This window comes from Podarcis melisellensis (assembly GCF_964234715.1).
Source record: "Podarcis melisellensis genome assembly, chromosome: 8".
Lineage (NCBI taxonomy): Eukaryota > Metazoa > Chordata > Lepidosauria > Squamata > Lacertidae > Podarcis > Podarcis melisellensis.
In genome coordinates, this window is record NC_138540.1 from 42,875,678 (window position 1) to 43,012,672 (window position 136,995).

A 136,995-nucleotide genomic window follows, 5' to 3' on the forward strand; every position below is an offset into this window, starting at 1 on the left:
GGACTTAACTGTCAGGGGTCCTTTACCTTTTTACCACCCATACAACATCCTGTGGACAGCACAAAAGTTGTTTTATCCATCACAAACAATCTTTCCCAGGGAAGAATATATTTTGTATTTTTCTCCAAGGAGCTCAAGGTGGTGGTACATGGTCGCGCCCCCCCCCCGCCCCCAGCGCCTCCTTTAATCCCCACAACAACCTTATGAGGTAGGTTACTGGCCGGAGGAAGTGCCCAGTGTGCAACATGTTTGAATGGGAATTTGAACCGTGCTTTCTCCCAGGGTCCCAGTCCGACACTATAACCACCATGACACCACTCTCGTTTCAAGCTGTATTGTCGAGGATAACCGTTCTGCTGCCAAAACGCTTTGCACAGTTTCATTTGCAAATGGAATAAGCGCATAGCTGTCAACCTTCCCTTTTTTTGCGGGAAATTCCCTTATTTCAGCGCCGTTTCCAGCTGCGTCCCGCTGCTATCCCGGATTGTTAGATATCCCGTAGACTGTCCCCGGGACACGTGAGGCTGCTGATCCCTTATTTTCAAATCTGAAAGTTGACAGCTATGAATAAGCGGCCACCGACTTGCATCAAATCAGCTCGCTTCGTCCGTTCTCCAGATCCGAAGGCCTGGCAGGGAGCCTTCCCTTCCAGCAGATGGCAATAGTCTCGTTTTTGCGGCGGATGAGAAGGATCCCGCTTGCCGCCTTTGCTCCTTCCCTCGGCAGGAAATGACCTTTGTTTGGGGTCTTGGGAAAAGGCCAGGCTGGGTCGGGGCACGTGTGTTTTGCGTGCAGAGGGAAGAGGCTGGCCAGGCGGCCTCTCCTGCTGCAAAGATGGGCAAGAAGAGCAAGAAGGAGAAGAAGGTGAAGGGGGCTGAGAAAACAGCCGCCAAGATGGAAAAGAAAGTCTCCAAGAGGGCCAAGAAGGAGCAGGTGAGCCCAAAGGGCTGCGAGGAAGCTGAGCTGCCCCTCTCCCGCCAGGGCTCCTGTGCCTTTAAGAGCTTCGCTGCAGGCAGAAGCTCAACAGGTCTGCACTTCCTGGATAAAGAAAAAAAGCCCCCTTGGCTGAATTTCTGTGCAACCTTCAGCCCCCACCCCGCTAAAAAAAAAAGGCGCATCAGCTATAGGGCGGGGTGGGGGGAAGGAATGCAATTCATACGAACGTAGGTAGCTGCTTCATACTGAGTTAGACTATTGGTCCATTGAGCACAGGGCTGGCTGGCAGCAGCTTTCCAGAGGTTTCGTTTCATTCCTTTTATTTGTGTGCCTCTTTCCCACAAAATAAAATCACGCTCAAAAAAGCGGCTTACAACCAAAAAGCAGGGATGCATTTCAAACAATTTCATAGTAACATAGCAGAACGTGGCAACAGTTTCATAACATAGCAGAACAATAACGAATATAATAACAAAACCCCGCATTCGGATACTATAAATAGAACATGGTTATTTAAATAACGTGCAGCGTCCAGTAATGGAAATAATAAAGGAGCTTCGCATTTCGTCTTAGTCCTAGAAGCACTCCTCCCAAGGTGTTGCTCAGTGTCCTTCTCTTGCAGCAGCTTAGGAGGCTTCCAAGGGCGAGGGTGGGGGGAGTAACAGGAAACACCCCTGCCGTGATGTTGGTGTTTCAGGCAGGGGTGTCTCTAGCCCTACTTGGCGGTGCTGCTGGTGATTGAACCTGGGACCTTATGCATGCAAAGCAGATGCTCTGCCACTAAGCTATAGCTCTTTTAAAAATAAAGGTTTGGGGGGCGGGCTGTGGCAATACTAGGTGAGAGAGAACAAGAAGAGAGAGAACAGTGTAATAGAATAAGCCCCCATATCATCTGAGGATGGGAAATTCCTTCTAGATCTTGTGGTTCACTCTGTGCTGGCCGATGGTTCAGTCTGTCCAACAACATATCTTGTGGTTCAGTCTGTCCAACAACATATGGAGGGCACCTGGTTGTGAAATGCTCTTGATCAGATTGTCTCTTTGTTTAAAGGAGGAACTTGAAGCTCTGATAGCGGAATTCCAGACACTGGATGCTAAGAAGACTCAAGTGGTTGAGACAAGCTGCCCCCCTCCCTCCCCAAGGTAAGAATGTGCACAGGGGTCATATTTTCCTGGAAGTGTGGGCTACAAACAACCCCTAGTAATTTTACCAGCCTTGCTGGGACCAGCATTGATTGTGCAGCATTCAGAATGACTAAATGATCCGAGGGGTTTCATCGTTTGGCTTTATTCTCTGGTATTTTTTCTAATAACTTTTTTTAAAAAAATATATGCTTGTTTTTACCTAATAGTCTTAATCTTTTGAGACTTGCTTGCAACCTTTAGATGTTGTTGAACTACAACTCCCATTACCCCTAGGCAGCAAGGTCAGAGCTCAGGGATGATGGGAGTTGTAGTCCAACAACTTCTGGGGACCCACAGGTTGAGAACCACTATGTGTTTGCTCTTGTATTTCTATCGGTTTGGTGTTTTTGCAAACTGCCTCTCAGCCTCACAAGGTTGTTGTGTGGAATAAATGAGGATGGGAAGAGCCCCTTCAGCTTCTTTGGTGGGGAAAGGTGGGATATAAATGAAATAAATGATACTCTGATTTTGAAACTAAATGTGTTGATATTTCCCCTCTTTTTATGTTAGTATGGACAACAGTAATGAACCTAAGCTGTCGTCAATATAGTGACCACTTTCATACGTCTCAGAAAGTGGCTGCTTTTGCACGTCACCATAAGTTTTTCAGGATGGAGTTATATAAAGTTCTAAAGTACTTTTGCACGGTACGCATGGAACAGCTCCCCAGTCTGTTCCCATTCTTATATCTGCCCCATTTTTCCATCTCCAGGCTCAACGCATCTCTGTCGCCACATCCTGAGAAAGATGAGCTAATCCTCTTTGGAGGTGAATATTTCAATGGCAAAAAAGTAAAGTATATCCTTTTGTCTATCCTCCTGCCCCCTTCCCTGACCCAGGGTACCTGTGGTTGCCCTCCAGGTGGTGCCAGGCTCCCAACTCCCATCAGCCCCAGGCAGCGTGGCCTAATGGGCAGGGGTGATGGGCTTTGTACTCCAGCAACATCTGGAGGGCCATGGGCTCCCCAGCCCTGCCCTAACCCCAGTTCACCCTGCTTATAAACTCTGCCTTGACTTTTTGCTTCCAGTGATTTTGCACAAAATTATTTTATTGGAATGAGGAGCTATTCAGGGTCCCAGAATAAATGGGACTGCTTGTCCATGCTGCCTGCTGTAATGACGTTCCAGCTGCCACAGGCATGGCAGGTTCCATTTAAAGGGCCAAGAGTGATTGCCTGGCCATCATCAATGTTTTAGGAGTTCATAACTCCTGGAGACAGATTTGGAGCATCTCCTTCAGCTCCTCGGCCTCTCTGCACATGAATAGCCCTCCTGCTGCTGTCCAAAAGGAGCTGGTCTCCTTTCTGTCCAAATTGAGTACATCCAGACTATGAATTTTGCAGAGACGGAGTCAGACATTTGGGTCACAGACTGATTGTGGTCTCAAATTAGCAGTATAGGAATTGAGTCATTTCCCCCAACCGCTCCCTCTTTCTGCACAAAGCATTCTTTGGGCTGGTGCAGTGGGGGAAGCAGACAGTTCCTCTGCTACTTCATCCTTCAGCCCATAATTTCTCAACATGGGGCAACAGGTTTCTTGGAGGTCCGCTCATTGTGGAGGAGCCTGCTTGGCTTTTCCACCATGTCTTCCCAAGCAACTATCCCCTTAACGCCAGGATTCCCTTCTGAGACAGGTATAAAGTTGCTAGGAGTTGCACCTTCACCCATCAGTACCTAAAAAAGGTCATGCTTTGGTAACTAGAAGTCTTTTATGAATGTAATAGATTACTGTTTAGCTCTGGGCACTGGCTAGGGTGCAGACATGTCCTTGTCCCTCTTCAAAGAGCTTGGAAAATGAAAATCCTGGTGGGAGATTTTAAAATAATGCTTTGGCATCAGTACCTCTCCCAAGACTTAAGGGATTGGGTAGGCTCTAAACCAGGCATCCCCAACCTTTGGCCCTCCAGATGCTTTGGACTACAATTCCCACCATCCCTGACCACTGCTCCTGTTAGCTAGGGATCATGGGAGTTGTAGGCCAAAACATCTGGAGGGCTGCAGGTTGGGGATGCCTGCTCTAAACTAAGAGAAGAAGCAGAGTGCACCTCTATTACTAAGTCAGGTTAAAGGTCCTTGCATTAATTTGCAAAGGCCTGAGCAACTTAGGTCCAAGGTAGCTTAGGGATCACCGGAACCCTTATCATTGAACGCTTGATCATTGAGATCATCTGCAAGGGTGGTGTTGACCATTCTATGAGTTGCCAAAACTCATTTGGCATCAATGTGAAATTGAGTCTTCAGCATCACTGGCCTGATCCTGTGGCATGCTGTTAACTGGTGAAGATTCATCGGGCCCCTTCTAGATTAAATTCACCTTTAAAGGTTTGCTGGAAAAATTTCTGTGCTAGGTTATGTGTACACATAAGAGCCTTGATTTTAAATCTTAATGTGGTTACAGTTTAAAATCATTAGCAGGATTGGAATAGCACTTGCAGCTTAATGGTGCATTTTGGATATGATGGAGATATAAAAGACTTGGATTATTATAAAACATGCAGGAGGAAATGATTAACGATAGGACCCACAAAAGTGGGGAGGCAAGTCCAGGAGATTCTTTGTAATCTTGTTTTTATGATGTATGTTGGATATTTGATTGTAAAACTTTAATTCGAAAAACCAAATAAATAAATTTATAAAAATAAATAAATGCTGATGTGTTTTTTTTAATTGTATAAATATAATTGTGGCAAATCACTTTGGGGTTTTTTATTATTAAATTGCCATATACAAGTATTTTAATAAATAAAAGGAACGTGTGTGTGTGTGTGGAGTACGCTACATATTCTAGCAAGCTTCTGCCTCCTCTTCCTCTTCCTCTAGACGTTCCTGTACAACGAGTTGTTTGTTTACAACATTCGGAAGAACAGCTGGGCTAAACTTGACATCCCCAACCCCCCTCCACGCCGCTGTGCCCATCAGGTAATAATACGCTGTGCCCCAGGAAGCAGTTCTAGGAGGTGAGGGTTCACAGTAGCAGGAGGGGTTACACAGCTGGTGCAGAGGCCTTCCTGACATCCCCCTTCACCAGCATCATACCATGTGTTGCCTCAGAGTAGCAGTATATTATTTGTTGTTTGCTTTAAGGTTTCAGGGCAGGTAATAACAATTTAAAATACAACATATGTTTAACTTTAAAATCATATAAATATATAGGCACAGAGACACAAATGCACACTAGGGGCTGCTGCGCCACACCAGGGATCCCCCTTCCCAACTCATACAACTATTATGCACAATCCCAACTCTATTTCTGAAGCCACCTCTGTCTTTGGTTCTGCAGTCCTGTTTTTATCTTCACCCCTCCGCTTCCTCCGCTTTGTCATTTTCCTCTCAGTTCCTTCTGATTCTGCTTTACTCAAACTTCTGCTGTTGTTTAAAACCACTTTCCCCATCCGTGTCTCTCCCTTCTGACTCCCGTGCCACTGCCCCTTGTGTCGGGCAACCTGTCTTCTTTTTCCCCTCCCCTATCCCATCTTGACTTCATGCAAATCCAAGATTGGGATGTGGCACTGCAGATCGTCCAATAGGGGACAGCAATGACAGCCTTATATTTTTATGTAGAGAGAGAAAGTTGCATGGTTATTTTTGCATCAGATGTGGAAATAAGCATATATGCAAGAACGGTGCTAGAGAAACCCACTGAGTTTGGTGCTGGTGCTTGAAAAAGGATGGGCTCTCTCTGTGTATGTTTGTGTGTGTGCTCTCTCTGTAAAATTCTACCTGTCATAACGACAGTGTCCAGCAGGTGGTGCTTTAACAAGCTGTAAATTTCCACAACAAGCCGTTCTCTGGAGCAGGACTCTCCAACCCGTACAGATCAACTCCTGGGATCCCACTCTTAACCTCATCCTGCAACCTGGACCTGTTTTTAAATTTGTTTTACTGGATATGCCTTTCTCCCTACCAAGCAGCAGCAGCAGCAGCAGCAGAAAATCCTTCTAGACTTCTTTGCGTGACCTACCTTTGGGTTACACGTGATCTGTTTTTAGGCCACCACTGGCCTGGAGTTGCAGTACACTTTTGCATACATACATTGCACTGTTTGGCCCAGATCAAAGCATAAAAATACTGTTTCATTCAACCCAGCAAGCCCAGCACAAGGCAACTGCAGCAGTACTAACGCCCTCCTCCCACCAACTTTTCTACCCAAAAGCTCATAGAAAAAGAAATATTCACAAGGTCTGGTGAAAGGATGACAAGGAGAGAGCCAGATGTATCTCTTGGGACAGGGAATTCCTTGGACTTCCTCTTGAGGGGCCACTCTTGGAAAAAAGTCCTGTCTGCGAAATTACTTTTGTCTTCTGCAGAGAAAGAACATCTAGATTCCTCTCCTTGTGACACTGTTATCCTTTGGTGTCCATTCTGAATTACGAAGGGATTCTGAAGGCTTTAGCCCAAATGCACTCCAGGAGTTGAGGCAATAAGACCCATCGGCCACCACTGAACTGTGAAACCTCCACAATCAGGCCATCTCTCCCCCACCCCCTTTCAGCTATTAAAGTCACAGGCTTGGCTTTGTCAGGGAAGGAATTGCTCTACCCGTTGCTAGGATTACCATTTCTGCTTGGAGCGGGTTCAGATCTGCAAACTCTGGACGACCTGTACACATAGAGCCCTGGGTTGTCCCAGCAGTAAAATGGGGGTAAGCACGACCCAGCTCGCAGTGTTGTTGGTAAGGTTTAATGAGAGAGGCTGTTCATGTGTTGCACATGTTGAAAATTACTCAAAAGTTGCCCTAACTTTTTCTATCTCTCTCTCTTCCTTTGGCAGGCTGTGGTGGTAGCTCAGGGTGGCGGACAGCTTTGGGTGTTTGGCGGGGAGTTTGCTTCACCAGACGGGGAGCAGTTTTACCACTACAAAGATCTCTGGGTCTTGCATTTGGCCAGCAAGACCTGGGAGCAAATAAAGTAAGTGAGGTGTGGCATAATGCATAAGCTGCTTGTCTCCTTGAGCAGCAGCATTGCCAGAGTCCAGTCCTGGGAAACGTCTCTTTTTTCCTTTCCCAGATGTTGCCGGACTCCCAACTCCTATCAGCTGGTTGAGGCAGATCAGAGTTGGAGTCCGACAGTGTCGGGGGGGGGGGCACAGATGTTTCCCAACCTTAGTAGAGGGGTGTGATAAGTGAGTAGGCAAAGTGAGTCTTTGCTTTCTGATCCCAACTGATTGGAAAGGTAGAGCATCTTCAAATATTGAAGAGCGTTTAGGAAATTGTGACAACATAAAGCGTGCATTTACCTGGTTAGCAAATTAGGCAATGCTGTCTTCCATATGTGATCACCTTTTCCTACCTGGAGGAAATATTTAAAACATGAAACTGCAGATTGGTGTTTATATGAGCATGCAGGAACATGGGAGGCTGCCTTGCACCAATTCAGACTGTTGGTCCCTCTAGTTCAGGGGTCGGCAACCCGCGGCTCCAGAGCCGCATGCGGCTCTTTTACACCTTTGCCGCGGCTCCGCAGATCCTCAGGGACCCTGAGCAGAAAAGCAGAAGCACCAGAAAGAGGAGGGGGATGGAGCTGGGCAGCCGAGCCGGGCAAAGCAAGGCGGCGGCGGCAGCGGAGCTCGAGAGGTGGCGGCTGCTGGGATGGAGGAGGAGCATAGGCACCGACTCCATGGGGCCTGAGGGGGCCCGAGCCCCCTCAAAAAATTTATTGGGGGGGCTCTGCCCCCCAATAATTTAAGAACATTTTTAGTTATATTCAGCGGCACCTGGCAGAGCAGCCCTCTCGGCCACGGCAGCCCGGCTCTCCCAGCTCCCGGGGGCCGCCCTCCTCCCTCGCGCACCCGCAGCGTTCCCGCTGCGGGCGGTGTACGTGCTCAACAACGGCCCCAAGGGCGGCTCGGGGGCGCGGAGCCCCGAGGCCGGCGCGCTGCAGTGCCTGGCGCGGGCTTGCGAGGCCGAGGGAGCCCAGCTCAGCACCGTCAACTTTGGCGAGCTGGACTTCGGCGAGACGGCCGTGCTGGACGCCTTCTACGACGCGGGTGAGTGAGGGCAGCTGGCGGAGAGAAAGGAGGCTGGAGGGGCAGCCCCTCCGCGCAGGGGAGGGGGCGAAAGCGAGGCGTCGGCTCCCTCAGCAACAGGCGCCCCCCAAGGCGCCACTAGTGCTTCCAGCCTGCCTGCCTGGCGGCGTGTTTTCGCTCAGCAGCTGAGGAGAAGCTGTTTCCTTGGCCGGGCGAGGGCCGCCCAAGCCAAACGCCTGCCCTGCTGCCCCGAGGGCACGCGAGGCAGCGGGGACGCTCGGCAGATCTTTGAAGACTGGAATCGCTGGTTAAAAACAAAACAAAAGCCCTTCCCCCCGAGGTGCGCCCTCTGATCTGGTTGCGCCCTTTGGCCCTTTATCCCAGGAAGGTTGTCTCGGCGCCAAGAGATCACAGCTTTCCCCCTCCTCCCGCAATACGTGTGGATTTCTAAGCAACTCTGTTCAATGCATGAGGAGAGGGCTCTCGTGCTTTTAGAAGTTGTGCCGAAAGGCGGGAGGGGTTGATTTCTGCAGGCGCCGCTTTTCTCAACTTTGCAAGAGGACTGATGCTGCACGGCTAGCGTCAGAAGCGCAGGAGCCCGGCCTTTCTCTGCGTGCTGCCACAGGCAGGGGTGCCAACTTGAAAAAAATATTGGGCGTGGGGTGGGGGGCAGGCGAGCCCTGCTCTGCATAATCAATCACGTGACACGGTGCGCGCACACTTTTTGAATGGCAATGCTCATCAATTTTTTCAGGGGGGGGGCAGCCCTTTCAAATATTTTATTGGAGGAAGGGGCGAAGTGAATTCGGCCCCTAGGAGTCGCACTGACGATCCCATGTTCCTGTATTAGGTTGTGTGTGCATGCAAATGTTTTAAAAGCTTCTATTTAAATATATTTCCAGCTGTGAAGCCTCTTGCTGTCAAAAAGGCTGTTTGCAATGAAGAGGAGGTTGGCATTCATGCTTAACGCGCTGCTTTTTCCTCGTAAACCGTTTAGGTGCAAGATAAAGTGCATCGTTGCGGTAAACGGGTAGGGAGGGAATCTAAGTATCTCCTTTCCTCACTGTTCCAAATACCGTAACACCCCCCCCTGCAGTTTAGCAGCAGTGAAGAAGGTCGGGATTTACTTTCACGTGTAACCTCATGTTGTGGGGGAAATGCATTATGTACATGCATGGAGGCAATATGTATTAATTTGTATAATGCCCTCTATGCACATGGTGCTTTGCGAAAAAAGGAATATGAGAGGTACAATACCCCTCTTTGTGATCTGAAATAGACTCAGGGAAAAGAGAGAGAATGGGGGAAGGGGGAGAATGTGTGGTTATTTACATTTGGCTTGTTTTGGGGCTCCCAGTTTTTTGTTTTTTTTGGGAAACGGGTCCAAGTGGCTCTTTTTGTCTTAAAGGTTGCAGACCCCTGCTCTAGTTCAATATTGTCCACACTGACAAGCAGTATGGCTCTCCAGGGTTTCAGGCAGGGAATCTCTCTCAGCACTACCGGGAGATGCTGCTGGGAATTGAACCTGCGTACATCAGCCTGCAAAGCAGATGCTCTACCCCTGGGCTACAGTAGAAATACCCTTCTGTACGCAGCTTCTCTATTCTGTACCACCTAGCTCAGTATCAACCACTTGGACAAACAAAGGCTTTCCAAGGTTTTGGGCAAAGTTCTTTCCCAGGTCCTCCTGCCTGAGAACTGATCAGCTGAAGATGGCAGTCTGGTGTAGTGGTTAGAGTGCCAAATTAGGACCTGGGAGACCAAGGTTCAAATCCCTAACTCTCACCAGGCATGACCTTTGGCCAGTCACTGCCTCTCAGCCTAACCTACCTTTCAGGGTTGTTGTGGGAATTAAACGAGAAGGGGGAGGACCCTGCACAGCACTGTGAGTCCCTTGGAGAGAAAAGGCAGGATATAAATAATAACCTGGGACCTTCTGCCCGTGATGCACTGGCTCTGCCACTCCTCTGCCGAAGCCCCATCTGACCCTGTGTTGTCAGTAAGACCTTCTAGGCCCCTGTTTAGCCCACCCTCTCTTTTTTGTTTCCTGCAAACTGCAGTCGAAATGCCAGAAGGAGGGAGTAGCAGAAAGTTGATTCACACACAGACACGCTGTCAGGAGAGCAGTGAAACACAGGCGGGCTGCCTCCCCCGCAGACTTTCTCATCAGCACAGATGTTGGAGCTCTTCCCGAGGAGGAGGCGGCAGAGATGGAGCTTTTGTTTCTAATAAATAAAAAAGGGCAGGGGTGGGGGTGGGAGAGAAGTAGTTTGTCAGCCAAGAGGGCAAGTGTGTTGCCTACAGAAAAACAGGCAGCTGGTGCTTGAGCCAAATAGACGTTCTTGTTCCCCCCATTGGGGTTGGGCAACTTCTGGCCCTTCTAGTGTAGTTGGGAGTCCTAACTCCCACCATCCCTGCGGCCATTGGTCCTGCTGGCTACAGGAGTTGCCGGGAGTAGGAGTCCAACAACATGTGGAGGAAGCAGAGGTATCTCAGTGCCCCCCCCAAACGGTATGAAGCAGGAACTGGCGAGGTGCAAACAGGGGGGCCTTCTCCAGTCACTGCTCAGTCTGTTCACTTGTGTTTCAGGGCTTCTGGAGGCCCTTCGGGTCGGAGCGGACACCGCATGGTGGTGTGCAAGAGGCAGCTGATCCTCTTTGGAGGGTTCCACGAAAGTGCAAGGTCGGTTGGCGCTGTGCTTTTTGTTCGCTTGCAAAGGGTTGGCTCAGGCCAAGAAGACCTTAGGCGAGGGGCTGCTCACCTGTGGCCTTCCAGATGTTGCTAGAGCTCCGTACGCATCATCCTTGAGCAATGGCTGTGCAGATGGAGTCTGACAATATATGGAGGGCTACAGCAGCTACCCCATTCCTGCCTCAGATCCATCTTGTTTATTGCGCCCTATTCTGAATGCTGCCAGTCAGTGGAGTTCCATTGATCAATGGAGTTCCATTTGTCAGCTGATCTCCAGTCATTGACTTCATTTCTTCCACTGTGTGCCATGTGTTAAACCAAGGGCTCGTGGAGAGATGGGTCTGCTCAGAACTCCCTTTCATTGGAGGTGGGGAGGAAGGTCAATTAAGGGACTAGGGACATTGTGGAGGTTTGTCATGTGATGGAATGGGTTGGAGAACGTGGCCCCCAAAAAGTGTCATCTCTTTTTCCCATAACATTAGAAAGAACTCCAACGAAACTGACTAGCTGTAAATTCAGGATGAACCAAGGGAAGTTCACCTTCATGCAATAAACTTGTGGGATTCTCTGTGTCAGCTTGCTTACACAGATGCTGAAGTGGATTGTGCTGATTGCTGGAAGACAGATTTATCAATAGCTCTTAGCCGTGGTCTTACAAGTTGCATCTAAAGCCAAGCTTGGAGTGTCTTCTGGAAGCTAGACTGGAGCATCATTTAAAAAAGAAAGAAAGAAACAGTGGAATTCAGACAGGCTCCTTTCAGGAATCTGCTTCCAGAAATGACTCCTTTTTTCTTGTCACCTACATGTCAGAGAGTGAGGATTTTGGGACATTCAGCACCAGGGACAGCAACTTTAGGAAGCAAGAGACTTCCTGACAAGTTTCGTGTTCTTATACATTTTTGTTCTACCTTCCAAAGGATAAGGTGTACATTGCAATCTCTGGGAGTGCCAGTGATGTGGGCACATGCCCCAGCTTAGTGCCCCAGCTTAGTGCTCCAAGCGACAGGGTGTCCGATAATCAATAGACACAGCCCTGCTTAGCTTCAGCAAGGTTCATGTGTCTTCAGACCATGCGCCTTATCAGTACCTCTGCCTGCTGCTTTTGTTCCAATCAGAGATTACATCTACTACAACGATGTTTATGCCTTTAACCTGGACACATTTGCCTGGACCAAGCTGACTCCCTCCGGGATTGCCCCTGCTCCAAGGTCTGGTTGCCATCTAGCTACCACTCCTGAAGGCAACATCCTTGTCTATGGAGGCTACTCCAAGCAGGTGAGTGGTGCCTTTTACACTGACTTGCTTAGTTCCTTGTTCCAGATTCTTTAGAGCGACTAAGAGTGAGTTTGCAAGGAATAGGCTAGCTTCTCTTATCTGTGTTTCGTTGGGGCTCTGGATCATTTGTAGCAATGTCCACATAACTGAAGACACACACTCTGGACTGGTTGTTTTCCAGGACAGCTCTCCCTTCATGTGGCTCAGATTTCCCACATGGCGGGGTGGGGTGGGGGGCATCACTCTGTGCCCCAGGTCATTCAGCAAACTTGTTGATCTGCCAGAGGTTTGGCCACTGAGCCTCAGTCTGGTTAATCAGACTGAACATTTGGATGGTCAAGGCTTCTTAAAGTGAAAATGTTCCCGTTCAGCTTCACATCCCCTAAGTTGGGCTCTGTTGCAGTTTGTACAGAAAATGTACGAGTTCCCTCCTCATTAGCAGCTATTGCATCTGAACAGCCAAAGGGACACCACCTTTTGAGCCTCTCCAGTCCCATCTCTTTTGCCTTCCTTTTTGCTTCATCATTCAAGGGTATGGAATGGAGGCCTTGGTATTGCCTTTCCTAGTGGATAACTAGACTGTGGCTATAGTGCTAACTCCACAATGCCTCTTCCTTTCCTGCCCAATCCCTGGGAGCTCTAGGCAGGATGTTGTTTAAGCCTCAAAAGAACCCCAGGAGGTAGGTTGGGTTGAGGGCAAGCCTTAAGGAAGTCACTGTAGCTAAACGCAGATCGGAGTGTGGCTGCTCAGCTCAGCTCTGCTGGCTTGTCGACTACATGTTAGAAATTAAGGGGAGACATAATGAAGATGTCTAATAGCATGAGCAGAAAGCTAGACTGTTGCAATCGCCCTCCCCCTTCTTTTGATCCCATTTGTCTGGAAGGAAATGGGGGCTGCTCTCCTGTGTTCATTCTTCTTTTCACTTTTATTTTCTGACTTTCTCATTAGTGTGTTCTGCCATATTAGGTTGGAACTGCTTGGATTTCCAATTGTGCAGATGCTCACCTGCTTCAGGGGTTGCCTACATGTACCTACAGAGGGCAGAGAGGGGCAAAAAGCTTGTCCGGGTGAGCAAGCACAGCAGCGGCTGACATATGTAGGTGCCTGCCCCATGTTGTGATCCTTTCTCTTTTTTCCCGCTCTTTTAGATGTGGCAGCCATTTTGTGACCTGCCACACCCCCGCAGCAGCCATTTTGTTATATGCCAGCCCTCCTCCCTGGCAGCCATTTTGTGCCTGGCACCCACAGCACTTTCTCAAAAATCCAGATTTGTCCCCTGGCTCAAAAAGGTTGGAGCTCCTGCTTGAATGCAGAAAATAGGAACTCCTTTCTTGCAAGGCACCAGTGATTTGCCCCTTTCCTGCTTTCTCCTGTTCCCACCATCTGCACCAACCTACAAACCACAAAGCATGCAAGGTGTCTTTAAATAAATACTTGGTGGTTTGTGACAAGGGTGATGTGGTTCCAAGTGGGGTAACAGTATTGTTACCTGTCTGACTTTGCTCTTCCGAGCATGGAGCTGGAAAGGCCTTGTAGTGCCTAGCTTCAAGCTGCTTGCTGGTTTTGGCCTGCCTTATATGGGCTTACGGAGCTCCCCACTTCCTCTTTGGGGGATTTGACACCTGGAGACACCCAGGTATGTTGGCAGCCTATATAGCCTTAGCAAGATCTTACAGTCTTAATGAATTTATTGCATTTACCGTATATCCCACATCTTTCAAAGAGCTCAGGTAGACGTATATGGTTCTCCCCCTCCTCATTTAATCCCCACAACAACCCTGTGAGGTAGGTTAGGCGGAGAGGGAGAGTGACTGGCTCAAGGTCACCCAGTGGGGGTTTGAACCCTGGTCTCCCAGGTCCTAGTCCAGCACTCTAACCACTGCCCCACACTGGCTCCCTTTGCAAGATGCTATGTGCAGTGGGATTGTCCTAACCAGGTCTGAGATCTCGCTGGGTGTTTTTTGCACGGGACATGGTGCAATTTGAAACATGTCTAAGAGCGCCACCCTTTGAAAATGCCAAAAGCCTTGATTCTAGTCCTTATCATTAAAAGTCATTTGTGAAGTCCATCTTTGTTTCCATGCATCCTTTTAATTCCTGCTCATTCTAGAGAGAACAACCACATTTGGGTGTGACCACGTGAGGGATACTGTGTTCAGTTCTGGTCACCTTGCCTCGAAAGGGATATTGCAGAGTTGGAAAAGGTTCAGAAAAGGGCAACCAAAATGTTCAAGGGGGTGGAGCAACTCCCCTATGCTGGAAAGGTTGCAGTGTTTGAGATTTTTCTTTTTTTAAAGATGATCTTTATTGGGGGGGTTATAGTTAAATACTATACATACACATATCATATTGCATTTTACATTTATTCTTGCTCTCAAGAGCTGACTTCCCTCCTTCCTTCTTCCGGCTTTTTTGTGTTTGAGATTTTTCAGTTTAGAGAAAAGGTGTATAAGAGATGAGATGATCATGGCATGGAGAAGGTGGATAGAGAACAGTTTCCCTCCCTCTCTCATAACACTAGAATTCATGGGCATTCACTGCGTGTTGGAAGATTTAGCGTAGATAAAAGAAAGTGCTTCTTCATGCAGCATAAACTATGGAACTCCCTCCCACAGGAGGCAGGGATGGCCATCAAATTGGAAGAGGATTAGACAAATCCATGGAGGAGAGGGCTATTGATGGCTGCTAGCCATGGTGGCTCTGCTCTGCTTCCAGAGGCAGGAATGCTGAATACCAGTTGCTGGAAAGTACAGGAGGAGAGAGAGCTTTTGTGCTCAGGGCCTTCTGAGGGTTTCTGACAGGCTGGTCGCTGTGAGAATAGGATGCTGAACTAGATGGACCTGACCAAGCAGGTGGCTCTTACGTTTCTCAGCAAGCCTGTTCCACCTTCTGCGTGATGGCAGATCAGATATTGGAAAGCCACCAGCCTGCCTTATCTTCTCTTTCTAAAGGGCTATTGTAAGCAGTGGTTCTCAACCTGTGGGTCCCCAGATGTTGTTGGACTACAACTCCCATCATCCCTGAGCTCTGGCCTTGCTAGCTGGGGTGATGGGAGTTGTAGTCCGACAACATCTGGGGACCCACAGGTTGAGAAAGACTGGATTAGAGGACAATGCACGTGAAGCACTTTCTGAACTCCTTAAAAGTCATAGAAGACGCTGTGGTTACTCTTTAGCCTGTAGCCTTGTTTGCTTTTCAGTCTTTCTGCGCCTCAGTAAACTCTGTTCCAGGCTTGCAGAGGAAAGCCTTTTGTAAAAACTTGTATATTTAGGCAAGCCCATTCAGACATATTAAGATGTATTATGTACACTTTGTATTAAAAATCTGTTGTTGTTTTTTATTTTTTTATTATATTCAGTTTTAAAATCTGTTTTAGCTATTAATTTTTAATGGAAATTTTGTAGCATTTTTATATCAACCACTTTGATTTTCCTTTATTTAATCAGTGGATAGATAGCTAGATTAAAAAAAAAACCAAACATGTCTCTTTTTTTCTACAGCGAATTAAAAAAGACGTTGACAAGGGCACTCTTCATACAGATTTGTTCCTGTTGAAGGCTGAAAGCTCAGGTAAGCAGGAGGGTTCAGGGCTGCCTGGACTCCATACATAGAAAGCTGGGCCTGGCCTGGGTTCGATTTTCAGTGTAGTGGCTTAGCTTACTTACATGAGATTTTTGGAGCCATTTGCTCTTCAGGTGGCCTTCCACAGGTGGGATGGTGGGAGAAGCAGGTGGATGGGTGACAGAGCTGCCATTTCAGAGGTATGGGGTGGACAGAGGAGTAGAGGCAGGATTTAAAGTCTTGCTTTTCATTCCAAGGTGGCACTCTGCTCACATTCTGCTGACCTTAGATTTCATGATGTTTCGCTTTGCCTGTGACTTGCAAGTGCTGTCCACCTTATAAAAAAGAAGCACTCCTTTTCTCTTTCATGTTTCCTAGACAAGTGGACCTGGGCTCGGATTAGTTCTTCAGGGGTGAAGCCGACCCCCAGGTCTGGCTTCTCGGTGGCTGTGGGTCCCAGCAACCGGTCCCTTCTCTTTGGTGGGGTCCACGATGAGGAAGAGGAGGAGGACCTTGAAGGAGACTTCTTTAACGATATTTATTTCTACGACTTGGTGAAGAACCGGTGGTTTCCTGGACAGCTAAAGGTCTGGAAAGATTCTTATTCTTAGCCATGGGGTTACTTTTGCCCAGCAGTCTTTAGCCACCAGCTCTGCCTTCATCTGCAACGTGGAGATAACCATGCTGCCCTGCCTTGCTGGGTTGTTGTTAAGAAATGCAGCAAGTGCAAAATGTCGGCAAAAGAGTGCTCTGAGCACTTCAGAGCCCTGTGCAAGTTCTGAGGGTTTCACATTTTGGTTTACAAGCCCCCTGGCATTGCAGAGGAGACAGGGATGTGTGCACAAACACCACAAAGTTGCCAAATAAAAAAAGGAAAACCGAAAAGAAAGAAAAGAACCTACATATTTTCACCTGCAGTACAATTCAATCCATGCAGACCTCTTGTAAAATAGAGAATTGAGCCTGAGTGGTGCAGGGGTTAGAATGCTGGACTAGGACCTGGGTTCAAATCCCCACTCAGCCATGAAGCTTGGGCCAATCTCTCCCTCTCAGCCTAACCTACCTCACAGGGTTGTTGTCATGATAAAAGAGAGGAAGAGAGTCATGCACGTCATCGCAAGCTTGGAGGAAACGTGGGATAAAAATGCAATTGATGAATAAAACAAAATAGATAATGATTACTTGCGGCCATCACAGTGGACTAATCTGCCCATTCAGCAAAATGCAAGTGATGCCATCCCACCTGGATTGTACCACTTCAGAAAGCAGGTTGGGAGTTGTGTGTTTGAATGTTCCCTGTGTATCATCACAAAGTCCTTAAAAAGGAAAGCTAGCATGCCAGGGGAAAGCCTCCAGCCAAGCCTACACTCCAGTGCGACCATCTTCTATCTTGTTGTTGTTGTTAAAAAATTCAATCATGCAATTCCCACCTGCATTTTAAAGTGGTAAGTGCCAGAAGGACTGTACCATTTCTGAATGGTAAAGTCCTGGCACTGTGGTGGTACAGGTCAGCTCCCTGTCAACAGAAGTGGAGAGGTGGAGGGAGAGCACACTGGATAACGAACCAATTCCTGTCAAATTTCATCAGTTTGTCAGGAAGGTGGCAGCTGTCTGTTCTGCTTTGCCTTTCAAAAGTTGTGCAGGCTTTTGCTTTTGGGCTCCAGCCTGCTTAAAGGTAAAGGTAAAGGGACCCCTGACCATTAGGTCCAGTCGTGACCAACTCTGGGGTTGCGGCGCTCATCTCGCTTTATTGGCTGAGGGAGCCGGCGTTCAGCTTCTGGGTCATGTGGCCAGCATGACTAAGCCGCTTCTGGCGAACAAGAGTAGCGCACGGAAATGCCATTTACCTTCCCGCCAGAGCGGTACCTATTTATCTACTTGCACTTTGATGTGCTTTCGAACTGCTAGGTTGGCAGGAGCAGGGACCAAGCAACGGGAACTCACCCCGTCGTGGGGATTTGAACTGCTGACCTTCTGATTGGCAAGTCCTAGGCTCTGTGGTTTAACCCACAGTGCCACCCGCGTCCCCTACCCGGCCTGCTTACATTAAAGTATTTCTCTTTCTCCCCTCCAACCACAACAGGGCCCAAAGACTGAGAAGAAGAAGCGACGTCGAGGGCCTGCGGCAAAGACTGGCTGTGAAGGTGGTGAGAGTGAGGAGCAGCTCCCTCCGGGCCCAGTGGAGATCGTCAAGGAGGTGGTGGCAGAGGATGGGACCATCATGACTATCAAGCAGGTGATTTCGGCCCCCGAGCTGGAGCTGCAGGATCCTGAGTCGGAGGATGAAGAGGATGGCACGGGTGATGAGGCCTCCGGTCAGCAGGTGGAGCCATGCCCACGCTCAAACGCCATGCTGGCAGTCAAGCACGGGGTGCTCTATGTTTACGGAGGGATGTTTGAGGTGGGCGACCGCCAGTTCACTCTGAACGACCTTTATGCTATTGACCTCCACAAGATGGAAGAATGGAAGGTCCTCGTGGAGATGGACCCAAGTAAGTTGAAGCCATTTACCATATTTTGTTTCAAGCTCTTGCAGCCAGCTTTCTGTTCTGTACTTCTGCCATTACGCTGGGCAGTTGCAACGTTTGTTGATGCTAAGAATTCAAATTCTCTTGCATTTATTCTTTAAAACGACAACAGCAACAAGTTGCTAGTCATTATGGCTGAAGCTTTCTGAAAGCCTATCGGTGCTGCCTGATGAAATCCCAAAAGCTGTTGGAGCCAGGGATCAGACACTGATGTTCTGACTCCTTGCCCTTCCGAAGTTGGCAGCAGAAGCAAAATCTACAACACTGACCAGAAGGATAAAATAACACAGTAATTGCCACCCTCTTCACAACTCTACCAATAGATGACAGTCTTTCCATCTGATCAGGTCCTCAATTGTGTTAGGACTTCGACTTAGCAATTGGAGTTAGCGGGGTCCTGCCTGCAGGTTTCCCTGGTCAGCCAGGGTGAGAACAGGATGCTGGACTACATGGAGCACAGGCCTGATCCTGCAGGCTCTTATTTACCTGTATTGCACAGAAAATATGCACGCTTTGCTCATTTGTCTGATTTAAATAGAACAGCTACCAAGGAGGCACAAACACAAACGTGCTCCGTTGCTAGGGCTTTGATTCTGTAGTATTTGTCAACTCCTTTCCACGAGAAATTCCAGTGAGCTGCAAGCTTTGCTGCTGCTGCTGCCCATCCAACATGACTTCTGAAATTTCACTAGGCACTACCCACATTGTATTTTTTTTTAACCAGCCTGTCTCTGCAAACATAAGGACTAGAAACTTAAGAGAAAGCCCTTATTCTTAAAATACTTGATTCTGTGCCAGACACTGAGCATTGACACAAAACCAGTGGGAGCATGTGGAGCATCCACAGGCGTCAGCAGACAGTCAGAACTTCAGGAAAGCCTTTTGTATAACAATCTCATCAAGTTCCTGGGCATTGGAAACTATTCCTAGAAATCTGAGGGCTGCCGTGTTTAATTTTACTACACGACTGCAGCTGACTGGGGACAAAAGCCTATTTAGGCTGGCAAATTAGACAGGTGATGGGGATGCAGCCTGCAGCAGAGGCTGTTTTTAATTCTTGGGGCTGTGAACAGCGTTGGATTTCATCAAGTGCGCGCACACAAAGTCTAATTTTGGCCTGGCTTAATCCCCGGGAAAACCTTTTTTTCCGTGCCCTTTGGCTCTAAGTTGTCTGGCCTCATTTGTGTCTGGACCTTGAAACCTTTGTCTTAATCCCACCAAAGTCGTCATGTCTGTGTGTTGACTCCTTTTTAGGCTGAGTGCCTTTGGCAACCCCCAGTTGCCCAGAGCTCCAGGCACCAGCCACAAACTCCTCTTAGTTATCCCACGGGTCTTTCCACTTCCTTTTTCCACTTACCATTGTCATAGAACCATGGAACTGTAGAGCTGGAAGGGATCCCCAAGGGTCATCTAGCCCAGCCCCCTGCAATGCAGGAATCACAGCTAATCATAGTCATTTAAATAAGGCTGCTACCTGCCTTCAGTGCCGTCTCCTAGTGGGAAGGCAGGATATGACTCCTTTATATAAAGTAAAACAAATCTCAGCCTCTGCTGCTCACAAGTCTTCCATGATACCTGGACACAGGCAGCTGTGTTGACTGATGATTATTATTTGTACCATTAATTTAATGCATTGCCTATCCTTCACCAGCAGTTCTCAGGGTGGGCAGCAACAATTAAAAATTCAGAATTAAAAACAGATTACACACAGGTTGGGCCCTGAAAGCGCACACATCCCAGCTGTCAAAAGGCTGGAATAAAGTTGTGCATCTTCAGCATTCGCTAAAAGCTGTACAGTTGCCTAGCTGATCTTTTCCCTGGATTCTAGGAGGCTTTTCAGGGGTTCAAATGGGGGTTCTCTTCCAGCCCAACATAGAGGTCCCAGGAGTGGAACCTGGGGCCTTCTCCATACAAAGCAGATGCTCTCCCCCCTCTGCTGTGGACTTGGTGCACCTGGCTGTGCTGCTTTTCAAGTGAGGTTAGGATGTTGATCCCATTTCCCTCCTGCTTGGTGGTTAATCAGCTCCCCACTCACTCTAAGCTTTGAGGAGGTGCTTCTCCCTCTCTGGGTACCTGAGCCCCTATCTGGGTTCAGTATTTTTAATGTTGAAAGTTAGAGACAATGAGTCTCAAGCTTGCCTTGGCAACTTCCTGTTTGCCCTAGACAGCCACCACTGTAAACCCAGGTATATAAAGAGTTGCTGCTGGTCACCTGATGGTGATGAAATTCTAGATAAAGTGGCCGGAGGGGAAGCTGCCGTTCCTGCTGCTAACTTTGTATTCCCTTTTATACCTGCGAATTTTAATGGCTGCGGCAGAAACCCAGGAATGGCTTGAAGATTCGGAGTCTGATGACGAGGGAGATGTGGAAGGTGCGGAGGGAGGAGACGAGGAGGACGAGGAGGAAGATGAAGAAGAGGACTCTGACGATGCTGAGGGCGAGGATGAAGGTAGTTGCGCAGAAAAGAGCTGGGGAAAAGCACCCGTGTTCTCAGATGTGCTGGAAAGGAGACAATTGAGTTTCCTGTCTCCGCTTGACTTTGCATGCCAAATGTTAGCTTTAATGTAATCTGCTTGACTTTTTGTTAAGTAGATTTGGCAACGAATTGTGCAGTTCAAGCTTCATCTGTAAGGAAGTGGAGATTCGTTGGGGATTTTAGTAGAGTTGCTATAGGGTATTACACATTCTTTGTGCAGCATCTTTTTTGTCTATGGAGTGCTACACCTGGAAGAGAGCAGGTGGTCCTCTCTGCTCTGCTCCTCATTGCACTTTCTCTCTCTCCCTCTCCCTTCCTGCCTTCTGCAGCAGAGGAAGATCACCCCGCTGTGCAGCCTGATGAAAAGTACACAGATTACCTCTCCAGGACAGAGCAATACTGGGTGAAACTGGCCCGCCAGAAGATGGGCCCTGATGCCAAAGAGAAGAAGATGGTGAAAGTGGGGCATGCAATGGCAAAGGCCTTCCATGAAGGGTCTGCCTAGCGAGGTCTTGCCTGCCCCTCAATGAACGTTGGGACAGCTGTTGTGTAAACATGCAATTCTCCATCTTCAGGGGAAACTACCACTTGGCTTTCTGCATGTTAATGAATTGGCTGTATGGGAGCAGTTTGCAGCTACAAGGATTAGAAGGCCACCTCTGGCCCTGCAAGCACTTCTCTCCCTCTCCCTCATCCGCTCCTGCTGATTTTGTGAAAGGTTGCTGCAGCTTCGGGACTGGAGGATGTTCCCTTGTGATATTGTGAACGTAACCCTGGTTGGCACAGGGGTGCCTTCCAAAGAGGGGAGGCAGGAAGAGGAGAGGAAATGGGAGAGGCTTGGGTGGGCCACTCGGAGGGAGTTTGGTGGATTAGAGGGATCAGGTGCTTAAAAGCTTGGCTATTCTTGTTGGAAGCTTTGAGTTTGATACTTCAATGTTTGAGAGTTTCAGGAGGCTCCTGTTTTCCGCTCCCATCATCAGACCAGGAACTGGGACTTAACCATTTCAGCAGGTTTTATAAATAAAGGTTCTTTTGTCTGTTAGGATGCTTTCTCCTTTTTAATGGGCAGTATTGAAGATGGGAAACTTTTTGAGCCGGGATCTACCAAGCTCCCATCTTGTTCTGCTTCTGACAGGTGTGCCAACATCAAGCCAGACATTCTTCATGCTTAGAAAGCTATATCATACTGGCTTTAGTGCGCCGTTACGTCACCATACCAAATGCAGGACTGAATTTCCTCCCAGATCGTTGCCTAAGTTCTTTCCTTGTAGAGTGCGGAAATAAAGCTTAGTAACCCTGGTTTCAAATTCATAGGAGGAATTCATAGGGTGGGGTGGGGGCTGGAGAAGCATTGAATCTGCCCCACACTGGAAAGTTCACCATCTGGTTCATAAGACATTAACTTTTTACTTTTTCTCTCAGACTGACTGTGCTGTCAGAACCATATTTTATAAACATTCACAATGTCTTAAGAATTCCTCATTTCTTAAAAAGAACTTTTCTCATTGGAATTAGAAAAACAGCCCCTATCAAAGGTATTTAACCCTTAAACAAGTTTATTTTTCAGCAACTGGATCTGAGTATAGTGGTACCCCGGGTTAAGAACTTAATTTGTTCTGGAGGTCTGTTCTTAACCTGAAACTGTTCTTAACCTGAAGCACCACTTTAACTAATGGGGCCTGCTGCCGCGCCGCCAGAGCACGATTTTGGTTCACATCCTGAAGCAAAGTTCTTAACCCAAAGTACTATTTCTGGGTTAGCAGGGTCTGTAACCTGAAGCGTATGTAACCCGGGGTACCACTGTATTAGCTTAGAGCCCTAATCTGGGACTGGCTAGAGGCTTTGCATGCCCGCTAAGCTGATTTTTGTCCTGTTAACTTCAGGTGGGGCTGAGTCTACTTCAATCCTAGTATAGCAGCTGCAGATGTTTTATTGCTCGCATGATAAATGGATCTCAGCCCACAACCACATCTGCAAGGAAAGCACCATAGCTGTACATGCTGGCACTTGCTTTGCCTACAGAAAGGTCCAGGTTCTGGCCCCAGTTACCTGGCCCCTGTTAAAAGTACCTCAGGCACCTGAGATCTTGGATAGTCAATGTAGCAGGCCCATCCCTCAGTGGCAGGCCACGTGTGTGTTTAGCAGACAGGTAATGGCAGGTACAATCCTTGGTGTCTCCAGTTAAACATCTTGGAATAGACTTGGGAAAGTCCCTCTGCTGTAAGTCAGAGATGGACTTAAGTCTGGGTGTTATCTAGCTCAGGACTAAGGTAGCTTCATGTGTTCATATAGCTGCTTCAAAATAGATTCCCTGGAAATAGTAGTTTTTGCTTCCAAGGGTCAAATGTGCCTCTAAGGACTAACTCCTCTGAACACTTCCAACAAAATTGGACTCATTTGCTCAGTTTTGGAATTGATATATAAACCTAGAGAAGGAGCATCAGTGGGTGTTTTCACTATTTAATCGCAGGAATTCACTTGGCATTGAATTGTAGATTCAATTCGCGTTCTTTTTTAGTGGCCTGATTTTTATTGTCTTTCAGTATTATTGTTGTTATTCTCAATAAACACCATTTGAAACTAGAACTGGGGCACAGATCAGCACCTTCCTGCTTAAATAGCCCCCCCCCCTTGTCTCCACCTAGCAATATCCTTGGCTTTCTTTACAACCAAGTGTTGCTTTTGTTCCCCGCAGTGCCATATGGCAGAGCAGGATCCCTGATCACGGGAAGAGCGACTGAGAGCAAGTGAGGAAGCGAAGGACAAGCCCCCCTGGGCCTGGCGCCAACAGCAGCCGGCGCCTGTTGACGGGCAGGATATCCATCAGCCGTGGAGATGGTTATTGTCGCAAGGGACCTGCCCTGCAGGAGGGGAACATTATCTCCAGCGGCTAATGGTTTAATGCTCTGCACAATGCTGCTTTTCTGCAGTCCCTTAAAAGAAGTTCAAAAAAAGTGCTCTGTGCTCAAAAAAGACTGAGGAAGGATTTCATTGCTTTTTGTGGGGGGGGGGGGGCGCGACACGGAGGGGCATTGATGGGGCCCTGACCCCCTCAGGGTTTCAGGCAGGGAGCCCAACCTGGAGATGCCATTGGGGTGGGTCCTGGGACCACCTGCATGCAAAGCAGATGCTCTGCCACTGAGCTACACCTTTTCCCCTGAAGTCCACCTCGCATAGCCTTGGGCCAGGAGCTGCAGGTGGCCCTGCTGGGGTCCCTATCTGGCCTTTCAGTCTTCCTCTAGGCCCTACCTCCTTTCTGTTGCTCTGCCCTCTTTGTCACCTCTGGCCGTTCACAACACTGGCCTGTACCCTTCAGACATGGCTCATGGTATGTTATAAAGACAGGGATTGAAGCTGGGGTCCTGTTTGCAGGGTTGGTGTTGCACCCTCGTAGGTCACATCCAAACAACAGTTCCCAGGATTCTTTTGGGGGAAGCCATGTGCTTTAACTGTATGGTGACATTAGCCTCATAGGTGTGTGTATGTTTTTAGGTACAATCCATTATGTACACCACAATTTAAGAAGGATGTTGACAAGCTGGAATGTGTGCAGAGGAGGGCAACCAAAATGATCAAGGTCTGTAGCATACATTAAAAAAGTTCTATCCTTCTTTGACACCGATTGGCCGACCATGCCCAGGAGAAAGGCCTCTGGTTTCTTCAGGAAGGTATATTTAAATACCTTTTTCATTTCATTATAGATCATCTCCCAGAAAGCCTTAATCCTTGGGCATGTCCACCATTTCCAGCATTTATTATCAGGCAAGTGATATATTTTTGCGATCTTGACTGGGGTCATGTACCACCTGTAAATCATTTTCATTATATTCTCTCTTAGGGCATTACATGCCATGAACTTTGTACCTGTGGTCCATACCGTTCCCAGTCAGCCATCATAATATTATGTCCAACATCTTGTGCTCATTTAATCATAGCTGATTTCACCGTTTCACCCTGAGTATTCCATTTCAACAGCAAGTTATACATTCTTGACAAATTCTTAGTTTTGGGATCTAACAGTCACATGGGAGATGAGATGGAGCAAGCTTGTTTTCTCCTGCCACGGAGTGCAGAACCCAAACCAATGGATTCAAATAACAAGAAAGGAGATTCTGTCTAAACATCAGGGAGAGCTTTCTGATGGCAAGAGCTGCCTGACAGTGGAATGGACCCAGGAGGTATGAACTCTCCTTGGAAGTTTATAAGCAGAGGTTGATCATCTTTCCTGGATGTTTTAGTTGAGATTCCTGCATTGCAGGGGGTTGGACTAGATGTCCCCTTGGGTCCCTTCCAACTCGACAGTTCTATGATTCTATATGAAATGCTAGTAGAAAAAGGTGTTTCATTGGGGTTAGCTCTCAAAAGCTGCAGGATTGGCCTTTTGTAAACCAACTGGATTACTGTGCACACTACAGCTGTACCCCACATACGTCTACGTGTGAATCTGAAACGGAAAACGGGAAGGAATTGTGCAGATTCAGGGCATCTATGGTGGTGGTGGTGGTGGGGATTGTGTTATTCAAGATGGGAGAACAAAGAATGCACAGTTTGGGCATGAGAAGCCAATTACGTGCTTGCATCTCTGGATGAATGTTGTAGGACTATTTTTGGCTGCCTGAGACAGAGCAGGGCAGAGGCGATGATAAATGGCTCAACCCACTGTGAAGAATCAAACACTTGTTATTTTTGATCATGTTGCTCAGGAACCACCTTCGAAGGAGTCTTTTGAAATCTTCCAGCCCCTCTGCCTCTTAAGCTGTATTAGTCCCCCGTTGACATGCAAAGGGAAATATCTGGATAATCGCACCCCTGTCATCTCCTCTTGAAGACATTTTGGGTGGTCCCCCCTCCTTGTGGAATAACGGCAGTTTGAACAGCTGCTCCATCCTTCCACAAACCTTGCTTGATGGTCAGAAAGTGCATGTGTGAACAGGCGCTCTTGGAAAGCAGAGGTGACTGCAGAGGTGACTCCTGTCACCAGGAGTTAACACCGCATGTGTGAAACAGTTCAGGAGTTTAAAGACATGGTGTGTGGCTTCCTAGGTGTAATTAACCACTAGATACAATGTCCTATTTTGTTTCCGCAAGCTAGAACTGGGCCAACTCACATATTCCTCAGGTTGGAAGAATAATGAGGCACCAATGAGGCATTGACCCAAACCCTAGAACAGCCTTCAACAACCCGATGCTGTTGGACTACAATGCCCATCATCCCTCTCCATTGGCCATTCTGGCTGTGGCTGATGGGAGTTGCTGCCCAACAACATCTGAAGGGCACCAGTTTGCCAAGGGCTGCCCTGGAACACCAAACAGTCCTGTGGCACCTTAAAGCAACCATTTCATGGTAGCATGAGAATTTGAATCTCCTTTATCCGCTCTATGAAGTGTTGGCTTATCAAAGGGGGGTGGGAGTGTGGTCCATATGTTTGCCAGTATATATACACGTGTGTGTTTGTGACTTTCTATGCACCTGCCAACTTCATGCTTGTGACAAAGTGGGCTTTAGTCTGCAAAACTGCCTGACATTAATAACTTCACTTTTAATGCTAAGCCAAAGCATGTCCGGGTGCAAACATGTCGGCTCCTGAAAAGGAGAGGGCCATAATTTTGCTGCCCAGCATCAAGCCATGGTGTGGCTTAGGGCTCGTCCACACTTCCACTTGTCCTGCGTCTAGAAAGTTCTGGTCCAAGTGGTTTTAAACACACTCCTTAGTGCTAAATTGGAGCAAACGTCAATCTGGAGAAAACTTGAATTACCGTGTGCTCTGACTGAGTGCTAAAGAGCGGTTTTCCCTGGGAGAAAGCAGTGGGACAATAGGAAGTTTGGATAAGCCTTTGCGGAACCTGGGCTTGTGCTTTAGCTCTCCTGGAGAAAGGGAGCCAAAAGGGCCAGCCTGGGCCTCTTAAAACACAGAAAAAGTTCCCTAGAGCTTAGTTCCTTTTCTTTGTTGAATGCCAAAGCACAAATGGCTTTCAACCCTTATGTGGTTCAAATTAAAAGGGTGGGAGTGAAACCATAGGCACATAAACTTTTATTTTTTATTTTTGTGGAGCAGAGTAAGTGAAACCGTCTGAAGAAGCAACAGAGGAGCTGCTGTCCCCTCCACTTGTATCACCCAACTTCAAAAGTTGGCCAGTAATGGCTGTTGGATATGGAGGAGGTGAATTGTGTTGGGAGGGTGGGGGAAGCTCTAATCTTTCAGCTTTGTTTCCAGTTAAAAATGTAGCAATCCAACGCCGTGTAGGAAAGAGGCCTGCTCAAAAGGTTGCAGAGGGACTGCTAAAATGGAAGAAATGGGAAGCTCAGGGATCCAGATGACTGGAGCACTGTCCCCAGCCAAATGTGTCCCTCAATCACCTGCCCCTTCACCCCCTAAGTTGCCAACCCTGCCCTTTGAGCCACAGTGGGGCCCAAGGAGTGGTCCTAGGTTGTCTTCTGCCCTGCAGCTGGAAGCAGAAGGTGGAACCCCAGAGAAAAGGTGCCCCACTGGCATGTGGGGCATTGTCATGTCCACTCTACCCTCTCCCAGGTAGGCAGGCTTCTGTGCAGGTACTTATAGTTTCCGTACATCTCCTCACGTGGAAGGGAAATGGGGCCATGTAGCTTGCAGGTTTTGCACCAGGTACAGAAATAAGCAGGATGACCTTAAATCTGCATTCAAGCTAAAGGACACCAAGTGTAGAAATGGGTCCCAATCACTACAAAGTGGACGAGAGGCGCAGTCAAGTCATCACGTGTGAAACGTGGTCAAACAGATCAGCGGGTCCAGGTTGATTGGCAGGAAGAAAGGGATGTTTTCCAGGTTGCCTTCCCTCCCCCACCAGCCAGTGGCTGTTTTCTTCCATATGAGGCAGGGCTGAGCTAACACCAGGCTCTCTTTGGGGTGATGGTGGCCTGATCAGGGGTACTGCATCTTTAATGAACAATGCATATTTTCAGTGAGTTACCAGGGGGAAGTAAAATGAAAAAAGAAACCAAACCAAACAAGGAAGTGAAGAAAGAAGAACAAGGCAGGCATCTTACAAAGATGTTTTGAACCATACCAAAATTAAGTGATACATAGAGGAGGAAAAAACAAACAAACAAAATATAAAAAGAGCATTTACGTACTCGGAGGCTGCTGTTGTCAATGATGTTTTTTTTTGTTTTTGTTTTTTTGTACAGGGATATGTCGGAAGCCGGAATATACATCCTGCGGACAAAGTGCAAAAATATTACATGCTCAGAGGCCAAGCATGACATCTGGAAATGGCCCATGGCAAGATGGAACAGGAACCCCCCAGCACACCCCATTCCTCGCCAGCAGCAGGGAGGAGCTGCTCTCCCCCCTCGGCCACATCTGCACACCTGCCAGGGAAGGGTCCTCAAGCAAACCTCCTGACAAGCGCACCTTGTGGGAACAGTTGAGGCCAACAGCCAGGTGCGGCTGTGATTCATGATGGAAGACGGAAAGCAAGAGAATTTCTCCTTTAACACCACTGCATTCCAGCACAGCAGGAGAGTGGTCTCTAGCAGGCTGGACCCAATGAAGACTGGGGTTCCAGCGGATAGCTGGACAAAAAAACAAACAAACCCTAGGAGAACTTTGGTCATCTTAAAAATCTTTCTGGGTCAAGTTTTAACACATGCCAGAAACAACGTTGGTGACTGAGAAGTTTCTGAAGCACTGAGTGAGACTGGTAATTTCCTTAAATTATAGGTACAGGATTTTACCAGAGCCAAGACATCTTTTCAGTTCCACGTGTCTATGTGCAACTTTTATAAATTTGGTATTGTGACTTCTTAAGTTCTTAATAATGATTTTGGGTGGGATCCTCAGAGGAGCGTTTTGGAATTTAGGGGCCTCTAGAGCTTAAGACCTATTGCCTTTTTAACATATTAAATACTTTTATTAGGATGGAATTTGTTCCTGTCTTAAGCAGGCATCATTCAGTTCAGATTTCCCTTTTCTGAACAGAGTGGGAAAAATATTGGTTAATAACTTTTTGCTAAGTGGCAAAAACTACTTAGGTGTTTCCTCTCAACTTCCCAATACATGCAGATCCCGGAGTTTAGACTTTTATTGAGTGACGAGCACATAATTTGATAACCATGCTGACCTGGGCCAGCCATTTCACACAACGCGGCTATCCCAGGACACAGCTCTGGATTTCCCCTATGATCCAGCAGCGAGAGGACCCTCCCTCCCAGAGTCATGCAGCTGACATGAACGCCTTTCCCACCATCCATGAAGATTTGCTGAGTAATTACACTGAGGAGCCCCCATCCTGCCTAGCGCTGGGGAGGAGTGGAGTGCTGGTACCATTCTGCCATGCCACACAGCATACGTGTTATACAAGCAAAGAATTTTGGCTAAAATCCAAAAAACATTACCCAGGAAAAAAAGGCAAACTGTGAGTGATACTCAATCTTGTTGTTCATCTGTGAAAAGACTTGGAAGTTGTCGCAGGACAGTTCAAAAAGATGCCATCTTTCCCATGGTTTTTTGTTTTTGTCATTCGCTTCATCATCCCCCATTCGTACACCTTTTTATTATTATTAATCTGTTAATTTTTGCAAACAAGACAGTCTCGAGTTAGATGAAAAAGTTAATAAACAAAATGGCGACTCCAATGTTTAACAAGATCACCATGACTACCAGGATTGGAGCTGAGCCCTGTGGGAAAAGAAAAAGAAGAAAGGAATTATTTAATGGCATCGAAAAGCAACACTTGCATGATCAGTTTGGGGACAGGGGCAAGGGAAGCCGACTGGTCTGATGTGCAGGAACTGGCAACGCAAACTTTGCTTCGCGACAGTGGGTGACTACAAAGGTTAACCTGTCCACACACTGTGGCAGCCTTTCCTTTTCACCTGCTCCTCCTGACCTTCAGCTGGGCTGCCAGAAGCTGAACCCGTCACATGGCTGTCAACAACACAGACTGAACTTGGCACGATCTTAATATTCCATCAAACCCTTGGATTTCAGACTGTTGTGAGACTGGAGCCAGTCTGTGCAGAGTTCAGCCTGTACTGCCGCCTTCTCATAAACCTCTCAGACTGTCGCCTACCAGAGTTCCCCCTCTTGCTTCCAGGGGAGGAGGAGACACACATTTTCCAGATGGAGGTTTTCTTCCTCCTCATTCTCAAAAGTAGCATTTTTGCCCCACACCAACCCTGTGGTGTAGTATAGGCTAAAATGCAGGTTTCATTGTCTTCCAATTCCCGTCCTTGGTACCCCTCCATGTGGAGGGAGCCATTTGTAAATGCTCATTAGCCCATGTGCCACAAAGCGCTGCATAGGTAGGGACCTTGTGTGTGTGACATCCGGGGCACTTAAATGTCACCATTTCCCTGTGGAACATCCTCATGAGCAAGGGTCTTTGGGGCCTCTGGAGTAATGGAAAACCTGAGGCCTTCCACAAGGAGTTGGACTCCACTCTCAGCAGCCAACATGGCTAATGGCCAGGAATGATGGGAGATGGAGTCCAGCAATACCTGGAGGCCACATGTGCCCTATCCCAAGCCTAGAAATGGACTCACCAAGCCAAACTTTAATTGCTGGGTTTAATTGGCTTCAATTGTGGACCAGATGGAAGCAGTCCATGGACCAAGATCTGACAACTTCTAAAATTGCAGGATTATTTATAATGTCTCGTTTGTTTTCAATAGCAAACACAAAGGACACCTATTCTGGGTGCAGTTGGGTGCTTGTGCATCTAAGGATACATAAGACATTAAAAAGTCTTTGCCTTGATATGGAAAGGTATTTTAAAAACTCTTTGGTGACAGAGCGGGGAGATAATCTGATCCTCCTGCACCAAGAGGAGGATTCATTGCATTTCTTGGCAAGGACGAGAAAGACAACCAGTCCTGTCACAGGCAAAGGAAAGGGCTCTCTCTTCAATGGATAGAAAAGGCCTTTGCTGTTGCATAGCAACAGGGTGAAAGAAAGCTAGCCAATCAAAGGGAGAGGTTCCACATGGCCCACCTCTTCCTCTTCACACCCCTCCCACCTGCCTCCAATATACCTAGCAGACAGGTACTTGCTCTTGGAAGGTTTATAAACAAATCCCTTTCAAGGCCACTCTAGTGCAAGCCAGTAAATCAGAAGCACTTGAATTTAATCTAATCCTAGTGTCTTGAAATCCAGGACAGTTACCAAAAGTGAGGGAATTCTAAAAGGGGGAGCCTTGAATGAGATGTGGATCAAACCATCACAGCTTCGCAGCAAACAAATCATGCACTCCAACTCTCTCTATTTAGCTGGGACAGACCTTATTTCCTGGTCTCTCTCCATGGTGCTGATTTTTGCCTTTGGGCAATGACTTGTTAAAATGCTGCCTATGAAATTTTGCTAGGGCCAGTCATGCTTCATGGTTGAACTTCCTCTCCAGGATTTCTAGAAGTTAAAATCTCCACCTGAGGGTGGGAACGGAAGGTTGGAGGTGTCTTGTCTCTATAATCTGCATTGTATGTAAAAGCACTTGCATCCACACACTTCTGCTTCAGGGAAGCTTATTTTGAATGGCTGCCATCAGATTATGAGGCAAACACTGTCTTGCTTTCTGAAACAGGGCAGGGTAGGAAGGCTATTACCAAAGGAAGGCTTGTAGGGAAAGATTGGAGCCTTCAGCAATATGACTGGGTTGTTAGAAGAGGGTGTGATGGGTGGGGAGTTTCAAGCCTAGTGGTCAAATGCTGGCCCTCAGGACTCTCTATCTGGCCCTCAGGACTCTTCCCAGGTGACACCCTTCTCCCATCACACCTCTCTCCAGTGCTGTTCTGCACCCTCCTTCAGTGCTTTTACCAGGCTGGAATATAGCCTTGAATGGGGATAATGCCTCTTGCTTGCCTGCATGCATGTTTGGAAACCTCTAATGTGTTTATTTGTTTGTTTGCTTGTTTGTTTGTTTGTTTTGCATGCCTGGAATGCAGCTTGCTTTACAGGTTGTAAGTTCATTTGGGTTGCCTTTGACAAGACAAAGCAATCAACAAATTTAATAAATGAATAAAAATATAAAGTAGGAGTTGTACAAGTTGCTCCACTTTCTCGCCCCTCTGGCCCTGGTCCTCAAAAGCGGATGTGGCCCTCTGTATATGAAATAAAGATTTACACAGCAAACCCTAGCACCAACACAGTGGTGTTACTCTGAATAGGCAGTAGTGCCTAGTGAGGAGGCACAAGCGGATGAGCCCCTTGTTTCAGCCGATGGCAGCCTGTCGTTCTCTTTCCCGCTAGCTGCTCCTCTGCCTCTCCTAGCTCCCCCAGGAGAAATGCAGCCACTGCTCCAAAAGGAAATGGCTCAGCCCTTGGAAAGGCACCAGGCGGCGGCTTTGGCCGGGGTCTGGAAGGCTGCCTAATATTCATAACTAATCTGATAAAAAGCTTTGCGATTGCCTCCGCCTTCGCTCCCTCCGCCCCTGAGGCTTTTTTCTTGAGCTCTGCCAGTAAGCCCAGCAGTTGAACTTTTATGTCTGGGTTTCTCATTGGGCGGCTCTTGGCACCGCAGCCCCAACCCCTGCGCCTGCCCTCCCTGTGCTGCAGGGGGAGGGAAGTGCCCCGTCCCAGGGAAAGCCCCCTCCTGCCCCCAGGCTGGCAAGAGGCCCCTTCCACCCACAATAACTCAAGTGACATTTCGTACAGCTCACCTGAATGGCAGCAAAAACACGTTCAGAACCCAGAGTTGACTTGTTTGGCTTTTGAGCATTTTCAAATGCCATTTTTGATATTTCACTCTGCGGACAACTTTTTAAAACTCACAACTTGTCAGCAGAATGGAAAGGCAATAATGTCAAAGGTCAAGTTGTCATATTTGATATTTTGGGTACCTTCCCCTTTCTAAAACACCCCACCTCCCAACAACAGTGTCCATACTTAAGAATAATGGGGGGAGGGCTGAGAAAGTCAAACCAGGACAAAATAAACTGAAAGCTGTGCAGGGGGAAAAAATCCCATCGGGAGATGCTGTGTTGACACTTCCCCTCCCTCCCTCCCTCCCTCCCTCCCTCCCTCCTCTTCCTTTCAAACATATCTAGCTTATGTTTTGAAAAGGCAATCATACAGAGCTGATGTTCCTTGGTGTAAGCCTGACACATTTCTCAAAACAGCACCATGCTATAGAACATAGCATAATTCTTATTACTAAAAATTATAGATTTACACAGCCAGTACTAGCACCAAAGGTGAGTTATCCCAGAAAAGGAGCCTCATGACAAGGCCCACCACTTGTTTTTAGTGAATCTGCACTACAGACTAAGCCAGTTTAACATTCTTTCAACCCAGAGGATCCTGGGAACTAAAGTTCAATGAACCTACAGTACTCTGGCTTCTATGAGGGAAGGCATTCATGGTGTAAAACTGGTATTTTTGTAGTGCAGATAGGTTAGGCCCTCTGTCTGGTATGGTATGCAGTGGTCAACCAATGTGCTTAACAGGACTATCAATGTTCTTGAGTTTGCAACTGGGCTTTTAGTGTTTTTATTCGTAGTGAATTTTTGAAGCAGTATTGTACTTAGAAGGCCAATCTGTGAACGGCCTCAGCAAGATACAGATTTATAGTATCTAAATGTAAAAGCAAGCAAAAACAAAACCCTAGAAACTGGGAGGGAATGGAAACTGCTTCCCACTCCTTGAGTGAGCCAAATTATCTCCCGCTCAGACTTGGGATCGGAGGAAAGGAATGTTCATATTATTCCCAGAATTTCCAAGGCCAGCTTCATTTGCACGGAATAACCCTGTTCAGTTGCCTTCAGAAATGCTCAAGAGTTTTGAGTTTATTAAAAATTTACTTAGGGAAATGTAAAGCTAATTGTTGGTGGTGACAGGCACAAGGTAAATGAGGGCAAACACTTCAACTATATCAAAAGCCTTCTCAGATCAAAAGAGTTTTGACAAGGACACTGCTAAGGAGTAACATTATTCCAGCTACTGCAGGCAGTTTTATATATGTAGTTTTATAAAAGAGGAGGCTGCCTGGCAATGATTAGATGGAAATCAGTGTTGTGTCTGGTCTTCAGTTTGTTCACTGACAAGAGTCTGGGAGCATCAATTTATCTTCCCCCTCCCCACTCCTTATTCCAGAAGCAGACTGTCATCCCTCACCTGTTATAAGTGATAGGAAGAACTTTGGACCGAAAAGGAAGAAGAGCTCAGGTCCCATCATGGTCCTGAACAAGGTCATTCCCTGAGTAGCAAAACCCTTGCCTCCCTCTGGCTGCTTTCCAAGCTATTCTAGAAACATATAAAATACAGACATTACACGGCTCAGGTGGCTCTCTGTGCCAGCATCTGCCTCTCAAGCCACAATCACTGGCCACACACAAAGTTTCTTCACTTCATACACCGCTGCCTCACAGCACATAAACTACAGAACTCACTCCCAGAGGCATATTTAGGCTCACTTGCACTCCTGGCAAGGAGATGTATTGCCACCCTCACATCCCTTGCACCCTTGGCAATCGCCAGCTCTCCCTGTCTTTCTCTGAGAGGTTTTGCACCCCCGGGGCTCTTGTAGGAGGCAGCAGTAGCCACCAACTGAGATGGATTTAAAAGAGGATTGGACAAATTCATGGAGGAGAAGGGTAGCAGCGGCTGCTAGTCATGGTGATTATGCTCTGCCTCCACAGCTGGAGGCAGCAATGGTTCTAAACACCAGTTGCTGGAAACCACGGGAGGGAGCAGTGGCCAACCAAACGCCAGTGGAAAACCCATTGTGAAAACAAGACGCTGGACAGAAAAACAGGATGCCTTGGCCTGATCCAGCAGGCTCTCCTGATGTCCTTATGAAGTAGCTACAAGAAGCACCATCCATTCTTAAGGACGCTGGCTGACCATTCCATTGTTAGGCAAAGTGCTTTTTAATAGGCCAGAAGGCTCAGTTAAGGCCACATCCATGGGAGCTAAAGGTTAGGAGATTGTCTCCTGAACATTGAGGGGAACCTCTATGTATTTCTGAATGGTAAACAGGCAACAACCAATTTACGTGCATCCAACTGATGCGAGACCACAACCGCAACCACGTTCATTGCAGTGACCCAGAAGTGGCAGGATAAGGAGGCAGAATGGGGCGTAACATGGGTGGGGCACGTAATGGGGGATAATGGGGTAGGGTGGGCTTAAGCATGTTCCGCCATCATGCGCGATGACCCGGAAATAACACAAGCCCCGTTGCCTGCACCCCACCCAAGATGTGGGGAAGGTGCTATTCCTCCAGCTAACAGACAAAGGGGTGGGTGGGTGTGATGGGGGAATTTGGCCAGTTTTGGATGCAAAAGAGAGCTGAGTTTTTCCAGCTGGAGTTAGATGAAACTGGGATTTCAGCTGGAGGGCTGCCCAAATTGTGCTTAGTAGAACCGGCCTTTTCAACTGCATTTAGGATTTGCTTGTACACACATATTTGCAAATACAGCAAACATTGTGAGTATGCCTGAAGTCACCAGTGTTCTCTCATTCCAAGGAAACTCAACCCTGCCATGCCACTCCTAGAACTTCTTGCACCACTTGCAGAATTGAAGTGCAAATGAGACTACAGATCAGGCCTATTTGCCACTCCAGGATGTATGTCAGGGAGGGGTAACCCAGTACACAAAGGAAACTGGTGACGAGACAGAATTCAGCTTATGATGGGGCTGTCTGGCAGTGGGTTATTTTTAGAACACACTGCCCCACATACCTGACCTCAGATCTGCTTGGAGTTATTCTGGATGGGTCAAAAATAGACCTGTGTTCCTTTGTGGTAACAGCACCCTCCTTTTTAAAACACATGCACACACAGAAAGAGATTACAGTGGTACCTCGGGTTAAGAACTTAATTCATTCTGGAGGTCAATTCTTAACCTGAAACTGTTCTTAACCTGAAGCACCACTTTAGCTAATGGGGTCTGCCACTGCCACCGGAGCACGATTTCTGTTCTCATCCTGAAGCAAAGTTCTTAACCCGAGGTACTATTTCTGGGTTAGCGGAGTCTGTAACCTGAAGAATATGTAACCTGAAGCGTATGTAACCTGAGGTACCACTGTAATCTAATCAAGAGTTCTGTTTGTTTTGAAAGACAGCCTACTTTAGAGTAGTGTTGGATACTGCAGAACAACAGCACATCTATGCTGTAAGCTGCCTGCGGCGTCTTCCACACCAGATATTCAGTGTGGGGTTGCTGAGCTTCGTTGACAAGCTTCGTTTTACAAAGCAATCCACATAACACCATCGTCCAATAATTGACATTCTGTATTTTTGCTGGCATCCCACCATAGTTTCTCAGACTGCACACACATCATGCATTAAAAACACATTCCCCACTGCTCCCCTGGATACTGTAGTTGACTCTTCATAGAACTATCACTCCCAGCAGCCATAGCAAACCACAGCACCAAGGATTTTGGGGGGTGTTTTAAATGTGCTTTAAATGTGGCTGTAGACTGCAGAAAGTTTGATTTCTTTTCAGAAAAAAATGAAAGACTATTGTAAGCCTCCATAGGTGCAGATACCCTTAGGGCTACTGTCCCCCTTTTTTTGGTGGGGTTCTGACATAGGCAGTGGTGTGTAAGCAAAGTGACTGCATCAGCCCAGTACACATTTGTTATAATATTTGTGGTGATGGCCTATTTTTGGTTTTACTTATCTTTTAATTACTGCTAAAACTTATTTATCACTTTAGCAACTTTAGAGGGTGTGTGTGTGTGTGTGTGTGTGTGTGTGTGTGTGTGTGTATGTATTGCACCATAATGCTACAGCTTCGTAGCATTGCGGTACTATAGTGCTAGACCTCTCTATCCTTTTTTCCCTTAAAGGCAGAGCAGTGTTTTTACCTTTCAAAAGATTGATTAAACTAAAAGCAGGATAATAAAGCAGCACCCACCCCAAAGGATAGAGGGAGTGTGTGCTGAGCTGCAACCAGCACCACCCATATCAGCCGTATCACACCTCACTACAGCGGACAGAACGCAACAAGATGTTCACACAGAGGAAGTGCAATACTCCCCATAGTGTGGGAAGTCAGCTGCAATTTGCTCGTAGCTTATTAACAGAATAAGTAGCCCTAAGAGCCACCCATCTGGAAGCAGCCTCAGTGGGTGGAAGGTTGAGTGGGAAATTTTGATTCAGCATGTCACAATTATCCTGGCACAAGACAGAAGCATCCATTTGTTGTACTAGCCTCAAAAATGCAGTCCTGGTCTCCAGTTTAAAATATATATATTTTTAAGTGCAGAGCATATGTGTGTGTGTGTGTGTGCGCGCCTACACACACACTCTGGGTGCATAAATGGCTGAGTACTCTGCACACGTGTGAGAGACAAATCTCAACATTTTGTGAGTCTCTGCTTGTTACACTAAACAACTAGAGACATCACCCACCATGTTGTTCCCTTGTAATATGCATAATCTATCGCTTTACCCCCTGTTATAACAACTTCACTGGCTACAGTTCGTTTCCAGGCACTATTCAAAGTGCTGGTTAGGACCAATTAAGCCCTATATCGCATGGGACGAAGCTACCTGAAAGACTGTATCTCCCTTTCAGAACCTGCCCAGGTGCTGAGATCACAGAACCATAGAAGTGTAGAGCTGAAAGGGACCCTGAGGATCAGCTAGTCCAACCCCCTGCAACAAAGGAATATGCAATTTTCCCATATGGGAATCGAACCTGCAACTTTGGTGTTATCAGGGATTAAGAAGCTTGAGCCAGACGCCTGAAGTTGAAAAGGCAAGGGGAGTTGAAAGCAGGTTCTGCAGATATGAGCACCTTCTCTCAGTCTCATCCACATCAGAGACATGGTTGGTGGTGACATGAGAGAGAGCCTTTCTGTGGCTGCTTCCGTATTGTGGAATCCCTTCTCAAGAGCGGTTAGATTGGCTCCCTCCTTGCTATCTTTCCACAAGGAAAGACCTTCCTATTTAGACAGGCCTTTGGGAACTAGCTGTGGACTAGATGTTGACTTCTGGGCTGTTTTCAGGACATCTGGTATTTTAATGCTAGTTCTAAATGTGTTCCATTCCGTTTTCAACTAAAAGTAAAGGTAAAGGACCCCTGACAGTTAAGTCCAGTCACAAATGACTCTGGGGTTGCGGCGCTCATCTCGCTTTACTGGCCGAGGAAGCCGGCATTTGTCCGCAGACAGTTTTTCTGGGTCATGTGGCCAGCATAACTAAACCACTTCTGGCGAAAACAGAGCAGCACACAGAAACGCCGTTTACCTTCCTGCCGGAGCAATACCTGTTTATCTACTTGCACTTTGATGTGCTTTCGAACTGCTAGGTTGGCAGGAGCTGGGACTGAGCAACAGTAGCTCACCCCGTCGTGGGGATTCAAACTGCCGACCTTCTGATTGGCAAGCCCAAGAGGCTCAGTGGTTTAGACCACAGCGCCACCTGTGTCCCTATTTTTTTCAACTAGTTTGTTTTTATTACTTTGCATTCTGCAATAATGTTGTTAAAATGTGAGCTACCTTGAATCCCAGTTTGGGGGGAAAGCGGGGTGTACCGGTAAATACACTCAACCACCACCATGTTGCCCATTTCCCCCACTGAAGAGATCACACTTACATTATATACATATCTATTTAAACATTCCACTTACCGCACCGGATTTGAGCTCATCCCCATTCTCCTCCTCCGATTCTAGTGCAACAGGTAAGGATTTCTGTGGCGGGGAGCAGGTTAAGTCCCACCTCAATAGCCGGGGTTCCCCTTTGTCCCCAAACCTCAGACTTTCTAGTTTCTGCACTGTTGGCTCGGCAGAAGACCCTGGCCTGAAGTTCTCCTTGTTTTGGGACTTAGACCTCAGTCTTTGGACTCCAAAGCCCCGGTCTTCCCCGTGGTGGTCCTCCGCGAGGCTCCTGCTGGGGCCCATTTTGCTATAATGTCTTTTTTGGGAGTGTATTTCTTGCATATAAGAATCCATCCTCATGAGAGGCTTCATCTCCATCTCGTAGTTGCTCAGCTTCTCCTCGTCCAGCTCCAGGAGCTTGTTGCTCCCTGAGACGTGGTGGTGGGGTCGGTGGTGAGTCCATGAAACCGTGGCCGGGGGGTCTGTCCACCTCTCCCGCTGTTTGTGGTTGGAGGCCGCGTGCTTGTGCCCGCCGCTTCGGCCCCGGTAGTCTTCGGAGGAGCCTGGCTGGCCACTGCGCAAGGCCCCGCCCCTCACACCATGTGCCCTGCCCTCCTTGTCTTCGCCCCAGCTGTTGGGCCTCATATAGTCCCTGCCACGTCCCTCCAGCAACATTTGGATCTCCCCGCCCCTCTCTTCGTCCATGCACACCTGCCTGGAGAAGTGGGTGCTCTTGTTTCTACAGGAGGGACCCAGAGGTGGGGTGGAGGAGGGGCTGGCGGGAAAGCTCTGCAGGGGGCTGTCGTCGGGGGTGAGGTCCGAAGGCGTCGTTCCTTTCCTGTAGAGCTCTGGGCTTTCTTGCTGGAGTGGTGTCCCCGTCGAAAGGACCTCGATGTCGTCGCTTGAATTCTGCCTCTTTGGCCTCTGACACTCAAGTCCTGGAAGGAGACGGAGGAAAGGTGCACACAAGAGTCAGCCATTGCTTATTTGTTTTGTTATTACATTTATATCCCACGTTTCCTCCAAGGAGCTCAAGGGGACATACATAGCCCTCCCTCTCCCCATTTTATCCTCACAACAACCCTACAAAGTAAGTTACACTAAGAGACAGGAACTGGCCCAGATCACCCAGTGAGCTTCATGGTGAAGTAGGGATTTGAACTCGGGTCTCCGAGGCATTTGTCTGTCACTCTAACCGCTACGCCACTCTGGCTCTCTCAGCTCTCTAAGGGCCTTAGGCACACTCTCTGGTATTTAAGGGAGAAACATATGGCCCCCAAAATTGGAAAATACCTCACACTGCACAAGAGTTCATACTTTGCCTTTCACACCGACTTTGCCACAGCTCTTGAGTCTTGCTCAGACCCATCCAGTCCAACTGCATGGCCACACTAATTGCACACTGCTAGTGCAACTAATGCTACTGACACTGAATTGCTTTTGGCCACCCATATGACCGCTCGCACATTATATTTATTTAATTTGTGTATTAAATTTATATGCTGCCCTTCATTCGAGAATTGCAGGGAGACTTACACATGAATCAAGCCTCAACAACACCAAACAAGACCTGAATTCTGTGCAAGTGCTACCATGGTGGTTATTATCCTTTACTGCAGGTTCTGCAGGCAAGCAGTAACTGTAGTCAACAATATTAGCACCCTGTTGCCAAAGAGCTGGCTTGTTAGCGCAGATCCACATGGAAAATTCAACCCACTTCTTCAGCTTTTCCGTCTGTCAGCAAACATTCTAACAGCTTCGCTCCCTGACCATATGGAATGTTTGTGGACATTCTGCGAGATCACCTCAGTGCAGCATCACTCCCAGGTGAGAATCCAAGGCTTCACTGACACAAAGTTCCTCATATTTTGAAACACCAACACCGGCATTTCCAGTTAAGTCCTCATTTCCCTCTCTCTCCCTCTAATCTTGTGTTCAGATAAGCCCCACTAATATCAATTGGATATGTGCAGGTATAACCGTACGTAGCTCCTTTCCATTTTGTTATTGATTTGCTGAAGTTTGCAGCCTAAGGGCTTGGGGCAGATAATGCAAGAAGGGCTCCAGTTTTTATCTACTCAATTTCTTCCTGAGCAAGATCCTCTCCGCTTGGTGTGTTTGCATTTTTTGTAAATGCATGCAGTAGTGGGATGTGTATTAAAATCCCTCCTAAGTGCATCAGAAACAAACTCCATTGCAAACAGAATTCTGCAGCCTAGTCTGGAAGCTGATAAAAAATGTATTAGATAAAAAGTCTTTTTGAGAGATTATGTTTAAAGAGAAGAAGTCCCCTGGCAACTGGAGAGGTAGATAGCAAACAGCTCGGGGTTGCAGGAGCCCTCTGGGGCTCAGAGAGGCCTGCTAAAGCGCTCAGATCTCTGATACCCAGATTGTAGTTCTGTGTGGAAGTGATAACCCCGGGGAATGTTGATGTCAGAACGGCCTATCCTCCAAAGACAGGCTTGTTCCCCTTGCCGGATTTGCTAGCTGACTTGTGGAATAAATGGAGGAAGATGACATAAACATCTTCTCAGGGCCATGGGTGAAAAAGCTAGGGCTCAGTGTCAGCCATTATCACATCTTGTGGAATTGAATTCCATAAGTATTCAGACCATATTTGCAGTGTGCATTTGTGGTACTGAGACTTCTTTTAAAAACCGACAAACGCGGTGTCCTTTGAGGCGCTGGTGGACAGGAGCAGCCATGGAAACACCCACCACAGCCCCTCATCATTGCAAGTGTGCCTGTACAGAGCGCAAGGAAGTACTTTGAACAGACACGTGCTCAAGCGGGAAATGGATAAACTATAGAACAGTTATCACCCGGGTCTAAGCCCTCTGGCTCAGAACAGGCCAGCCATCAGATTTTGATTATTTTTCTTAATGAGATGATTAAATGCTGGAACCTCCACAAACTCACTTTTGGGAGGGGGGGAGACTGCAGACCATTTTTGCAAAGGGAGTGAGGGGAACCCTGATTTTCTGTCCACCGGAGGAACCTATAAACATGAATCAGATCACTGGTCTATCTAGCTCTGTATTGTCAACACAGACTGGCAGTAGCTCTCCAGGGTTTCAGGCAGTATTTTCTGCCTGGAGATGTCTGGAGATTGAACCGGGGATCTTTTGAATGCAAAGCATATGCTCTACTATACTGAGTTATGGCCATTCCCTAAGCAGAAGCAGGAGAAACAGAAGCCGTCAGCTGAGATTTCCCCATGGGTCAGATAATTTACGGGACTGGCAGGGTAGCCTTCCTAAGTCACTGCTGCTGAGAGGGGGTGGGGAAGTGGGAATGAGCTCTGAAAAAGGACAAGAAGCTAGCAAAGTGAATCATCACTTGTCAAATTCTCAATACCCTAATATAAGGGCGATGAGTAACCTCCAATTTAAATCTCTCTTTTTTAAAAAAAAAATGTTAGCAAAAGACTTCTAATGAGGGTGCAGAGCACTGGAACTGGGTGCCTTGACATGAACACACATTAATTAATGTGCTGTTTAATGACTGCATCTTAGACTTATAGCTCTTCTCCCATCCCTCCTGTCCTTTGCCCTACACAGAAAGACACACGCAGCCAAGCCAAACCCTTGTGCATTAAAATCTGGAGTGGCTCCTCCACATCCAGTTGCTCGGTCCCTGCTCCTGCCAACCTAGCAGTTTGAACGCATGCTGTGCAAGTAGATAAATAGGTACCACTCCGGCGGAAGGTAAACACCATTTCTGTGTGCTGCTCTGGTTTTGCCAGAAGCGGCTTAGTCATGCTGGCCACATGACCCAGAAAAACTGTCTGCAGAAGCAGACAAACGCTGGCTCCCTCAGCCTGTAAAGCATGATGAGGGCTGCAACCCCAGAGTTGTTCGCGACTGGACTTAACTGTCAGGGTTCCCAATTAACCTCCATTACCAGGGCTCAGTAGTGGTAGGGAGCACAGAGGAATAATTTCCAGGGTGCCCATGTGACGGTCTCATTCCAGTATACCTGAAGGAGCATCTCCATCCCCATTGTTCAGCCTGGATACTGAGGTCCAGCTCCAAGGGCCTTCTGGCGGTTCCCTCGCTGAGAGAAGTGAGGTTACAGGGAACCAGGCAGAGGGCCTTCTCGGTAGTGGCGCCTGCCCTGTGGAATGCCCTCCCATCAGATGTCGAGGAGATAAACAACTATCTGACTTTTAGAAGACATATGAAGGCAGCCATGTTTAGGGAAGTTTTTAATGTTTGATGTTTTATAGTGTTTTTAATATTCTGTTGGGAGCCGCCCAGAGTGGCTGGGGAAACCCAGCCAGATGGGAGGGGTAAAAATAATATATTATTGTTATCATCATCATCATCATCATCATCATCATCATCATCATCATCATCACCAAAGGGCTACCCCTAAAATATCATGGTCACAAGGCAACCTCCAATTTAATTTTTATAACCCTGACAAATTCCTTACCCCAGCAGGCAAAATTTTGCACAGAACATCACACAGCGCTACAGGCCCTGAAGGGCACTGGGATGCTTTCAACTCTGCTTGTAAATGGAGCCAGCACTCCTCCTAAAGTGTTGCTGGCTGAGCAGGAAGGTACTGTTTTTCTGCTTCTGGCACTGCACAGCGTTACACAGAGCAAAAGCACAGGCCTGCTCTCCCATGTAATGTAATGAAAAAGATGTGGGGAGCGGTGTCTGTCTGTGTCTCTTTGCGTCATCTTCATCGGTGGTGCCTTTTCTTGTGTGATGGTTTGGTTATGAATGAGGAGAGAGTGGAGAGAGGTGGGGAAGCACCATATTGGTAGATAGGAACATAGGAAGCAGCTGTCATAGCATGAGACGAACCTTTAGGCCACCTAACTCAGTATTGTGTGCGCTGACTGACAGCAGCAGTTCTGCAAGGGTTTTCTCCCAGCCCTGCCTGAAGTTGCCGGGGGTTGGACAGGGACCTTCTACATGCAAAGCAGGTGCTCTTCCGCAGATCCACAGCCCTTCCCGTGGGAGAGAACCAGCAGCAACACCAAATTCAAGGTTCTCTATTTGCTTCTATTTTGTCCCATCGCCACATTTGCTGTCTGAATTGTTTTTGAGAATGCATGGAGTGTAGGGATGGGGGTGTTTGGGTTAAGGCGTAAGAAAAGCAATGACAAACCTAGACGGCATCTTAAAAAGAAGAGACATCACCTTGCCAACAAAGGTATGTATAGTTAAAGCTATGGTTTTCCCAGTAGTGATGTATGGAAGTGAGAGCTGGACCATAAAGAAAGCTGATCGCTGAAGAATTGATGCTTTTGAATTATGGTGCTGGAGGAGACTCTTGAGAGTCCCATGGACTGCAAGAAGATCAAACCTCTTCATTCTGAAGGAAATCAGCCCAGAGTGCTCACTGGAAGGACAGATCGTGAAGCTGAGACTCCCATACTTTGGCCACCTCATGAGAAGAGAAGACTCCCTGGAAAAGACCCTGATGCTGGGAAAGATGGAGGGCACAAGGAGAAGGGGACGACAGAGGACGAGATGGTTGGATAATGTCTTCGAAGCTACCAGCATGAGTTTGACCAAACTGCGGGAGGCAGTGGAAGACAGGAGTGCCTGGTGTGCTCTGGTCCATGGGGTCACGAAGAGTCGTACACGACTAAACAACAACAACAACACAAGCGACAAGGCCACTTCAGTGGTGGTCCCAAAGTTACAGTCCCCTGGCTTCCTTCTTTGCTGGTTTTTAGGCTTCTTTTAAAGACCTTACTATTTTCAACAGGCTTTTAGGGTGCGTTTTTAAGTGTGTGCCACTTTGAAATATTAGATTCTTAGGCTGCCTTTTCGTTTGTGATTTCATTGATTGCTTTTTATGCTTTTAATTTTATCCAGCCCTTTCATCGAATTATAGGGTAGGAAAGGACCACAAGGGTCATCTGGCCCAACGCCCTGCTACTGGATTGTTTTGTGTGATTTGTCTTCAGAAAATGTGTATATGCGGTAGTGGCAGCAGCAGCAATAATACCAAAAACAACAGCTTGGTCCCAAGTTGAGCTATTTGTGAAAGCAAGCACACCTTTCTACAGGGATATGGCTATGTTTTGTACTGAAACAAGGGTGGGCATCCAGACCTGGCTGGCAGTTCAGAGCCTTACTTTTCCCACCTCCCACAGGCAAACTTTGACACAGCCACCCACCTGTCAATCACCCGAGAGCACAAAGAGATCAGGTGATTCATTTTCCTTTACCTGCACGATTTGAAATAAAACCACTTGGGCAAAAGGTAGAAGGTTTCATGAGCTGCCCACAAGCCCCACTTTCAACAGGGAGCTGCAACTTCCTCTGTCCACATCTGATGTTAGAATTTTTATTTATTTATTAAATTTATATCCTTCTTTCCCTTCCAAAGGAGCCTAGAGCAGCAAACATCAAAGTGCTAAAACAGGACAATTTAAAATAAAATAAAAAGAGATTCAGATCTATCTAAAAGCATTTAGAACACAGAAAAAACATTTAAAAGCAGTGACGTATCCTCACAGATACACATTTCATGGTTGTTATGGCCAGTATCTATTGGCCATCAAATGCTGGGGAAATGTTTTTGGATTTCTCCTGGAAGTCAGGAATGGGGGAGATAGATGCACCTCACCAGGAAGGGCATTCCACAAACGGGGAACCACCACCAAGAAGGCCCTGCCATGAGTAAACTCCAGCTGGGCAGCAGCCAGAGGCAGCACTAGGATCCCCAGGATGTTGGAGGATATGGGCTCATCCACACTTACCTTTTCCCCGGTGCCTTCCAGGCACAAGTCTGCACTTTAAAACTCCATGTCTACACTCTATTTTTTCACCTCAGAGCTTTCGCAGCAAAAGCCCGCTCTTTAAAGCTGAAGTGCAACAAAGAACAATTCAAGATTCCCATGGATTGCTGTTTGCTCTGATTCAGAGGTAAAAAGAGCTCAGACATGGAGCTTTAAAGTGCGGAGGAAAGATAAGTGCATACCCCCCAACATTTCTCCAATGAAAATAGGGACATCCTAAGGAAAAGTGAGTCTTTCCTGGATCAAATCAGAAACCAGGACGGCTTCTCTAAATCAGGGACATCCCTGGAAAACAGGGGCACTTGGAGGGTCTGTAAGTGTGGGCTTATGCACTAAGTGTTGCATCCAACAAAGTCCTACTCAAGCAGACCCCCTGAAAGGAATGGGCCTAAATCCGTCGTTCCCATTAATTTCAATGGGTCTACTCCGAGTAGGTCGGGCACTGGATGCAACCCTTCACCAGGATCTTGATTGTGTAAGACCAAGGTGGTTGTGAATCGTGGCCCAGAGGAAAGAAATGGCGGCTCAGGGACTCCGAAGGAGATGGAGCAGAAGCCCTGGCTCAGCAGGCGAGCGAGCCAGACTGCCAAAGAGAGGCCTGCTCTCTGACACTGACTCAGGAGAATTCCTGCAAGGGATGGCTTGCTCCCTTCCCAGGCACACAGCTGCGCTTGCAGCGCTCAGGGATGAGAGGATGAAGTCACTGACCGTTCTCCCTGTGCTGGAAGGAAGGCGAAAACTCTTTGGCAGTGATCCTGGCAATCCGAGCCTCCTCCTGCGCCTTCTGCGCCGCCGTCACAGCTGCGTCTGCCTTTGCCCTGGAGTGGGATGTCCTGTGAGAGATCAAGGGGGACAGAAAAGGCAACACCGGGGGTCAGAGGGTTTTCTCCAGCTCGTTCCATGATCCACACACCACCAGCACCAGCACCACCCATCGGGCTTGTCTGGATCCTTTAGCTCTGCAGCACCAGTGCCTGGGAACTGGAACTCTTGGGAACCAGTCCAGGCCATCGCATCAGTTATTTCACTCGAATGAATCAATGCTCAAACGCCAGAGTGATGGTGCGATTCTGCCAGAATGTGCCAGCTGCAATGCCAAAACATGAAGGCAGGATGAGCAGTCATTTCCCCACTCCACCCAAGTATAGACACCATTCCCTTAGCACATGTTGCCATAATGTGTTCCTCTGTAGCGGCTGATTTCGCTGCTGTGACTTAAAGAACTGCTTCTCAAAGAACTCAGGGGAATTGTAGTTCTGTGAGGAGCAAGGAGGGTGTAACTAAAGTGGCACCTTACAGGTGCTTTGAACTGCAACTCCCATCATACCTAACTGTAGGGTTGCCATACTTTGAAGAGCAAAAAAGGGGGTGTTGTGACTGCCATTCAAAGCAAACAAATGCAATTTGTCTCAAATTTTACCCCTGAAAAAGAGGACATGTCCTGGAAAAAGAGGACACATGGCAACGCTACCTAACTGTTGGCCATGCTGGCTGGGACTGATGGGAGTTGGAGTCCAGAACATGGTACCATATTGGCTACCCTTGTAGCAAAGGATTCTTAGCACTTTCGCTGAAATCCCCAAGGTTCTTCAGAGAAAGATAAGTGGTGTAAAATCAAGGTTTATTTACAGTGCAGCTCTACCTGTGGGGTTGTATCTTGATTTTTAAGAATTAAAAAATAGGTTGTGGCCCCTTAACATTTAACACATTTATTGTAGCATAACCACCTGTAGACAAGGGTCTACTTGATCAGGTGCAGGAAATGTCCAGCTGAATATTTATGAACACACACACACAGCCACACAATCATAGTTAAATAAAGAAAAGCGCATATGCACACAATATGTGTGCTTGGGCCATGCATCAAGGCAGCTAACAATATATCACAATAAAAAAGAATACGAGCATTTATTCCTAGGTTACAACAATTGAGATATAGCTAGCTGGAGGGATGTGTATGTGCAAACTGGAGGTGAGAGGATCCTTTGCAAGCCCTTCTGGGTGAAAGAGCAGTGAGTAGCAAGCAAATCCAGTCCCTCTTTGGCTCCTTGCCGTGTCCACGTCAAAGGAATAAGCAGAGAGAGCATTGTTGAAACTGTCAGCCTGAGTGACGGTTTCAAACCCCCCTCCCCTCTCCTGGGACACAAATCGGCTTTCACAAGGTGGTTCTTCTGCACTTCTCCCAGAGTGGCAGAAAAAAGCTGCTGTTTTAAGCTTAATAATTGATTGGGTCCGCATGTTATTTCCTCCTCCCCCCCCCATCTCCTTTCTTTAGTGACTTCACTTTCATTCTGTATAATTACACTATAGTGCATTATCAGATAAGCTAAAAGAAAATCCCAGATTGAAACACATGCCAACATTCTACAGGTCTGGATAGGCTTCCCTAAACAAAACAGCAGTTTAGAATATGTGTCAAAAAGCGGACTGTGAATGTCAATCGGCAGGGAGTTCCAAAGTGTGGACAGTGCTGCACTAAAAGATGAATTTCTTACAAAGGCACAGTGAGCATTTTGTGGGCCCCGTAACAGTCCCAGTTTGGCCGGTCAGAGCTGCCAAGTGGGCATATATATCCTTCTGTTCTTAGTCCTGGAACTGTGAGTGAAGGCCAGCAAGTCCTTACAATGGCCTGGCGCTGGGAGGGGCTGGGTTCAGGGGTCGCAAGAAGGTGTCCTCATAGGGGCACTGCATGGTTGCTCACAGGTGTCTCATGTAACAAAGGACAAACCGGAGAGCAGAAGCCCTTCATGTTAGTTCCAGGAGGAGCCGTGGGTCATGCTTACTTGGGAATGACGACTTGGAGTGGGCAGTGATTACGGACTGCCAGTTCCCACATTCTTCCAGGCAGTCCTGCTATCAAGCAGTAATAAAAATAATTTGGGGGTGGAGCTGAGGGGGAGCAGATTTAAAATATTTTGGCCATTTTCCATACAGTTAGGCAGACTGTAGTTAAGCTGCTATTTTCTCCACTTTAGCTCCTTTGCAGAAGGGGATGTAGAACAGTTGCTGGAAGTTGCATGAGGGCAGAGTGCTGTTGTGCTCAGATTCCGCAGGCATCTGGTTGGCCACTGTGAGAGCAGGATGCTGGACTTTTAGGCTGCTGGTCTACTTTACAATGGCGGCATAAGCATTACCATGATAATATACTCCTAATGTTTCACCTTGATCACTGAGGTCTTCTGAGGGCAACCTTTGGTCTCCTCCATATCCCTGACATTTGGCTAACCTTTCTCGGGGTCTGAGTCTTTGGTGTGGTAGGCCCTGTCCTGTGGAACTCCTTGCCAATAGAGGTTGGGCAGCAGCAGGAGTCATCCCTACTCATTTCCAGACATCTTCTGAAAGCTTAATGATTCAGACAGGCCTTTCAAGCCTGAGATTCTTTGCCAACTAGCTCTTGCTGATGTGTTTGGCAGTGTTCTTGACTGCGATGCTGTGTTTTTATTCCGTATACCGCCTTGTGATGTTACTTATGAAAGTGCAGTTAATAAATCTATCTCTCTCTGTCTATATCAATCTATATAGGATGGTGAGATGCTTTGAAAACTTGAAATGCACTGCATAAATGATAAGGGTGATGGCGATGGAGGAAAAGGAAGGGGGGGAGAGGGAACTCAGTTGTTTGCCAGCACATGAAAGGGGACATTGAATCCTGTTGTGGATCTCTGGGAAGATGAATGTGGAAACAATGGACCATGCTGAGCGGAAGAAACACCAACTGATGCTAGAGAAAAGGTGGAGGAAGATGCCTCTGACAGTCCAGATATGTGAAATGCCACCAGAAGAGAAGAAGGAAGAGAGCCCACAAGACCCTGGATGCCACTCTCCTCCAAGCTGAGCGATGGAACTGTTTGCATTTGCAATATAATAGTCTAATTAGCATCCTTTTTACAATTCCAGCTGTTCACCACTGGTTGCCTTGGCTTCACACAGAGACCCTGCTGTCAGTCCTTGTCTCTGGGGAAAAGCCACCTTGAACCTCTCCCAGTTTGAGGAAAAGTTCCTTGCTCAGCGCCCACAGACAAACTAATGTCAAGCCTATGAGGGGAAGGGTGTTAATTTGGAACCTCTCCTTTTAAGACAGGCCCAGTGTATAAAACCTACACTTTTCATCTGCCTTATGGGAATTTTCTGGTGTGACTGTAATGCGCAGCAAGGCACTTGGAAGCAGAAGGAGTGAAATGCAGAATTAAGATAGCAATCTGTATATATTGCAGCTTCATTATAATAAGCATAAGCACCCTAAATAAATGCAAGTAATCCGTTTAGCACTTGCAAAGCGTGTTTGCTGCACAAAGCACTTATCGGCTGCCTGCGTTCATATAGGCCCTCCGTACAGAATGTGCGTTAGCTCATCTTCCTAATTCCCCTGTTAATTGCTTGCTTTTATTGTCCTTGTAAAGCAGGCTCTCTGACGTGACATGTACATGGTGTCTAATCACTTTTCACCCGCTTCACGCACCCGCCACACTGAGTAGCAGAAGACAACTTTAAATAAAGCAGGTGTCCACAAAGCATCAAAGAACAGACACCATCCTTGCTGTGGTCTCCAGTGGCAGGACAAAAATGTTGCTGAATAACTCCTTCCAGATCTTACATGGTGTCCCATAAACAGGAAGAAGGTGCACCACAGAAAGGTCCCTTGCTCAACTGAGAATCCCGGGGAAGCTGTGGAACAGGCATCTGGAGGTGGTTGTGGAATAGAGGAGAGCAAACAAACTGAAACTCAATCCAGCCAAGATGGAGGCGCTGTGGGTGGGGGAACCAGCTGATCTGGATAGTGGGGTGCAACTGGTCTTAGAGGGGTTGCACTTCCCCTGCAGGACCAGTTTTATCAGCCTGGATCCAGTGCTGTCTGTGAAAGAGACGTCTGTACCTAGGGCTGCCTTTTGCTAGCAGAGGCTGATACCCAGCTGCCTATCTAGAAAGAGTGGACCTTACCTCAATAATCCATAAACTAATCATATCTAGGATATATTACTGTAATGTGCTCTGTGTAGGGCTGCCTTTGGAGATGGTCCAGACCTTCAGCTGGTGCAGAGTGTCCCTTGGTGGGAGCAAAGTGATCGGAGCAAGTGACACAAGTTCTGTATTAGTCACACCGGCTCTCGGTGCATTTCCGGGCCCAGTTGAAAGCGCTGGTCTTGCGCAAGATTTATTGAAGGGAGAGGGGAACGGTTAATCATTAATATTATCTACACATAGTAAATTCCTGCACTCTGCTAGGATGGTCAAAACAGCCCAAAATTGCAGTTGCTTGCAAAAGTCTAAATCAGACAGGTCAGGAGGTCGTTTTCTGCCTAACCAGCTACTTGAAACTGCTGATGCTAGCTACAGGTCAGAAGGTCGCTTCCTGCCTAGCCAGAAAACTGCTGTTAACCGAGAAAACCACTAGCAAGATGTTTCCTACTTTACTTCTGCTTAGTAATGCAAGAATAAGAAGAGATACGAAGGGAATGCTTAGCTAGCAAAAGAAGACACGTGTACAAGGAGGTGGGAGGGAGTGCTTGGCTTAGCAGAAAGACAGGAATGTTTAGCAAGCAATAAAATGTGTTAAGCAAGCAATATTTGCTAGCCGATTGGGGAAGTCTGGGGGTATAAGAAAGTCTGCTGAAGTGTCTTGCTTTACAGCCAGTATTTCTAGGAACTAACTAGCAGGCTGTCTCTGAGTACAGACCTTGACTCTGTGCTCAGATCTCAATAAACTCTTTTTCTCCAAAGAAGATTTTGCTTTCCTGGTACTTTTGTTCCCTCCGAGGTCCAGGGGATGGCGTGGCTAATGGATCCCTAGGTAAAAAAGGCTTCATTTCTTTGGGGGCTCGTCCGGGATCAGCCCCCTCCCCAAATACGGACCGGAGGGCCAGGCTCAACCAAGGTGAACAGCTCCAATCGGCGTTCGCATTTCCGGTGCACACCCTGCCAGTTTGTAGGGGGAGATTGCCACACCGTCCTGGAGCGGAGACATCTAGTTGAGGGAGAACAAGAGGACAGAACGGCGCCGAGGGGACAGGTCCGCAGCGGAGAAAGGTAAGCCCGAAGGAAAGGGCTAGGGGCCCGAGGGAAAGGGCTAGGGGCCCGAGGGAAAGGGCCAGAGGCCTGATCAGCCTCACCTGGTAGTTGGCAGTAGAGTGCCCGGCAGTAAGAATGCCACCAGGAAAGGAATTGGTAAAGGTTTGGGAAAGGGAATGGGGCAGAGGGAATTGAGTGTTTTGTTGACATGTTGTGTGTCAGATACTCCAGTGGATGAATTGTTGAATGAGGGCCAAGGCTTAGTGTCCCCTTGGCCGAGCGATTGTAGGGTTGTGCATTTTCTGACAAACTGTAGCATGTGACATGTTGAAATTAAGTTATTTTGGTGTGTTTTGTGTATTGCATGCTGAAGTTATTTTGGTGTGTTTAGTGTGTTACATGTTGAAATTATATTGGTGTGTTTTGTATGTTGTATGTTGCATGTCAAGATACTCCAGTGACTGAATTGTCAAGTGTGGGCCAGGGCTTAGTGTCCCCTTGGCCGAGCAATTGTAGGTCTGTTGTGTGTGAAGTGTGAGAGAATTTTTACTGTGAATAGTAGCGAAGGATCTGGAAGAAATGGGTTCTGGCCAAAGTAAAAGTACCCCTTTGAAATGCTTTTGGGGATTCAAGCTAATGAGAGGGGAGGACGAGGACATTGTGTAAATTAGATTGGCCCACCCCAAAATAACAAATTGGCCGTCCACTGGGACCCTTGATTTGCAACTCATTAATCCATTATATCAGAACATTTTGAATGTCCACCCTGATCAAATCCCCTACATTTCCACATGGAAGACCAATATGGAAAAGAACCCCCCCCTCCTGGCTGAAGTCATGCTGCCAAAAGGTCTCAGGCAGCAGTATCTGCTCAGTCAGGAAAACAGGAGGACAACCCCCCAGTCCTCCAGGATTCAGAGAAGGAAGAAGATAAAGTTTTAATGCCCCCACCGCCTTATGCCCCGGCAACAGCCCTGGCACCACCCCCGCCACAGGGAACAGATGGCCCAGCCCCAATCCCGTGGACAAAAGAGTGGGGAAAGCAGTGAAAAGAGTGACCCTCCATAGGGCACATAAAGCACAGGAGAAGGGCGCGGCCAGAGTGATGCCTCTCCATAGAGTGTATGACCCTCTGGCCCCCGCGGGACCTGATGGGGTGGTGCCCAATAGAACTCATACAGTTCAACATGTCCCTTCTCTAGTGCAGATGTTTGTAATTGGAGGAACCAAAAACCCTTCATTTGAGGAAAACCCTGCCAAAATCATTAAGCTGTTTGAGGGAATTTTTTTTAAAACATACAACCCCACTTTTTATGATGTGTAATATTTGATGGATGCCCTGCTAACTACAGAAGAGGCTAGGCAAATTCATGCTGAAGTCCGAGCACACATGAGAGCGCAGGGGGCAGGAGATCAAGCTGTTGCAGCAGGATATCCTGAAAATACACTGAATTGGGATTATCAGATCACTGAAGGGCAAAATACTCTCACCATTTATTGCCAGAATGTCTTAAATGGCATGAGGAGGGCAGCCAGAAAACTCACCAACTTCGTGGAGGCCAGAGAAATAGTACAAGGAACAGAGGAGGCCCCTGGAGCCTACTTAAAGAGGCTGAAGGAAGCCTACCGCCAGTATACTCCTGTGGACCCAGATGAGGCTGCCAATGCCCCTATCATAAAAACTGCTTTTGTAGCCCAGGCAGCGCCCGATATTTGCCGAAAAATCCAGATGGGCCACACCCTGAAATGGATGTTAGAAAATAGCCCAAACCACTTATAATCAGAGAGGAAAAGAGACCCAGAAGAAAAAGAAGTACCAGGCAAAGAAGTTGATGGCCCTGAAGACGGGAGGTCCACCGTTAGAAGAAGAGGAGGGCGAGGCCGCTTAGGAAAGAATCAGCGTGCCATCTGCCGAAAGGCACCTATTTCCTCTCCCAGGCTAAAATGAGGAAATGTCAGATGCTACTACTACATCCGCGTTAAAAATTCCAAGTCACCAGAGCCCTGAGCCTGGCAAAGGGACAGAAGATAAACATTTATACAGATTCTAAGTATGCATTCCTGACTTTACATGCCCATGGAGCCTTATGGAAAGAAAGAGGTTTGCTTACCTCCAGAGGAAGCCAGGTGGCCCACCCACAAGCTTTATTGAACCTTCTGGATGCTGTATGGGAGCCCGATGCAGTGGCAGTTATCCATTGTTATGGACACAAGACTGGACCAGGAGAAGTGGCCAGAGGAAACCGATTGGCAGACAGAGTGGCCAAGGAAGCAGCCCAAGAACTGGCCCCCGCCTCGGTTATTGGAGCACTGGTCCCAGAAGAAATTTTAAGCACCACTGACATGCCAGCTTACACGAAGCAGGAAAGGGACACTGCAGATGCTCAGGAGCTGACATTGTCCAAAGAAGGATGGTACCTTACCCCTGATGACAGGATATGGATTCCAGAGTCCCTTTCTCGGCAGATTACTCAGAGATACCATGATTCAACCCACATAGGACCAGATGCTACAACCAAGCAGCTGGAGAAATGCTTCTATACAGCCCACCTCTACCAACTGGCAGCCCAGATCTCCAGGAAATGCCTGCTGTGTCAAAAGAATAATCCCAGAGCCGGACCACTGGCTCCCCCAGGGATTCAGCACAGTAGAACGGCACCTATGGAAGATCTTGTCGTGGACTTTACTGAATTACCCCGTTGTGGACTACACCGCTACCTGCTGGTGGCAGTGTGCACCTACACCGGAGGGCCGAAGCATGGCCAACAAAGACTGAAAAGGCATTTGAAGTAACCAGGTGCCTGCTTAGGGAAATCATCCCTCGCTATGGATTGCCAAGGTCCATAGGATCTGACAATGGACCAGCATTTGTTCATGCAGTCCTACAGGGACTGGCAAAAGCGCTCCAGATCAACTGGAAGCTGCATACTGCTTATAGACCCCAGAGTTCTGGAAAGGTAGAGAGAATGAACAGGACTTTAAAGAATCAGCTATCCAAGCTGACGCAAGAAACAGGGTCTAATTGGGTGTCCATGTTGCCCTTGCCTTTGCTTAGAGTCTGTAGCCTCCCATTGAAACGTATTCACTTGTCACCCTTTTGAAGTGATGTTTGGGAGACCGGTTCCTTATGTGTGCATGCTTTCACCTATCCCTGCTCAAGATGTGGAATTGAACAATTATGTACAGTCTCTCTCTCGAGATTTTCTCTCTCAACCCAGGCCCGAACTTCTTGCATGACCAGTTTGAGCCAGGTGACGTGGTGTGGATGAGACCGGTCCCAGGCACCACTGCCGCCGTGCTGGAAGGGCCCATCTGCTCTCCACACCCACAGCTGTGAAGGTCGCTGGCACCACCCCTTGGGTCCACCACATAAGAAAGCTGCTTCAGATTGGACTGTGTCTCAGCATCCTGAAGATCCCCTCCAGTGACGACCGCCTTGCTGATATCTCTATGCACGGTGAAGAATTGGATGGGAGGGGCGCCCGCAGGCAGCGCCCCCAACGTAGACATTTGTTCTCCAGCCAATTTAGAGGCACCACCAGGACTTTTGATATTGGTACCAGAACTCACTCCAGACGATGTGGAACCACGTTACACCCTTGATGAACAGCAGTGGACCAGCCAAGAAGGAGCAACGCTCCAGGAAGGACCGGACAGCCGTGTTTTTGTGCCCCAACATCTGGCCAGCACAATTGTAAAGAATTACCACGAGCCCACCCATTTGGGAGGCCCAGCTGCTAAGGCGCACCTTGGGAGAATATTCTATATCCCAAAATGTGCCCTGTGCGCCAACCAAGAGACTGAGAACTATCGCCCTTTGAACTTCTATATGGCAGGCCAACCCCTTTCGTCCGAGGCATCCCCGCCGGTTTGGGCAGATGGGAGATCACATCACCCAAGAACAAGTGCAATCCCTGTGTTTGTTGTGTGTGTTTGCTCTCTTTCCAGGTATTCCCTCAAGCGTACACCTGCAGTCCCGTGGCAGTCTCGCTGAGCCGGTTCACCAGTCCCTCTGAGTGACAGCGTCTGGCGACCCCCTCATCCCCAACTGCAGTGAAAGTAGTCGAGGTGATCCCCTGGGTACATCACACGCATCTGAAGAAGGGTGTCTGGACTTGCAAAAGAAATCCCGCTGACCCTCTGAAGTTGATCATCACCTTGTGTCTGACGCTACCAGGAAAAAGCGTTAGGCCACGGGCGACGAGATCCTGCGACTAATCATCACAAGGACAGTTACAAAGACTTTCTCTTTTCTCTCTTATTTTCTTTATTGACTTGCTCTATGTCTTATTGCCCTGACCCTACCGAACCATACCAACCCTATTGGCCTGCTGGCCTCTGCTACGACTGGTTCGTCTTGCCGGTGGTAAGAGATGGCGTGCTCCTTGGCTATTGGCAACTGGGGTTTGATGAGGTTACCATATTAAGACATCCCACTACCCCGTTGTGGCTCCTCTTCCACACCACTGTCCAGCACATGTGGATAGTGCTCATACGGGAAGTTGCAGAGACGTTCGAAATCTATCGAGTTCTGGACTGCTCTTGCTGCTGTGGGAGGGTAGTCAACTGTTATCCGGGGGGTAGAGCACTGTACCAACCTGATCTAGCGGACCAGGTTCTAATCTTAATGCAGGCGATTGATGAGACGGAACCTATCTTAATGCAAGTACCGCAGGGGTGGGAGCCTTAGCCAGGTGTGCATTGAAATTACTAAACAAGTGCCAGTAAGAATTGCCACCCCAGGATTTCAGCTTCCATATGCTCTGGTCACTAGGGAGGCAGCACGAGAGTTCAATCCACCCAACAGGGCTAATAGAAAAATTGACCCACATAGTGGGAGCATCAGCTCACCGGTGGGCTCTCATCCTTGAGGCTCAACAGGTAGTCGGGCACAAATATCAGTGGGCTCTTCAACAATGAGCACACCCCCTGAATATTGGTGGGAGGAACCATGGAGATATTGGGTTTGGTGGGTAGGAGTGATATGTACCGCCCTTGTCGTATGGATGCTCTCGTATTTCTGTTGGCATGAACGGTATCGTATTTGTGGGGAGAATAGGCCCAATAATGCTTCTATTGCTTTTCTGCTTCTGTATACCCTGCTTATTGCAATGCTTGCAGCAAATGATGCAAAGACTCCTGTCACGGAAGCTAGGACCCACAGTCATCGCTGTGATGAGGGAGTATAGGCCCATACCCCAGAACGAACCTAAGTATTAGGTTGTTCAGAAGAAGAGGAGGGAGTGAAGGGAGAGGGGAACGGTTAATCATTAATATTATCTACACATAGTAAATTCCTGCACTCTGCTAGGATGGTCAAAACAGCCCAAAATTGCAGTTGCTTGCAAAAGTCTAAATCAGACAGGTCAGGAGGTCGTTTTCTGCCTAACCAGCTACTTGAAACTGCTGATGCTAGCTACAGGTCAGAAGGTCGCTTCCTGCCTAGCCAGAAAACTGCTGTTAACCGAGAAAACCACTAGCAAGATGTTTCCTACTTTACTTCTGCTTAGTAATGCAAGAATAAGAAGAGATACGAAGGGAATGCTTAGCTAGCAAAAGAAGACACGTGTACAAGGAGGTGGGAGGGAGTGCTTGGCTTAGCAGAAAGACAGGAATGTTTAGCAAGCAATAAAATGTGTTAAGCAAGCAATATTTGCTAGCCGATTGGGGAAGTCTGGGGGTATAAGAAAGTCTGCTGAAGTGTCTTGCTTTACAGCCAGTATTTCTAGGAACTAACTAGCAGGCTGTCTCTGAGTACAGACCTTGACTCTGTGCTCAGATCTCAATAAACTCTTTTTCTCCAAAGAAGATTTTGCTTTCCTGGTACTTTTGTTCCCTCCGAGGTCCAGGGGATGGCGTGGCTAATGGATCCCTAGGTAAAAAAGGCTTCATTATATTGTTTGGGGCCCATTATTTGAAGGGCTGCCTATACTCATATGAGCCAGCCTAGGCATTAAGACCTGTCTCAGAGGTCTGCATACCCACTGCTGGCTTGGTCAGTTCAATGGGCAAGGAGGGCCAATTCTTTTTTGCAGTAGTCCCAGAGAGCAGAACTCCCTCCCCACAAAAGTGTGCATGAACTCGCTGGTGCAGGTCTTTCCCAGACCACTTTCTCTCAAAGAAGAGCATTCTCTGACTGAGGTGATTTCAAAGGGATAGTCCTGTCCTTTGTATTGTAATTCAGGGTGCTCCCAGACTGCCAGTATTTTGCAGGACAAGTTCAGGCACGTACTGGAAACTTAACCGTGCACAATTAAAGTGGTCTCTCGCCTAAGGGCAACAAATCCACTTTTTAAAAAAGGACTTTTGTGGTAGGAAAGTGTCAAGGAAAAGCAGTGAAAAGTTTGAGAAGGATGAATGATTAATGGGACACCATATACTGTAAATACCCCACAAACAAATTAGAATGAATGCTGAATAAAGGCTGGACAACAAAAACAGGAAAGGAAGTGGAAACTGATGCAGTTTGTGTGTTCATCTACTGTTAGGAATGGAAATATGATCAAGCAAATTACAATCAGTATTCATTCACATGATTGTTCTTCTTCTTCTTACGTCCACAAATGCTATGTAATTAATGACATCTTTTTCTTTTCTTTTCCATAACTTAGATTAAAAAGGGGATAGCAAGATGAATAACATAGCAGTTGGCAGAAACCAAACTGCAGCAGAATGGAAGCAGAGTTGATTGTGAAGGATACAGGTCGGAATGAAATTTCTGCCTTTTTACATCCCTACCTAGATCCCTCCTCTCTGACACACCAGTGTCTACATGCAGAGAGCTTTTATAAGTGAGAATATTCAAAGAAATGATCTTACTCCAACACCATAATATTTCTATGCATGTGTAGAAAGGCCCTGTGTTTGGAATCACAGAACTGTCGAGTTGGAAGGGTCCCTGAGGATCATCTAGTCCCACCCCTGCAATGCAGGAATATGCAGCTGTACCATACAGGGATCAAACCTGCAACCTTGGCATTATCAGCACCATGCTCTAACCAACTGAGCTATCCAGGAACCCTTTGTACCTGTACAGTGGTACCTATGTTTATGAACGTTTCTGGTTACGCACACTTCGAGTTACGAGCTCCACTAACCCAGAAGTAGCTGCTCCTGGTTGCGAACTTTGCCCCGGGATGTGAGCGGAAATCGCACGCTGGATGTGCGAGTGCAGTGGGAAGCCCCATTAGCGAAAGCGCACCTCAGGATAAGAACGGTTTCAGCTTAAGAATGGACCTCCGGAACGAATTAAGTTCGTAACCAGCGGTACCACTCTATCCCTTACAGAGGAACAGCATATGATGGGTTAAGGTAGAATATTCTTATATGTTTTTAATTGTTCAATTACTACAGGTGATGATCCTTTGTGATGAGAATGAACTAATATAATATACATGATGGGGGTAGTATTAATGAATTGTTATGAACTTGTAACCATGGGGTATCCTCTCTTTACTATAAGCAAGTAGCTAAAGGTAACCTATTTTATTAGCTGAGTTTCATTACTAAGCGAACAAGAGACTCTAATTTGAAGTCGCCGTAACCAGGGCTTAAGCCAGCCTCCTGGGGCTCAGGCTACGGAGCAGCTATGGTTAACCAGGCAACGAGCTTTTCGTGAGGGCTGATGTACGTCTCCCTGCCAAAATAAGCATCCTCCAGTCTTCCAGGAAAAACTATCAGAATAAGATGTTAATCTCTTCCTTTGATATAAACATCACACTAATAGCAAAAGCTGCCTTAGGCAGACGATTATTTCTGAGGAGCAACGGAAGAGACTTTCTCCTTACATCCGTGGAGGCACAAGCACTGACCTGGCACCAGGAGATGGAGAACTCTGCAAATGCACAAGATCATTGCAAGGAGGAGAGCAGGCACTGAGAAGAGCAGGAATGAGGGAGGGGAGGGGGGGTTCTGGTGCACGACAGCTGTGAAAAAGGCAAATTCCATGCTTGGGATCATTAAGAAAGGAACTGAAAATGAAACTGCCAGTATCATAATGCCACTATACAAATCTTTGGTGCAACCACATTTGGAATGCTTTGTCTGGTTCTGGGTAAAAAGGCAAAGGGACCCCTGACCATTAGGTCCAGTCGTGACCGACTCTGTGGTTGCAGCGCTCATCTTGCTTTGTTGGCCGAGGGAGCCGGCGTACAGCTTCCGGGTCATGTGGCCAGCGTGACTAAGCCGCTTCTGGCGAACCAGAGCAGCGCACGGAAACACCATTTACCTTCCCACCAGAGTGGTACCTATTTATCTACTTGCACTTTGACATGCTTTTGAACTGCTAGGTTGGCAGGAGCAGGGACCAAGCAACGGGAGCTCACCCCGTCGCAGGGATTTGAACCACCGACCTTCTGATCGGCAAGTCCTAGGCTCTGTAGTTTAACCCACAGTGCCACCCACATCCCCTGGTTCTGGGTACCTCATCTAAAAATGAATATTGTAGAGTTGGAAAAGGTTCAGTAAAGGGCAACTGAAGTGACTGAGCACCCAATGGAGATGAATCCTGGAAGTCTCAGGACAACTCTGGAACTTGCTCCTACCCACAGGAGGCAGTCATGGCCATCAATTTTGAGGACTTTAAAAGAGGATTGGACAAAATAATGGGGGATAAGGCTATCAACGGTTGCGAGCCATGATGGCTGTGCTCTGCCTCCACAGCAGGAGAACAAGTAATGCTTCTGAATACCAGTTTCTGGAAACCACAGGAGGACAGAGTGCTCTGGTGCTCAAATCTTGCTTGCGAGTTTCCCACAGGCCACTGTGAGAACAGAATGCTGGACTAGATGGGCCATTGGCCTGATTCTGCTGGCTCTTCTTATGTTCTGGTCAGTGATGTAGCAGAGGCAAGGAGTCAGGCCCTTCTCTGTACTATGGTCCCAATCCACCTCACACACACACACCCCACTGCCTGTAAGTTAAAGAAAAATCTTATACGTAGCTTCAGACTATGATTCCCATCAGCCCCATAGGATGCCATGCAGATGTGAACGTGGCCGTGGAATGGAGAAGGAGATGCAGCTGTTTGCCTTGCCCTCTCCCTCTGTCAGGTATGTGTGCTGGAGCCAGGCCCTGTGACCAATAGGACTTTGCAGGACATGGGCCTTCCTAAGTTTGTTCTGAAGAGGCAAAGCGCGGCCGCACAGGTGAGGCCGATTGGTAACTCACAGCACCTGGTGGCAAGAGCTGGGAAGAGATATAAGATCAGCATTTCCTTTTGGCTCTTTGCCACAGCAATACACTTCCTGCCTTGCTGTGTTTGGTTTCTGCTTCCTGATCCTTGAACCTCAGCTTCTTGACTCCCAGCTCTCTGACTCTTGGACTCTTGGCTTCCTGATTCCTGGCTTCTGGACCCCCGTTCCTGCTCCCACACCACCATCTTGCCCCTGGTCCTGACATCCGCTGCCGGGACTTCGATCCCCCGTGAACCGGACCGTGACACCCTCAGGGTGAGTGCACAACAGAGGTCCTTCCTAGCCCTGCCCTCCTTTAACCTGGGACCTGCATGCAAAAGAGGTGCTCAGCCCCTGAGCCACGCTTCCTCCCAGCCCCCACAAAGCTGAAGTGCCAGCTTCCGGCACCCCACCACAAATGCTTGAAAAGCAACCTTTGTGGAGCATGCCAGAACCACATCCTGCACATAGCAGTAAATGTGCACAGACTGATCACAGTTGGCTGTGCACCAACAAAACTTGGGGGTCACACTTATGCCAAGAGACCCCCTCCGTCTTGCTGGTTCATATCTTCAAAGTGCATAGGCTGTGAAGGAGTTAAAGCACAAGTGACTCCATCCCATAGAAGGCCAGTGTTTCCCTCTGAGGTTTGGGCTGGTTCCATCGAAACCACGCTATGTTTCAGGTATATATGCAGTCAGGTATAATTTGAGGAATGCTTCTCAATCTTCCTACAGCAAGGGAATATTCCCTTCCACTGCAGAGTAATTGGTGGTGCAATTTCCAGGTCTAGTGCTCACAGCGTGTCTCCAATGTACACATCACTTGGGAGCTCATGGGCTGGAAATGCTTCTCACTGGGAGGGGAGGGGAGGGGAAGAGATTGTGTCCTACAAGTAGAAAGCTAGCTTGTAAGTGGAAGTGTTCTCTCTGACATTTAGTTTTCTGCAGGAGTGTGTGTGTGTGTGTAAAAGCATTTAGTTCCTGTTTTAAGAGACTCAAATTTACCGCTTCACCCTGTAGCTCAGTGGATGTTCACGTATATAATACAGTGGTACCTCAGGTTACGTACTTAATTAGTTCCAGAGGTCCGTTCTTAACCCGAAACCATTCTTAACCTGAGGCGCGCTTTCGCTAATGGGGCCTCCTGCTGCCGCGTGATTTCCATTCTCATCCTGGGGCAAACTTTGCAACCCGAGGTACTACTTCCGGGTTAGCGGAGTTTGTAACCTGAAGTGTTTGTAACCCAAAGCGTTTGTAACCTGAGGTACCTCTGTATAACTCTGTTCTTGGGATCTTGATAGGGCAACATTTCAACCTATTTTATCCGTATCCCTTTGCACAATTTCTCTATCCTTGCAATGGGGAATAAAGAAATAAAGAAAAAGGTTTCGCCTGCACCAGTTACCTTTTTCAGTGCACAATGCGACTCCAAAATGGTTCAGGGTGATCCTATTGGAAAATTACACTGAAGATCAGAGGAGCTTGCTGGATCATGCCAAAGGCCCATCTATTCCAGCATCCTGTTTTCACAGACGCCTGTGGGAAACCTGCAAGCAGGGCCTGAACCCATGAGCACTCTCTTTTCCTGTGGTTTCCAGAAACTAGTATTCAGAAGCATTACTGCCTCCAACAGTTGAGGCAAAACAATGCCTTCAGGGCTTGTAGCTGCCGATAGCCTTCTTCTCCCTGAATTTGTGCAATTCTCTCTTAAAGCCATCCAAGCAGGTGGAATGGTGCTGAGTGTTGCTGAAGGAGGGGGAAAGCATAAAACCAGTGAGGAGGAAGAATGAAATGGGATGTTCTGAACAATTGCATGGCTGGTAGGCTGGAATTCTGAGCAGGAGTGCTTCAAGCTGCAACATTTTGCTGCAGCCTTCACTTGTCATGCCTAAATAATAATTTTGTGCGACTGAAAAGCTTGCTACCTTGGCAACACACAGTTCGTCCATAAAAAGACAAATCACCATTAGAGGCATTCAGATCATATTTGTTTTTCTTTGAGATGAGCAAGATAATTATTGTTGTGTGACCAATAACGAGGAATAGGTTGTCAGGGGATGTTGGAAGGAAGCACATACACTGGCTGTGTTAAAAATGATGCTGAAAGCATTCACATCTTAATTGGTTCAGTTAATTCCTTTGCAAAAAAAATTAAACGTGGGCTTCTAATAAAAGTGTATAACTTCTACAATGCATTTTGCTCTGGTGGGATGACTGTGTAAACAATCCATATGGACATTTCTTGATATAAGCAATGCATTGAAGTTGCACTTTATTGCAAGATAATATCTAGCATGGGGGGGTGTCTGTCTGTCTGTCTGTCTGTGTCTGTGTACATGCAGACAACAGAAAACCCAGATTCCTCAGAGACATCTTCCCTAGCTTTCTGTCTTAATGAAGGCTTGGAGATCATCATGGCTAGAGGAAGCATCAGTTCACTGGCCCTTCTAATCCTCTGGGAAATGGGATGCTCAAACAACTGCTTTCAGTTTCAGTTCCCAGATAATAGAGAGGAGGTGTGCAAAGTATGCTTTTCAAAGGCTTTGGGAGAGAGGCAGTAGGAATGCTATTCCACAGAACAGGGGCAGTCACACTGAAAGCCCTGCTCTGAGTCACTGCAGAGAGGACTTCTGAGGTCCTTGGAACACGCAGAAGTTCTTGTGCAGACTACAGCAACCTTAAGAGGGTTCTCAAGTAACTTTGTCTTGAGCTGTATAGGATCTTATATGTTACTACCAACGCTTTGAACTCGTGCCAAGAGCAGATTGGCAGCCAGCATATGTAAAGCAGGGCATCACATGGTGGCAGCATTTTGACCCCGGAAACAACCTAGCCACCACATTCTGCACCAGCTGCAGCCTCTGGACCAGTCTCAAGGGTAGAATCATAGAATCATAGAGTTGGAAGAGACCACAAGGGCCATCGCGTCCAACCCCCTGCCAAGCAGGAAACACCATCAGAGCACTCCTGACATATGGTTGTCAAGCCTCTGCTTAAAGACCTCCAAAGAAGGAGACTCCACCACACTCCTTGGCAGCAAATTCCACTGTCGAACAGCTCTTACTGTCAGGAAGTTCTTCCTAATGTTTAGGTGGAATCTTCTTTCTTGTAGTTTGGATCCATTGCTCTGTGTCCGCTTCTCTGGAGCAGCAGAAAACAATCTTTCTCCCTCCTCTATGTGACATCCTTTTATATATTTGAACATGGCTATCATATCACCCCTTAACCTCCTCTTCTCCAGGCTAAACATGCCCAGCTCCCTTAGCCGTTCCTCATAAGGCATCGTTTCCAGGCCTTTGACCATTTTGGTTGCCCTCCTCTGGACACGTTCCAGTTTGTCAGTGTCCTTCTTGAACTGTGGTGCCCAGAACTGGGCACAGTACTCCAGGTGAGGTCTGACCAGAGCAGAATACAGTGGCACTATTACTTCCCTTGATCTAGATGCTATACTCCTATTGATGCAGCCCAGAATTGCATAGTTCCACCTGCAGTGCACTGCAGTAGGTTACCACTGTTGTTGGACTTCATCTCCCATCAGACTCAGTCAGCATGGCCAACGGTGGGGGGTGAGAGAAGTTGTAGTCCAGCAAATCTGGAGAGCACCATGTTTGCTACCCCTGGTTTAGCACACCATGAATGAGCAGAAGCAAGCTATAGGCTTGCACTCATCCCTCTGCCTCTGCCACTGTCAAGTGAAGTTTATTGTCTTATCTGAACCTGGGGGACACAGTTAGCTTCAACTACGATTTGGTGCAACAAGCCGGAATCAAGAAATGTTTTATGCTCCTGGCCTGTTAACAAACCCGAGTTTAAACTAACAAGGAGTTCTCACAGGGTTAGGCATGGTGATAACCCTTGCTACTTTAAGGCAGGAAGAGTCATAGCTACAGTGGAGACAGAGCGGGAAAAGAGAGCACACAAGCCTCAGGCACACGTATGATCATGCATGGCATAAAAAATAGAGGAGAGGAACACCCCCTCCCCAATCCAAACTACATAAGACTCAACTGAGACATCCCAGTATCTTGGCACTATCACCAGGCGAAGCCGAGAGGCCTCGGTGGACCACCTTTGCCAGACTTTCCCTGTTGAAGCATCTATTTGTGGTGTCAGGCAGTTGCCATGGAGACAGGTCCCCTTGCCTCCAGGAGGCAACAGGTGCAGGGGAGCTTACTAGAGCCAAATCAACAAAGTCATCTGCTTTTCCTGGAGAGCTCGCTTGGAAACGATGCAGCGAAAGGCGAAAAGGAGGGTGTGGGGGAGAAGAGAAACCCACAATCAGCGAGACGTTTCAGCAACAAGGAACCCTTCCAAATTCACCCCTACTTGTGCACTTCAGATGGCAAGTTGTGCAAGAACTGGCTACGCCAAACGAGGGAGAAAGCACAGCCAGCCCCCTGATCGATCAGGCAGATGAAATGAATCCCTTCCCCACACAGGGGAAGGGGAGGGAAATACAACCTCTGCGATGAAGTCAGCCTCCCCAAAGGGTATCAGATGGCCTCCACAAGCTAAAGTGCTAATGGAGGAAAGGCAATGGGTTCTCAGCACAGACACCACCCAGCTTGGGATCAATATCTCTGGGAGAGCACTGGGAAGGCCTTTCCTTGCCTCTGGCCTCGCTCTGTGGCAAGCAACCCCCTTCTGCTCTCAGGTTCTGTCTGGAAACAATTGATTGGGAAAGTAGATTCTCTCTTCTCCAGGCTGTCTCTGGAGGACGCAGGCAGCGACTGAATTATTCATTGCCACTGCAGACTTCTTGGCTTCTCTCTGCGGCTTTAAGCATCAGGAGGAGGAACCCATTCAGCAAGTGGGAGAAGAAGGAGAGTCTCTTGGTTCCTTTCCCTGCTGCCTGCAAAGCAGGGTACTGGCCATTCGGCAGGATCCGAAGGGTGGATGCAAGCCTACCACTAATTTCGGCAGGCAAAGCTTCTGGCAAGCAGCACCTGCCAAAACTCCCTCTTCTGACACAACTATTATGGGTTGTTTTGACCCCAGGGCCAGAAGTAGGGTGGGGCAAGCAGGGGCCTGGTTCAAGGGAGCACCAAAATCACAATTTCTGTTCTACACACTATTTACGGAAATAAAATTTAATTATTTTAGTAATGTGTTAGGCGATTGAAAATGGCAATAAAATATGGGGGTGAGTTAAATCCTGCAGAAATTTTATCGGAATTTGAAAGCTGCAAGCACCAGCTAGCATCAGTTCTCCCAGTTCCAGAGTCAGCAGCTCATTTAGACCTCCTGAAAACAACCCATGAATATTCACTAACAGAGTCTTACTCAACCCTAGAATTGCACTTGTTTATCACTGCATTACAACTGCTGTTAATTTTTTAAGTCATAAAATACAGGGTTGGCTTAGGGTCACGTTTCACATTGTCTGTCCCGGGCACCAGGCCTGGTTGACCCTTACCTGACACCAGGGATGCTGAACAGGATCTGGGGAAAGGGCTAGAGATCATGATATGGCTAAGCTTCCACAGGGCACTGTGACAGGTGGGCAAGGTCACCTACCAGTCCAGCACCAGCCTGGCTTCATATGAATATGATTTAGACTTCAAAATGTAGCCGCAAAGGAAGACCCAGGAGGTTGTTCAAAGTGTGCTCTCCAATCACCCTTTGCATCCACAGCAAGATCCCATTGTAGTCAGGGCCTGTACACTACTTGGATAACACAATTCTGTTCTTTAGAGTAGACTTGGGGGAAATGGAGGGGATGTGAAAGGCTTCCATTATCCCAGTGGCATCAATGCAAATCAACCTAATTCAACAGGCCGCTTCTGTACATGCCTCTGATATTCCCAGTGGAGGCACACGTAAATCATTAATAAATATCTTAACAGGCCATTTCAAAAACTTTCACTTCATTATTTATTGTAAAATGATTAGTTACAGGTGTAGCTAGAAGACAGATCAGCAGGAAAGACTCTTCTTTAAAGAAAAGGGTGTGTGCGCGCGCAGGGCTCTTTCTGAACTGTTCTGTGTTCTGAACATTCTGTGAACATTACCAGAGATGTTCAGGTTCTGCAGAGAAAGCAAGAAGTTCTATTCTGAAGTTCATTTAAACTTGCAACTCATCAAGCCCAGCCACTGCTGCTTTATCAGCTCTCCATTGCCTCGTCCTGATCTCATTTCTCCTGGGCTGGGGAGACAGCTCCATCAACTCCCAGAGGCAAACTCTCTTTTTCACTCCACCCCCTGACCTGCTTTTCTTCCCAAGGCCTGGCAACCTTGCAGGGAAGTCAAATTATGAGAGAGGAGGCCGTGATAACAGTTTAATGCATCACCGTGGCAGGTTTCATTTCAGGGAGATTTGCTGCCAGTTACATGATCTGGAGCCTCATAGTTTTATCTGGGTTGCCTGTTATCCTGTCTCGGTTCATCCTCCACTTCTGTGGAATGCACAGAAGACCTACCCACTTCTGCACATACACATCCCATAATCCCCAGTGTTCTGCAGATGAATGTAGTTCTGTATTATGTCAGAGACCAGTGGTCTTGTAATAGATGAAGAAGCAAAGGAGAAGGAAAGACCATTGATGGGACTTTGACACCATTAAGTGCATGCAGGAAAAGAAAGGAAAGGGGACAGAACAACTATCAAAATATTTTATGGTGGTAGTTGGTAGTGTGAATTGTTCCTGACTGGAGACAGGTGAATATGTCAGTTTTGGTTTCCTCTCCATTTCTCTATGCTCTGCCTCCAGTTGGAGACAGCAATGCTTCTGTGTAACAGTTGTTGAAAATCACAAGAGGCAGAGGGCTCTTATGTTCAGGTCCTGCTTGAGGGTTTACTACAGGCATGAACAGGATTCTTGACTAAATGGGGCGCTGGCCTGATCCAGAAGGCTTTTCTGATGTTCTTGTGTTCATTAAAAAGAGATACTTGTCCATCAGGTGCCTGCAGCCCCAATAAGACGATTCTTATCTACCTTAATGTGCTTTGTCCCCTTCTCCTCCCCAAGTTGCTATCTGCACAGAAGACCTGCAATCAGTGATTTATGAAAGCAGTAATAGAATGTCAGAAGCAGGGAATGAACTGTTAGCCACCACAATTAGCTCTCTAAGGAGGGTTTTCAAATTACCTGCTTGTCACAGATAAGCCCAACTCCTCTGTTAAACCTGTGCCCACCCCCTGGAGCAGGCCCTTTAGCTAGATCCCTAATTAAGAAAGGCAAAACAGCTATTGCAACCTCTGGCATGATGCAATTTGAGAGGAAAACGCACCTGCCCCGGTCCTTTGCAACCACCAGACAGAAGGCAAGTGCTATGAATAGCAAACAGCAGGGACTTGCTACTCAGGTGTCAATTGACTTGCAGGTCCTGGCTTAATTGATGCTTGTTGCAAGAGACAGTTGCAGGGCTGCATGCAAAACAGTCCTGCTTCCTGGTACCTCTTAGTTTACAACAGGGATGAGGAACCTGAATTCCCATGCTGGCTTGAGCTGACGGGAGTTGAAGCTCCACAGCATCTGGAGGGTCCCCACAGGTTCTTCCCCAGACCTGTTTTAAAGGACGATTCTTTATTCCAGACCATTGCATCCTCATAGCATCCTTTTATGTAAGTATGGCAGGTACCTATTGGGCAGTGCCTGTGACATTATGGATGACAATCAACTTGCAGAATTTCCTATTTAAGGGCAAGAAGATGGCTACCGGCTTAGGGGGGTTACACAAAAACATGGAATATAAAGCTCTTTGTGATGGTTCTGTAGTACCTGCATCTTCAGAGGCATCATGTCTGTGTATATACCAAATGAAAACTATTGCACTCATGTTCCTTGGGCTTCAGAAAGAAACAGAAAGCTTGGCTAGATGGGCCTTTTGGTCTGGTCCAGCAGGGCTCTTATGTTCTTAACGTACCCACCCCTCCCCATATTTGGAACCCCCACGCAAAACCTGCAGACTAAGCTCAAGCTGAATTGTAGAGAAGCAAAGGCAAGTTGGGATTTCAACCTTTGGGCAGCAGGGTCTTCAGGCTCTGCTTTGAGAATGCAGCTTGTCTGGTTGCCAAGACAAAACTGGTGTGCTGCCTTTTCACCATCTGCATTTACACTAGTCAGTTTCAATTGCCAGTAGGAGCTCTGACTTTACCCGAGAGCTCTTTACCCGTCACATCTGGACTCTATGAATGGGTGGACAGCAGAGTCTTCCCCTCTTCCCCACTTCCCTTTAGCGCAGAATGGATTTCACTCTGTTAGTGAGGGATATAGCCTGGGGAGAGTCTCAAGGGCTAGACAGAGAGGCCAGGGGGACCACATGTGCTGCCCAAGGCTGAGATTTCTCATCCCTGTTGTAATACAAAACATCTGGAAGGCATGAAGCTGAGGAAGGCTGTTCTGTTATTCACTAAAGGAGGCTGTGCCAAAGATTTGGAAATCCATTCCTGGGGGGCTCCCTTTCTGGGGCGGGGGCCTCCCTGGCCCCTTCTCTGTTGCCCTTCCACTGCAATTATACAGTGCGGAGCTGCTCCTTCTGAAATTTGTGATTTTCTTTGTTGTTGGTATTGTAATTATTCATTGTTTTAAATGTAAGAACGTAACGTAAGAGCATAAGAGCCTTCTGGATCAGGTCAGTAACTCATCTAGCCCAGCTTCCTGTTTTCACAGTGGCTAACCAGCTGCCAGAAGGAAACATTCAAGCAGGATACAAGCACTCTCCCTTCCTGTGGTTTCCAGCATCTATTGCTGCCTCCAACTGTGGAGGCAAAGCAAAGCCATCACAGCTAGTAGCCATCAGGAGTCCTCTATGAATTTGTCTAATCCTCTTTTGAAGCCATCCAAGTTGGTGGTCATCTCTGCCTCATGTGTGAGTGAGTTCCATAGTTTAACTGTGCACTGCATGAAGAAGTACCTTCTTATAAGAAGTACCTTCTTATATTTGTCCTCAAACTTTCGTAAACAGCCTTGAACACCCCATGTGAAACAAAGGGATAAATGCCTTAAACACATGAATGAAACAGATATCCTGCAAAGCTTTCACTGCTTAAGAAATAGCCTCATGATCTCACTGGAAGTGAGTATGTGCAGTTGTGGCTGAAATTGTGGAAAGGTCATTCACTGAGTGAGTTTTCAGAGACACTTTGCTGCTCTTCCTCCCTGGTCCTGGAAGGAACATTTGTGCAATTACAGAATAATTTAAATTCGGATGTAGACAACTTCATATCCCAATCCTCCTCCTCCTCATGTCAGCTCTTCTTTTCTCTATAGCCTATTTTCTCCCTCTTCTCATTCACAAAATGAGATTGGGCCAGATAAATATTTAATCTTCAATTTTTAACTTTAAAATATCTGAGCTACTTTTTTTAAACTCCCTTTGGGGGTAAGAGGGGAGTAGAGCCACTGAAAAGAACAGAATAAAGTTTAAGTCGAATCCATTGACTGCAGTGGGTCTACTCTGAGTATGGTTTAAACAGTTCACTTGGCTCTAAGATTTCAGAGAAAATAAATATGAACATGATATGACTAGCCCTATACTAGAGGATTCAAATTGTGATCAAATTCTTGGGGCAGGTGGGATGGTGAGCTCAAAAATCCCTGCCTAATTTCAGTTTCCAGGGGAGCCAGGTGCACAAATCCAGAACAACGTGCAACTTTCAGTTTTCAACGTTCCTGCCACTTGCAACTCCTTTGATAGTAGATACACCATCCAACATCCTCCCAGAAGTAGACACTTACTGTATACAACACACACAAACATTCCTGATTGCTTTTCTGTCTGAAAAATGTGAATTCTCTGTAGAGGTTCTTGTTTTAAGTCCAATGTGTGTGTCTTAAGAGAAGCATCATGGCCGTGTGCCTGGCTGAATTGCCAAAGTGAATATTTGATAGAATCCATTTCCCATAAATCAAGGATAGTGAAAGAAGTAAGAAACCAACCATTTCTTACATTGGAACATATCTTCAGCACATATCTACAATGAGATTCAAACAGGCTTTCGGATATTAGGGGCCAGAGTCAACTGTTTTTGATTAGTCAGTGATGACAATTCTACCATGTGATGCCTGCACACTGACTATGTCTGTGTCTATGTATGATGTTTACAGATTGCAACTTAATTAACATCTGGAGAGGGAGCTGCATCTCCAGCCATCTGTCACCTCTAATGGAACACTGTCAAGGGCATCAGGCAAGTGACTGATTAAGACAAGGCAGGCAGGAAAATAATAGGCAGGAAATGTCTTGGGTGCAGGAAAACAAGACACTGAGATTTCATCTTCAGTCCAAGATCCTTCTTCCTCATCCAGAATCTCATTTTACAAAACATCAGATGCTAACAGGGGGAAGAAGGGAAGGAAGAATTAACTATAGCTGTATCTGCAGGAGGTTCGAGACGGTCACTATTTTCAGCTTGGATTCAATCACATATCAACAATTTCAGGTTGCACAATTAAAGTTGTTTTGGTGCTCTTCACCAACAAACTACTTTCCTCCCTACAAAATAAGATTTTTTTGTGATAAGAAAAAGGATGGAAAGTGTGGGATAACATTTGCATGATGCAATGTTGTCTAACCTAGCCACAAACAAATCAGGCTAATTGCTCAGTAAATAGCCAACCAGAGCTGGCCTGCCCATCGGAGGTGCAAGAGGTGGTGGTCCGTCCACCCTACTGCTTGTGGTGGCAGCGGTGAGAGGGAGGCATTCTGGTGTGCAGCGTTTTGCTCCTCTTCCCCGCCCCCAGGCAGAGAAGCTGAGTGGCAGCGCTTTATGGGACACACCCACTGAGTTCAGCAGGAGGCGGGACATTCTTGCATGCCATGTTGCTCCTTGGCTTCCCACCCATCCCCTTGGGTGGAGGAGGAACACTTTGAGCAGCGCCTCAGCTCCCACATAGCTCGGTAAGAGCCGAGGCATGGTGGAGATGGGGAGGCACAGGGGTGCACAGAAGGCAGCCATTCCCATTTCTCCTCGTGTGGTGAAATGGGACGGGCCACTCCAGTAGTCAAAGTTGTCGATAAGCTTCCTGCAAACCTTGTGTAAACAAATCAACATTAATGCTCAATAAGCAGGTTATCTAGAAGCAATCTACAAGTCAGTGAATTTAATGCCTGGGGTTTTTTTATTGGACATTTCACTGTTTGGCGTTGGGCCACTGGATTCTGCACCACCCTAAGCTCCTGAAGCAATAGTCGAGGGCGGCAGCTATTGCATCGATCTTCCTCTATACATAAAAATGTAAGGCTGTCGTCATGCAGCCTCCATTGGGGGATTTGTAGTGCCGCATCACAATTTTTTTGAATTGCATGAAGTTGGGATGGGACAGGTTGCAGAGCACCAGTGGCCAGACATAGAAATGGGTTAATATGGAGCAAGCAGGGGCACAGTCCCAAGTGTGTGTGTGTGTGTGTGTGTGTGTGTGTGTGTGTGTGTGTATGCATGCCTAAACAACTGGGGAGCTTTCAGGAGGTTCAAGGTCCAGTGCAAGCTTACGGTAAGGGGGAGTCTTTGTAGAATTCAGGAGCTATGTACACCTGTCTCAAGCAGTGCCAGTTGCATGAGAATCCCAGCAACTGCAGAGATCCAAGTTCAAATGGGGCTAGGTAGGATTGCTGACAGAATTATACTCAAATCCATTAGCTTTTGAGGGGTATTCTTTGAAAGCATCTCTGCCAATGAGCTGGGGGGAGGGGGGAGGAAACTGGCATCTCACTTCCAGAGGTTGCCCTTCTGATGAGCCTTTCGTTTGGCCGGTCTTTGCCCAGACTTTTGCCCTCCATTTGGGCTACAAGTCCTATACTGGCTGGGGGCTGATGGGAGCTGTAGTCCAAAATGTGCCGTAGTATGGCTGTGACAGCTGCTCCTCCCAGCCTTAGACTAGGCAGAAAACTACAGATGTTACCTGTTGGCTTTCTCACTCATAATATGTCCCAGAACCAAGCTTTCCCCGGCAACAACAACACCCGCGCCACCCCCGCGTACGCCCTTCTCGGTTTCTGTGCCGGTCCAGCACCAAGATCATTGCTGTTGCCATGACAACCAGCAGGCTCTTTCCTGATTAGAACTTCAGGCCCCGTCGCCAAAAGAGTCAATTTTCTAATCTCACTCCAGATTTGTTTTCCTTTGGGCACAGTTCCCCCACCGCCATCATCACATTGTCTTTTGTGTTGAAAAACCTCTCCTGCCTCTCTCATGACAGCAACAAAAAAGAAAAGGGAAAGGGAACCTTGAGAGATTGCCAACCTCCCCACTGTGTACGCCACGCTGGTAGTAGGTATTTCTAAGGCTTCTCTTTCCCCCCAGGAGATCATTATGATAAAGGGTTTCTATAGCACTGCTCAGTGCAGAAGGCGCAAGATTCTTCTCTTAATTTTTAAACCAGTTCTCCGTGGGGCTGACGGGAGTTAGGGGCAGAGGGAGCCACCTTAGGCCGAGTCAGACAATTGGGCCATCCAGCTCAGCACTGTCTACACTGACTGGCAGCAGCTCTTTGGGGGTTTCAGGCAGTGGACTCCATTAGCCCTATTTAGAGCTGCAGGGGGTTGAGACCAGGACTTTTCAGCACACAGAACAGATGCACCACCACTGAGTTGTGGCCCTTCAAATTTAGGCTGCGTTCACATTGCTGGTTTAAGACGCAGCTAGGTGGTTTGTTTTCACAGTTCAGACAGGAGCTAATTTATGAAAAACACAGTATTTCATAAATGCAGAATAATTCAGAAATGGAATGGGGCAGGTTTGCTGGTGAGCACACATGCAAGTGAAATAGACCAGAAAGACTGATTTGCCCATCCTTATGTGAATGGCAAATCTTTTGATTTCAGTTTTTCTACATTTCTCAGGGTTTTTTTTCAGTCTTCAGTTCTCCACATTTCCACATCAGTTTGTGGGTTGTTGTGGCTCTTTTTTTTTTAAGTTCTCATGAAAATTCATCAGCGTTTTAGTGTAAATTTCTTCTAAAACACACGTTTGTGCATGCAATTTTGCCCAATATATACATTTTTACAATGCAATTCTGCACAATATAATGCATTTTTACTAATCTGCATTTTCATGCAGGCTTTGCTCTAGTATATGTGGTTTATTTTACACACTAGTTGGCTGGAGAATTGCATTGCAAATTTCAGAAAAATGAATTTCGAAAGATGCCTGTGTTTTGCTTCACATACTGTTTTGGAAAGGGCAACTTCTGTTACATCAGCAAGGTTGTCACATGTGCAGAAAGATACTTTGCCATTGTGGTGATGAGGCTGTGGTCATAGAGGCATCTTGCTTCACATGTGGTGGGGCTGTAACACATTGGCAACTTATTGAAAATCTGTGTTTGCTGAAATTTCTGAGATAGCAAATCAAACTCCCATTCTGGACCATGCTTTAGTGTTTTTGGACCTTGGAAAACAATTTAAATCCCACATTTACACATAAAGAATTGGTAGCATTATTTTGAGCTGTGGCTAGAATAGAAATTACCCAGTGTTAGAAAGCGCCTACTGACCCCACTCAAGAGGGTTGCTTTGAGAAAATTCGGGATATAGCTCTGTTTGAGCATTTTACTCAAAACAGGAGGATAATGAAGGAAGTAAAGGAACAAGACCATTTTGATGTTATGTGGTTTCCCTTCATAAGCTTTATTAATGGAAATAGTTCCCCTGTGATGTATTCCTCACTGGTTATTGGGTCAATAAGCAATACTTCTTCAACCCCAAGACCTCTTCAGAATATTCTCTTCCTTTAAATGTGTAAGAATAAGTATATGCATACTTTGTGTCCTCTGTATTGCAGTAAGTGCTCCACACAGTTGAGTTGTTGTTTTTTAAGTGTTTATTCTCTCTGCTTTGGACTTTTTTAAAAAAAAAATGTGAATTTGGCAGGTTCACTTTTAACTGCAATCTGAAACAAATGTCTCCCTCGTGCCAACCTGTGGCCAAGAAAAATACACTTGACTAGGTGTGCGGACTGGCAGAGGCAGAACATGTATTGGGCCCTCTGTGCATCAGGAGTGCAAGAACTGGGGGCGCTGACATGGTGCAGCCCCCAGCTCAGCTCAGCTGCAGCAGTAGGGTGTGTTGAATTTTTCAACTTTCAAAACTGAGGGGTGCTAAAAAGCTGCAACATGACTTGAGAATTCAAAATATATTTTGGTTAAATTAATATAATTCAGCTTTGTTTGGTAAGTAACATGTGTGTAAAATTTCGTAGAAATAATTAAAAATGATTGCCAAGTACTTGCAGTTATAATCTATATTAATATTACTTTTCTGACACTACCTGGCATTTTCATTTGGCTTTCCAAAATTAGTTCATGTGCTTCTTCATTAAACATAGACTTCCCACACTAAATGTTGTCCAGTTATAAAAATAATAGCAGGTTTGAATTCTTCACACCCAAAAACATATTTTTAAGACATTTCACTGAAGAAATTTGCACATTTTACTTTTCACCCCCTAAAATGACATGCCCTACTGGCTGCAGAAGTCTAGGTGTCCCCTTGTTGACCCAGGGGTCAGTAAGTACAGCAACACACCATCTTGATGAGCTGTTCCTTTGTTTAGTCATGATATTAGAAGGATAATCTCTGGGATCCTTGTGCATTAAATCTACTTGAAGCCGGCTGAGCTGCGGTCTGAAGCCAAAGCCTTTAATTTCCTGGATTACAAAGGATCCTGAGCTAGGGTTGTGGGCCCCCCCTGCATAATGAATGTAGCTGGAACTGTTGAAAGTACAACTGTGCAAAGCCTCTTTCGGGTGGCAGCATACAGGGATGCTTCCATTCTTTTATGTTTGTGGGGAGGAGACTCTATAGCAGAGCCCCTGTTTTGCATGCAGGAGGTCCCATGCACTAGTCCCCCTAGTTAAAGGGGTCAGATAAGTAGGTGATGGAAATGAAGCACCACCACACTGACCCGAGGCCTTGGAGAGCTGCTAGACAGTACTGGACTACATGGACAAGAAATCTGACCTGGGAGAAGGCAGTTTCTGGGGAAGGGCTGTAGCTCAGAGGGAGAGCATCTGCTTTGCATGCAGAAGTTCACAGGTTCAATCCTCAGCATCACCAGATAGGGATGGGAAAGACACACCCCCTCTCACCTGGAACCTTGGAACGCTGTTACCAGTACACAGTTCTGAACTAGATGGACCATTGGTCTGACTTAGTCTAAGACGGCTTCCACTCTACTATATATTTTGGAGAATAGGTTTGGCTGCCTCTTGAGAGATCGCCACCAGACTTGGCCCAAGGGCTCCTAGTCTGTACGGACACCTAGCACCTTTTTAAATCAAGATGGCGGGTCAAAACGTGACTTTGGCCTGACTGCAGGTGCGGAAGAAGGGGTGTGTGGTGGGAGCGAGCTGCCCCAGGTGTCACCACTGAGGGGGTGACAAAATGCTGGGTGGCACGCACCGCGGGGGCCTGCAGCACGCCCAAGCCATGCGTCTCTCCTGGGAGTGACGCTGTGGCTTGGGTGCCCAAATGGTCCGCCTGCTGCCTCCCCCTGAGCTGTAGGGTGGCTGAGTGGGAGGAGGCAGGCAGACTCCTCAGAGACCCCACAGAGCTCCCTGCCCCACCTCACCCCACCTCGCAGGTGGCTGGCCCCGTCCCTGGATGCAGGGCACACACGCTGCCCCAGGTGCCCGATCGGCTTGCTCCGCCACTGCCTGACTGCACTCAATTTGGCATGATGGTTACAAATGAGGTTTTGCAGCATGGAGGAGACAGGCTTTGCCAATGTTTGGATTCCATCGGATGCAATGAGCCATGTTTGTGTGTGTGCCTGAAACTCACAAATAACACTATCCATTTCAAAACCACAGTTGCTTTTATTGTTTCTTTGCATTCCCATACACAATTCGCCAGCCTCCCTACCTTCCGTAGTTAAACCTTAGTATAAAGTGTGGCGCCTTATTTTCCGCCCTCAAATGTCAGAGGGCAGAGGTTAGAAACTGGTGTCGGGAATGGTGAGCTTCCTTCCAACCACTGCCCATTGGGAAACAGGCCTGGCTACTGAAGGCAGGCACCTGCCCTCATTTGGCTATGCAGTTGTGTAAGAGCAAGAAGGGACATTTTAAGCTCTACCTCTTTCAAAGCACAGCCCTCCTGTTCCACCTACTCCTATTTAACTTGTCACAGAGCCACCCCCAGCCCCCATAGGGAAGGAAGGAAGGAAGGAAAGAAAGAAAGAAAGAAAGAGAGAGAGAGGAGAGAAACCCAGAAATACATGCACGGTTGCCAAGAGGCCTGAAAAGAAGCAGCTCTGGGAGTAGGAGGTGAGCTCCTCTTTCTTCACGAAATTGCAGAGAAGGCAGCTTTGCTGTCTCTGCTCTTTGTACAGTAAAATCAGCTCTGTGTGTGTGTGTGTGTGTGTGTGTGTGTGTGTGTGTAGAGGGATGTGATTCCATGCAAAGGGCCCTCTGCTAAAAGGCAGCAGCATTGGAACCGAAACCTGGGTCTCATTCTGTGGTGCATCATATGTCCACATCAGCCAGTATTAACCTGATTTTGCTTATGCTGCCCATAACAAATGCTATCTTCAGACCTGATTTTCTCTTTGTCATGAGACTTTTCCAGAGCTAAAATGAGCTCCACATTTTAAATGAGCTCCCCCTAAGAACTCATCTTATCCCAGCCATCACTGATAATAATAATAATACACATCCTCCTAGTCACCAGTCTTAGGGATTAGAGAGTTTTGCGTGTGTGTTTTTTTAAAACAAATATTTTGCACATGCCCACCTGTTTACAGCTGCTTAGGTTGCCTGCACACTTAGAATGATAGAATTATAGAGTTGAAGCTCTTACTGTCAGAAAGTTCTTCCTGATGTTTATCCGGAATCTCCTTTCTTGTAACTTGCAGCCATTGGTTGGGGTCCTCCCCTCCAGAGCGACAGTGGGGGGGGGGGAGCTTTCTCATGACAGCCCTTCATAAATCTGGCTATCATATCTCCTCTCAGTCTTCTCTTCTCTAGGCTAAACATGCCCAGTTCCTTCAACCATTCCTCATATGGCTTGGTTTCCAGACCCTTTATCATGTTGGCAGATACACCATATTACCCCCAAGACTGAAGGGGTCCAGCACACAACACACACATGTGACGTCACACACACACACACACACACACACACATCACGTTGTTGGGAGGAATCTGAGCGCACTGGAGGAGCCGGCCACTGAAGCTGCGCCATGCTTGGCTCTGTGCTCAACCTCTTCCACCCCCTCAATGTTGAGAGGGCCTGGCCCTCTTCCAACAAATATTGAGGGAGCCAAAGGCCCTAGAGTTGGCATGCCTGCATCTTGGTCACCCTCCTCTGCACACTTATTTGGGAGTAGGTGCCACTGAATTCAATGGGACTTACTTCTGAGTAAATATCAGTGTTTGACAAGTGTGATTTCAGATCCTCCTCCATTATTTCCCATCAAAAGGCTCTAGCGAGATCTTACAGGAACTCAGGTGGCCCCATGAGATTTTGTGAGAGCCTCCCAGAGCCTCTTAAGCAAGACAGAGAGATTAAAAGCTACGTCCCTGTGCAGGAAAGCTCTCTGGTCACCTTATTCCTCTTCCAGAGGCACTATGTAAGGAGGAAGGATGGAGACGGCAGCTACCCCTTCTATGTACGGTGGGTCTTCATTTGTTCATCATAATAAGTGACAAATATCAACCAATAAATGGGTATATATTGCTATATGGCTGGGGCTTTTATTGCAGTAAAGCTGAGAGTCATAGTCCAAAATATCTGGACAGCACTAGGTTGGTAAAAGCAGGCCTACAAGGACCTGTCTATAAGAAACACAACAAAAAAAACACCCTCCCTTGACCTTCCAGCAAGGAAACAAAATCTGGGTCAGCTGTGCACCCTTGGATGTTCTTTCCAGCCAGCAGCACATAACAATATGCTGAACAAAGGCACAAGTCCCTTCCATTCAGCCCAAAAAGAGGTGACTCTCCTACACTGATGACAACATGGTAGTTACTGCGAATTTAACAATAGCAACCACTATTCCAGAAATAATTGCAGCAAATGTTGTACAAGAACACCTGCTCTCTGGCAAATTTTGTCTCAAATGTGGCTGATCCTCATCTTCCAAACTAGCAGGATCTCTTACCTCCTTCCCTGCCAAAAAAACCCCACAACCCCTTTCCTTCCTTGCCCTAAAATGCCAGCCCGTCTCCATCCCACTATAACCAGAATGACAGAATTATTAGCTAAGTGCATGTGTGCCATCCATCTGAACTGCATTGTCTTTGCCAGGGAGGGGAGCTGAGAGATGGGGTGGGGGTGGGGGAGGAGCGGCGTCGGCAAGCAAGTGGCAGTGATGAAGAGGTGGAGAGGAGGAGGAAGGCACAGCCGGATCTAGTGGCTTAGCCTGGATCCAAGGAGGAGGGATTAAAGGCCTCTCTTGCTCCCTGCCCATCCCTTTCTCTCTCTCTCACGCTGCTGCCTTCCTTCTTTGGAAAGTGGTTCAGTGCCAAGTGTGAATCACTGTCAGCTTCTTCTCCTTCTTCTCCTTCCTGTCTCGCTACCCTGCCGCGCCGCTGCTGCCTGCTTCCATCTGGCCCTGTTGTTTAAAAACACCCAAAGACTCGCAGAGACAGAACGTTCCGCTCCAAACTGTTCCCTTTTCAGCCACACCCTCCCCAGGAAGATTTCCCCAGCTCTGTGAGACCCTCGCCGTGTGGGCCTGGGGAAGGGGCCTGTGGTGCCTGCTTCCTTCCTTCCCCTGATCATTCTTATTGGGGAGGCTCATAACAGCAAAGGCTTGAAACTGCTGGCCTGCCTCATTAGGAACAGAGAAAGCTGCCTTGCCCTAGTCCACCTAGCTCAGTTTTTTGCCTATGCTAACTGGCAGCAATGGCTCTTCAGGGTTTGGGACATCTGGAAATGCCAGGGTTGAACCTGGTTCCATCTGCACAATCTACTGCTGAGCTATGGAGCTCCCTTATGTGGGGTTGCATAAAAACACAAGACTTGCCATGCACTGCTGGGTCAGAACCGTGCTCTGCTTAGCTCAACATCCTTTCTCCTGAGGCCCCAAAGACACAACACATTGACATGGATGGGAAGGAAGTGGCACCGGTTGGTTATCACCATATGCAAAGGTTTTCTTTTGTTTTTGGTAGCTGCCTTGGGCAAGCTGACCTGAAGGGACCTACCTTATCTTCAACATTTAACTCCAAAAAGAGTGAAAACAGTATTTATTCACAGAAAATGATACCCAGAACAACTAAGGCTTATCCATACTTACCTTTCCTCTGCTCTTTCCAGGCATGGCTAGCAATATAAAAGTCTGTCTCTGAGCACCCTCCAGAGCTTTCCGCGCAAAAATCTGCTCTTTAAAGCTCAATTGGAGCAAACGTCAATCCACGGAAAATTGGACTGATGTTTGCTCTGATTCTGCTTTAAAAAGCGGGTTTTCCAGGGGGGAGGGGGGGAGGGAAGAACATTTGGACATGGAGCTATAAAACTCAAGAGCTGTGCCTGGAAATAGCAGGGCAAAATGTAAGTGTAGAGAAGCCCTCACTCCTTGCATGCACATAGAGGACAGATGAATTGGCAGTGAGAACGAGAGGAGCACCCTGATGTTAGCCCCCAGCAACTGCTCAGAGGGCTGTGCCAAAGCCCAGGATTTAAACAAGGAGGATCCTTTTCTTCTACTGCTTTGCTGCCTCGCAGTACATGTATCTTGCTCCTTATTGAAAAGGAATAATATCTCCAAGCCCAGCCTCCCACTGTGTAACGAGTGAGTCCCCATCTCAGTCTTTCTCCTTGACATGGAAGAGTCTTTGAGCCATGGGTTCTCCAGGACGGTTGTAAAATGGCAGCTGAAGATGCCTTCTGCTCTTGAAAACATTTGCTTTGAGGGGACCTGCAACTCTCCCCTTCCCAGTTCCTTTCTGGTAGAAACAATCCTATCTTGTGTTGTTCATCCCCAGGTGACAGAACAGCAAATCAACAGACAGTCCAGCCTTTGGTGTGCTGCTGACAGGCAAACTCTGCAGCACTGATTTTGTATTCTGTGTCCATGGCTTGTTAACACAGGAGTTTAGGGTGAGGAAAGAGGAGGAGGAGGAGGAAGGTGGCTTTCTGCATGGCAACAGCACAGTTGTGCTCCTTGTGCTACCCTGCTGAAGCCAGACCCTCTGCAGCCACTACTCTAGCTGCCTTTGCCCCCTTCAGCGAGAGACCCCACGTAGGGCAAGAGAGTCCTTGATGTCACACTGCAGGAGGAGGCAACTAAAAGCCTCCTAACAATTTCTCACATGATCCCAGATCAGCTTGTAGACACCGATGCAATAACAACTTGCTGGGGGTGTCAGCAGGTCGTTGTGCCCCCTGCAGGACAAGGAACAAGAGGCTTTAGCAGGTAATGAAGACATCTCCAGAGCAACTTGTTGCACACTGAAGATGAACATTTTATCGTGAGCTCTTGCTCACAAAAGCTGATTCACTCATCTCCTGGGGAGAGAACAGCCTTTTACCTCCATTCCTCTTTGTAAGCCATTCAAATTGGTGCCATCACTGGCTCATGTGGGAGTGAGTTCCATAGTCTAACTATGCTCTGTGTGAAAAAAGTACTTCCTTTTATCTGTCCTGAATTTTCCAACATTCAGCTTCCTTGGACGTCCACAAGTTCCAGTGTTATTTGAGAGAGAGAGAAATTACTTTCTTTCTACTTTTTCCATGCCATGAATAACTTCATAAACTTCTGCCATGCCACTTCTTCCTAGCCTTTCCTCTCAGCTAAAAAAGGCGTTCATAAGCTGCCGCTGTTATTATTTATGTGTCCATTTTCACTTACTGCCAGCTGCCCTGGGAGCCTACTCTCAAGCATAAAGGCAGAACAGCAACACTGAAAGTAAGCAAATACCACTAGTAGCAGATAGGCGCAGTTGGAGACGTTCCCATCACCACTGGGCCTTCCTAGCACTGACGGAGTCCAGCTAGAGACGTCAGTTTTGCTCTGTGCCATTCACAGAAGCCTCGATGGCCCCAAGGTGGAAGCAGGGCCCACACTGTGAATGAGTCAGAGTGGAGAAGCCCATGTTCCCCAGCCTGCCAACGAAACGGAAGGATGCAGCAGCTGATCCTAATCGCATCCGAAGGTGGTTATCATCTGACCCTCTTTTGTCAGGGACGAAGAGGAAGAAGGAGGAGGCATTCAAGGAAAGGGGAGATGGTGCTGTAAAGCCACAAACCCTCCTGTGCTTAGCTCCCGCCCCCACTTACAGGCACACAATTGCTTCGTTCCTAACAAAAAGAACAGGAATGCCACCCCCCCCCCTTGACACGCTCTCTCCCCCTCTTATTTTCCTTAAGCCATGACAACTGATTCTCACTCCCGAGACTCTCTCCCCCCAAAATTTGGAAGGACCTGGGAGCACGGCTTGACACTTACAATATCACCTGAGCAGATAAAAGCTTGTTTTGACTCCCTCTACTCAAACTCTAAGTGTCCCCCCCCCCCATGCTGAAGATAAAGTCACTGGAAGCTGATAATGGAATGCTGATCGGCACTCATTCAGAATACAGTCCTATATGAAAGTGGTGTCCTTGTGGCTGTAGTAATGGTATGGGAACAGGAAATCTTTGCATTCCCTTTGCGTTGAGGAAAGTGGACTTTTGCATCTTTTACAGTGGCACTGAGCACTAGATCTCTGCAATCTATGGCCAAGTTTAGTGATTACTGCTTGGAACATCTGGAGGCTGCCTCATACTAATAATGGACAACACTTTCCGTTTCAGATTTTCTGTTTCTCTTTTTCCTGGTTCCCCATATTTTCACATGAGAGACTTGGCTTCCTGTTATGTCTAAGCCTGGAGTTGTGGGTTGTTACTACCAAAAGGGTGCACACTCTAAGCCAACCATTTCCCTAGTGATTATGGCTTTCAAGGAGCAATAAACAACGAACCCTGCGGGAATGAACTGGAAGGAATAAGGTAGTCCACACCAGCACAATGCTCATGCATGGTGAACCATGATAGGCCAGAAGCCCGAGGCCTTGATCAGAATTATTATTATTATTATTATTATTATTATTATTATTATTATTATTATTATTATTATCTTACATTTGTAAATCATCCTTCCACCCAAAGGAGCTCAAGACGGCAAACAGCAAATTGTGAAAGCAATACAATTCAAAGTAAACTAAACGTATATTTAAAACAATCTTAAACAATCTAAAAGCATTTAAAAACCAACCAGATACTCTCACAGTTATTAATTCCAGGGTTGCCATAGCTAATATCTCCCAGCCATAAAATGCCTGAGTAAACAGGATTGTTTTTAACTTTCCATAATGAAGATCAGTGCACCTCACCCAGGAGAACATTCCACAGACAGGGAATCACCACTGCAAAGGCCTTGTTTTTGGTCAATGCCAATCACACAGTCCCATTGGGCTCCCTGCCCCACTTATCAAGATGGCAGCTGCATTCAGCACTAGTTTCCGCCTCTGGACCGCAGCCATGTAACTAGAATTTGTCTGACTGGGGAGCTACGAGGAGCAGGTAATTTTTTGGAGAGCCCTTCCTAAGAAGCTGTGCCAGGCCCTGACACTCTTCCTTTTGAGGCTGTGGCTAAGACACGCTGCTTCAGAAAGCTCTCAGCTGAGAAACAATAGTTTTTATATCTTGCTTATTGAGTGCTGCTGCTCTCTGTGATATTATTGACATTTGTTTTGTTTTTTTAAAAAAACAAATGTTTGCATTTGTTTTGCTTTTTAAAACTGTGGTTTTTATTCCTTCATGGTGTAAGCAGCTTTGAGTTTTTAAAGAAAAGCAGGGTATATATTGCCAAAAGAAATAAAGCAGAAATGCCTAGTCCAGCCGCACAGCACCAGAGCTCAACAGTATCCTGGGAACCACACCTTTAAACTTGGAAACCTGGGTTACTCCATGCTGATGGAAGCTGCTCTGCACATGCTCAGCAGCACTCTTGCCACTGTTTTGCCTAAGAACATTGGAAGAGTTCTGATGGTTCAGACCAAAGGCACATCTAGTCCAGCATTCTGTGATAACAGGGATCAACTAGATGCTTGTGGGAAGCCTACTAGCAGGACCTGAGTGCAACAGGGGTCTCTGCAATTGTGATTCCCAGCAACGGACATTCAATGCCTCTGGAAAGAATAAGTGTTGGAAGGATCCTGCAACTCGATCAGGCCAAATGCCTATCATAGTCCAGCATCCTAGTTTTAAGCAGATCCCCCAATGGGAAGTTCAGAAGCAAGACATGAGGGCGGCTGCAGTGCTCTCCCTAAGCTGTGGCTCAAAAGAACCCATGGAGCCCATAGCTCTTGATGTAGGTCATATCCCCGAGCGGCGGCAGCGCCAATCCCATGGCATTGCCCCCTCCCACTTCTCATTCACAAACCAGGGAGGCCCATGAATTATGAATGGGCTCCCTTTCTGCTCACAGCCACCAGCTGCGTCCATCCCATTTAGCTGCCTGCGCTAATAGGCACTCTCGCTCTGCTGTTTTAAATAGGTCAGGGCGGGACATGGCTCACTGCCGCTTTTTCTTAAAGATGAACTTTCATGCTTGGGTGGCCTCTCTGGAATCCAGTTTATCCCTGACCTGGTTCACCTTAACGTTGTCTGGTGCTCCTTCCTGATCCATGACCTCAAATGGATGGATCCAGGCCAAAGAGGGGAATGGAAACCAAGCATTTTCACTGTCCAGCACTGCAGGCTGAGAACTGGCCTTCCTCTCCTTCTGTCTCTCCCCATCAGCACCGCACCTCTAAAGTTAGAAAGGCTGGGCCTCAGATTGACCTGGGACTCAGTCAGTCCCTCCTGACAATACCAGCTGTGAGGTAGCTGGCTGTGATTATGCACTAGGGAGAGGAATGCACTCTGCACATCATCATCATCATCTTATTTGTATGCCACCTTTCCATAGTTAAAACAATGCTCAAGGCAGCTTACAACATGACAAGATTTACATAATTACCAACATAACAAAAGTCATAAACAATAAATAAAACACATCAAAAAGTACACAGCCAAATGGAAAACAATTTCAGCATACATCATAAAATCTAAAACTAAGAATACAGCGTTAATATAAATCACAGTTTAAAATGACATAGATAAAAAATAGAAAACAATTTAAAAACAAAACAAAAACGGAGCCCTCTCTGTCCAGCAGTAGCAGTGGCAGCAGTCCTTTATGGAGCCTGTCAGGCCCTGCCACAAGCCAGGTGGAGAGAAGCAGGGTAGGGCCCTTAAGGCTCCCAGCAGGTCAGTCCTGGGCTCAGTTATTACCCCTCCACCATTTTTACATCTGCTCCTATCCAAAGGCTTTGCCCTGCCAATGAAAACTGACTCAAATTAATTATGCCATTGCATCTTCTCAGTGTTAAAACAAATGCTTCTGAGTCTTCTAGGCAGTCAACATACTGGTTTATTTAGACTTTGAAGGGAAGGGCCATAGACCAGTGGTAAAACAGCTGCCTTGCACACGGAAAGTCTCTGAATTTAATCACGGCACCTGCTGGCAGGGTTGTCAAAGATGCAACTGAAGAGTTTTTGCCACTCAGTATGGATCAAGGGGAGGCAATGTGGTGGTGCTGTGGACTACAACTCCCATCAGCCTCGGCCAGCATGGTGAATAGTCAGGGATGGCAGGAGTTGTAGTCCAACAACATCTAGAGGACACTGTGGTGGCTACTACTGGAGAAGACAATACAGTGGATGCTCGGGCTGCGAACGTGATCCGTGCGGGAGGCATGTTCGCAACCCACAGCATTTGCAACCCATAGTGCTGCATCTGTGCATGTATGGGTTGTGATTCGGCACTTCTGTGCATGCGCAAAGCGTGATTTTAGTGCTTCTGCGCATGCGCAAGCAACGAAACCCGGAAGTAACCCGTTCCGGTACTTCCGGGTTTCAGCACATCTGTAACCCGAAAATGCGCAACCTGAAGCGTCTGTAACCCGAGGTTTGACTGTACTGAACTAGAGAGACTAATGGTCAGATTCAGTATAAGGCAGGTTCTGGTGCCCTTATAAAAATGCAAGCCTCCCACCAGCAAACAGATCCTTTGCCACTGTAACTGCATATGAAACAACTGCATGTGCACACATCTCTAAAACGTTTACTTCCTGCTCAGCAGAATTCAATTAGCTGCACATTTTTTATAAAATAAAAAACCCTCCACCCCTCCCCACTTTTAGTTTGGTTGTCAGAGAATACATCAAGCATGATTTTTCAAAAGCAGCCTCAAAACAGTTAGCAAAGCATTAAAAACAGATCCTGTTGAATGGACTCTCGGTGCTAAACTGAGTTCTTTTTGCGAGCCACTGAAGACCAGTTCACAAGGCCAGAGCCACGACTGCCTCATCCTCCTGCTCCTCCCGCTCCATTCTCCATCTGCAAAAGGGGACAACATAGCCACTGGGCAAACACCCATTATAGGGGGATGCTGAAAGCTCTGTGGCAGGCTAAAAAGCGGCTGGGCCATGCTCTGAGCAATCGGGCGGAAAACCCCTAGGAAAACATGTTATTTACATGGCCACTGCTCATGCGCAACAGCAGCGCACGTCCCTGAAGCATCTCTCCACTCTTCCCTCCCCCACCCCACTCTCGTCTTCATCAACGCGAAAGGCATAAAGGACTAGCAAGGAGCTTTTAAGATAGTGAAGGAGCCTGGCCACACCATGGCAGTCCCCCCGCCCCCAGGAAAAGGGAACACAAGCTTCCATTCTCAGTAGAGCTGCTTTCTTTATTTCTCTCCTTCTCTTTCTGTTTTTTTCCTTCCTTTCCTCTCCCCCTCCTCCTTCACTACATCTATTCAGGAGCAGTGGCAAAAAGTCCTGGGCGAAAATGTCGGCCAGCACCTTTGTTGGACAGCATGATAGGAAACTCCCTCCCCCCCCCCCATTTTTAAAATATTACTTTTAAAATTATACAGAAAAGAAAAAAATAACTTACAAAGAGGAGAAAAATAAATAATACACAGCATCACCACAAGCAGGAAGAGAACATTATTGCAAAATATTCTTGTACAAACAATTAATCTGTCAAACTGAAATATACATCTGTGCACGAAGGCTTGCAAGATACACAAAAAAGAAAGGTAACACTTCTGCTTCCTGTGCTCTTTCCTCAGTTTTATCCGAACAAGAATTTTTAATTATCAGACACCTGGGAGTAAAGATCTCTGTACAACAAAACAGAGTGTTACCCCTTCTCCGTATTTAGCTTATACAGAGAAAATAAAGAGCTCATTTTGCACTTGTTAGCAGCGGCAAGTGTGACTGTGGGAATATTTGGGAAGACCGTCAGTTTGGTTCTCTTTGAATACTGGTACTCAGCCCTCCCTTCTTGAACATGACAGATTCATAGAACTGTAAAGTTGGAAGGGTCACAAGGGTCACCTAGTCCAACCCCCTACAATGCAGGAAACCTTTTGCTCAACATGTGGCCTCAACCCACAACCCTGAAATTAAGAGTACTATGCTCCAGCAGCTGCCACCAATCCTGGCTACTGTATTTATGCTTAGGCCCTGTTTATTGTTCATGGCCTCTTCTGACAAGAAGTGGGTCAACCCTGTCCAATGCCCACTGCTCCTCCCCAACCATCCTCCATGTTTCCATGCAGCTCTCTCTGGGCTCCCACAGACTAAAAAGTGGCTCTCCAGCTCCCGCTCTCTCCCACCACGCCTTCCAAGGAATCTCTGGCCTCAGACCCTGCTTGCCCATGATCTGCCTACTGGCCTCAGCAGCAGAACTGGCCCCTTCCACTACTTCCTGCTGCCTGCGCAAATGACCCAGTCCACACACAGCACATTAATGACTCGCTCTGCCATAGGAAGGAATCTCAAGTGACCTGGTCTTTCTTTTAGCTGTTTAATTTGCCTCTTGGGAAGGTCAATGTTGGTGTTTCCAAGACCAGAGCACATCCAGGAAGCTGGTGGTGCCTGGACGGCTAACCCATTTTCAAAGGGCTAAGGGTTCTTCTGGGCAGAGGAGTGGGGAATGCTACTAACAGAGGCACTGACAGCGTGGGGCTCAGGGCTGTGTCAGCTGCCCTCTGAGCTGAAGGGAAAGGTTCATATTATGGGATGTGACATGCAGGAATGGCCCACAGTGATGAACAAAGAGATCACAGGAGCTCAGAGGGTCTTAGGGGTTTTGTTTTGAGTGGGGGTGGCTTTTAGCCATTGGGTCTGGGGAAAGCCTTCCCCATGTCACCTTTACTCTAAGCTCCTGCTTCTGGAAGGATCAAGGTTGGCACATTTTATCTCAGGCCTCATCAGGCAAATGGCCCATCCTCTGTGCTACACCTCCAGGGACACAAGGGTACATGGAAACTGAAAAGTGTGCCTCACCACAACTCCTGCCAAGGGGGGGGGGGAGCAGGAGACATTAAGTATACAGTGGTACCTCAGGTTACATACGCTTCAGGTTACATACACTTCAGGTTACATACTCCGCTAACCAAGAAATAGTGCTTCAGGTTGAGAACAGAAATCGTGTTCCAGTGGCGCAGCAGCATCAGGAGGCCCCATTAGCTAAAGTGGTGCTTCAGGTTAAGAACAGTTTCAGGTTAAGTACAGACCTCCGGAACAAATTAAGTACTTAACCCGAGGTACCACTGTATATTCCTGCATACCTGGAAGAAATTATCTCCCCCACAGGTTAAAACTTTGTTTGTCAATCCTTAAATCAACCACATTATCTGCTCTGTATTCACCTATCTGGCTGTTTTGCAGCCCCATGATGCAAACACCAAGACAGCATCTGTGTTAATAAAGTCTATGGAAATTGTGTCATCTTCTTGGTGGAAGATGGGTTTCTTCTTCTTCTCCCAACTGGACCCACCCACAATCCCATCACTATGGAAAATCTGCAACCAAAGCCACAAGGAGAGAGATCTAGCCTCAGCCATGTTCAACAATCTGTTTTATCTCCAGTTCTGACAACAATTTTTGCAAATATACTTAATCCATTGAACACAAAAGCTAGCATAACCCACAGGGTTCATTCACGTCTGCAGATAAGGGAGCCAGCAGCTTGCTGATAAAGGGCTTTAAGCATCCATCTTCTACATGATTGAAACATGCAATTAATCTAATCCAGTAAAGCTGGAATGCTCACCCAGCCCCTCCTCCTTTCCTATCCTCATTCATTCCAGTCTCATTCAGAAAAAAAATCCAGAGAAGAATGTGTTGCAAGCAGAAGCCAGCTTCCCTGCAAGGCACCACATGATGCAGGAGGGCACTTCCGAGGATTCAAGGAGTTGTTTCCCTCTCCTCAATCTGAGTGACAGTTTTGTGAGATTTATGAGGCTTGCTAGGATAGCCACATTCACCTGCCAGGAACTTTTGCATAAATCCAACAAGTTGTCTGTGGAAAGAATTGCTCAATTTCTTTTTGGGGTTACAGTGTCCTGAAAATATCATTAGCTTGCTCTCCCCTGCACACCGACTGTTGACATTCCTCGCACATGTTCAAGTGTTTCTCTTAAGAATGGAAGGAAAGGAGAGGAACCAGTGGCGTAGCGTGGGGGGTGCATGGGGGTCCGGCCGCACCGGGCGCAACATCTGGGGGTTAGGGTTAGGGGGCGCAAATCCACGGGTTAGGGGGCGCAAATTACTTGCCTTGCCCCGGGTGCTGACAACCCATGCTACGCCACCGAGAGGAACATTTTTCACGTGGAGAAAAACGGGTTTTAGGCTGCATTGGAAGAAGCAGAAGGATAGCTAATTCAGGAGCACCTTTGACCAGTTTGCACTGGTAAACCAGCAACGGCAATTCCAGGATGCACTCACTACAGTCATACCTCGGGTTGAAGTAGCTTCAAGTTAAATGTTTTGGGGTTGCGCTCCGCGGCGACCCGGAAGTAACGGAGCGTGTTACTTACGGGTTTCGCCGCTCGCGCATGCACAGTTGCTCAAAATGACATCATGCTCATGCGCGGAAACAGCAAAACGTGACCCGCACACACACAGATGCGCAGTTGCGGGTTACGTTTACTTCAGGGTGAGAACGGGGCTCTGGAATGGATCCCATACGTATTGAGAGGTACCACTGTACTTTGATTCATGCATTGGTAATCTCAAGGCTGGACTACTGCAATGCACCTGGAGAGCTGCTGGTGGTCAGTGTAGCCAATACAGAGCTAGATGAATCAATGGGATAAGGCAGCTTCCTGCATTCCTATGATCTAGTTGCAAGGGAGTGAAAATGCAGGAACAAAAATGGTTCCTGTTACTTCAAAAGTAGCCTGCATTTCCTCTTTTACTGTGCCACTGGGGATTCATAGAATCATCAAACTGCAGAGTTGGAAAGGACCTAAAGGGTCATCAAGTCCAACCCCCTGCAATGCAGGAATCTCAAGTAAAGCATCCATGACAGATGGCCATCCAATATCTGTTCAATATTAGTCGACATTAGTTACCCCTTCCAGTTTGGCGTCAACTGCAAATTTGATGAGCATCCCCTCAATTCCTTTGTCCAGGATGTTTATAACAACGTTGAACAACAATGTGCCCAGGACAGAACCCTGCGACACCCCACTTGTCACTTTTTTGCAGGATGCTGAGGAACCAATAACAAGCACTCTTTCGCATTGCTACAAATCCACCTAACCGCTACCTCATCCAGCCCACATTTTACCAGCTTCTCCACAGGAATATTATGGGGAATTTTGTCAAAAGCCTTACTAAAATCAAGATATACTACATCCACAGCATTCTCCTGATCCACCAAACTTATAACTCTATCAAAAAAAAGGCATGGCTTGTTTTTGAGATACTCATGTTCAGTCTTAATAATCACAGCATCCTTTTCTAAGTGCTCACAAATGTACTGTTGAATCATCTGTTCTAGGACATTTCCTGGTATCAATGTGAAGCTGACTGGTCAGTAGTTTCCTGGGTCTCCTCCCACCCCACTTTGAAAATAGGGACAGACAATATTTGCCCACATCCATTTTGCAGGGACCTCACCTCTTCTCCAAGAATTCTCAACGATTATAGACAGTGGCTCTGAGAATACACCTGCAAGCTCCTTTGGTACCCTTGGTTAGCACTGCAGTTTATAAGGAGGATGTAAGGCTATATTATAGGTCATGTGGAGCCACACTGATTCTAGCTGCCCATGGAGGAGCAGGGCCTCAGCCCTGCTAAAAGGGCTATATTTTATGCTTACCAGGTGTCCCTGTTTCCCGGGGACAGTCCCCAGATTTACAAATCTGTCCCCTGACAAATCCATCCCCGGAATGTCCCCAGAATCCATTTAATGTCCCCGGATTTATATTTTAAGTGTTGTAGATTTCTTAGTAGGGAATGACTGTTGCGTGATTGGTTCAACGGCACAAGACACATCATATGGGGGCTTCCGGTGAGGCAACATGACGGGCGCCACAGCAGCAAGCAACTCCTGAAGCTACCAGGCTGGCTCTGGGCTGCTGAGACTTCCGCTGCCGCCGCCACTACCGAAGGGGAACCGGGGACGCCCGGTGCATCAACTGGGGGAGCCACTGACACACACCCGCAACCCAAATTGAGCTGGGAGCGAGAGCGCTGGCCACCTAGCTGACTGCCCAGCGGCGTTCCGGAGCCAGGAAAAACCTGGAGCCAATGCAAAAGGAAAGGGGAGAGGAGACGGAGAAGGAGGAGAGAGAAAGAAAGAAAGAAGAAGGAGAAAAAAGAAAGAAGCCCCGACTTCTTTCTGTTGTGCTGCTGCTGCCACCGCTGAGAAGGAGAGGTAGGAGAGCACCGGGAGGGCAAGGACACATGGCCGGGGCCCAGAGGAAGGCCATGCGACAGAGGAGACCACAGAAGAGAAGATATTACTTCTTCTTTTTTAATAACTTTTTTTCTCTCTTTTTTTTAAAAAAGTGTCCCCGGATTCATTGAAAAACATCTGGTAACCTTACTCTAGCTAGCCTCAAAGCAACCTGTGACCCAGCAAAAGGAACTACAGTCAAAAGAGGATATTGTAGGAGCCTTGGACCCCAGCCAGCCAGAGGTTGTTCTCAGAATGACAGCCCCAGTATAACAACACCGAGACAGAGGACGGATGACACAACTGCTTTGCTGGAGTTTAAACCATGAGATTATCACCCCTGAATCTCAATCATACAAAGAGGCATTGAGGCAGCCAGATGAGTCACACACTCACACATGAAGAAACAAGATGAGAAAGATTACGGAAAGTGGGTCATGCTGAGGACTCTCCTCCACTCACCCACCATCATCCGAAACCCAATCTGAGTGGATGGAAATATTCCTGTCGTTAAAATGCATTGAGAAGAGAGCACATTGGAAAACTTGTTCCAGCTGTTACAGCATGCTGGTCTTCAAGTAGTGAGTTATGGCCACAAGTGGGCCACAGACTCCTCGAAGGTGGGCCATACCAAGACACCACAACAACTGATATTTTTAAGGAGATGTGGAAAGGCTGGGAGAAAAACAAGGTAAGCCTACTTGTCATATTTATACCAGCTGTATACAGACTCAACAGCCTTGGTTTCCTCAAAAGACATTGGGAAAGTACTTTGGTGTGGTTGCAATGAGTTTGCTGTTAGAAATCTCTACCCCTCTTTCCCCACCACACATAAACCAACCACCATGGTTCTGTCTGGAGAAGGAACAGCTGTTAAAGTGCCTGGCTGCGGTGTAGATAATATGGGCTGAAAAGGTAATAGGGAGAAGGATGGCCAAACTTGTCCCTCCAGCTGTTTTGGGACTACAATTCCCATCATCCTTGACCACTGGTCCTGTTAGCTAGGGATGATGGGAGTTGTAGTCCCAAAGAAGCTGGAGGGCCAAGTTTGGCCATCACTGGATTAAGAACATAAGGAGAGCCTGCTGGATCAAGCCATGGCCTTCTAAACTGTGTGTGCAGAAAGGGCTATCGTTTTGTTTGTTATCAGGTCATCATGTCCTTTTGTGTTTTTATATGATAAACCACCCTGTGATTCTCGGATGAAGGGCAGTATATAAATTTAGTAAATAAAAGAACTAAGCCAATGGCCCATCTAGTCTGGCATCCTGTTCTCACAGTTGCCAACCAGATGCCTGTGGGAAACCTGTGGGCAGGATTCCGGCACAAGAGCACCCTCCCCTCCTGTCGTTTCCAGCAACTGGTATTCAGGAGCATTATTGCCTGCAACTGCAGAGGGACAGCATTGCTATCACAGCAAGCAGCCATTGATTAATGTGAAAAGAGGGACATGCATGTTTTTAAAAAAGCTAAACTGGGTTCCACATTATATGATAGCGTTAAAGGTGGACCTCATGTCTGAAAAAGACAGAGACTTATGGCCCCAGCATATGATGATGGGCAGCAAGGTGTGAAATCCTTGAAAGAAAGAAAGAAAGAAAGAAAGAAAGAAAGAAAGAAAGAAAGAAAGAAAGAAAGAAAGAAAGAAAGAAAGAATTATCATAGTGTTCCACAGCACAGACTTTTGTGTGCGTGTGCGTGTTGAAAATGTAATTAAAACTGGAAGATCTGTGTAATTAAACAATAGGGGTAAAACTGGGTCTGTCCCGCAGGTGCTAAGCATTGCTCAGCAATTATTCTTTTTTCTCAGAAAGCCTCCTTCATCTGGGCAGAAACTGTCTGTGCTGTCCCTGGGTGCGCTGGCTTGATTTAACTTTCTTTTTTCTGGGTACGCACAGTCCCCTGCTCTCTGGCAGAGAGAAGCTGTGGGCTGAAGAGAGGCCAAAAACTGGGGCCATTCTCAAGGGCCTGTCTGAGAAAGAAATGGAGAGGGTTGGCTATGATTCTCCCCCCCCCCAAAAAAGAGAGAGACATTCTCAGCCTTCTTCTAAGATACGTGATGCTGCTCTCCATTCTAGGCAAGCACTAGTCTGCTCCTTGAGATGGAAAAACATGTTAGATCCCAGATTCCAAGATCACATTGGCAGGGGCAGGAAGCAAAAATGGCAAATTGCTTAGGCACAGGTGTCTCATTTTAGGCACCTGGGCAAAAGGGCACCTGGGATTTTTCCAGCTTTGGACATTCTGCCTTCTCTCAAATCTCTGACACAAGGAAATTTGAATTCCAGGCATCCTGAAACACATTGTTCTAGGAAGGAAGCCCCATACCTGTGCAAATATACTAGCCATGACTTTTTTTTAAGAGGGGAAGGTGATGACTGGTATTTGCTCTGGATTGTACTTACTTCAATTAGTATGTATCATGAGAACCTTGCACAGCACAGGAAATGTAACACCAACTTCGGTAGGTTCTTTATAATGAACCTACTGAAGGAAGCCATGCTGTGAGATGGGGACCTATCCAAAGCCTCCCCCTGAACCTTATGGCCAAGTTAGGATTTGAACCAACACACAGTACACTAAAAGAACACAAGAAGAGCCCTGCAGCTGGATCAGGCCAAAGGAGGTCCATCTAGGCCAGCATCCTGTTCTCACAGTGACCAACCAGATGCCCCAATAGGAAGCCCCCAAGTAGGACCTGTGTGAAACAGCAGCACTCTCCCCACTTGGGATTCCCAGAAACTGGTATTATTCTGAGGCACAGTACCCCCAGCAGTGGTGGTGGAACACAGACATTGTGGCCAAGTGCCATAGTTAGGCTTACCTTCATTACTTGTACCTACTGTTATTGATGCTTTCTTCTGTACTTTACAGTAAACAGAGAACATTGTGTGGGACAAAAGAATGTATTGTGTCGCATGGACTGTTGTGGTATGAACAGGGAAACTGGAAACGACCCTGGTGTCTTTAACACAGCAGGCCTAAAATGCTGGCCTATAGCATAGAGTCCTACAACATCTGGAGGGTCAGCTTCTTCCCCCTCCTGTCTTAAGGACAGATGAAAGTGCATGGGAACTATACACATTCTGGACCCCACATGTCTCTCTTAAACATCTTGCCTTGGATTTCAGGCAGACAGAGGCAGATCCACAAGTTGAGGTTCTACTCCCCTCTTCCTCCCCAGCCCCATTTTCCTTGCTCCCATCAACCTCATCTTGATCTGTTGAGAAAGACACTTCCGACCTCGGGAGGAGGTGGTGTTGCGGGCTTCACGCCCCCAACAAGCGCGCAGAGGCTGGCTTCCAGCCCCAGTGCGATCTGGGGAATCCTCGGGCCGCGTCATCCCCTGGCCAGCCAATCAGCTGGCTCAGGGGGTGTGGCTTGCCTCATTTAAGGAAAGCGCAGCCCGGGATCTCCCTCTTTGGTCCGCTCAGCTGCTGCGGTTCCTTGCTCCCATCAACCTCATCTTGATCTGTGGAGAACATTTATCAGATTCACACACTGCCCGTTTCCTGTTTTGTTCTCCCTCCAGTTGAAATCTTTGCTTCCCTTCTCCTGACTCACGGCTAAAAAACAACCCTTGTGTGTTCTGAGCATCAAACAGACAGACCAACCAAGCCCTCGACATGTCATTCAGATTACAGTGCGGAAGCAGCATCAAAATAGCAATATAAGTTTTGATTAGGAAGAATGAGCCAGGCCTTCACCCAGGACTGCTCCGTTCAGGGCCCAAGTTCACAGCAGTTCTGCCCTCTATCTTACAGACCAAACTTGTTGTTCTGGCCTTGTTATTCCACCTCGTGGTACCATCCATAACAAAGAGATGCCAATGTCCCACCACAGCCCAGTGGTGGAAGTCCCCCACACAATCATCCCACCTTCCCTTTAGAAAGTGGAACCACAGATATACGCAGGACACCCTCCTGCCGCTCCTCTGACAAGCCTGCAGCAGCCTTACCTGGAAGCCGCAATCTCCGCTTTTTGTTTGGCGATGGTGGCTGCCCGTTCGGCTGCCTCGACGGCTCGGTCCACCTTCTCGCGGATCTTGCTGGCCCTCAGCGGGATGAGGTTCTTCCGCTTGCCGCTCACCAGGATGTTCTGCTTGTACTTCCCCTCCTCCTTGGTGCCGTCCGGGAAGGTCATGCAGCCGTAGCCGTGGCGCTTGTTGTTGGCCCACTCGCCTTCGTACTTGAGCCCGTCGGAGCGCTGGCTGACCCCGAAGCCCGACCGCTTGTCGTTCTTCCACTCGCCCACATAGATCTCGGTGGTGGTGGCGTCGATGTCGTCTTCGATGACGGAGAGCTCGGCCTCCCCTTCACCCAGGCTGATGGTGGAGTTGATGTCGCTGGCCGTGGAGCTGACCGTGCTCATGCCCGCCTCGCTGCGGAAAGAGCTCTGCTTGCTCCTCTGGCTGGCCAAGGAACTCTTGGATTCGGACTTGCGCAGCTTGAGCCCGCTCAGGAGGGAGCGTCGGAAGATGCCCTTTTTCTTGCTCTTGAGGATCTCGGCGTCGCTGTGAGCCATCAGGACGAAGCCGCCCCGGGAGACGGCAGGGCTTCCGGCCAGGGCAGGCGAAGAATCTGGGTGCAGCGCTGTGCCATTGGTGTGTTCGCTGCGCAGAGAATTGATGGAGGTCCTTAGTGGGGATCGGATAACCGCAGCCATGCCGTACGGTACGCTCTGCCGGACGCCGTATCCCTGGCGCATCCCTCCAAGCCACTGGCCTTGGTATGTCCCTGTGAGTAAAGAGGCGGGAAAGGGAAAGGGGGTGGGTTAGCAGGCTGGTGGTAGCAGCACCCTCTGAGCAACACAGTCCCTTCCAAGTGGAAGCTCCTTGCACTCACAGGACTGCAAGTCATAGAATCACAGCATTGTAGAGTTGGAAGGGACCCTGAGGATCATCTAGTCCAGTGGTTCCCAACCTTCTTTTGGCCATGCCGCACCTAAGCATCTCTAAAAGCCTGATGCCCCCTCCCCCATGACATATAATTCTTATTACAGTGGTACCTCGGGATGCGAAAGGAATCCATTCCGGAGCCCCGTTCGCATCCTGAACAGAACGTAAGATGCGACAGCACATCTGTGCGTGCGCAGGTCACGTTTTGGCGCTTCAGCGCATGTGCGTGACGTCATTTTTACCATCTGCACATGCACAAGCGGCGAAACCCGGAGATAACACGCTCCATTACTTCCGGGTCATCGCAGAGCGCAACCCGAAAATACTTATCCTGAAGCGTATTTATCTCAAGGTATGACTGTATTCAAAAAGTGAACTCCTGTTTAGGAAGCCTAAAAGGCCATTCACTGTTAATAACTCATTCTTGAATTGCCCTCCTTAAAAAGGAGGCTTGTGCCTTATGTTGGGAACCACAGATCTAGTCCCATTCTCCACAATGCAGGAATATGCAGTTGTCCCAAACGGGGATTGAACCTGCAACTTTGGTATTATCAGCACCACACTCTAACCAACTGAGCTATCCAGGCCCTGTGAAAACTTTGGGAAATTCTACAAACATCTGAACTTGTCACATTTTGAAAAGTGACAGGATGGAATTGCAATTGCAATGAAGCATTTCCCACTGGCAAAAAGAAACTTAGATTTCTTTCTTTTTGGGGGGGGGGGAGGTGTTATTTCCAACAGGCAAAGGCCAAATTATTTGTCAGCACAATGCTGCATGAAGGCCTTTGCAGGAGCAGAGGGTGGGGAGACTGTCCTGCACAATCTCTCTGGCTGAAAGGCAGAAGCACTGCAGAGCAGTTCTGCATCAGTCCAGAAGAGGTCAGTGGAATGTATTACATAGCATCTGCTAACATTAAAGGGAACCTTTTTTAAAAAAAAGTTATTTATTACATTGTTCTTCAATCTTGGCTCCCCAGACGTTATTGGACTACAACTCCCATCATCCCTGACCATTAGGAAGGCTGGCTGGGGTTGATGGGAGTTGTAATCCAACAACGTCTGGGGACCCAAGACTGAAGAACACTGATTTAATACATTTATACACCACCCTCCCTACAGCGACCTCAGAGTGGTTTTCATAGGTTTCTTGGGTGGTCTTTCATCCAATATAAGAAGAGCCTGTTGGATGAAGCCCATCTAATCCAGCATCATAGTGGCCAAGCAGATGCCTGTGGGAAGCCTGCAAGATGGACACGAACACAGCAGAACTCTGTCTACTTGCAATTCCCAGCAACTGGTATTAAGAGGCATAATCAGGGTCAGACCCCTTCAAGTTACATATGTTCAACCTGCTCTAGTGATGGAATAAGAGGTTCCTAATACTATGTCCAGCCAATAATTAGTTCCCTTTCTGTTCCGGCTGTTGAAAAAGCATGCGGAAGCTGACAGACTCCTGCCGTAGGAAAACCATTACTCCAAAGCATGCCCAGAAGGACTGGGGCAAATGAGTTTGCTATGGACCTACTATGATCCCTTGTCTTAAATGACTCTGCCCTTTCTCCCATTCTTTTTTATTTATTTTGCATTTCTGATACATTTCAACACAAGAAAAATACTAAACAACTACCCCCAAAAGTAATAGGAAACAGGCAAAAGAAAATTGCATATTACATATTCTAGTACATTTAAAAACAAAACAAAACAGGCATTGACTGACTTCCCTTCCTCTCCTTCCATGGTTCCTTTTATCTTCCACTTCCTCTCATGTTTTATTCGTTTCCCCAATCTTTCTCTGCTCCTCCCGTCAATTCTAGTTCTAACTTATGTTGTTGAAAATATTACTATCCTGCTAGGCTAATTGTCTGCTTATAATAATTTTTCATATAATCAATAAATAATACCCAGTCCTCCTTATATCCTTTTTCATTTTGGTTTCTTATTCTAGTGATCATGCCAGCTAACATATTCTAACAATTTGAGATGCCACTCTTCTTTCATTGGTACCTTATCTATTTTCCATTTTTGTGCTAATAACACACATGCAGCAGTTGCCACATACAGGAACAAATTTCTCTGGTTGTTGGGGTTTTTTGGGAACTTCCGTTATGATTATCCTTGACAAAAAAGATTCTGCGGTTGTGGGAAATGTTCTTTTGAACATTTTTCTAAAGTTTGCCCTTTCTCCCATTCTGTCCCTTGTGCCTGGACACTCTTCTCTTTCTCTAAAATGGCCTATCTAGTCCAGCATCCTAATCTCACAGTGGCCAACCAGATGCATGTGGGAAACCCACAAGCAGGATTTGAGCACAGGAGCCCTCTTGGTTTCTAGCAACTGGTTTTCACAAGTGTTACTGCCTCCATCCCTGAAGGCAGAGCATAGCCATCATAGCTATCAACCATCAATAGCCCCAGTGGTGTAGCTAGCCGCTCGGGTGCCTGATGAAGGGGCGTGTCCAGCAGCCAGGGCGGGGCAATCCACCCATGGGGCGGGGCAAGCTGCCTATGAGGGCGAGGTACACCTCTCCAATGCTTGGGGCCTCTCCGCCACCTCCCCCTCAGCTGTAGGCAGTAGGCAGAGGCAAGTCCCACACTGCTGTTTCAGGCAGCGTGGAACCTGCAGGCACCACATCACTCCTAATAAGTTTGGTGAGCCCATTTTTATTTTATTTTTAACTCATTTTGTCACACACACACACACACACACACACACACACACACACACACACACCATGATGACACCAGGGGCAAACCACATCCCCCACACCTGCTTCCTCCGTCACTGAATAGCCCTCCCCTCTATGAATTTGTCTAATCCTATTTCAAAGCCGTGAGACGTGGGTGGCACTGTGGGTTAAACCACAGAGCCTAGGGCTTGCCAATCAGAAGGTTGGCGGTTCGAATCCCCACAACGGGGTGAGCTCCCGTTGCTCGGTCCCTGCTCCTGCCAACCTAGCAAACCTAGCAGTTCGAAAGCACAAAGTACAAGGAGATAAATAGGTGCCGCTCTAGCGGGAAGGTAGACAGCATTTCCATGCACTTCTCTGGTTCGCCAGAAGCAGCTTAGTCATGCTGGCCACGTGATCCAGAAGCTGTACGCCTGCTCCCTCCGCCAATAAAGCGAGATGAGCACCGCAATCCCAGAGTTGCTCACAACTGGACCTAATGGTCAGGGGTCCCTTTACCTTTACTATTTCAAAGTCATTTAAGTTGGTGACCATCACTGCCTCCTGTGGGCAAATATTCAATGGAGTAACTATGTGCTGCATGAAGCACATCACTACCCTTCCTACAAGGACCTCAGAGCGGCTTGTATAGGTTTCTTTCACCTGTCCTGAATCTTCCAACATTCAGCTTCCTTGGATGTCCTCTAGGATTAGGAGAGAGGGAGAAACACCTTTCTCTATCCACTTTTTCCATGCATTGTATATTAACTTCGCTCTTGCCTTAAAGCCCAGAAATCTTAGTACACACAAACCTACACCAGTGGTTCTCATCAGGCTGCAGGAGAGGGAGAGAAATTGGACCATTCCCATCGGATCTGCTGGAAGACCGGCAACATTTGTAACAAAGAAATACTGCCTGGCTTTTCTTTTCCCTTCCTCCCTCCCAATCCCTTTTCCTTTTGTATCGTGTATTTTAGACATGTAAGCCTGAAGGCAGGGACTGTCATATTGCTGACATCTGTAAGCTTCTCCGGGAGCCTCTTTTGGCCAAAGGGCAGGATAAGAATACTTTAAATCCCCAACCTGGTGTATTCCAGGCATTTGGAGCTGCAACACCCATTAGTCCTAAGGGTAGATGTTACAAATCTGCTATGCAGTTAACAATGGTTTTCAGGACAATCCCAACCCTGTATAATCAGAAGAAAGTCACATTGAATTCAATGGGGCTTATTCACAGTGGAGTTAGGATTGCAGCATTGGACAACTTTAAAAGGAGATCAGGCAACTACATGGAGAACATTAGTAGGCCTGTCAATGACTATGAGTTCTGAGGCTGAAATGGAAACTCCATGCCCAGGAGTAAGTGTATCAAAATGCCAACACTGGGTGAAAACAAGGGAGGGCTGTTGCTGTCATTGCCTTCTTGTGAGCTTCCTGAAAATATCAAGCTTCCATTGTGGTGTAATGGTTGAGAGTGTTGAACTAGGACCTGGGAGACCACAGCTCAAGCTCCTACTTAGCCATGAAACTCTCTGGGTGACCTTAGGGCAGTCACTGGGTCTCTCAGCCTCACCTACCTCACAGGGTTGCTGAGAGGAACGGATGAGGAGGTGGAGAATCATGTCTGCCACCTTGAACTCCTTGGAGGAAAGTCTAGACCAGATGAACCTTTAATCTGATCCATAGGAGCTCTTCTTAAATTCCCTGCACACCAGAAAAAGTTGTCAGGTCTTTTTCCCAAGCAAGGCAGTTTGAATGGATGGGTAGCGGAAGCAAGTGAGCTCCAGGATCAGGTATAAATTCTCTGTGTGTATGTGGGAGGGAGGTAGATATGGCTCCAGGGCCTATTAAATATTACTGTGGGAGAATATGAAAATGCAGCCTCCATAGGTTCGTCACTGTCTCCCCCACCCGCCCCCAGCACACACATAAAGACAGAGAAGGGTGATGGAGAGAGAACGAGACAGATAGGATTAATGGAGGATTTATAGGATTAGCGCTGGGAAGTAGGGAAAGATTAGGGATTAGGATAAGGACCAAAAGGAGGAGGGTGAGGACTCAGAGATGTGGCTCATGAGCGAGTTGGTTGTATCGCTGGGCCTTCGGAAAATATATTCCCACGGACCCACGGCGATGAGCCTGGGGAGTGACAGTTCAGAAGGGAGCCTCATCGCTTGGAAAAAGCAGAAGGAGTTCACACTGATGTGTCTTTCAGTAGGCAACCAATGAGGGGGAGCTTTACAAGGCATGTAGAAATTCAATAGGTGCAGCATGACAGGGAAAATGTGCACCTGTTGAATCTCCATCAAGCAGCAGTTAAAAGCACACAGGAAAGAGAGAGAGAGATGTTTGGTGAGGGGTTTTTTTTATAATGCCAACTGCACTGCAGACACGGAGAAAGCAACCCATATGGCTTTCGAAAACAGTGGGACATTTTGCTGAACTGGGAAGAGATTGAGTGAGTGCAGCCACATAACTTGGGCACTTTAGTATTGAACACCTTTGTGACAGAGGCTACACAGCTGATATTGCCACCATTATTCATGCTCTAGTGACCTCCAGTTTAGACTCCCGTGTATGGGGATGCTTTTGGGGAAAATGTAGAAAATTGGATTACTACAACAATGACAACACCAGAATGCTGATGGGAGATGGGTGTTGTTGTTGTTGTTTAAAAAACCATGCTGAGTTCTTCTTATGAATAACTATTTCTGTTCTATTGCCACTGAAATAATGATGGGGGAGAGACCACTTTCAAAGACTGCATCCGTTGTTCTGGGGCGGTCAGTTTAGTTGCTGTCCAGGGTTGCATTCCTTCGATGGTTATCTGTGGGGTGGGGGGCAGATGCCAGTGGTGAAAGGAGCCAGATAAAAGAGTGTTTGGGACTGACTAACCTGGAATAAAGATCACCTTGCATCACTTCTCATCCTGGCGACCTCACATTAAAATTCCCAAACCTATGCAGGCTTGATAAGAAGTGAGCCCCACTGCTTTTTTAAAGAAGTTGTTCTCAAAAGAAGTATATGGAAGATTGATTTATTTAGTACAACAGAGCTACTGTTCTAGAAAGCAAGTGAAAGTAATTCCTTTCTGACTTTAGTGTGCTATACATGGCAGAAACCTATCAGTTTCTTCTCAGACAGCTTTTGTCCAAGACAACTAGCAAAAGGTTTTTTTAAAAAAGTTTACTTTCTTTAAATAAAATACTGCCCCTTCTAATTGTTCTTAAAAACACAGAAGGAGGTGGAGAGGATTACACGTTAAAAATCCATGGTAAATAAAGGGGAAATGAGGAGGAGGCTAGGAACTCTGTTGGGATGGAAGAATAGAGCAGAGAACAGGAGGTGTTGGGGGAGGCTGAATAACATGAGGCTGGTGTGTTGCTCACTTGCGCTCTATCCTATACCCAAATACAAATAATCATAGGAGGCGGGCTGCATGTTCTCTGTTCTCTGGCTCTGGAATAGGGCAGTGCAGGGGGAATAGCTCTGCTTCAGTCCACACTCATATGGCAGTGCAGAAATGGAAGGAAGAAAATATGAAGGAAGCTTCTGGTGCTGGAAAACAAAGGAGCCTTGAAAACACTCGTTGCTTCACAGAGGTGAGGGTGCCTAGACAGCATACAAACCCTCCAAGTGTCCCTATTTTCCAGGGAAAGCCCCAGATATACAGAAGCCATCCCAGTTCCTTATTTGATCCCGGAATGTCCCACTTTTCCTTAGGATGTCCCTATTTTCATCGGAGAAATGTTGGAGGGTGGGGTGTCATCAGTGGCGTAGCGTGGGTTGTCAGCACCCGGGGCAAGGCAAGTAATTTGCACCCCCTAACCCATGGATTTGCGCCCCCTAACCCTAATCCCCAGATGTTGCGCCTGGTGCGACCGGCCCCCCCTGCACCCCCCACGCTACGCCACTGGGTGTCATTTGACTCCATACCCATCCCAGAGCCAAGGAGATAAGTAACTATACAATGTTTAGAAGACATCTGAAAGCAGCTTTTTTATTGTGTTTTTATATATGCTGGAAGCTGCCCCGAGTGGGTGGGGCAACCCAGTCAGATAGGAGGGGTATAATTAAATCGGATGTGCCTATTTTCATCAGAGAAATGTTGGAGGGTATGTGCATATAATGCCACAGGAGTATATATAGCTCCCAACTCCACCTGCTTCTCCCAGAGTAGCATCTTATCAAAACCTTACCAAAAATCTTATTAAGGTATGTGTTTTGAGGAGCATGTTGAGGGTGTATAAAATGTGGAGTGGGAAAGGGAAATGTGGGGGGAAAGGAAGCTATTTGTTTCTTTCCTCGGGGTTGTTATCCAATGTTAGTCCTGCTCAGAACAGACCTCTAGAAATTCATGTCCATGGCAAACATAGATCCATTACTTTCAGTGGGTCTACTCTGAGTAAGACTTAGTTGGTTACAGCCCCCAGGCACTGGAAATAACTCACAGGAGGATTTAAACTTGCCTGCGCACTGCCTTAATTAAAGCAACACATCACCCTGATTTTGAGTTAATAAAATTAATTAATGCATGCCAAACATGGACTTGGGTTAGGAATCCAGTTAACTGGATCTAATGAAGTTGAAATGTACAAGATAAATGCATAAACAAATTTTCCAGTTTGATTTAAACAAGTTGGCATGAATTGGAACTTAAGCTTCTTCGCTTGTATCCTTACACAGTGTTAATCTGACATTCAGATTTCATTTGATAGCCAGTATCTTGAACTAAGAGGATCATACAGGAAGGCAATAGGAAAGGTGTCTCTGTCGGAGACATTGGAGAATGGCTGCCAGTCAGAGTAGACAGTACTGAACTAGATGGACAAATAAGTTTGACCTGGAATGGCAGTGTCCTTTTTTTATTTCCTATGAATTTGGATAAAATATATTTGAATAGATACAAGCACATTGGGGAGAGCGAATTTGCCTCTGCTTCAGCTTAGCTCCTCAGCTTCTGTGCCAAGTGACTATCACTTTGGCTGCTTATTTGGGTGGCTTATTTGGTTGGTAGGTTTTTCTTTTTAAAGAAGCCCATTGTTCTGGACTCTTTCCCTCCAGAGACTGAATAATATTTCCTTCTTCCAGCCTGTGTGATTAAGCAACAGGCTTCTTTGGAAAATACCAATGATCAAGCAGAAGGCAGTAGAGCTGCAAAGGCCACCTCTGCCTGAAATGAGCAGGGGGAGAGGTAACAAGGCTATTAGAGGAGGAAGAAAGTGCTGTAAAGAAAGGCAGGCTGGCCGAGGGGAAATGCTTCTGCCGGAGACAAGTAACAAAAAAAATATCGGGATGCATTTGCCAAAGATGGAGTGGAAGAGAAGGAACTGACTCACTCAGAACATGAAAATGCAAGGATGCTGGGGCTTGGCTGGGGGGCGGGAAGGGGGGTGCCTGAGGCAGACAAGGCTACGAAGAAAATGGGAGGTGCTTTGGCTTGAATCTTTACTGAGCAGGAAAGGAAAGCGCGCACTGCACCACAGCTTCGACCTGGATTTCGATTTTTGAGTCTGGAAATATGCTGCATTGGCCTCCAACGGTGGATTTGGAATGCAGGATTCATTTCCATGCAAAGTGGCAGCGTTGGAGAGTCTCAGGCATGTAATGCATTAAAACAGTAACAACACGGCATATTGCAGTGAGCTACCTGGCTGTTTCAAAGCAGAGGTGCTTAAAGATGGAAACAGCAGAAGCTCTTAAAGGTGCAGCAGGGCATCGTTCGGTTCCAAAAGAGTCTTTGGTGTGCAGCTTTAACAGGCACAGCTATTCTTTCCCATTCCCCTTCATTCCCCCCCTTCCCTGCCCCCCCCCCAAAGAATGTGCAGAAACAGGTGCATATTTCAATAGCTCTGATGGTTAAGTAAGGGAGTGTGTTGCCTCTAAAAACGTTAAAAGGTGCATCTTTAAAAGCAGCCACAAAAAACAGCACAGGCACAGGGTTATGTGAGTCACTTGGCCACATTCAGTAGCATTTCCTGACAATCAGAGAACTATATTCCATCATCGCCATTACAATGGAGGTAAGCAGGGCCTGCAACATATTGGTGCAACATGGAATGCTCCTGTTCAAGGTTCTTGCCAGTCAGACCCTTCCCTGGGATACTCCATTCCACTCCCTCCCCCAGTTTTCAGCTTTTTCCCTTCAGCAGCCAGCCAGCATCCTGTGTCTACTGAGTATGTCCAGGCCTCGGTGAGTTGTTTTGGGGGTTGTCTGTTTGCTTCCTTACATTTTTGTTTCTATTTTTCCTTCTTCTTTTTGGTAGCTCTATAATGCTTGCTCCCTTGAGCTGAAACCTCTCCTGTGTGTGTATGGTGCAGTTTTGGCTAAATAAGGATTGGCACTCACTCTGCAAAACATTGCTAATAGAGGGGATGGTGCTAGCAGAGGAGATGGAGGAGAAAAAAAACATTTTGCCCAACAAAAATTCTGCTGCTTGAATTTTGGGAAAATATAATATCCCCGCCTCCAGTTGCAATATTTAATCTGTGATTAGAGAAAAGCCTAGTGAGAACCAAAGTTTAAAGGCAATGTTTGGCAGATCTCCTGTGTGATACACTCCCAAGTAATTTCCTTCTTTCATTTTGTTTGTTTGTTGAACTCTTGGGCCCTCCGCCCGGTATTCTCCTGAGAGAAAAGGCTTGTTTTCACCAGTTTCCCAAAGGACAACTTCCTGTGATTTCAAGCCAACACAAAGCAAAAACAATCATCCTTGCTTTTGATGTTACTCTATCCTTACACACATTTCATAAATGAAGAAGAAAGGCTTTAAGACTTACTAGAGGTCCTTGTGAAGTTAATCATCGCATCACAAGTTTTTACAACCTCTTGCCATATATTGTATATTTGTGTATTTCATTTTCTGTACTTAACGCTTTCTTGAAACAGCACTGTGGGCTATGTCATTATTACACTAATTTTCTAGATAAGAAGCTGAGGCTGAGAAATTAGTAAATTGCCCTATGGCTAGCTGGTGAGCTTCTGGCCCTTCTAGGATATGAACCAACATTCAGACTGGACAATGCAGGCAATCTTGTTCACAAAACAAAATTTAAATTGGACTTTCAGTTTGGAGTGAGAGTTTTTCCTCTGCCTGCCTCAGTATGCATTACCTTTCCAGATGCAAAACCCTCTCTTGTTCATATAGTTTTCTTGGGCATATTGGGAACAGTATTGCCTTCTCCCATTGGAGGGGCCTTCTCTGCATTCCAAATTACTTTCAGAAATTCCTAAGGCAGCTGGCAAAAGGCCTTAGTGGAATGGTACCTTTGATTCACGCACCCTCCATTTTTAAAAATGTTGCTTCTTTATTTGGTTTAAATGCCCAATTGTTTAATGTTTTTGAAAGCTGCTTCAAGAATTTCTTTTGGCTGAAAATAGCATATAGATACTTGAAACAAAATCTCTCTGTGTATGCAATGTTGCTCTCCCAGTTTGCTCTAGAATAAACTTTACCACCAAGAGACAATACTCCTCTATATTCTCAAGGCAAATTTCTGTCCCTCCTGCTTGACAGTTTGTGTGGATTCTCAATCTGTAACAAAATTGTTGCTCACAGCTAACATGAGCGTATTAAACTCACTGTGAATATACTCCCTATTAAAGAACACTTGAAGGTTTTTAGTTTAAATTTGAAAATGTGAGTACAAGGGAACATGATAGCATACCCTCCAACATGTCTTCAATGAAAATAGGTACGTCCTATTCCATAATGATAATTTTACTATTTATACCCCACACATCTTACTGGGTTGCCCCAGCCGCTCTGGGCAGCTTCCAACATATACAGAAACATAGTAAAACATAAAACATTAAAAAAACCTTCCCTATACAGGACTGCCCTCAGACGGCTTGGGGGTCGGATAACTCCATACCCTCCAACATCTCTCCAATGAAAAAGGGACATCCTGAGGAAAAGCAGGACTTTCTGGAATCAAATCAGAAACTGGGACGGCTTCTCTAAATCAGGGACATCCCTGGAAAACAGGGACACTTGGAGGGTCTGTGACAGAGGTGTGTAAAATTATGCAGGATGGAGAGAAAGCATAAAGAGAAAAGTTTTTTCTCCTTCTCTCATAAAACTGGAACTTGGGGCCATCCAATGAAGCTGTGGGTTGGAAGATTCAAGACAGACAGACAAAAGTATTTCTCGAGGCATCAAATAGTTAAAATATGGAATTGGAATTAATTACCCTGAGATGTAATGATGACCACCAACTTGATGTTTTTTACAGGATTCAACGCATTCCTGGGGGATAAGGTTACGAGTGGCCACTAGCAGTGATGGCTATGCTTGACTGCCACGGACGGAGACAGTATGGCTCTGGATGCCATTTGCCGGGAATCACTAGTTGCACTCAGGGCCAGCTTTTGGGCTTCCCACTGGGGCATCTGATCAGCCACTGTGAAAACAGAATGCTGGACTAGATGGGCCTTTGGCCTGATTGACCAGCCAGGCTCTTTTTATGTTCTCAAAGAGCAAGACGAAATAGAATTAAATTACAAGAAGCTTGGTTTAGGTGGCCTGTCAGAAACTAGTTTTTTTCCTGAGGGCTTTCATAAGAAGCTTAGGAGCAATAAACCTGCACCTCAATTACCTGCCTACCCCCAAAGTAGCCAGCCAGTAAGTTCTGTTGCCTCACCTCCTTTGGCTTCTAGGGTGGTGGCTGAAAAGCTAGGAAGGACTCCTCCTGATGGACCCAGATCAGAGCTGGAGCCTCCAGTTGCTGACCCCTACTCCAGGGTGGAATATAAGGAATACAAGGAGGAAACTCTCCAAATGTAAAGCACTGTTCAGCAATAGGCTGCCTTAAAGAGCTTGTGGCATCTCCTTTCTCTGTCCAAAGAAAAAGTTTGGACCGGGAGCCTCTGTTGAAGGAGGCTTTAAAGCATGTGTGATGAACCTTTGGCTTTCTAGATGTTGCAGAAATACAACTCCCATCATCCCTGTCCATTGGCCATGTTTGCTGGGGCCGGTGGGCATTTTAGTTCAGCAACACCTGGAAGGCCACAAATTCCCCATGCCTGCTTTTTAAAAAAAGCTTCCATGGATTAAATGACACTTTGGGTGGCTTCTGATGCTCTGGAAATCAGGTGTTCCAGGAAGGATCTTCTCCATGGGGCACATGGGGCACATGTGGGGTGGGGTGGAGTAAAGTGCAGGAGAGGACTCTCTGCAACAGGCAGGCATCTCCATAGTGCTTCAGTAGCAGCAGAGGCAGAGGGAGCTGTATCTATGACAATATTCAGGCAGGTTGTAAAAGAGCCACTGAGCATCTGTCCCAAGGAGTTCCATGCCCCCCAGGTGAACGCCACAAGAACCTGGTGGCAAGAGAGAAGGAGCTCTACACTGTGCAACCTTAGACTGCCATTTATTCATAAATTATGTCTGTAGCCCTTTCCAGAGAATGGAGGCTTCTATCATTCTTCCATAACAACAACCCAGCATAGTAGGTTAGGCTGAGAAATGTTTACTTGCCAAGGCTTTAGGGCTAGAAAAGGATCATGGCCACTCACCTAAAAAGCACCCAGCATCAATGGCACCTGAATCAGCCCATTTCCCTGTCCTGATCCAAGCCTCCTACTAGACCATCACGCTTTCCTTCTGGGGGTAAGATCAGTGCCACAAAATTGTCTGATGCTCCAGCATGTATCATGCTAAACATTCCCAAATGCATTCAGCTGCCTTATTATTTCTAATACGCTTCCTGCACAAAGTACAGCAGAATCTGGCTAATTCTCTCTCTTTCTCTTCACTAATCCTCAAACTCAATAATCCTCATCACAAACTCTGTGATCTCGTCCCACTTCTCAGGCGAGTTAAGGCCCTTTCTCTCCTTATGCAATGTTCCATGGTACATTTACCACGGCACTGAGGTGAATTGTAAACAGCGAAACCAAGGCACTTAACAAAAACCAGCCGGTTGCTCAGATGCTTCACTATCAGGAAGAGAATCTGACAGGGAGAAATATGAGCAAGAAGGGCTGAAGAGGGTGCTTGCCACTCACCTTACATCCCAGGAAAAGAAACAATCCCTCACCATCATCTTGAGGGAAATCTTACTGGGCCCCTCCAGACCTGTGTTTTATTTTGGTTGTATTCAGCAACATGTTCTTAAGACAAAAATGGTGCCTTAGTGGTGGATTTATTCTGCTTTACTTGTTGTTCTGCAATGCTTCCCCAAAGCTACCATCTCGTTGCTCTCCAGAGGGGCTATAGCACAAAAAAGGAGGCCAAAAAAAACCTAGAACTTTTCTGGTATAAAAAGCTACATGATTTCAGCAGGTAATTACAGGATAAGCACTGATTGGAAATGAAGCAGTGTGATCACCCTGAAACATTTGCAAGTGTGAACAGTATAAAAAGCAAGATCATGTGTGACACTGCCCTTCCCCCACATAGCATTATAGCACAAATAATCAGGAATGTGTAATTTTTTTAAAGGTACCGGGAGGGTCCTATAATCACCATTTGACAGAATTCTAGTGATTATAATTATCTACACCAGCATTCTTCAACTTTGGGTCATGAAGTGCAGTTGGAATACAGAACCCATCATCCCCAGCCAGTTTAGCCAATGTTGAAGATTGCTAATCTACACTATAATCTGCACTACATTATGTTGGTTCTATACCTTTTTAATGCATTGTTTCCCTCAGGAAACCCTGCAAAATTGTAGCCTGGACACATGTAGTTGCCTTCTACAGAGTCAAACCACTGGTCCAACTAACTCAGTATTGTTTACCCCAGGAATGGGCAAGCTGTGGCCCTGCAGATGCTGTTTGGACTCCATCCAACATGGTCAGTGGTCAGGAATGGTGGCTGTTGTGGTCCAACAATATCTGGAGGGGGCCACAACTTTTCCTATCCCTGGTCCATGCTGATTGACAGCGGCTCTCTGGGGTCTCAGGAGCAGATCTGTCCCATCTCTGCTATCTGACTACTTAACCAGAGATGCCACTGAGGATTGAATGGGGGACCTTCTGCATGCAAAGCAATTGCTCTGCCACTGACCTGTGGCCCATCTGTGCTTGGTGAGGGGGCTGACAGTTCTTTATTCTCTACAGAACAACAGCACAAGTGCCCCGCACATGTGGTAGCTCTGAGCTCACACACCAAAGTTCACATGGGGCTCTGGAATGAATGGGGGCAAGTATTTCATCATCAAACAGGTGCAAATGGGATGTGCACTTAGCTTAAGTTACAAACCCAGAGCACTCCAGTGGCCTACACAGTGGGGGAAATAGCTACTGTGCCTCCGAAAAGAAACCCATCTGGAAGATGATGTGCTGTCCAGGAAAGTAAGCAAATGCTAAGGCCTTATAAGGAAAGAGAGTAAAATAAGAGAGAGGGGGGCATAATTATATGTTCTGACACATTTTCCCTGCTGGATGAGCCAAGGTGTCCATTCTGTATAATTTCACGCAAACAAAAATCATCTATTTCTCTTGTTTTTCAGTTTTTGTTATGTTTCGTACATCGTCCTGAGATACATATGTGGAAGGCAATAAATAAACAACAGCAGCAAAGAATAATAATTATATTCCTTTACCACCACCCCTCTCTCTCTACACACCCACAGAGCTGAGTTCAGTGTCTATTTCTATCACTGCGGTGAGGTGGAAAACCCATCTTATTTTCAGAACAAAACCTTGGCTATAGAACAAACCGTCCAAATTCTTGTAAATATGCCTTTTAGTGTGGGTACCAAATTTGGGGCAAATCAAGAGGGCAGGAGAATGACAGATAGTTAAAGCCTAGAATAAAATTCACTACATGTGGAAGGAGATGCTTCTTACCTCCAACTTGTTGTTTTTTCCTAACTAATCCATTTGCATTCCTGGAAGGTACGACTCAAAGTGGGGAGCTGGGGAAGTTCCATTAAAAAACTTCCCTGTTGCCATTGGAGGCTGTGCAAGTGCGCATTCCTGAAAAATGTGCTGGCCCATACCCCTAATGGGTTAGGATTGTTGAGCAACTGCTTTCAGCACATTCAGCTGGGCAGTTGTGTGATAAACTTGGAGAGTGGTTAGGGTGATTTAGACATGCATTGTCTGCCACACAGGTTGAGGGCAGCATTTAAGGATTACTTGCATGTGAGAAAGAGCCACTGCAGATCAAACACCACAGAGCTTTCATAGGATGATGTACACCAGGCCTACATATACCTTGTGACCCAAGCACCACCCACACCCATTATGGAAGTCCACCAGGGACTCAATCAGCCTCCTGTTTTGTTGCCTGTGTGGGACTGCAGAAAAAAACAGGGTGGCTCTGTAGCATCTGGCAACCAAGGTGGATGAATTTGGCTTGGTGGGTTACAAGTTGTGCATGTGAATCAGTAAACGAGTCTTTGACTCATGAAGTATCTTCAAATGGCAGTACCATTTCCCCCTCCACTTTATCAGAGTTAGATTCGCACCATATGAATTGCCATCTGGATCTGTCCTTGGAGAAAACATTGGTTGCCGTATACCAAGCCCTGTAGCTCTGCAGTCTCCATTCATGACTTAATACTAGTCTGATATGCTTGCTGTTGTTCTGGGAAGGGCAGGGACCTCCAGGGCCAGGGAAGGATTGAGTTAACACACAGAAGGACCACAGGAGACAGGTGTGCACCTGATATACATACAGCATCTCCCCCTTCACAACGCCATCTGGATGTGTCCTTGGAGAGTGCATTGGTTGCAATAAACCAAGGACTGAGGCTTGCAGGCCACATTCATTTTAGGGTGCTGGGGCAAAGGGATCGAAATAAGTGGAAATTTTATGGCAGCAGGGCCCAGTTGATTGCATGCCCAGTCAGCTCAATTAGCACTCTCCAAGGTCCTGAAAAAGGAAGAGTTGATATGAGGAGGAGAAAGATTGAGAGTGTGTGCTTCTTTTGAGATTAAATTGCTAGAAATTAAAACTGGGGTTTTTGGCTAGGCTAATTTGAGTTGCTAACGTCAGCCTGACATAGTATTGCTTAGTTATTTCCAGGACTGGGATGCCTTTCTGGTATTGTTCAATTAGCTCTGCTTCAATTTCCAAATATAAAGCAGCTAAAATAGAGATTGCTGGCATGTATGAAATGCTTGCAGGCTACACACACACACACTTATATAGAGAGTGCAATTTTCAGTCCTAGAAACATGAAATGAGTACTCAGTTTCTTCTTTTAGTTCTCCTATCACTCTAATGTCCATTGCTTTGATTGCTGTGAAGGTTTGTACCCTGGAAAAGCAAGAATATGCTTCTTCTTTCTATGTGTGCATGATTAGAGGGAGAAATGGCATTGCTAGAGATGTATAAAATCATGGGGCTGGAAGGGTTCGCAAGTCCGAACCCCTTGCTCCAATACAGGGAAACTTATGTATGTGGAGAGTCAATTTGAGAATAGCAATGTGGCTGTGCATATGATGTATTTGACCCAGGATGCAAGTGCAGATATCCAGGATGCACAGCAAATACACAAATGTGATTACATGCAGGTGGCAACTTCAACATGACATCAAGAAAAGTGGGCTTTGGAATGTTTGTGATCTGGGCCTCCGGGTGATACTGAAAACGAGATGTGTCTATGTGAAAGGTATTCACTGTGTGCTTCTGGGTATGAGCAATGCATCTGTGTGCTTGCAAGGCCCAGTATACCTTTCCTGTGCCTCTGAAGCATCTGTGCAACTGTGAGATATAATTGTGCAATCTATGGGTCTGTTTTTGACAAACATGTCTGAAACATGAAACAAATGCGGAGGTGTGAGCATCTGTGTGTGGGTATGTGTACAAAGGGTGAATATTATGTGTATGACAGCACTGAAGTGTGCGAGAGAGACTATGCGCATGTGCCTGAAGAACAGGAGAGTGTGTGGGAGTTCCAAGAGCCTGATAACAGCAAAAGGAAACTGTGTATTGCTGCAACAGGAATGAGCACATGTTATAGGATGTGGGGGGTGGGCGGGAGCATCAAAGGTAGAAAGAGGAATGTGCATCCAATAAGGTGGACAGCTGATGAAAACAGAAGTGTTTGGACCCCTTGGATCCAAATTCAAGCTAAAATGTACTGTACGCATAGCAATGGTCATTAGTAAATAATGCTGAGCTCCTGTTGGCACCTTGATGCCCTTTTGTTGGTTTCTCCTATGCAAGAAAATGTAGACTCTTCAGATCAGATCTTTGATACACACCAGCTTTGCTTTGTCTAAACCTGTTAATAAAACTTGATCTGCTTACAATACTGAAGTTTATCTACGATTTAAAGAATAGAATTGTGGCAGATAGCAATGTTGACATCCCAGGAAATGATGAAGCTTAAGAAATCAGAAGGATTAAAGCAGCACATGAGCTTTAATTCCCAATAGCTACCTCTTTTTGTCATGACAAGCAGTGAGCCATTCCTTCCTAGTGTAATATTCTTGACCATACATACATCCAGATGCAATAATATCTGAATGCATGAGTTCATTAGGACTGATTGCCAGCCCAGTCCCCTTGAAGAACTCAGTTGAATTCCACTAAGGCCATTTGTTATCCTCAGGTGAACCAAGATTAAAAGACATATGAGACACGAGCCTGTTTTAGGGACATACTTTTATGTCTGTTTCGATTCTACACCGACAACTGCTGAGCTAATCGTGGGTGCATAGAAAATTGGGCCACATACAAAGATCTGTTAACAGAAACAGAAAATAAATGGAGGGTAAAAGATTTTGATGAAATAAAATTTCTGCTAACGGATTGGTTGCAATACCACCAATTAAATGATATATTCAGAAGTGATAAGGAGAGAGGCTTTGGTAAGGAATTCTCAAGGTCTGAAAATTGGATAAGCTACTGTTGGAATGGGAAACAAAAGATGGAGAGGTTAAAGATGTAATGATAAAATGGGCAAAAGACTTGGGACACAATATTCCATTTGAGTCATGGGAAAGGCTGTGGAAGGAGGATTTAAAATTTACTGCATACAGTTCTTTAAAGGAAAATTATATGAAAATGATGTACCGTTGGTACCTAACCCCAGGTAGAATTGCAAAGATGTATAAAAATTCCACCAATATATGTTGGAAATGTAAAGATAATGAAGGAACCTTTTTGCATATGTGGTGGACTTGTAGAAGGGCAAAAGACTTCTGGGAAATGATTTACAATGAGTTTTAAAAATGTTTAAGATAAGCTTTTATAAAAAACAAGAACCCAGAAGCCTTCTTGCTTGGGATAGTGGGGGAGGAGATACCAAAGAACTTAAAGAGACAGTGTATGTATGCTACCACGATCGCCAGAATGCTGTTTGCCCAAAAATGGAAAGAAGAAGGCACACCGGCGAAGGAAGAATGGATAATCAAGATGATAAAGGTAAAGGTAAAGGTACCCCTGCCCGTACGGGCCAGTCTTGACAGACTCTGGGGTTGTGCGCCCATCTCACTTAAGAGGCCAGGGGCCAGCGCTGTCCGGAGACACTTCCGGGTCACGTGGCCAGCGTGACATCGCTGCTCTGGCAAGCCAGAGCCGCACACGGAAACGCCGTTTACCTTCCCGCTGGTAAGCGGTCCCTATTTATCTACTTGCACCTGGAGGTGCTTTCGAACTGCTAGGTTGGCAGGCGCTGGGACCGAGCAGCGGGAGCGCACCCCGCCGCAGGGATTCGAACCGCCGACCTTTCGATCGGCAAGCCCTAGGCGCTGAGGCTTTAACCCACAGCGCCACCTGCGTCCCAATCAAGATGATAGACTATGCCAAAATGGCAAAGCTTACCATTAGGATCAGGCAACAAGACGAAAAGAAATCTTTACAAGATTGGATAAAATTTATAGAATATGTTAAAGAACACTGTAAATACGTTAAAACATTAGCAGGGTTGTTGTAACACTTATGATGTGTTAAATATGGACAACATATTTATAATTAAGATTTGAAACTTAGAGGACAAATAATGATATGCATAATGATGAATGATTGGATTTGGAAGCCAGGGGGCGGGGGAGGAAGTCAAACAAGATGAATTTGCTGTATAATTGAATGTAAAAGTGTTGTTATTCTTTTTAAAAAAATGGATTTATTTATTTTTAAATAATAATCATGGCTCTACATCAGGTGTGGGGAACCTTTGGCCCTCCAGATATTTCTTAACTATAACTCCTACCAGCCCCAACAAGCATGGCCAATGACTAGGGATGATGGGAGCTGCAGCAACATCTGAAGGGCCAAAAGTTCCCCACACTTGCCCTACAATTCTCCACCAAAGCTTTGCTGGGTAGGTTTCTGCTACCTGGACAGCATTTCTTCCTAAACTAGTTTCACAACCATCATGAAGTCTGTTTCCCCCATCCTTTCTAGCTTTAGAGACAACATTAATTTAGCCACAACAGAAGATTTACATTTCTGTCCAATTCCTGGGTTATTCAAATTTATGTCCCATTCTGTGGACTCCATAGCCAGCCAGAATTCATTAGGAATTGTACTGCTGCAGCAAGATTCCATCGTGACCACCTGAGTTCTGGATAAAGGCATGGACAGGCCAGATGCCTTCTTTAAAAAACCATCCCTTGGGTTTTAGGAGACTTTTCAAGCTGGTCTTCAGTCTTGTCTTTATAGAAAACCATGTATTCAGAATAATCCCAGGTCTCCTTAGGGAGTGATAAAGGTAGAGAAGTAGAGCAGGAAATACGTAGAATGTATCCATGCTCTTTCAAAATTCTGTGTTCAATCAAGAAAACCCTCAGCTCTAACCATTTCAAAGTAAGTTCGTAAGCACAGCACAGAGTGTTAAAACATATCAAATTCCTCTTTCCTCATCTCCAACCTCCCACTGCCCCATTCTGCTATTACCCCAGTCAGCACAACAAACTTGTTTATAAAGAGTTGCATTTTGAAGCTTTGGACCTCTACTGCTTCTCCTCCTCCCTGCCAATCCAGACTTTCAAGGCTGAGGATAAAGGCCTTGGATGTTTTTCTTTCTTTCTCTATCTAAAATCTTTAGAACACTCTAAGCAACATGGGTGAGGGAGATCAAAGCTGTTTGGATACAGACACATAAGATGAAAACCAGAGGCCTCCCTTGTTGTTTCCACGGGGCTCTTGGAAGCTGGTTTGGCCCTTAGTACCTAGGGAAGCTGGGACACTGTCAATGAACAAGAGACCAAGTGATTCAGTCACTTGGGAGAAAGGAAGCTGTTTTCTCAGGATAAGACATCAGAACTAAATAATTTCTCTCTGTGTCTCTGCTAAATATTTATTCAGTATTTGTACCCATTCCCACTCACCCTGATACACCTGAAAGTGCCATCAGAGGTCAAAACCAGTTGTCCTCACCTGCCTCTGGGTTTCTCTGCATTAAGAGTGGGAAAGCTTTTCCAGTCCCTGAGCCACATTCCCTTCTGAGCAATGTTGTGGGAACTGCAAGTTAGTGATGGACAGGGCTAGAGCAACAAATGTAAATGTACTTCTACACACATACACCTTTCTATGCTCTATACAGGCAGGCAAGTCATTATCAGAGTTCAAGGACACATCCCAGCCACACAAAAGCACTCAATGAGGGTGTGAAGGAAGAGCAGTGAGCAGGGTGGCCTGGGCAGAAAGGACATGACTAAAGAAGGAGTATGGCCTAGAGAGAGAGGCTTGGGCCCACATCTGGCCTCTGGGCCTGAGGGCCTCTACCCCTGCTATACACAATCAAGCTGTGAAATCTCATTGTGGGAACCCTCTATGAATTGCAGTCATTTGCAAGATAAGCTCTGGATGCATCAGGTTGAGCTTTATGCGTGGAGGGGGAATTATAAAAAATGATAGCAGCTTGCAATATGTTTTCATTATGGTGAGAATTTCAAAGCGCCTGCATTGAGAAGATCCAGCAGTGCATCTTGCTGCCTGGGTTATGTGTTTGTTTGTTTTTAAACCTAATCCGCTTCAGAGTTGAAAGAACCTACAGGTTCAAGTGGTGGGTCTAGAGTCATGCTTTCAAGTCATGAAACAGTCCAATGATAGGACAGGCATGTGACCACCTCGGGTGGCAGATTATGGGCAACAATTAAGGATAGCAGACTGGCAGTGGCAGAGACACAAATCTGATCCAGGGGGCATAATTCACTGGGATGTTCTGAACAACCCTCATGAAAATGAATGGAAGCCAAACGTCACTTCCTGACAAACTGTGCCTCAGATTAATCCATGTAAAGGGGTCTCTCTTGGGCCATTTGCTCCAGATACCAAAAACCTGCATTTCCTGTTATGATTCTAACCAATTTCTTGACCCTGCCTTACTGTATTCCTCCTCATATACAACTTTGGATATAGTTTGGTTCCTCACAGCCATTGCTCTTAATTTCTAAGCTCTTTTGCATACTCAAAAAAATAAAATAAAAATGTTTCACAGTTCTCACCTCATTTATCCTTACAGCAACCCACAAGGTAAGCTTAGCTGAAAGATAGTGACTAACCCACCACAGGGAGTTTCATAGCTGAGTAAGAATTTGAATGTCTTCCAGCCTCCTACCCCCCACTCTATCCAACAAACCAGCTTGCAAAAAAAGGCCTTCCCTTCATCAGGCAACATAGAACAAGAAAAGAAACAGCCCTGGTCACAAATGAACTTAGAGGGCTCCATTGGGAAGGGGCACTGCCTGGGTGAGCTGCTTTTCTCTGTCTTACAGTAAGAACTAAGCTTTGAACTGGCAGGGCTTCCTAAAAGAATACACCACAACCTGGCAGAGAAAAGGAAGGATGATCCACTGGACAACACCAAGGAAAAGAAGGAGCAAATGGGCTACTTACCTCCATCCGAGTAGGTCTCTGTCCCATAACCATCCTGAAGACCATTGCTCCAGGTGCCTTCATATTTGGCCCCATTGCCTGTGCATTCACGTACTCCATAGCGTCCCTTAAATCCATGAGTCCATTCGCCTTTGTACACCCACTTCCCTTTGCTCTCCACACCAATGCCGTGGCGCTTTCCCTGGGCCCAGGTGCCCTGGTAGGTGTTGCCACTCGGCCAGGTATAGACCCCCAGCACTTCAAAGCCGTGACTCCAGGAACCCGCATACTCTCCTTGACCCTTGGGGCCGGTGCATATTCCGTGGCCGTGAGCCTTGCCGTCCTCCCAGCCTCCACAATAGGACCCTCCATCGTCAAAATTAAACCTTCCCCCACTGGACATGCATGTAACTCAGTTTGAAAATTCTCAAAAAGGTGAAAAAAAGAGAAAGAGAGAGAGGAGGAGGAGAAGCAGCCGCCAGGGGAGGGGAAAAAAAACCCCAAACAACACCTTAAATAATGCACCAAATCCAAATAGCTGCTTGAGTCAATTTCTGCTGCTCACACTTTCTCAAGGGGGAGACTCATGGAACCTTGATCCTCTTGGCTTCCTGCTCTGGAGGCTGGATTGGAGCAAAAGAGGGAGAATAATATTGTCCAGAACAGCAAATCAGGCAGGTTTTGGTGCAAGCAAGTCTCCTTTAAAACCATCCGAGGCAAAACCCAGGGAAAGAAAGGATGCGGAGAAACAGGCCAAGTGCCAACATATAAGAAGAAGAATTCCTGGTTTTGCGGGGGGGGGGAGGATGCAACACGCAGGCGGCAGGAAGGGTCTCAAATCCCCCTCTGTGACCTCCACCTGCTGCTGTTTTGATGGAGAAATGGATCAGGCAGTCCAAGGCAGAGCAGCATCTTGGTGGTTATGTTTTTGCTGGAGAGACTCCTGAATCAGCAGCAATGCAGTGTCTGTGTCTGTCTCAATCTCACGCACACTCTCTTCCTCTCTCTCTCTCTCTCTCTCTCTCACACACACTCACGCATACATACATACACACAAACACACACACACATACACACTCACAAACACACCTACACCTCACCCTACAAAAACAACTGTTCTCATTTTCTTCCTCCTCCCCCCCTCCCCACACCTCCCACCGCCACCCACAGCAAACCTCTCACTCCGTTAGATCTCGGCTTGTTTTTTGGAACGACTCCCACATTTTGCCTTCAAAGAGAGAGACAGGGAGAGATGCCCTTTTCGGAAGGGCTGGATTCTTTCAGCAGGGTGGCAGAAAAAGAAGGGATGGAGGAGGCGGAAGAGATTGAGGACGGAGGGAAAGAGGCGCCTCTCTCTCTTTCCTTTTTTGTATCTCCAGTCTGGGAGGGGCAGAGGTCTTCTTGCATCCTCCTCACCCTCTTCTTCCCATCTTCCTCAGTGGAGACCGATCTTGCTTATTAAGGGGAACAGACCCCCGGCTCAGCTTCTGCCTCTCTCGCTCTCTGTCTCAGCTCAAGCTCCTTAGATTTAAAGGTACAGGAACTGCGTAACACTCATCGCTCGCTCTCTCCTCGCCCCCCCCCAACCAGCAGATCTCTCTGTTCTCTTTCACTTCCTTAGAGACAGGAGGCTAAAAAACCTCCAGCAGGCCAGAGAGAGATAGCATCCAGAAAAAATGCATTTGGCAGGCTGCAATCTATCAGCCTATGAAGAGGGTAAAGATTTCTCAGGGAAACCAAGGGGGAGCTCTTGCCTTCCATAATGATAGCCCAACACTAACCTGGCTTATTCATTCACAAGTGGCACTGATTTTGCTGGGAGAAGCAAGAGGCTATGCTTAGGATCCCACTCCTCACTTAATTTTGTTGCTGACAATACTTTCTTCTCTATTCTCCCATTCCACTTCTTAAATAAGCCTAATTTCCTGACTTGAAAACAACAGCCAGGGGCATACCTGGAGTTGTCCAGTTTGGCCCCTGCCAAAGACACAGGCCTAGGGGGGCACAAAAATCACACATCTCCACTTTGGCTTGGAGTGGCTAGGAGTCTGCTCGCCTGCCCATTCCCAGGGCACTTTAAATCATGAGCAGGACAACACAGGGAAGTATGTGCCACTCCTTCAGATACCTGGGTTCTAAGTCAGTGAAGGCATTATAAAGGTAAAGGTACCCCCTGACTGTTAGGTCCAGTTGCGGATGACTCTGGGGTTGCGCGCTCATCTCGTTCTATAGTCCGAGGGAGCTGGTGTTTGTGCACAGACAGCTTCTGGGTCATGTGGCCAGCATGACTAAGCTGCTTCTGGCGAACCAGAGCAGCACACAGAAACACCGTTTACCTTCCTGCTGGAGTGGTACCTATTTATCTACTTGCACTTTGACGTGCTTTCAAACTGCTAGGTGGGCAGGAGCTGGGACCGAACAATGGGAGCTCACTCCATTGTGAGGATTTGAACTGCCGACCTTCTGATCGGCAAGCCCTAGGCTTTGTGGTTTAGACCACAGCGCCAATAGCATATAGTCAGCCAATGCAAACCTTTTTAGAATCAGTGTTATGTGGTCCCAAGAGGCTGAGACAGTTAACACTCTACAGCTGTATTTTCATCACCAGCAACCTCCAGACTGTCTTCTAAGGTGGACCCATGTAAGAGTGCAATACAGTAATCTAACCAGGTGGTTACCAGAGCATGGGTTATTGTGGCAAGTCTGGCTCTGTCCAGGAACAGCCATAGCTGGTGAACCAGCCAGAGCTGAAAATAAGTGATCCATGCCACTGAGATCACTTAGGCCTCTGGTGACAAAGCAGAATGCAGAAGTAAGCCCAAGCTATGCAGCTGGTCCTCCAGGAAAAGTGCAACCCATCCAGAGCATGCCAGCTGCCAATTTTCCTGCACCTGGAAACCTCTGGCTAACAGCACCTTCATCGTGTTGGTGTTCAGGTTCAGTTCATGGCCTTCATTGTATATTGCTTTGTGACACCTCTGGTTGTGCAAAGGGATATAGAAACAGAATGAGCTAACAAAGTATCTGAACTCATCCAGACCATGACGTCCTCCAAGCACTTATCAATCACCTCATTCAGATAACAAGGAGACACATAGTTGGGTAACATCAGGCTGATCATGACACTGGGCTCACACAACCCTGATGACCAAACCGGAAACTTATTTATATGGAATCAGGAAGTTCAGAATTGCCAACCTAGGCTGGCAGTGACTGTCCAAGGTCTCAGCCTGGGGACATTCCCAGCCCTACCTGGAGATGCTGGGGGTTGAACCCCGGACCTTCTTTCTGCAAAGATGGCTGTTCTTCCTCTGAGCAGTGGCCATTTCCCAGGAGCAGATTCACCCTGGCACCAGGCCTCCAACTTCCCACCTGTAAAGCTGCTCCAGGAGGACACCATGGTTAATGGTAGCAAAAGAATCTCCTGATCTAGTAACCCCAACTGACACCATAGGCAAAAACATCCACTCATTTATATGTTCTACCAGCCACAGCATTTTATGAAGTCAGGGCTGGGGAACCTGCAGCCCTCCAGATGTTAGAACTCCATGTCCCATCAGCCCCAGCCAGCATGGCCAAGGATAAGGGATGGTGGGAACTGGAGTCCAACATCAGGAGGGCCACATGCTCCTGAACCCGGTATTAGGTGACAGTAGTTTTAAGACCAGTCACCAAGGGCAGCACTGTTGTTTTCTGGGACAGGTACTTGCACAAAGTTTGCAGGAGCAGATGTCCAGGCAAAAGGGGCACACCAGAGCAGTAAAATAATGAGACATCTTTATGCAACAATTCTGAAATAAGGGACACTCATCCAGCATTACAGTTTCTCCACTGAGCCTATTCTTACTTGGGCGACTCTTTCTCTTTTTATATGGTGCTAATATGCAGAAGTTCCCTTCTCCTAATTCCTGTCACCCCATGCTGTGAAACAGCATGGAAACATTTTCTATAGCTGTGGCACCTTCCCATGGGTATGCTACTTTGTTTTAGGAGAATGGGGGGGGGGGGACTCGTGAGCCAGTGAGGCAGCAATGCTTCTGTGCTGTGTAATGTTTCTGGAAAACTATTCCACTTCTGAGATATAGTGAAGGAGATTGCCTTTTTCACAGGTGCCACATGCTGAGTTGCTGTCTTCATCAAGCTATTTGCTTCAACCTCAATGTCTCATTCCTGGTCAATCAGCACCAGTTTATACTCCATATGTGTATGTGTGAAATTAAGATTTATTTATTTACTTAAACTCAATATGCATCACTTGACACTTGTTTACATTGCATAATCATAATCTAATGGTCAACCACTTGCCAATTTCCGGGGAAAGGAAATAACTGCTTCTGGTGTTGGGTTTTCCCCTACATGTGGAGGAGTCAGAAAATGGCTGGATGCGCAGTTCAGAACACTTAAGTCAGAGGCACAGGCCCTGTAAACTTCCATACTTGCCACAAGCTTTATATTTGCGTCTGACTGTTCTCCATATCCATTAGAATGTCTCACAAGGGAACCACAAATTGCCCAAATGAGAGCAGCTTTGGTGCATCAGGGGAGAAGAAATGGGGAGGGGGCCTCATTTTTTTTCTTACTTACTGTTAAATGTGTTTCATTAGGCAAGATTACGTAGCATAGATTTCCCTCCTTCCATTACAACCTTTTCTTATCACTTTGATCTGTTGCCCACCCCCCACCCACCCCAAATCAGCAGATTATTGAGCTATATTTCAGTCAGGACAGGATAGATGTTAGTACAGTTCCTTTGTAGATTCCAGCATACTGTATTGTCAATAATCTCTGCCAGGTTAATAAAGGTCAGGACCTGGGTTAACCGGAAAGAGAAATTCTTGCACGTGTTTGGCTCTAATTCCATTTTGCTAAGAGCTTTAGTGACAGTCAGGAAATGCTTTATACTTACTCCTGATGAAGGCATGGTGTTTGCATGCTTTGAACCAGGGGGAAATGTCCCCCCCTTTTATTTGTGGAGGGGAAGAGCACAAAAGGGGCCTTTAATGGACACGTTAGCAGCCTGAGTGTCATAAATTAGTCCAATTACTTATTTGGGCAGAGCAACAGCAAAGTGCCCTTGCTGGCCACCAAATGTATCCCATTAACTTGGTTCGTACATAGTGTGTCTGTTTATCCAGTCAATTACTGCAAATCTGATCTTCCTTAGCCAGATAAAAATAGAGCCAGTTTCCACATCAAGAGGCTCAACTGCAGCAGCAAAAGAAAAGAGTTGATCTTGATCTGCAAAAGCACAGCAGCCAGCAAGCTTTCTGCTGGAAACTGGGCAGGTGTGTGTGTGTGTGTGTGTGTGTGTGTGTGTGTGTGTGTGTGTGTTTGCTTCTAGCATCGGGAAGAGCCGGGCTTTGGTTTGTCAATATAGCAGGACTCCCAAGATGATCTAGGGCAGCAGAAGTCTCCCCAAATGAGACAGACAGGGGAAATTAGGCAGCAGTATTAGATCTCTAAAGAAACAAACAAGTAAAAACCCCACACTGTGCAATATTAGAAAAGGCCAGAATGTTCAAAAAGAAACATTTTAACTATCCCGTGATAAAGTTGTGAGAATGCCTGTTGTAAGAAGAATCAGTATACAGTATTTATGACTGAATGAGTGATATTTTAAACAGATTATCTTGCATAAGCACCTGTTGAAACGTCTTTGGAGAAGAATTAAGTAGCTGTTGGAGAAGCCTGCTCTATATGCATTGGTGTGTTATCATTTGAACCACAGGCTTGAACATGTCCCACCAGCAGAGCTTGACTCAGAAGGAGTGTCTTCAGAGGAGGCCAATTCACCAGGATCTGTGCTTCCCACCCTCAGCATGGGACCTGCAGTTTCATCTATGGAGAATCAGAGTTTACTCTGTGGGGGAACTTTGGCCGTCCAGATGTGGCTCAACCCCCAACACCCCCAGCAAGCATGATCAGTGGTCAGGGATGGTGGGAGCATCTGGTGGGCCAAAGGTTCCCCTCACCTGGTGTAAAGTCAACAGTGTAGGCTCTGGTTGCCAGCCCTAAGAGACTGTCCACCTGGAGAGGCTGCATAATGGGGGGGGGGATCTAATGCATGCCAATGAGTGACACCTATTTGCTCTAAACAAATTACAGTTACAACCCACAACTTCAGCAGGTGAGAGCATGGGTCTATGCTAAAGCCCAGGCCAAAAGGTGCAGCATGTGGCTGGCTGCTCAACCTAAGTAGCCTCTAGATCAGGACCCTACAAATGCTGTGGGAAGAGAGTTAAGAACATAAGAACAGCCTTCTTGGGCAGGGCAATAGCCCGTCTAGTCCAGCATCCTGTTTTCACAGTGGCCACCCAAATGTCTGTAGGAGACCCTCAAGAAGCATCTGGGCACAAGAGTGCTCTCCTCTTCTGTGGTTTCCGGCAACTGGTATTCAGAATCTTTACTGCCTTCTGACCAGTGGTGGAGGCACAGCATAGCCATCATGGCTATCAGCCATAGGCAGTTATTTAGCTTTTCACTTGTTGCTTGGATGTTGCTGTTGCACAATTTGTTGCTTCTCGATTCCTGTCATAACTACCTAGCTGGACAGTTCCCCAGCTGCCTCAGCAACCTTTCTCTGAAATGTTCTATGTACTTTGTCCTGCTGGACAGCTCCCCTGCCTATGAGAGTTTGGAAAGCCACTGAATGCAATCCACCAAATGCAATTCATGCCAGGCCACCAAACCTGGGCAGTTTTACTGCCTGCCTGGGACGGCAAAAATGGGCAAGCACCCAGCAGGTCACAACACAATGTTAGGTGAGATGAGGTGCCTTGGTGGGCTGCCAGTTGTACAGGTCTAAGGGAGGGGCTTGTGCATGCCTCCCCTTCATCTTGTACCTTATGAATTGTGGAATTGCACCCTAAACCAGACACTCCTCAAGGGTGAGACAGAAGCTACATTCTGCTAGTGGAGGCTGGTCCATTAGGATGAGTTGGAAACTGGGCCACTCATCTCAGTCTTCCCCCAGCCTGTCCTCACCTGCCTGCCCAGCTTCTTACTTACAACCACTCAGAGGGTGCCCCTGCCTGTCATTGGTTCTGGCTTCACTTCCACCTGCCTTCTGCCCTATCAGTTCCAATAGGCACCAGGCACCAGTACATTTTGCCATCAGTTGGTTGCACAAATATTACATTATTTTTTTGCTGGGCAAAATGAATGGAGAAGGGGAGCTGTGTCTCCTGCAAGCATCAGCTGCTGACCAATGCCATGGTCAAAAAGGGAGGGGCCCTTGACCCCCATGTGAAGCTGGCATGACGTATTGGAGGCAATCCATGCTGGAGAGGGCAAGGTAATGAAAGTGTTCCAGTTCTAACAAGGTTGCCAACACCTCAGTAATTTTATAGACTCTGTCCACTCTTTACGGGGCTTTTCCCCGATTTGTTTACAGGGCAGTTATATGACAATGAGCCTTCATCCTGATTAACATGCAGAGTGCCTTCAGGTTACCTGTTAATTGTGCTCTCATCACATGCTTTTCAGGGCATTTCCCTGTAATTTTCCACACTGCAAAAACTCCAGTTGTTGTTGTTGTTAAAATGGATTTGTTGCACTCGGGTGACAGAGCCTTTTAGTCCATTTCAGTTGCGCAACCCTAAATGTCAGGTTTCTGCTTGAATCCCTCCCACAAAATGCTGACAATCTGAAAGCACCCTTAGGTTGCAATCCTGGGTCTGCTTACTCGAAATTAATCCCTGCCAAACTAACTAAGCTGCTAGGATCTTTTCTTGGGGGACAGGGTTAGTATTTCACATAGTTTATTCCTTCCCTTGATAATCAGTGTATTTAGAACAGAAGCTGCCTGCCACCCTCACACAAAACCCTGAAGAGAAACAAACACTGCTGATATCAATGGGCAGATCCACACTTATACTTGACTTTCCCCGAAGAATCCTGGGAAGTGATTTACTGGGCCAGAGACTTAGGATATAGCATAGATTTGGAAGATTGGCAAAAAATATGAAATGAAAATTTAAAGTTTACAGCATGCATTACGTTAAAAGAAAATGTGATGAAAATGGTTTATAGATGGTATATGACACCAGTTAAATTGGCAAAAATGTACAAAACCTGTAACAAATGTTGGAAATGTAAAGAGAAAGAGGGTACATTTATTCATATGTGGTGGGAGTGCAAGAAAGTGAAGGGGTTCTGGGAAATGATATATAATGAGTTGAAGAAAATGCTGAAATATAGCTTTGTAAAGAAACCAGAAGCTTTCTTACTGGGAATAACTAAAAATCAAATAAATAAGAGAGACTGTAAACTTTTTCAGTATGCAATAACACCAGCGAGAATACTGTTTGCCCAAAAATGGTAACAAGAAGAATTACCGACTTTGGAAGATTGGAGAACAAAACTAATAGACTATGCAGAACTGGACAAATTAACTGGGAAAATTAGACTTCAAAGAGACCACAAGTTTTTAGAGGACTGGGGAAAATTCAGAGAATATTTGAAAACTGTATGTGAGGAACACACAACGCTAGTGTGCTTTAAAGAAGCTTTGTGGAAAAAAATAAGGAATATTGCAAGAATGTAAATGAGGATAAAAAAAATTATTTATAGGCGATACTACAATTAAGGAATGCAAGGATAGAAAATTAATTATGGATGATTGTCAGAGGAGTTGAGGGAAGTTCAATAAGTTAAAACATGTGATGTGATATGTGGTATGAACAGAGATGTTATGGAAAATTCAATAAAAAATTTATAAAAAAAAGAATCCTGGGAAGTGTAGTTTGTTGAGGGTGCTGAGACTTGTAGCAGTGAGAGGGAAACTACAGTTCCCAGTGAAGTCATGTATAGGCATACATACCTCACTTTGTTGCACTTCTCTTTATTGTGCTTCACAGATATTGCTCCTTGTGAGGACGCAGGTGCAGCTGCAGGCAGCCCAGCTGTTTCCAGGAAAAAACCCTGCTATTGCTTTCCCTCTTCTGGCCACAGGAGTGAAGCTGGTTAGGGTTGGAGCCAGGTTTTCCCCCTCCCACCCCTGCAGCTGGCCTGGCTTAATAGACTAGTGTAAACATAATTTTTATATGCACTGGGAAACGAAACAAAAAGTGTGTGACTTGCTTTATTGCGATATTTGCTTTACTGTGGTGGTCTGAAAATGGAACCGCAATATATCTGAGATATGCCTGCTCTTTAAACATTCATTGAATACGCTTTAAATGCATGCTGTGGATTTGCCAAGGTGACTTTTTTTCAGTTGAGCAAATGTCTAACGTGTAGGCCTGGTTTGCAAACATTGAGAATGTTCCTTTCATATGCCCAAGAACTGGACAGATTTCAGGACAGGCCATCTTGCTGCCCTGAGATCGTGAGTTCCCCACATACAGCCAATGAATCTGGATGTTATTGCATTGCATTGCTTCTTTATCATAAATGCCATACATAGCCCTACTGAACTGCAAATGTGGAGTCCTAAATCTATGTTGCTGAGCTGGCTAATGGTCTGCATTCTCTCTTCTATTTCCCTCTTCCTTGTACTGAACAAAATCCAGGCCTATATTCCAAATGTCCCACCTTTTCCATGGGTTGGGAGGCAAACGAGCAGCTCTAGTGATCAGATAGGCCACAGAATCTTTGGAGAGTGACATATTCTACACCACCACCCTGTTCCCAGGCTTCCCCCGTCCTTGTTGCTTTTCAGAGCAGCAACTAAAATAGCAGTGTTTAAAAAGGTGTGGACTTGCCACAAGCATTGAGTGAGTCATCCCCACGTTGCTGGTAGGTCACTAAGGCAGCAAGGAGGAGGGGGTGGGGAACAGCTGAGCATCTGAACAGAGGTAGAATTTCACTGAATTTCCCTCTTGGGACAATAAAGGAAAATAGTGTTGTGCACACCCTGATCTCCAAGTGGTGAGCAGGTCCTGCACTTGCCCATGATTCGGTTTCCTAAGAATGAAATACAGCTGAGATTGTGGAGTCTTTAGGATATATGGCTTTATTTAGATGCATATAAATACAAACTGAGCAAAGGGTGGAGGAGATCACACAATTAACAAACCAGGAGATCTGGCTTCCCCATTGGATCTCCAGGGAAGCTCCAAGTGATAGCTTTGGGTCCAGCACAAAGCAGTCAAGTCTCAGTGTATCCAGCTTTCAGCTTCAGCCAAATTCACACACAAAACTCAGGCTATTGTTCTTCTACCTTATAAGGTGATGTTGCTTCTAGCTAGGTAATGGGTCCACAAGCAAACTTTTCTCCCCGCACACCTAGTAGAACAAGGCTGACTACCACCCATGGTCTCCCACCATCCATACAGAAACTAAACCAATTTGTGTGATTGTATCTCAACCTCTAGGGACAAGGGTTAAACCACAGAGCCTAGGATTTGCTGATCAGAAGGTCTGCGGTTTGAATCACCGCGACGGGGTGAGCTCCCATTACTCAGTCCCAGCTCCTGCCAACCTAGCAGTTTGAAAGCACGCCAGTGCAAGTAGATAAATAGGTACCGCTGTGGTGGGAAGGTAAACGGTGTTTCCGTGCGCTGCTCTGGTTCGCCAGAAGCGGCTTAGTCATGTTGGCCACATGACCCGGAAGCTGTACGCTGGCTCCCTCGGCCAATAAAGCGAGATGAGTGCCGCAACCCCAGAGCCGGCCACGACTGGACCTAATGGTCAGGGGTCCCTTTATCTTTACCTTATCTCAACTTCTGGACCCCAAATTGTGACAGGTGCATACTAAGTGTATGGTGTGCAATGGTGGGAGATTCGGATCCAAACTGCTGCATTGAACTTTATTTTTTGCAGTTGAAATGAGATAGCTTGATTTCAATTCCCCCTGAGTCCTTAAGATAGGGGCACAAACATGATCTAGGACAATAAGCAACAAATTAATGAGAGGGGCTTCAGAAAAGTGAACTACGGGTCTTTGTGATAAATGGGAGATTTTATAGGAGTTTATATTTTGTTGATTTAATATCCCATCTTTTGTAACAAAAATGTTCACTGTGATTCATAGAGCTCATAGGGCTTTAAATGTTCTTCCCCATTGATCACTATGAAGCCAGGACATCTATTTCATTAGACAGGAACACTCTGACATTCATACATGTGAGTTCATCACTCAGCCCTGTAGTATGATCAAGGGAAGACTTGGAAGACTTCTGTACATCGCCTCAAACACAATACATTTCAAAAGAGAATTCACATGTTCCACTGTGACTCAATGAGTGACATCAAGTGATGAAATGCACCTGTGAATCCCCCACAGGAAGCATACAAATATTTGGGGTGAACAGCCAGAGGCCTCTGAAGATTTGTGAGACTTGGTGGAGGAGCACAGGGTACTTTTTGAGATAAAACTCTTTGCCAAGGAAACATGGGGGCCATAATTCTGTAAGGAAGTGAGGTCTCCCCAGCAATCAGCTTGCAGACCGTCTCTTGCAAAGCTCATTTTAACTGCAGATGATGTGGAAAGAGAGAGAGAGAGAAAGAGAGAAAGAGAGAAAGAGAGAGAGAGAGAGAGAGAGAGAGAGAGAGAGAGAGAGAGAGAGAAAGAAAGAAAGAAAGAAAGAAAGAAAGAAAGAAAGAAAGAAAGAAAGAAAGAAAGAAAGAAAGAAAGAAAGAAACTTCTTCAACATAAAACAAAATTGAGAGGTGGGAGATCAGAAAGCAATTAATAGCAAGGGAGTTGGGTAAAGATCAATGACATTCTAAACTGCTCTCATTACTAATAATTAGAAAGAGTTGGCTAAGCTTTCAACAGCATTAAGAATAAAAGAAACTGTCTTAAACTGAGCCAGACTATGGTCCATCTAGCCCAGTATTGGCCTGTATTCAGCTTAAGTTTTACTCAAAATAGACCCATTGGAATTGATGGTGATGAAGATGGTGAATGAATAAACCTAAGTTAGTCCTGTTCATTCATTTCAAAGTGTTTGCTTTGAGTAGGCTGACACTCCATTGCCTCTGCACTGACTGGGTTTCAGACAGGAGTCTCTCCCAGTGCTACCTGGAGATGCCCAGTTGTTCTACCACTGAGCCACAGCCCTTCCCCTTCCATGTTCTAGTGATGGACTCTGGCAGAAATAAGTCTCCACTTTTAGAGAGGTTGGAGAGAATATATATTGATCTTTTCCCCAGCTGTTGGATTCTGCGCAAGCATCCTTTGTGCCCTAAATTCAGAGCAGCCACTTAATAGCATCCCAGTTTGAAAATAGGCTTTATAGTCTCAAGTCAAAACGTAGCGGTTCCATCTGGATTGGGTGCCCATGAGACAGAAGTTGCTTTTTCATCCAGACAGAGTGTTGTCGCGGCATGGAGCAAGGTCTGGAGAAGTGCCAACATGGGTGCCAAGGAGAAGGATGGCAGGCACTGGGCTTAAAGCACAGGCTCTGTGCTCAGGAGGCCAAGTGCTCCTGCTGTGGCTGCTACAGAATAGCTGTGGATGGGCCATTTCACTGCTAGAAACAACCACCACCTTTTTTTCCTGCTGGGGCTCCTGTACTACATATATGATGCTTTATGACAAGCAAAAACTCAGCGGAAGAAACTTTAAGCATAGATCATGCAACAACAGGATGTCATTCACCTGTTGATTTTCTGCAGGACATGTAGTTGCCAAATGCACAGGCCATGTGTGTTGGGTGTTATATAATGGTGCAGATGACCTTACAGCCTGGTTCACAGTGTCTCAGGCTCTGTTCACGGCATAAGGTCTTTCTACGGGGCCAGATGTTTTTGTTTTCCTGCTTTTTAGATACTGGCGGTGCTCTGTTTGCATGTGAACCAATCTCGAAGGTTCCATGAAACTATGGGTTACATGTGACGAAGTGGACCTGTTGAAATCAGTGTGCATCCCTAATGTAAGTCAGCTGATATCAATGGGACCCCTCTGAGTATAGTGTAGCTGGATACAGCCCTATGGGATCATATCCCTCCTTTAACCTCACTTTCAGTGGGGAAATAAATTCTCTTTGTGGTGAACAGGGGCACTCCAAGGTGAAGTGTGCCTCTCATAGCATCCAAGTGAGCTCAAGGAACTCTTCTTTAAAGATGTCTGTGGTTGTGATCTCTCATGAGTTTCAAATCCCTTTGCATGGAATATAGTAAAATGATTTTGGCTCTGATCCAACAAGATGGTTGCGCTGAACTCTGTTGGAATTTGGCAATTGCTCCAGAGCAAGGGTGGCGCTGATTCTGCAAGAACCAACTTGCAACTGAAAGGCCCCAGGCTCCCTCCAATGGAAGAAGAGAACAACTGCAACTGCTTTGAGGTTTTCCTTTCGGGCTTCTTCTATTCAAGCACCACCCCAGCCTCATACCAGGAACTCTCAAGTGTTGAATTGATGCTCTGTGGTTAGACAAGCCCCAAAGAATGTGCTGATTGAATACCATGAGCACACCAGGGAACAGAACTTTACTTGGCAATCTGGCAGCAATGCTGGGGGAGGCTGAAGCCTGCAAACAGACGTCTCTTCGGTGCTGATTCAACACAGTGACTAAATGAGCTATTCCCAGGCAGCCAGTTGCATTCTCTTCTCCTATTATGCAAAGAGACTTTACAGCAATGCCCAGTTACAATGCTACAATGCAGTGCCTCCCAACCCCTTTTTACTCTGGGGGTTTGCCATGCAGCAAAGGAGCAATGCCTTGCCAGGCTCCCATCCAAATGCCACCTCCTCCTGAATAATTAGCAATGCCAAAAGGCCTTGCTCAGCCAGCAGTCACTAGCTGAGTACCATTTAACTCACAAGAACCCCATATTTGTTCCTATTTCCTATTGGTGCAATCCTAACTGTGCCTCCACAGAAGTCCTACTGAATTTAGTTGGGCTTACACCCAGGTAAGTAGGGTTAGGAAGATGCTAACTGCTTCAGCAGTGGTATCCATTTATAGAAGGGGGGCAATTTCCAGCTGTAATCCTATACGAAGCAGTCACCAGACCAATATTTGCGTACAAGTATAATAAGAAGTTCAGAACAGCCTGGAGGCTGGATCAGGCCAGTGGCCCATCTAGTACAGCATCCTGTTCTCACAGTGGCCAACCAGATACCTGTGGGAAGCCTGCAAGCAGGACCTGAGCATGGCAGCACATTTCCCACCTGTGGTTTCCAGCAACTGGTATTCAGAAGCATTACTGCCTCCAACCATCAGTGTTGGTAGCGGAGCTCACCGAAATATGCAGCTGAAGAGAATCATTTCAGCATTTTTAAATGCAACTATGGCTTGCCACTTCGAGGTGAAGCCTACAAGTGTATGGGCAGCAGCCAATCCTAGTTCTACTCAAGAGGAGATGCACTGAAGTTAACAAATATGACAACCTAGGGCCATTTACTTCAATAGGTCTACTCTGAGCAGGACTTAGTTGGCCAACCCAATGCCTAGTGCTATCAGATGAAATAAGCAGCAGTCTTAGTACCAAAAAGACATGGAAGAATTGTGTTCTGATTTTCTGTGAATGGATGAAAAGGGGTGATGAATTTGATTGGAAAATTGGTGCTGGAGATGGGGGTGTTTAACGATTTCCCCACCACCATCATTTTCCTGTTCTAACTGCCTCCATGCCCAGCCACTAGCTCTGCTGTATTTCCCCAAGTGGGGCTAATAGCAGGTGTGTGTGGAGGGGTGGTGGATTAGATTGAGAACAAGCATACCCACACATGGAAATCACATGACAGGTCTCTTGGGCCATACCTATTTTGGTCCTAAGTGACAGTGGCAGGCATAAGGAACCAAGGGGTGGACAAAAAGTGCAGGTGGAAGAGAAGTGGGGGGGGGGGTTGGGGTGCAGGGACTGGAGATGGTAAGAGCACATTTCAAGACCATTTGCAAAGCTGCCTTTAAAAGTGAAAGTCCCTCATCTTGACATGGCAGCTGCACCAGACAAACCACGTGTTGCTATGAACAAATGAAGGCAGGCTACCGCAGGCCTCTCAGAATATCCGTAACAGCTGCTTTGTATACCTCAAGAATATGCGCCAAGAATGCTCCACTCCTTAGGACATGTGCAAACCCTAAGAAAAGGTTCTTGTTGTCTTTGCTGCAAACGGCTGTGTTTAACAGGGGAGATGCTCAGGTGGGCAACCCCTTGAACCCAGATCCCTGCAGCTGAAAGCCCACTGCTTTTGAAGCCCATGTGCTGGCTTGAAGTCTCCCTGAACAAACTGTTTGAATACTTTTAGAATGCCAGTTTCCATGGCAACAACCAATTGTGTCCTTTGCAGAGTTTGGGTCTATAAATAATTTTTTTTTTGATCCAGAGTTGCGATATTAGCTGCGTGGGAACAAAGGAGGAAATGGGGGCGCTGAAGAGAATATATGCAGGAACATATATTTCCAACCTGTGCTGCACTCCTTGCCCTCATTGCAACAAAGAGTTCAAGGGATCTCCCTTTGTCTTGCTGAGGCTTAGAAATAACTTGGTACATGACAGAAAACTGCCTCCTGAAGATCTTTCATATGGAATGTGGTTACCAGTGGAAAACACAGCTTGCTGTAAAGCGAAGCCATCACTCTCAGGTTATGCAACCTGAAATGGATGCCCGCCTTCACCAACTGGGTGTCCTCCAGATGTTTTGGACTACAACTCCCATCAGCTGGTGCTCTTAATGCCCCTTGTTTGCCTTGTTGGGGAGGTGTGTGCAAGTGTAGAACTGCATCTTGCATTGCAATTCTTGACGTATTCATTGGATATCTGTTCAAAGGGGACTTAAGCCTTAAAGTCATTCCAAGAATATCAGAAGAGCCCTGCTGGGTCATACCAAAGGCCTCTCTCATCCAGCATTCTGTTTGCATGGTGGACTAGCAGATGTTAGAAGGCCACACAATTGTTTCCGTAATGAAGTGACCAAACCTGTTGTGTCATGTTTTAAACAGAGAAACTAGCCCATAGACAAGTTTGCAGTTCAGGTAACCAGAAGTGTCTCAGGAGTTTCACTCCAAACATACACAGTTGCTGGACTAGAGTAGCAGATGCCCACATGAAAGGCTGTATGACAAGCTTTGGCAACTTTTTGCAGATGTATGAGCGTGCTCACGTACCTACATTGCGCTCTGCAATGATATCACACACACACACAAATATTGTGCATCTTCATATGCATTACAGTTACTGTAATCACCAAACAGAAATTTTTTTTAAAAATGGATTTCACTCTGTAACTATATGCATCTTCACCTTTTATTTAAGCACTTGACTAAATATATAGCATTTTCTTCCAAGTTTAGTTTTCTGCTATCCCAGTATGCAGTGCTTTTTTCTAAAAAAAAATGTTCAGGGGTATTCTCATTTTCCTACTCATATTGAAATACTGCCCCTCAATGAGGCCAAACTTATATTCACAAAATGCTTAGGGGTATGTGTACCCCTGTGTTCCCCCAGAAAAAAAGCACTGCCAGTATGGATAGAAAGCACCGAAGTAGGGGATTGTGGAGCGCTACTATAAAACTTCCACTAGATGGCATTATCGTGTTCTGAAGGAACTACCGGTAACATAGACTTGCATTCCTCCTGAGCTGTTTAGCCTTAACCTGTTGTTGTTGTTGTTGTTGTTGTTTATACATTAATGGCATATATGGACATAAGCAGAGCTCTGCTGGATAAAACCAAATTGGGCACTTTTAGCCTAGGATCCTGTTTCTACCAGTACCTCCAGGAAGCCCACAAGTAGGGCATGAAGGAAAGAACCTTCACTTGCTGCTGCTGCTGCTGTCCCTGATCTAACCTGAGAGAATGCACTGCATGAAGCTGAATCCTAACAGACAAAATAGGAAATAGGACATTAGCACTAAAGGCCCCATCTTAAATCAAGTTTTCTGTGTTTGATTTCACTGTCAGCTATTAACTAAAACATTTATACTAATTAGGGTTGGCATACGTCCAGATTTTCCAAGACATACCCAGAATACTGCAGTCGGCAGCAGTGTCTGGGCAGAAATCAGGCAAATGTCTGGGAAAATCTGGAGATATGGAAGCTGTTTTTGCCAGTTTCCCATAAAAATAGCTCAAATTAATTTATTTTTGCACCCCCCCCCCAAAAAAAAAGCTCAACAACTTTTCTGTCCAGATTTTCACACTTTGAAATATAGCAGCCCTAACTATCATTGGATATGGCTGCAGTGGAAGGCTTAGATGGACCCAAACTCCTAGGGTATGAGCCTAGCAGCTGCTATTCCACGGCACACTGCCTCCATTTAGCTATCCTGCTTAACATAGAGGCTCACAGCTAATTTGCCTGCTCCATTAATTTGTCCAATTTCATGTTCAAGAAATGAAAACCAGTGGCCATCACTGTGCATGTCAACAACTGAAATATCACATATCATATTGATTCCTACAGGACACCACTGCTTATTGACCCTTTAATACACTACTGGGGGGAAGGAACAGTTTGTTTTGAGAGGAAACACAAATGAAGGGGGAGGGGTACTGATCAGGATGTACCAGAGAATAAAGAATGTGCCAAAGGAATAGCTTAGAATGATTTTAGTCATTGACAGTAGTCTCCCTTTTTTAATATAAATATTTAAAACTGTGTTACTCTTTTTTCCCTTTTAAAATTTCTAACACACACCTGTCATACTTTGATGGTTCCCTGTGTTTCTGTTTCCTACAAGAGTTAGTCTTCTCAGCTGGCCACTTTCAGTCATGTGAGATTAGTCTGGAGAACATATGTGGGCAAAACCATCTTGCCCATATGTACCGTATTTTTCGTCCCATAGGACGCTCCGTCCCATAGGACGCACCTAGTTTTTTGGGGGGGAAATAAAGGAATTTTTTTCCCCTTTATTTCCCCCCCAAAAGCAAGTCGGGGAAACCGAACCAGGTCGAGGAACAGCGGGATGGCGGCGCTGCGCCTCCCTGCTGTCCCCCGAGCTTGTGGGGCTGGCTGATGTCTGCCCAGCGCGAGGGGCGCTCTACTTCAGGGTGCCCCGCCCGCCGGGCGGCAGGCTGCTATCCGCAGCCTAGACATCCCTGCGGGACCTTCCGCAGGGCTGCCTAGGCTGCGGATGTGTTCCCGAAGCGCCGGGTGCTCTGCTTTCAGGGCGCCCGGCGCTCCGAGAAGCAAGCTACTATCCGCAGCCTAGACAGCCCTGCGGGAACTCCCGCAGGGCTGCCTAGGCTGCGGGTGCCTTCCTGAAGCTTGGAGAGTGAGAGGGGTTGGTGCGTACCGACCCCTCTCTCTCTCCAAGCTTCAGCGAGACCTGCATTCGTCCCATAGGACGCACCCAGATTTCCCCTTCATTTTTGGAGGGGGAAAAGTGCGTCCTATAGGGCGAAAAATACGGTACATAATCTTCCAACATTCAGCTTCATTACATGGCTCCACTGAGTTTTATCAGTAAATCTCTATCCACTTTCTTACACAATGCATAATTTTATATATCTCTTTGTGATTGCACCTTAGATTAGTATAACGGTACTGTGTAATATTAGTGGTTTTATTTTCAGTTACTGTCTGAATTATCTCTAATGTGCAAAACATATTCTTATATATGCTTGGCAATTGTATAGTTACTAATGATTTCCACAAGTTTTTCCAGAACAGAGATACGCTAACCAACCTATAATTTTCCAGACGTCCTCTGGATTCCTCTTGAAAAGATGGTAATACACTGGCCACTTTCTAGGCCTCAGGTATGGAGGCTGATCTTAAAAACGAGTTACGTATTTTTGTTAGGAGAGCAGCAATTTCACACTTGTGTTCCTTCAGAACTTTTGGGTGGATGCCATCCAAACCCAGTGATTTGTCAGTTTTTAATTTGTCAACAAGGCCTAGAACAGGGTAGTCCAATGCCTTTTTTGTGGCCCTAAGCAAAATTACACACACACTAGCCCTTGCCTGCCTTCCAAAGTGGTAAGCAAGGCACTGTACTTTGGGAAGGTGTGAGGGCTCTGACAGTGTCCTAGAGTCCTCCTGTTTCTTCACAAAGCCTAGTTAGTGCTTTCCAGCTTTGGGAAGGAGATAGGAGGGCTCTAGGACCATGCCAGAGCCTTGCATTTTCTTCCCAAAGCCTGGCACCTTTGGGAAGACAGGAGGAGGGCTGGGGGCAACGGGTTCAGATTTTGGACTCCCCCCAATAAGGCAGTGTGTGGCATACAGATTTAATAGATAATAATAATAATAATTACAATAATCTGCTGTGAAGAAAAATGCAAAAACAACATTCAACTTCTCTGCAAACTCCTTTAGGATTCCTTTGACTCCCTTATCATCCAAGGTTGAACCACCTCCTCAGCTGGTCACCTGCTACCAATGCATTTAAGGAGTTTTATTGCTGGTGTCCCTCCTCCAGAATTTGTATCCTGAAATAACTATGCCTCACTGGTTCCATTCCACCACATAAGTGGTATACCACATACAGCAGGCGTAAAGCAAACTCAGCCCTCCAGATGTTTTGAGACTACAATTCCCATCATCCCTGACCACTGGTCCTGTTAGCTAGGGATGATGGGAGTTGTAGTGCCAAAACATCTGGAGGGACGAGTTTGCCTATGCCTGACATACAGTATAAGAATTAGGACATCTTGTTGTTGTTGTTTAGTCGTTTAGTCGTATCTGACTCTTCGTGACCCCATGGACCAGAGCATGCCAGGCACTCCTGTCTTCCACTACCTCCCGCAGTTTGGTCAAACTCATGCTGGTAGCTTCGAGAACACTGTCCAACCATCTTGTCCTCTGTTGTCCCCTTCTCCTTGTGCCCTCAATCTTCCCCAACATCAGGGTGTTTTCCAGGGAGTCTTCTCTTCTCATGATGTGGCCAAAGTATTGGAGTCTCAGCTTCAGGATCTGTCCTTCCAGTGAGCACTCAGGGCTGATTTCCTTCGGAATGGAGAGGTTTGATCTTCTTGCAGTTCATGGGACTCTCAAGAGTCTCCTCCAGCACCATAATTCAAAAGCATCAATTCTTCGGCCTCCTTCTTTATGGTCCAGCTCTCACTTCCATACATCACTACTGGGGAAACCATAGCCTTAACTA

At 46.7% G+C, this 136,995-nt stretch overlaps 2 protein-coding genes and 1 long non-coding RNA gene across 3 annotated transcripts; 2 read left to right on the forward strand and 1 right to left on the reverse strand.

The window, feature by feature from the left end:
- Positions 1-726: 726 nt before the first annotated feature.
- KLHDC4 (kelch domain containing 4) lies at positions 727-21,659 on the forward strand. The gene is made up of 12 exons (XM_081920190.1): positions 727-933; positions 1,988-2,079; positions 2,834-2,912; positions 4,941-5,039; positions 6,891-7,027; positions 10,674-10,766; positions 11,891-12,050; positions 15,552-15,621; positions 15,991-16,199; positions 17,696-18,104; positions 20,459-20,590; positions 20,947-21,659. The coding sequence occupies exons 1-12, from the start codon at positions 730-732 to the stop codon at positions 21,120-21,122; spliced, it is 1,860 nt and encodes a 619-aa protein (XP_081776316.1). The 5' UTR covers positions 727-729; the 3' UTR covers positions 21,123-21,659.
- Positions 21,660-27,633: 5,974 nt separating this feature from the next.
- JPH3 (junctophilin 3) lies at positions 27,634-118,647 on the reverse strand. Its single transcript, XM_081920177.1, has 5 exons — positions 117,079-118,647; positions 94,725-95,502; positions 45,622-45,746; positions 38,175-39,082; positions 27,634-29,274 (listed from the first exon to the last, which is right to left on the reverse strand). Exons 1-5 carry the CDS (start codon positions 117,458-117,460, stop codon positions 29,194-29,196), a joined length of 2,274 nt encoding a protein of 757 aa, XP_081776303.1. The 5' UTR covers positions 117,461-118,647; the 3' UTR covers positions 27,634-29,193.
- LOC309374961 lies at positions 50,077-56,727 on the forward strand. The gene is made up of 2 exons (XR_014170767.1): positions 50,077-50,937; positions 54,868-56,727. It is a non-coding gene; the product is annotated as an uncharacterized lncRNA (long non-coding RNA).
- Positions 118,648-136,995: the final 18,348 nt, after the last annotated feature.

Excerpts from the sequence above, each read along its gene's own strand:
- KLHDC4 (XM_081920190.1), top strand. The coding sequence starts at position 730 with ATGACCTTTGTTTGGGGTCTTGGGAAAAGGCCAGGCTGGGTCGGGGCA. Across the intron at positions 5,040-6,890 it reads CACGCCGCTGTGCCCATCAG|GCTGTGGTGGTAGCTCAGGG; the intron begins GTAATAATACGC and ends TTCCTTTGGCAG. Across the intron at positions 15,622-15,990 it reads GTTGAAGGCTGAAAGCTCAG|ACAAGTGGACCTGGGCTCGG; the intron begins GTAAGCAGGAGG and ends CATGTTTCCTAG.
- JPH3 (XM_081920177.1), bottom strand. The coding sequence starts at position 117,460 with ATGTCCAGTGGGGGAAGGTTTAATTTTGACGATGGAGGGTCCTATTGT. Across the intron at positions 45,747-94,724 it reads GCGGAGATTGCGGCTTCCAG|GACATCCCACTCCAGGGCAA; the intron begins GTAAGGCTGCTG and ends GATCTCTCACAG. Across the intron at positions 29,275-38,174 it reads ATGAGCTCAAATCCGGTGCG|GGCTCAGCTCCAATCCTGGT; the intron begins GTAAGTGGAATG and ends CTTTTCCCACAG.